Here is a 116642-nt window from a genome sequence, read left to right as displayed (position 1 = left end):
AACATTCGCACAAGACTGCCTTTATTTTTCATCGTCAATGATAACAATAACAATAATAATAAGGACTGTCTGAGCATTATTATTACTATTATCATAATAATAATTGTCTGAGCTATAATATAGCTATATTGCTATCATTATAGCAATATAATAATATTATTATAGCTATATTATTGTAGCTATTATTGCTATAATAATAATATCCTACGTGCTCATGTCAGCCCAGAGACAGGTTCGCGTTTCCGTCCCCTCTGAGGGCAGCGAGTTCGCACCCCGCAGGCAGCACACCGTCGCCACGTCTCTCCCCGAAAGAGCGTTTCCGCCGGAGCTACCCTAGAGCTCTCGTCTTCTGTAGGAGCTCTGACTTACGGAACAAGAGAGAGGAATACGAAATACAGGTGCTGAAGACTTAAGAAATACGGCACCCGAGCTGCAGAACGGGCGGATAAACATCGAAAAACGCATTCTCTGCTGAACCTGCACGACTTGTAGATATTTTATCATTCTCAATATAATATAACCCGAATTATCAGTATTCTAACGGTCACTGTTGCTTTGATGAAGCGCTGCTCTATGTCCCTGCGCTCCAGATGCGCACTAAAGTTCGCCAGCGCTCCGGCTGTCTTTAAATTAATCTCCAAGATTTTCGATATGTAACTTTCTCAGAGTAGGCAGCGTGTCTCTGTGCGGTCGAGGGTGCTTTACGGGCTGGGTACATGGTGTCAGGCTGGGAAGACGTTCAGGACAGTAAATGACCAGCTCAGGGCGTCTGGTCGGACGTTTTCTCCTACGGACGGTCACCCTTCACGCAGTGAGGCTGTGCGGGTGGACACGGGGCGATCATCGCGCTCCTGCGCACTCCGCGCTCAAAGAAAACAGGGCTTGGTCTAGAAACAGGCAACTAGTATTCACTGTAACACAGGGCAGAATCGCGCTCCAATTTTCCTTTTAAGAAAAGGATAATGTCTCCTGACAGATAATGTCTCCTGTTCAGTTTATCGCTCTGTGAGGTGTCAAGTCTGCTATGATTACAACTGAACGATCCCAGGCATCCTTTTAGAAGCTGATACCCTGGGGTCCATCAGGAAACTGGGACAAGGGATCCTCAGAATTACTTCCGACCCAGTCAGCTTAGATAGCCGAATGACCTCCTCTGGTTTGAGCTCTTTATTTGTTCAGGAAGAACTGGATTTCAGTTTCAATTCCTCAGTCATGTTTTGAACTGATCTCTCTTGTCACGCGAGTTAATGAGCAATGTGGATTTGCATATTCGGTTAAAGTTAATGAGAAGCAAGCATTCCGCTGTTATGAAAACAATCTAATACTAATCTCTTACATCAGACAACATTTATAATAAAAATAAATAAATCACTCGCCTGACAGCAAGGCCTTAATTAATGCAAATCTGTCAAGGAAGTGACCGAGAATAAAAAGAAAACTAAAAAATGAGGACTTGCATCTCAACCAACAAAACACTTGGATGCGACAAGGAGGAAAGGAGATTTTGTGTTTAACCTCTCGGACACCATATGGAGATATCTGTGCTAATGCTCTGCATTAAATGCCTGCTCAATGTCCCAGCATGCACTGCCGATAGAGACTTCCTGCATAGCTGAGCCTGCAGGAAGTGGTCATTCCTGCAGGAGAAGCACAAATGCTGCACCCACCAGCTTGTCTAGGAACCGCATCTGTCCGACTGCAGGTGCCAAAAGGTGTCTTTTAACACTTTTTTGACGCAGAAGTGATTATCTCGGCCAGCCATGATCAAAAGGCTGTCCCGAGCCCTTCCAGTGAGTCTCCTATTTATGCTGAGCATCAATAGAAACGTATTATTCAATTTTTGCAGAAAAATGATATTTATGGATTTTGGATATTGACTAAATGTTTTTTGGCAGTTTGATGAATTAATCATTCCTGACTGAGCATGATACGCTGGAGAGACTTCTTCTCATGAACACTAAATCACCTCTTTAGTGAGAGCTTTTTGGGCACAGGCAGTGTGGTGAGCTAACCTTTTGGATGTCATTCAATAAAAACAGAATGGCACCAATATGCCCCACTTTCAACAGAGCACGACCTTCAAACCATTGGTACTGCTGCAGGCTGTAATAAACCAGCACACTGTCTCTCACTCTCGGGCACGTCAGCCTGGTAAGACATAACAGCCGAGCGCTGTCCGTCAATGACAGCACACCAGTCACTGCTCCTCACCAAGGTCATTGAGGAGGTCCACGGTCTGGCCAGGAGTGTCTACAGACCTCCAGTTGCAGTAATTGATGGCAATCAGACAACAGACCACCTTGATCAAGTCCTGGGACCTCACTTCCTGTGGGCTCATCCTGACGTGACCTCACTTCCTGTGGGCTCATCCTGACGTGACCTCACTTCCGGTGGGCTCATCCTGACGTAACCTCACTTCCTGTGGGCTCATCCTGACGTGTCAACACCCCAGCAGGACGACGCGCACCTCCTCGTGCAGCGGATGAGATGTGAATGTGAGAGTTCTGCTGTGGACGCTCTCCTCACCACGACTGAAAATAACCAAACAGTTGTGGGATGAGCTGGGATGATTTGTGCCGTCTAGGGCTGAGAGACCAGTGAACAGGCCCATGCTTGTCCAGGCTGTACAAGAGGACTGGGACAGAATTGCAGATCCTGTTGCAAATGCTGTACCACTCCCCTTGCCTGTCTGTGATTTTTACCCTCTCCAAGACACGAGCAGCATGAGGAATTTTCCTATGCTGCAAAAAAGATTCTGTTGTTTCCTAATAATACCTTTGTGAATTTGCAGCAGTTGTAGGTGATAAGTTTCTATTAATGCTCAGTACCCTTGATGTTTCTCCCTGTCAGTATGTCCATCTTTCCTTAAGAAGACATGTCTTCTCTTGCCCATTATTATTATTATTATTAGTAGTAGTATTTCTTTGTCGTGCAGGTTTGCTCAGGGATATGACATGATTTCTGAGTGAAATGCCCAGAAGGCCACATTTACCACTTCCACACTGCATTCCAGGGGGAAAGAGACTCAGGTTTTTCTGTTTCTGGGTATTAACCTGTTACCCTGTTTTTTTCTTTCACAGCTCGGCGTTCACTGCCTGTCTCTCATCTGATGTATGAGAAAGGGAAGCTGGATTTTGTTGTGTGCATGTGCATGCATGTTTGTTTGAGCTTTTGTGTGCATGTGTGCATGGTTGTGTTTGCTTGTGTTTGTTCATGTGTGTGTGTGCTTGTGTTTGTTCATGTGTGTGCGTGCTTGTGTTTGTTCATGTGTGTGCATGCTTGTGTTTGTGTGTATGCGTGCTTGTGTTTGTGTGCTTGTGTTTATTTGAGTGTGCATGCAAGCACTGCAGATCAGCTAGCTGTTCATTTTGCAGAAAATCCAAATGGTCTGGTCACATGACTTAAACTGCTTTTAAGTTTTTTATTTGATTATTACACACAGTAAATGAATGAGAATTATATTGTATATAGAGAGAAATATGAGCTTCAAGAGAAACATTTTACCTCTGCGTTCCCAACTAATGCACCTCAGTGAACTGGAAAAGTGCACTGATTTGTACAGGTTCCATACTGACCCCTTTATTCCTGTCCGTCAGGACTGGGTCCTGTTCATAGGTTAGATTTCTTCAAAACAATATTGCAAAATTAATCTCTTTTGGATCATCAGCGTGACAAGGACCTGGGGAACACAAGTGGAAATTCAGAGAGCGTGCATTTAGGTTAAAAGCAGAAGGCACTTCTTTACCCTGAGAGTGGTGGATGCCTGGAACAGCATACCTAGACACACTGTAGAGGGTGGGGAAGATTAAGAAGAATGGAGCTCCTCCATTTGTGCTGAGCCTGAGCTCTACAGGATCATGAGCTCGCCGGTCTGAATCTGATGTACCTAAAAACCTCACGCGCCTCGATCAGTCTCTTTTCTGACAGAGTCCCTGCTAGCTGAGTGTTCACTATTGCAGCCTCTGAACCATTTATCCATTAAGCAGCAAGGTTCCCTCTGTTTTTGTTTTAGATTTTGTTTGTTTTTTTAGGATTCTCTTAGTCCTAAAAAAACTAATTGGCTATAACTATGTGTTTTGCTTACCTGTGCATAGATTTTCTGGGGTATTCTCCTATCAGAACTGCACAGTTCTCTTGATCTTTCTGTGCTTTGGCACTGGCAGGGAGGGGTGAGCATTTCTGTGGCAAGTAATGCGCACAGTAAAGATCGAGTGATTGATGCTCAAGGTGTAGGATCGGAGCTGGACTGGGAAGCAGCCTCCTCAGCAACACACCTGCTCTGGTCTCCACTTTGCGGACTTTGACGCTGTCAAAACATGTACTGCTCAGCTCTCGCCTCTCTTTCGACCAGTTTTATGGGGGTTTGGAATACGAATATGAGCTCGCCACCACATCCCAGAAGTGGCAGGTTTTTCGTGTCATTTGTTAATATGAAAATTCCGGTGTGTTTTTGTAATTCTGGCATCGTTTGAAGTCATTGCAAGAGCGCTGCAGTCAAGAAATTCGTTCTTACCTTGGGGTAACAGATTGAGACCAAAAAAGTGAGTCACACCGTATTTTCTATTCAAAACACAATGGTTTGGGTGAAAATCTCCAGGGGCTGCTCAGATTCCGTGCTCTTGCAGCTCTCTGTCACAGGGGAGCTGCAAACCCTAATCTCTGGTTTTTATCAGCGAAGAGAAAACTCGTGGGCCATACACTAATAGAGGCATCGTTTCAAGAATGAAAAGAAACAAAGGCTCTTTTGTGTTTGCAAAGTGCCAATTAGCTTGTGAAAAATAGCTCTCTGCTGTGTCCAAAAGCACGGCGAAAATGACGTTACGGCTTTTAGCCAAACAAGAATTTCAAGTTGCAGAAAACAAGTGTCCTTTTTTGCCAGGTATACTGTGAATGCGGTATGTACTGTACTGTGTGTCTTCTCCTTAGAAACAGAAGACTCAGGAGAGCAGGGGTTACTGGAGAAGGGGTACAGTTAGAGGTACCGATAGGAGAGAGGTCGGCATTAGGGTCATGGTTAGGGGACAAGGTAAGGTTTAGCAGTAGTAGTTTAGGATTTAAGTTAGGGTCAGCGTCAGGGTCAAGGTTAGGGGACAAGATACGATTTTACACTCATCTTAAATCCCTAAACCAGCCCTTATTCTAACCACAACCCTAACCCCAGTTCCAATCCTGATTTTACCCTAACCCCAACACCAACCACAACCCCAGATACCAATTCTAGCCCTGACCGTACACTAACCGCAAAAACCATCCACACCCCCAACCCCAATTCCAATCCCAACACCAGCCACAACCTCGAATCCCAGTTCCACTCCTGACCTTATCCTAACCCCAAAGCCAACCATAACCCCAATCTCACTGGAACTGAGCTTCGGGGTTGTGGTTAGAATTAGGGCTGGTGTAGGGATCAGTATTAAGGTTAGTGCTAGGACTAGGATTAGGGTGGGTGGCTGGGCTTGTGAACATGGCGTTCCCAGGATCCACAGGCGATCCCTGCATGCTTCCAGCTGTGTGGAATGGGACTGGCTGTCCCTGACAGAGGAGTGGAGATCTGCATCAGGGTACCAGCGGGCTCTCGCTGACAGATCCACTATATCCTACAGCTGCAAGATCTAGGCACAGCACTGTAAGTTGAAGATGACTAAGCTGTGACAGAATGCACTTTTACATACAGCAATGCAGAGAGGCCGGGTTATTTTTATCATTATTCTTTTGCAGAAATTTTATTTTGCACTGCTTTTATTTTTTTGTGTATTTTGTGCACCCTGTGAGAGCTGTGGTGTGCCCTCTCCAACGCCCGAGCTGTGCTGTTGGCACTGCCAGGCTGGTGGCGTGAAAGGAAGACAGTTCCCCTGACGCAAGTGGATTTCTGAACACACGCTGCATTGCCTTTGTCCCTCCTTCTCAGCCCTGAAGGCCGGCAGACCAGTATAAATGAGTAATTCGATGTATTTTACAAACAGAGATTGCAGCTGCCTCTCTCTGGTAGTAGGCCTGGGCAGCTGGGGTGCGAGGATGTTGATGGTTTCATTGTGCTGACAGTCCACAGCACAGCTGATGCAACAAACCTGCTCATCTCTGTCAGCCTTTGATCAAGACTGTGATGTTCGTAAGAAACACCCCCAACACAGTGGCTACCTGGTCCAAGGGAAGCACAGCCCTGTAACACACCAACACTGAGCAATTCCCAAATCGGAGTCCTCAGAGACACCTCTTTGGGTGCACCCCAGAAAGCCTGTGAAGATTCAAATTTGCCTGAAATTTGTGTCTGTCGGTTTTGCAAACTTGACATTCCCACAGATAGTTTTTGTTTGCAGCCCTTTGATGCAAATACCTGGTCTTTCATGAATCCTTTGAACATTTGAATGTGCGTTCTCTAGGTGTTCCAGAGCTGGGGATCCTGGAGGGTGTAATTACCCAGGAACAACTACAGAACTTGGATTTCACCTTTCCCTCCCCTCTTTCAGGCTGCAGACTGTCCCCACGTATCTGCTGGAAGAGGCAATTAATAGTCGAAGCAGAAGGAAGGACACAAGTGAACCCTCTGGCCAGGGTACTATCATGATGAAGAATTCCTCCTGAGCAGGGCAGGGCAGGTCTCACTGTACTGTACAGCAAAGTCACCTGAAATAATCTGATTTCACAGGGGAAGGTTAAGTTCTGTGCCCTGCCCAGGAGGAATTCTTCATCATGGTAATAGTTGTAGAATCTTGCAGCCTGTGTGCAGTATACTGTACTCTATTCGTTTGTGCTCTTTATTTCTACTCTGTTTGCAAGAGGTGCAGTTGCAAGTCACTGCAGAAACAGTAAGTGCGTTCCACCTGATCTCCATGATATAAACAATTTTGAGACAGATGGCAATAAGAAATAATACAGTGACAATCTTTGCTATCAGAAAGACAGCTGGTCCAGCTGATACAGGGCTGTCACACCAGGAGGACAGCCGGTCCAGGGGTTAAGATGCAGGGCTGTCACACCAGGAGGACAGCCGGTCCAGGGGTTAAGATGCAGGGCTGTCACACCAGGAGGACAGCCGGTCCAGGGGTTAAGATGCAGGGCTGTCACACCAGGAGGACAGCCGGTCCAGGGGTTAAGATGCAGGGCTGTCACACCAGGAGGACAGCCGGTCCAGGGGTTAAGATGCAGGGCTGTCACACCAGGAGGACAGCCGGTCCAGGGGTTAAGATGCAGGGCTGTCACACCAGGAGGACAGCCGGTCCAGGGGTTAAGATGCAGGGCTGTCACACCAGGAGGACAGCCGGTCCAGGGGTTAAGATGCAGGACTGTCACACCAGGAGGACAGCCGGTCCAGTGGTTAAGATACAGGACTGTTATATCAGCCTACCTGTAATGTGTCCAACTGTTGAGATAGACTGATGTCCTGCTTTCAGAGAGTCTGCAGCTGCTGCTGTTGATGATACTAGAGTTCACCCCTAGTGTCTGTAAATTGATTTTAATGAAAAGTACAGATGGACATTTATAAGTTGTTCATTATCTATGTCACTTGCAGCTAAAATTAAAATCCAGAATTGTGTCAGCCTTAAAATTTCTCGATGTGGAAGAAAACATTTGGCTTGGCACCACGTTTGCTTTTGGTCTAGTTTCCTCCAAAACACAGAATTAACCCCCTGAAGGAGATGAGCTCGCAGCCTGGCACCTTTCAGCTTCTCCCGAGCCCATATTACTACCAGGGCAGCTCTGCCCGGGGCCCCTGGACGCCAGCTGCGGCGATGACTCATGGCCTGTGAGATCAGGTAGATTTCAGGGGAACTGTTGACTTCAAGGTGTGGAAAAACAGCAAGCGAGGCGGCCCGGCCAAGGCAGAGATGACAATGACATCTCCTTCCCCCGAGCCCTGGCAGAGAGCACCTCTCCATCTGGGTGTTTACTGACACAACTCCGCGTTGCCATAGGAAAACACAAGGAGCTCTCTCTGCGCAGCCAGAGGGGAACATTCAAGGAAAAACGTGTTTACCGAGCAGACAAAAGGGGAGCTGGAGGCTATAGGCATGTTTCCAAACTGTGCGGTTTCTGTTGTCTATCTCTCTGTCCATCTCTCTAACTATCTGCCTGTCTCTCTGTGTCAGTCTCTCTGTGTGCCTCTCTGTCTGCCTGTCTCTCTCTGTGTTAGTTTCTGTCTGCCTGTCTCTCTGTATGTGTCTGTCTTTCTGTCTGCCTATCTCTCTCTGTGTGTCAGTTTCTGTCTGCCTCCCTCTCTGTGTGTGTCTGCCTCTCTGTCATTCTCTCTCTGTTTATCAGTCTCTCTGTCTGCCTGTCTCACTGTGTGTGTCTTTCTGTCTGCCTGTCTCACTGTGTGTGTCTGTCTCTGTGTGTCTATCTCTTTCTGTGGGTCAGTCTCTGTCTGCCTGTCATTCTCTGTGTCAGAGTCTCTGTCAGAGAGTGTGTGTCTGTGTCTGCCTCTATGTCTTTGTGCCTCTACGTCTTTGTCTACCTGTCTGTCTCCCTCCTTGTCTCTGTGTCTGTCTCTCTGTGCCTACCTGTCTGTCTGTGTCTGCCTGTATCTCTATCTCTCTGATGGAGTGTCTGTGCACATGGCCCGTTTCCAATGTCTCTGACTCATGATTGGCATTACAAAACACAGGTCTCCAAACTGATCGCCCGGAACCAACATGCTGGTGATCAGTCAAGCAGGCGAAGTGAGGTGTCAGCGTGCTTCCACACGGAGAGCGCAGGAACCAGCCGGGGGGGTTGGTGGCACTGCGCTGCAGCAGGTGGAGGAGATCATTGGGTGGGCGGTGAGGGCAGCTCTGCTCAGCACACCTGACAGGTGCCAGCCTGTGCTCTGCAGTGCCCTGTTCCATGCTTCCCGGCCTTCGCTATTCAGCTGCCCTGCTGCTGGTGCTTTTCTGGGGGAGATCAGTTAGCAAGAATTACAGCTCACGATTGGCACAAGACGCTGGCAGATGTCTCTATTACCCTGTACCCATCCTGGTCTGGCCTCGCCCCCTGTACTTCTGGGGCAGCCTTCTAATTTTCCTCTCCCAGGCTATCTGTCTGGCTGTGCTTCTCCCCCCCTGCTCCAGACACACAGCTCCCCCTTACCGAAGGCACAACACTGCCATCTGGTGGACACTTCTCGTATGCCAGGAGGAGGGAGTGAGAACAGCGATGCACCTGAGAGTACTGTATGTCACTTCTAAATCATACCTCTGAGGCTGCATGGCAGTGGTCCCCTACTTATAGCTCCTACTAAAGGCAACCACCGACCTTATTGGTGCATTTCAATATTCTTAAACTGGTTTCTTTTATGTTGATCGGATTTGAAAATACGTCCAGTGCAGGCACATTGGGAATTATGCTCTAAACCCGAATGATGCATGAATATGCGTTTTCCCATAAGATGATCAGGGCTCTGGTGCAAAGAGAAGGTGGAACAGAGAATACAGCCATGAATGTGTCCTGCATATACAGTATACACCTGCATGTACACTGCCAAGTTAGATGACCCCAGCACAGGCTGTGAGCAGATATCTGACTGATAGGGGCAGAGATAATTACACACCCTTGGACCGCATTATCTGCTGTGACGTCAATTGGCGAAACTCTCAGGCTAATTCACCTCTGCTCTGATTGGCAGATGTTCAGGTGGCCAGATTTCTTTCAAACAGCAGGTTGGATCTCATGAAAGACGTTTGTCGCTCTTAATGGCCTCCTCTGCTGTGTTGCTAGTTCGCCTGCCGTAGAAACACGGGCCCAGGAGGAGAGAGCCTCCTCTGAGCGGAATCGTGTGTCTTCAGAAAAACCCATCAGGGGCTCTTTGACCACCCAGTCAGACAGCGTCACCAGGGCCCCCCGGTGCAAAGCCTGTTCCTCGCTTTCTGGGCACCCCAAAAGGCCTCACATGGGGAATGGGGCCCAGTCCTGAGAGAGAGAGCTCAGATACCCCTGCCTCTGCTGTTTCTGAGCAATGGACACTGCTGTCAGGGAAGACAGGAGCGCGGGCTCTGAGCGGGGCCGAGCAGGAAGAGGTTAACGGGGCTGGTGTCTTATCTGCAGTGCGTGCCCAGCGCGGGGCTCTGTGCTGCTCTGCCCGCAGGCCAGGCCTCTCCTGGGAGCGCGGCGCTGTTCCTGGGGTGGGGAGCCGGGTTTATGACCCTGCTGGTGGAGCAAAGTCCGAGCGCAGGCGCTGGCAGGCACCTCTCCCCTCTCCCCGCTCTCTTCCTGTCGCTGCCTCGGCTGGTGTCTCTCGGATCCCCGGACTTTGGGGGGGATCGGCGGCAGGGCTCTCTCCCGAAATGAGCGTCTTTTCCTCGGACCCGCCCTCGGAGCTGCCCTTCCTTCCCGGAGATTTCATCCCGGAGCTTCTGGGGAAGGAGGCCTCTTCTGCGTGTGAGTACCAAGGGGAGTCAGCCCTTCACAGGACAGCAGAGCAGCAGGGACACGTATTCGCCTGGACCTGGAGGACAACCTCTGTCTGTCCTTACCTGTCTGTCTCGCTGTCTCTTCCTGTGCCTGTCTGTCTCTACCTGTTTCTCTCTCTGTTTCTACCTGTGCCTGTCTGTCTGTCTCTACCTGTCTATCTGTCCCTGACTCTATCTGTCCATCCCTACCTGTTTGTCTGTCTGTACCTGTCTCTCTCTGTCTCTACTTGCCCCTGTCTGTCTCTACCTGTCTCTCTCTGTCTCTACCTGTCCATGTCTGTCCCTACCTGTCTGTCTGTCTAATCTCCGACTGTCATCTGTTGCTTTCAAGCTGTCTGGCTAGAGGCACAATGAGGGATTATAAACCTGGACATGTGCCTGTGTGTTGAAGTGTGTATGACTGTCTCATAAACTCCAAGCTTCTCACTTACACATCGCTGCCTTGCTCGCTCCAGTCACATGACTCTCTGAGCAGCTCTCTATCTGGGAACTGTGGTGAGCTGACAGGAAGTGTTGTGGTGTCCCATGAGGAAGTTATGGGAAAGGGAAAGGGTTCGATTTCCGACAGCAGGCACGAGGAACCATGATCTTCAGAAGGAAGGGTCCCACTGTGAATTGGCCAGAAGCAGGCTGTCTGACAGAGAGAGGCCCCCTCCCAGTGAATGGTGCAGCTTGTTCTCTGCCCACAGCCCCGCCGGTGAAGCCGGAGGCCCCTCGGGAATCGTGTCCGATTTGTGGGGACAGGGTGTCGGGATACCACTACGGCCTGCTGACCTGTGAAAGCTGCAAGGTAATAATAAGTGCTTACACTTCTAGAGCACTTTTCTGGACACTCCACTCAAAGCGCTTTACAGGTAATGGGGATCCCCTCCATCACCACCAATGTGCAGCCCCACCTGGATGAGGTGACAGCAGCCACCCCTACTCTTTTTTGAGAAACACCCTGGGATTTTTAATGACCAGTAAGAGTCAGGACCTCAGTTTTAAGTCTCATATGAAGGACAGCACGTTTTTACAGTATAGTGTCCCCGTCACTATAGTGGGGCATTAGGACCCACACAGACCGCGGGGTGAGCGCCCCCTACTGGTCCCACTAACACCACTTCCAGCAGCAACCTTAGCTTTCCCAGGAGTCTCCCATCCAGGTTCTGACCAGGCTCACACCTGCTGAGCTCCAGTGGGCTGCCAGCTGTGAGTTGCAGAATGATATGGCTACTGGCATAAGGTGACACCTGAATCCATCTTGCACACAGACTCTCACTGACATCCAATTCATCCAGTTTCAAACCATTTCATCCAACTCAGAGTCAATGGGAGAGCCGGAGTCTATCCCAGCAAGCAACGGGCACAGGCAGGGTACTCCCCAGGCAGGACGCCAGTCTATCACAGAGCCCACAGACACAGACACGCACTCCCAGCAAGGCCAATTTCCCCAGTGGCCAAATAATCTACCAGTATGTTTTTGCACTGTGGGAGGAAGCCGACGTGAACAGTGGGAGAACATACAAACTCCACACAGACAGCACCCCAGGAGCTGACCCCAGGGCCGAGAGGCAGCAGTGCAGACTGTGGGGCCCTATCATCTACATAACCTCCCACATTCTCCACCTGTCGTCCCCCCTGCCCCTGCAAGACAGGCGTTGACGTCCAGCAGCAACCCCCCTGTGCTCGTCCCCGCAGGGCTTCTTCAAGAGGACGGTGCAGAACAACAAGCAGTACGCCTGCGCCGAGAGGCAGCGCTGCCCCATCGACACCATGCAGAGGAAGCGCTGCCCCTACTGCCGCTTCCAGAAGTGTCTGAGCGTGGGCATGAGGAGGGAGGGTGGGTGGCTCCTCTGCCTCTCTCTCCTGTCCCCTCTCCATCCCTCTCTCCCTCTCCTCTTTCTCTCCCTTTCCCCAACTCTCCCTCTCCATACCTCCTTCCCTTTCCTCTTTCTCTCCCTCTCTCTCCTTGTCTTCCTCTCTATCCTTCTCTCCCTCTCCTCTTTCTCTCCCTCTCTCTCCTGCTCTCCCTCTCTCCCTCTCCTCTTTCTCTCCCTTTCTCCAACTCTCCCTCTCCATCCCTCATTCCCTCTCCTCTTTCTCTCCCTCTCTATCCCTCTCTCCAACTCTCCCTCTCTATCCCTCTCTCCCTTTCCTCTTTCTCTCTCTCTCTCCTGCTCTCCCTCTCTCCCTCTCTCTCTCCTGTCCTCTCTCCTGCTCTCTTTCTCCAATGTCTGGGGTGCAAACTCTGCTGATCTGGGGGAGGGGGGGTCTTTACTGACGAGTCAGGCTGGGAGAAAGGGAGGAGGGGGGTGAGCTTGTGAGCTTGCGTCGGCACTAACGCCGTTCTCTACCCCACAGCGGTGAGGGCCGACAGGATGAGAGGGGGGCGCAACAAGTTCGGGCCCCTGTACCGGAGAGACCGGCAGCTGAAGCAGCAGAAACGGGCTGATCTCCACAGCGCCCCCTGCAGGTTCAAAGCGGAAAGCCCGGCGGGACAGCCCGGCGCGATGCATGGCTTTCAGGCGGCCCTGGCGGCTGTTCCCACCCCCACAGAGCCCCCCCCCGCCGCTCAGTGCGCGCAGCCGCAGCTGCAGGAGTTCTGCAGGGGACCGACCCCGGCACCAGCGCACACCCTCTGCCCCCGAGCCGTCCTGTACGAGAAACCCCCGGCCCACCCGAGCTACCCCCCACAGGGGCTCTACAGCCACGCGCAAGCCCGATTTCCCCTGCCCGCCCTCCCGGGCCCCCCCGCGCCCGCCGGCCTCTCCGAGATGCTGCGCTGGGAGCCCGAGGAGTCGCAGCTGTGCGCCCGCATCCTGGCCAGCCTGCAGAGGGAGCAGGCGAGCCGGGGCAAACACGACCGGCTCAACACCTTCGGGATCATGTGCAAGATGGCGGAGCAGACACTGCTGGGGCTGGTGGAGTGGGCGAGGAGGTGCGCCATCTTCAAGGAGCTGCCGGTAAGGGGGCTGGGGGAGGCGCCTCAACGCGCTGTTCCTGGCACTGTGTCCCTCTGTCCAGCTGGTCCAGTACGGGGGGACGGACAGGCGGTCAGTCTCCCTGTCACGAAGTGGTTTTCAGGACCCTATGCAGCCAGCAGAATCCGGAGGGGAGTGAGACAATACGGGGAAAAAAGACTAGGATTGGGGCTGGAAGAACAGGGGGGCGTGTCCAAGGTGCGCCGGTGCTCGAGGGGGCGTGGTCCAGGGAAACAAGTCCGAAGGGGGTCCATAAGAATATCCAAGAGTGAGCAAATGTCCAGAGCCGGGTAATCAATCCAAGATGAACAAGACAGGAGTTAAAAGCCGGAGCGTGATCCGGTGAAGGGTCGGGGGAAATAGAAGGGGTCACGGGGCCAGGCACTCCCAGCCCCGGACCCAGATGGTCGGGCCCCTCCTGGACTCGCTGGTAGAGGGGCTTCCGGGTGTCCATCTTCCAAAGCTGAGCCCAGATTGGTAAGAGCGTCTGGCTTTTATAGGAAGGGGGCTGGAACAGGATCAGGTGCAGGAAAAATCAACACAAACAAGGAAGGGCTGGAGCATCCTTAAGAGAAGGGGTGTACGATTGTGACACTCCCTGTCTCTCTCACTCTGTCTGTCCCTCTGTCTTCTTTCAAAAACCGGCTGGATGAGATCTTCCAGTCAGAACTGGAAGGGGCTTCTTTACACAAAGGGTTGTGGGAGTGTGGACTGAGCTGCCCAGCTAGGTTATGGAAGCCAGTCACCTGGCTTCTCTCAACGAAAGGCTGGATGAGATCCTGGAATGAGTTACCTCCTGGCTGCTGTAGGCTGGATGGACTGAACAGCCTCTTGATTGAAACCTTTCTCACGTTATTACGTGAACACAGTAGAGGAAGCACTGTGTCGTCTGTACATTCCTGATCCAGTGTGTGGAGCCCTTGTGTGTTTTTTTAAAGTGAACAGGACCTGGTGCAGATGTGTGCTGATCAATGCAATTCTCTCTCTCTCTTTCTCTCTCTCTCTCTCTCTCTCAGGTGGAGGACCAGATGGCTCTGCTGCAGGGCTGCTGGAGTGAGCTGCTGGTGCTCGACCATCTCTACAGACAGGTGGCTTATGGGAAAGAAGGCAGCATCTACCTGGTTACCGGGCAACAGGTACTAATGGCAACGCGTGGGCAATAGCAACAGCAGCAGCACCAGTCAGAGCAGTAGAGCAAGTCGGCCTGTCTCACGCTGGGATACAAGGGTCTTGTAAGGGCGCCGGGCAGCTGTGATCACTTTTAGAGCCAAAGGCTAGAATCTTTTTATACACATATACAATATTGATAATGGGAACAAGTATTCAGATTTGATCAGTGAAAGCACTGGAAGTTTTTAATCCTCCCTCCTTACTTAAAAGCAGGGGTGCCCAACCAGTCGATCGATCGCAAGAATGTTTGGTAAAAAATAAATGGGCTATTTGACTATTTACTTTTTTTGAAAAAAAGCCTAAAAATTCATTCAGAGCTGTGTATGTACAGTAATGTCATACATTCTACTGCCCTTGTGTGTGTTTAACCCTTGTCGAATGGGTTGTAAAAGTTTCTTCCCTGAGTGCTGGCTGGCACTGAAAAAAAGGCTACAGGAGCTCCGTAAATAAAGAGTGTGGTGTGTGCGACTCAAGAACGTTTTCTTGGTTATTGCCGCACGAACCCCACATACGCCTAGTTTGAGTGCCTATTTGATAGTTGTAGTGTTTGAGCGAAAATGATGTTTGAAGCAAACAGACCGAAAACTTACCGTTACCACAAGGAATTATTTTGATTATTTTTTTGTACTTTCGCATTCAAATCTGCAATGGTAGCGTCTACGCGAAAAAAGAGGAATATAGAACAACGTTTCAAAACTGCACACGGAACGAATGATGTGGACTTTCCCGCTAAAAGCGAGTTACGGAAAAGAAAAGCGGAAAAATAACATCTCAGCTAGCAGCAGTCGGTTTTCACGAGGCCTAATACAAGAGGGAAAGCGGCAATCATCGCATCGCTCCGTGTGAGCCGCGTCCTGCCTAAACAACAAGTCGTTCAGGGATCGAGAAGTCATAAAGAAGGCGTTTGCTGAGGCTGCTGACTTGCAGTTTGGAGATTTAAAAAACAAACGTTTGGCGAGGTTCAGACAGCTGTTCCCTGAAATCGAAGAGTTCCTCGAGTCGTCTAAACACGGTGAATATGCCCAACTAGAGGATGACCAGTGGCCTCTGGATTTAGCAGTCCTCACAGACTGGACTGAACTGCTGAATGGGCTGCAGGGACCAAATAAAAATGTCATCGACATGATCAGCAGCGTCAACGCGTTCAAAAAAAAGAATCAGAAGTGTTTTCAAGTAAGCGTCTCAGTACCGATGCTCACAGTGCACAAGGTAGGATATTCTTTTTTCTAAAATGGGGAACATTACTTGCTCACTGTAGCATGAGTCGCTTGCTTTTATTTACTGTCATTTTAGTGATGGGCATCGTTATTGTACTGATGTGCCCACGGTCTGGTTTTCCTATATCAGAGCTTCAAATTCACACTGGTAGATCGCGCTGGACTGGCAAATGAAAAAGTAGATCTTGCATTAAAAAAGGTTGTGCACCCCTGCTTTAAAGGTTTATAGCTTATAAATGTAAAGTTATCGAGTTTATTTTTTAAGTGCAGTTTTAGAAGATGGCCACAAGAGGGGGGCCAACGCAAAGGTAGTCATACAGGTTAGGTCTCGTCTATCTGCTTGTACTGCACTAACTCATGGGTAGTCAAGTACTGCCGCACCCTGTCCACGCCAGCTCATGATTTAAGGTCAAATGGCTAATTTCTTAAATCAACACAATAATTAAATTGAATTACATAATTAAACAGATGTCTTGGCAAAGACTTGCACTGCAATGGAAGGTCTTGTGTTTGAGTAACCCAGCTGCAATGAAATACAGACCTTTAGCTTGTGACTGGTTTAAAATATCAGTAAACTAAACTGCTTCTTGATAAATAAGAATGGAGAAAATGTAATTATATAATCCTTATGTTGTCCATTTCAGATTGAGGTGTCCACCGTGCTGTCCCAGGCGGGGGACACTTTAGCCAGTCTGGTGTCTCGAGCACAGGACCTAGTGTCCAGACTGAGGACACTGCAGCTGGACAGACAGGAGTTTGTGTGTCTCAAATACCTTGTGCTTTTCAACCCAGGTAAGTATATTCTAAAACTAAAACCCGGTGAACTCCCGATGTCACAGCCCTGTATCTTAACCACTGGACCGGCTGTCCTCCAGGTGTGACAGTCCTGTATCTTAACCACTGGACCGGCTGTCCTCCTGGTGTGACAGTCCTGTATCTTAACCACTGGACCGGCTGTCCTCCTGGTGTGACAGCCCTGTATCTTAACCACTGAACCGGCTGTCCTCCTGCTGTAACGGCCCTGACAGATCTCCTAACGCCTCTGCGCTCGTGTTCCAGATGTGAGGGGCCTGCGGGCCAGCGGGCAGGTGGAGCGGGTGCAGGAGGGTGTGAACCGGACCCTGATGGAGCACACCATGGCGGCACACCCGGGCCAGACGGACAAGTTCGGCCAGCTGCTGCTGAAGCTGCCGGAGGTGCGCGGCCTGAGCCTGCAGACGGAGGAGTACCTGTACCTGCGGCACCTGCAGGGAGACCTACCCTGCAACTCCCTGCTCACCGAGATGCTGCACGCCAAGCAGGCCTGAGGAGCGGCCCGAGCAGTCCACACCTGCTGCCCCCGTCAGCACGGGCGCTCTGCTTTCACCCGGACCCTAGAGACGGGCCGTCCCGCCTCACATTCCAGCTTCGGATATCCAGGCCAGTACCTGGATGGGAGACTCCTGGGAAAAACTAAGCCTGCTGCCGGAAGAGGTGTTAGTGGGACCATTAGGGGGCACTCACCCAGCAGTCTGTGTGGGTCCTAATGCCCCAGCATAGTGACGGGGACACTATACTGTAAAAAGGTGCTGTCCTTCAGATGAGACTCTCTGTGGTCATTAAAAATCCCAGGGTGTTTCTCGAAAAGAGAAGGGGTGCTACCCCTAGTGTCCTGGCCAAATCCTCCACTGGCCTTTACCAATCGTGTCCTCCTACTGATCACCATGTCTGAACTGGCTTCATCACTCTGCTCTCCTCCCCACTGATAGCTGGTGTGTGGTGAGCGTTCTGGTGCACTATGGCTGCCGTCGCATCATCCAGGTGGGGCTGCACACTGGTGGTGGTGGAGGGGAGTCCCCATTACCTGTAAAGCGCTTTGAATGGAGTGTCCAGAAAAGCACTCTAGAAGCGTTGAAGAATCATTATTACGTCTCACTGTCGGGAGCACCTGTCCTCAGCTCCCATCGTCCCGGTAGATTTAGAGGTAACCCTCTCTCCTCTCCAGTGGTGGGGGGGAGGGGGGAGGGATGTGGTTGCGCCCTCTTTTCCATTAATCCGGGGAAACTGGATCGCGCCTCGTACTGGAGACGAGGAAGGAGCAGGTGTCTCCCTCCTCCTCCTCCCCAGCCCGAGGGAGGCCCCGCCTGAGCCGAGCCCAGGCCCCCGGGACGGTGGGGGTTAGAGCAAGCCGGAGCTGCAGCTGGAACCAGCTCATCACAAGCCAGCGCGGAAGGCCGGTGTCCAGCTGCTGTCCACCACCCGTTTCAAACAAAGCAGCGGACACCAGGCTTTCATGCAGGCGCAAGGGGGTAGGTCAGTGTAACGAACCGGGCCAGCCAGGGGAACCAGTACCATCCCCACCATGAACTGGATGGATCAGCCCCACAATCAACTCTGTAACGACACCCTCGGGCTGTGCCGTGAAACAGTCTCTTCAACTGAAAGCAGAGTGTGAGAGACACAAGCTCAAGCCACGTAGCCGGACCCTCTGCCCCAGCGTGCCAGGGGGAGGGGTTTGATCTGGGACAGTGGGGTCGACGCCCCCACTTCGCTATACCCTGGTGCAGTGAGGCAACCTGCCAGCAGGGCGGCTCCACACTCACCCACTTTCCTGCCCTCCCTCAGCCCCCCCCCCCCCGCCATCTCTGACTTAATTAGTCTGTTAACAGGTGAATTCAAATACCATGTTGAAAATCTCTCATCCCTTCAAGAAATGCCTCTTGCGCCTGTTACGGTGGGCATTTTTAAAATAAAGTTGGACGACAAAAATGAGCTCCTACAGGCAGGGATGGAACACAAGAAATGCAATGCTGTTAATCAAATTGGGCATGAGGGAGAAATAAAAAGAATTCCGAAAATAAAGAAATAAATCGACTCCAGTAAAGAAAAGCTGAGGCTCGTTTTAAAAGGGTTTTATTTGTCTTTCCCAGGTGGCAACACCTGCGGCTCGTTTGTGTGGACAGGGGATATGTACAGTTCAGGGCTGGGGAGGCGACGTTCATGCACAGCGCGGCAAGAGGGAAAACATCCACCTCCTCATAAACACAGACACGACAGCAACAGAAATCAGATCCCTGACATAAATAATAAAATCTGCAAATCAAAAACAGAACAAGACCCAGCGCACTTGCATCTCCATCCTTGCAATAAAGAGGCACCTCACTGGGAGAGATGTGGCAGTTTTCACAGTAGGACAGCACAGAAACCACTGCGCGTGCACAGACTCAAGACTCAAGACTCAAGACTCAAGACTCAAGACTCAAGACTCAAGACTCAAGACTCAAGACTCAAGACTCAAGACTCAAGACTCAAGACTCAAGACTCAAGACTCAAGACTCAAGACTCAAGACTCAAGACTCAAGACTCAAGACTCCTTGCTGTGTCATCTCACACACGCTGACGCACAGCCTCCTGCATCACATTTCAGGGCCCTCGGGCTACACTGAGCAAAGGATCGGCCCCCGCCCAGCAGCAGACAGCACGCCCCTCCAGCCAGAGCAGAGGAAAGCCTGCAATCTGATGGGGCCAAGGCAGGCTGGCCGTCCAGTGCTGGGCCAGCAGGTCACAAGAGCAGGTGTGTGAAAGAGTTTGTCTGATCCAAACACGTGTGCCTGCAGTCGGCTTCTTAGTGGTTTGAGTGATGCCAAGGAACTCAGATCCTCAGAGTATGGAGATCGGATCAAAACCCTAGTCCAGTTATTTAGCAGCAAGCATCTTGCACCTCAGACAGTACGGTGCAGTGAATAATTCATACAACACACACGTCCAGGAAACACTAGACCAGCATCATAGAGACTGGCTATTTAACCACCCGCCCAAAAAAACTGGGTTCCCCCCTCACAGCTTTTCCACACCGGAGAGGCAGTCGTGATCGTCTACATCAGGCCCCTGCTGATTCAAGGCAGACCAAGCAGCAGCAGATAAACCATGCTGCCGTGTTGGAGCCCACTCCCTTTGGTGCTTGGTGCTGTGTTGGGGCTGTTCTCTGGTTGGGAGGTGGTGGTAGCACAGTGGGGCACTGTACTATTGCAAATCGAGAACAACTAGAGACTAAATTATTTTTAAAAAAAGAAGGCAGTGACACCCAAGAAGACATGTTTAAGGTATGGATAAGCTGCACCACAGGGGACCCCAGAACCAGGGACCCATCCCGTGTCTGTCTTCCCATTTTCATTTGCAATTCACCCTCTAAATTAGTTGACCAGGTCTCATTATTGGCTCATTATTGACGATAGACCCTTGAATTTGGGGTACAGTAGTTACAACACAATTTCACGCCTTGACAGAGGTGTTCAGTTTCCATCCAGTACAGCAAACATTCAGACTCGCTAAGCTAATTGAGAGATTGAGCTGCCAAAGACCCCAGGCGGCCATGCAACCCACAAGGACACCCTGGTGTCACAGGAGACGAAATAGCTGGCATTCAGACTGCTGGCCTTTCCCCAGCTCCTGCTGCGATTGGTTTATAATCACTTTCTGATTCAACACGTTGCAGTTGCTTCTTCCCTGGTGAGGCTTAAAATGGTGAGCAGGTAAGACCCCACTCTGAGTAGCACTGTGCTGAAAGGGGGACGTTTCCAAGTCTTGAAAACGGGCCCCACACCTTGTCAGCTGTGGGATCCACAGTCGATTAGCGCTATATTCGTTAATAGCAACACCACTGCTTTTGCAGCCCGTTTCTACCTTCTGCCCGCTGGTCCGTGTGTGTTGGGCTAACCTGAGAAGGTTCCGCTCACTCAGCTCAGTCGGACCGGTTCTGAGAGCCCAGAGCAATAGCGAACGGCATGCTGGTCTCGTGGACAAACACAGCACGTACGTCTGTTTTACACCACAGCCCAGCTTCTAACAGCACAGGGTCGTGAGGGAGCTGGAGCCTATCCCAGCAAGCACCAGGTGCAAGGCAGGGTACACCCAGGACAGGACGCCAGTGCACGCCGCACACACACACTAGGACTAGTTTTCCCAGAAGCCAGTTAACCCACCAGCATGTCTGTGGACTGTGGGAGGAAAACGGAGCACCCGGAGGAAACCCACATGAACACAGGGAGAACATGCCTTAGAAAAATGGGTAAAACACTGATCGAGCATTCCAGTGCAAAAGAAAACAAAGACGATTGTCCAAAAACAATAACTAAGGTGTTTAAGCGAAAGCCCTTTTAAATGATCATTCGTAATCACCCCTTAACGCACCTGTGAATGAACAAGACACTGCGTTCCTTGCGTGTGCTCCGTTACAGTTCTTCGGAGCACCCCACGAGCCCCAAGACACCCCGAGGCCCCCTGGCTGGATTGGACGAGCCCTGTGGGACGTGCCTTCAGCTGAACTGAGGATAAAAACGGGGGGAGATTCATCGCCTCTGCTGATCAAGACTGGGCCTGTGTGACGAGAGAGCTGCCAGGAGCAGAGTCCCCACTCACACAACACTGAAGTGTGCAGCAGCGTCTTCTGGGCGAGGGTGTGCTTCTGTGAGACAAAGAGGGGCAAAACGGTCTTGCATCTTTATTTTTCTATATGCTTGTATTGATTCAATTATGGAAAAAGCTGCTGCTTCTTACTGGCGAAAAGCAAGCTTAGGTTTTGTCAGTTTTGGAGCGACACTGCTCCCCCCATCGCTTAGACTGAGGTCCCCAACTCTCCAGCTTATCAAGAACAAGGATAGGACAAGCATCAATGAGTCCAGTTAAGCCAATACTGAGTTCAATGAGGTAATTATGGGCTCAGGTGGAAAGAAAACCAGAAACCTACCAGACCTCCCGGACTGGAGTTGTGCAGCCCAAAGTTAGAAGCGCCACTGGGTATTGATCCCCAACCACTCCTAGTCCTACAGGGCCCTACTCCACTCCAGGTTTTTGAAGAAACCTGTGATCCCAGAAACAGTACTAATTAACTGGGTGAACAACTGACTCCAGCCAAGACTTATTAAGACTGCATGGTGGAATGAAAACTAGCAGACAAATATCTGTGTTCTAGATCCCCACAAAAGAGCATCTGTACCTTCACTCAAATCCTCCAGCAATCTGGGACGCTTTCAAATGTAGTTTTTTTTTTATTTTCCCAGGCCTTGTAAGGTCAGATCCCCTAGCATACGCCCTAAATCGCCCCTCGGCTCCATTCGCCCACAGGTATTGAACTCCGCCACTCATGTCCAGCAACAAGCGAGCTTACAGCCTTACAGAGTCATTTCCAGTTCATACAAATCATCGCAAAAAAAAAGAAAACAAAATCATTAAATAGCCTTCATATATACAGATCATCTCTGATTTTTCACTTGGATTCGTTTCAACAGAAGCATTTTTTTTTGCAGTTTTGACTTGCAACCACCACTATATATATTATATATATATTATTAGTACTTCATTCTTCCATTGCTCCTCACAAGCATACAGGTTTGCTAAAAATCTGCAAGGAAGCGTCAATAACGAGAAGATAACAAAAAGTCCTGCTTGCCCGGTCAGAACAAAGGACTCGGGCGCGGGCCTGTAATCAGAGAGGAGTCTACAGGCTGTGCAATTCGGTCTTGGGTATGTATCGTTTGTCCAGAAGAGCATCGAAGCTGTAGAAAAATAGGCCGACTGCCTGGACAGACAGAAACGAGCTGTCCTTACCCTCCCCTCCACAGGCAAAGAGATGAACGCCTTTCCTCCAGAAGTAGAAAAACAGTTGGCGCATCGGGACGGAGGTGCTCTCGCAGTGCACCGAGAAACACCCCCAGCTCTGTCCCGCTGAGGAACGGACCGGCTCGGTGTTTGTACAGTACATTCAAGATGTGGCCCAGAGCCGTCTGGTTCTGAGCTTGCGGGGCAGGGCCAGGCCCTACACAAATAAAACATTTCACCCACACCTGTTTTCCTCCGGTCTTCACCACCGTTTTTTTAAAGGTTCTTCACTGAAGCAGAAACACAAAAAAAGCAAGGCATTGTAAGTGAGTCCAGAGCCTGGGGACCACGCCCCCGTTCCCGGCCACACCCACAGGCCACACCCCTCCAAACCACGCCCCCTCACAAAAGCCCCTGTTCACCAGGCTGTTGAGTTTGGCAAATCAGTGTCTACACAATTTCCTAAAAACGCCACACTGTCCGACCCCTCTGCTCCACTTTCCAGACGGGTTCTGGGTTTGGGTCACGACCCTGACCCATCGCGGCGACCAGGTCATCACAGCTTAAACAGGAGTCGTCCTACAAACAAACAGCCGGGGGGGCTGTGGCCCCAGGTCCTGCTGATGCACCCCATCCTGATAACAGGAACTCGCCGGTGGGGGGAGGAGATACTGACGGACAGTCCTGGCAAGGCCAGTGGCTGCAGAAAGAAGAGGTCGGGACACTGGGGTCCGGAACGGCGGGTCAGAAGCTGGACACAGAAAGGGAGGTCGCCCCCTTCGCCCCCAGTAACACAGGTCCATTCTTCCCGGGACCAGATCTTCCCCAGGGTGAGCCGGCAGCCCAAAGGAGGGTAGGCAGAAGGAGGGAGGGGGGGTGGAAATGATTTGTTTTTAGGTGGAGGTGGCCTTTGGCTGTTGCCGCATGCTCAGGCTATTTGGGGGTGCCTGGCTTTTTGGGGGTGCCCGGCCTCTTGCTCTGCCACAGATGCCCCTGTATCGTGAAGGCGTCCACGCTCATGGACATGGTCTTGGAGGGGATGGGGGTGAACTGCTTGCGGTCGGAGCTGTACTTGTAGATGGACTCCACCATGGCTGGCGTGATGACCCGCGGGCCGAAGCCCGTGAGCCGCGCCATCTCCTCCGTCTCGGGGTTCATGGTGTAGACGGCGCGGAACTGGCAGCTGGAGTCGCGGAACAGGATCAGGAAGTGGTTGGCCTTGCTCTTCTCCATCTCCTGCGAGAGTACACAGCGCACGGGCAGGGGACAGGGGACAGAGGACAGAGAGGAGGGAGACAGATCGCAGGGATTACAGTTACAGTACCTGCACTCACAGACCCACTCTCCACCCAGAGCACCCCAAAGAGAAACCGGGGGAGGCACACGGCAGGGCAGGGGCAGGAGGAAGCAGCTGCTGCACCAGCTCGATCAGTGGAGATTAGCCAGGATCTGGGCTTGACCCCCCTGCTCTTACACAGCCATGCGATCTCTAGTAACCAAGTAGAAAGGACCCTGGTTTAACTGGAGGAGGTCCTCCTGCAGCACACTGCACTGCCCCTGGTCTCCATACAGGGACAGTGAAATTAAATTCCAGCCCAGAGGGTCAATCGGCAGTCTGGGGGGTATCTTACCTCCACAATCTTGTTTTTCTGCGGCTCGTTGACTTTGCCCGCCAGGCAGCAGCGCGACAGGGCGTTGTGGATGATGAACTTGTTGGACTTGAAGCTGGGCTCCTTATAGAGCTTCGGACCTTGGGACACAAACACACAACACGAATCAGGACGCTTTCTTCCCAACCTCCATGATATATGACCTACACCTAACTCTTTATAGCCTGCAGTACAAAGAATTGTCCATTACGTAAGTAGGCACTAATAAAGCATTTACATGTTATAATAAACTGACTTATTTATAACGGGCAGTGAATGCTTTCTTAATACATATTTGAATTTTGACCTGTTAGGGCTGTAAAAGTGAAACAGCTGTCTGTATGCTTGTATCCATAACTTCAACTATTATGTGCAAAAGGGCAGAATTAGAAACTGTAGCGTAATGATTAGACGAAAAACTAATTAACATTCATACCCACAAACCATTGTGACTCGTACTCGTAACTCCAAACCTTCATTCTGAGTACAAGTAGTTTGTCATGCACTTGTGAAGCATCGGCTACAGCCCTTAAACTAAAATGTTCTAAATTTAGCCAAAATGGAGAACTTGATTTAGCTACAGTGGTCTACAGTATTGAACAGCAACAGACGAAGGGGTTAAGGCTGTATTCCTGCTGGCATGTCATATTTAAGAAAAAGCCTGAAACTGCTACAGACATGCTCTGAAACTGTGGTATAGTAAAATTTTCTAAATCAGAGTTTATCTTGTCCTCGAAGTCTCTGTGGCGTAAACTGGGACGCACCTGTGTACTCTGGGATAGAGGCAGGGGAGGAGGCGGTAGAGGCGTTCTCCCAGTCCTTCTCTCCGTTCTGATTGGCCAGCCGGCTCGGTGACATCAGACCCAAGGGCGAATCAGCTCTGAGGGAGATAGGGAAGTGGACCGGTCAGTAGCTGGGGGGGGGCAGGACACACAAGAATGCAGACGTGTCCAGAGGGGATGTGAGCCTGCCTGTGTCAGCCTCTCACCTGGGGGACTTCTTCACCATCAGGGAGCCGCCCGTGTCATTGGCCATGGTGGAGAGAGACAGCGAGGAGTGAGAGTACACTTTACTGAGCCTGGAGCCTGCGGGAGACACAGGAGAGTGAGAGAGTGAGACAGCGAGGAGTGAGAGCACACTTTACTGAGCCTGGAGCCTGCGGGAGACACAGGAGAGTGAGAGAGTGAGACAGCAAGGAGTGAGAGCACACTTTACTGAGCCTGGAGCCTGCGGGAGACACAGGAGAGTGAGAGAGTGAGACAGCGAGGAGTGAGAGCACACTTTACTGAGCCTGGAGCCTGCGGGAGACACAGGAGAGTGAGAGAGTGAGACAGCGAGGAGTGAGAGTACACTTTACTGCGCCTGGAGCCTGCGGGAGACACAGGAGAGTGAGAGAGAGTGAAAGAGAGAAAGAGGGTGAGAGAGAGTGATGTCTTTGTTGTAAATGTCTGTAGATTTTATTTTACTTTTATTTTTTGTTTTTCATGTGAATTTATTTTATTATTATTATTTTATTTGCTTTGGCAACACTGATTGTACCCATCGGTCATGCTAATAAAGCACCTTGAATTGAATTGAATTGAATTGAATTGAACTGAGAGAGGGAGGGCAGGATGGTTCTGCTCCAGACCTTTCACGGGGCTGCGGGCCAGGACCGAGTCGTCCCGGAAGACGGTCTTGGGCCTCTGCTTCTTCACGCCGCGGACCGTGGTGGGCTTCTGCCGCAGCACCTTGTCCAGGTCCTCCATAATCTTGAGCTGGTGCCGGCGCTGGTACTCCTGCCGCGTGAAGTCTCCGCGACGCTGCGGGGTCCCCTCGGGGGGCGGCGTGCGGGGGGCCGGGGGCCTGTCCTCCACACGCCCTCTGCCCTCCTCGGACTGAGGCCTGAGCACGGAACAGGACAGTCGGTCAGCAAGCCAGCGTGGTGGTCAGTCAGTGTGGTTGACTGTTCGGCCAGTGAGCATGTGTGTTAGTACTGTCGGTCGGTCAGTGTGCACGCTGGTTGGTCGGTCGGTGTGCACGCTGGTTGGTCGGTCAGTGAGTGGGAGTGTTGGTCGGTCAGTGTGCAGGCTGGTTGGTCGGTCAGTGTGCAGGCTGGTTGGTCGGTCGGTGAGTGGGAGTGTTGGTCGGTCAGTGTGCACGCTGGTTGGTCGGTCGGTGAGTGGGAGTGTTGGTCGGTCAGTGTGCACGCTGGTCGGTCGGTCAGTGTGCAAGGTGGTCGGTCGGTCGGTGAGCGGGAGTGCCGGTCGGTCAGTGTGCAAGGTGGTCGGTCGGTCGGTGAGCGGGAGTGCCGGTCGGTCAGTGTGCACGCTGGTCGGTCGGTCGGTGAGCGGGAGTGCCGGTCGGTCAGTGTGCACGCTGGTCGGTCGGTCGGTGAGCGGGAGTGCCGGTCGGTCAGTGTGCACGCTGGTCGGTCGGTCGGTGAGCGGGAGTGCCGGTCGGTCAGTGTGCAGGCTGGTCGGTCGGTCGGTGAGCGGGAGTGCCGGTCGGTCAGTGTGCAGGCTGGTCGGTCGGTCGGTGAGCGGGAGTGCCGGTCGGTCAGTGTGCACGCTGGTCGGTCGGTCGGTGAGCGGGAGTGCCGGTCGGTCAGTGTGCAGGCTGGTCGGTCGGTCGGTGAGCGGGAGTGCCGGTCGGTCAGTGTGCAGGCTGGTCGGTCGGTCGGTGAGCGGGAGTGCCGGTCGGTCAGTGTGCAGGCTGGTCGGTCGGTCGGTGAGCGGGAGTGTCGGTCGGTCGGTGAGCGGGAGTGTCGGTCGGTCGGTGAGCGGGAGTGCCGGTCGGTCGGTGAGCGGGAGTGTCGGTCGGTCGGTGAGCGGGAGTGTCGGTCGGTCGGTGAGCGGGAGTGCCGGTCGGTCGGTGAGCGGGAGTGTCGGTCGGTCGGTGAGCGGGAGTGCCGGTCGGTCGGTGAGCGGGAGTGTCGGTCGGTCAGTGTGCACGCTGGTCGGTCGGTCGGTGAGCGGGAGTGCCGGTCGGTCGGTGAGCGGGAGTGTCGGTCGGTCGGTGAGCGGGAGTGCCGGTCGGTCGGTGTGCAGGCTGGTCGGTCGGTCGGTGAGCGGGAGTGCCGGTCGGTCGGTGAGCGGGAGTGCCGGTCGGTCGGTGTGCACGCTGGTCGGTCGGTCGGTGAGCGGGAGTGCCGGTCGGTCGGTGAGCGGGCTGGTCGGTCGGTCGGTGAGCGGGAGTGCCGGTCGGTCGGTGTGCAGGCTGGTCGGTCGGTCGGTGAGCGGGAGTGCCGGTCGGTCGGTGTGCAGGCTGGTCGGTCCGTCGGTGAGCGGGAGTGCCGGTCGGTCGGTGTGCAGGCTGGTCGGTCGGTCGGTGAGCGGGAGTGTCGGTCGGTCGGTGAGCGGGAGTGCCGGTCGGTCGGTGTGCAGGCTGGTCGGTCGGTCGGTGAGCGGGAGTGCCGGTCGGTCGGTGTGCAGGCTGGTCGGTCGGTCGGTGAGTGGGAGTGCTGGTCGGTCGGTGTGCAGGCTGGTCGGTCGGTCGGTGAGTGGGAGTGCTGGTCGGTCGGTGTGCAGGCTGGTCGGTCGGTCGGTGAGTGGGAGTGCTGGTCGGTCGGTGTGCAGGCTGGTCGGTCGGTCGGTAAGTGGGAGTGCTGGTCGGTCGGTGTGCAGGCTGGTCGGTCGGTCGGTGAGTGGGAGTGCTGGTCGGTCGGTGTGCAGGCTGGTCGGTCGGTCGGTGAGTGGGAGTGCTGGTCGGTCGGTGTGCAGGCTGGTCGGTCGGTCGGTGAGTGGGAGTGCTGGTCGGTCGGTGTGCAGGCTGGTCGGTCGGTCAGTGTGCATGCTGTTTGGTTGTTGGTGGGTCAAGTGACAGAAGTCATTTCATCATGCGTGATCTATGATAGCACAGAGGCCCCTCTAACCCCTACCTCCTGGACATGCCTGGGAAAGCGATAACTACACACTTCATTGCCCCCCCGTTGCAGTCCAGGGTCCGTCTCGCACCACCACAGCACTGCAGCACACAGGCAGCGACTGACCTGGCCTCTCGCTCCTGCTCCTGCCACTGCCGCCTCCTCTTCAGCTCCTCCGCGCGCTTCTGCTGTTTCTCCAGGAGCGCCGCCCGGCGCTGCGCCATCTCGTCCTCCGGCCGCGCCTCGTCCTGACGGGCACACGGACACACGCTCAGGCGTGGACATGCACAGACGCACTGCCCTGCTGTACAAGACCGGCTGACCGACTGACAAACAGACGCTGGTCTGGCCTGGGGACAGCGGCACTGGTTTTCTAAAGGAAGGTGAAAAGGTTCCACCCTCTGCTGTCCAAATCCCTGACAAGGACAGGGCAGACTGGGAGGAGATTCTTGTCCTCTTTACGGCTCAGGAAAATAACCCCCACCCTCCTCGGAATGCTACGATCTCAGTAATATAGGCCAAAAATAAATAATTGATGGGCTGAGTTAATCATTCATGGTGGAAAGGCTGTACAAGCACTCTGGTCTACAAGCTATCCTTCCTACCCCCCTCTTACCCCCTCCCTGTCCATCTATCCTGCTTGCTCTACGGTTCGGTGCCCTGTGCACCATGGGACATGCTCGTGGTGGAGAGCACAGAGCACCCCCAAGTCTGGCATTTCATTTGGCCTTTCGAGCGGATTGTCCTACGCCAGGGGCCAGCGGTACAGCTCAAGACTTCCCGGGGGTTAATTCTTGAAGTTCCTGAAGCGAGGGAGTGCTCCTGGCTCAATTAAGGACCACACCCCGGCCCAGACTCACCTTGAAGAAGAAGCCCAGCCCGCCCCTCTGTTCGGGCTCCGTGTGGTCGCTTGTGGAGTCGCTGAAGCTCTCGGGGCCCTCATCCCCCTCGGCCTCCTCGGGGCCGCGCAGCGAGGACAGCGAGATCTCGATCAGGCTGCTGCGCTTCCCGTTGAAGGAGGGCTGCAGGTCGCTCTCAAAGGAGCACTCCGAGGGCGCCCCCGAACTGCTGCCCCCTCCCGGCTCTTTCCGGGAGGAAGAGGGCCCGACGACGGGGCCCACAGGGGGCCGGGGGTGGCCCTCCAGCTCCAAGCTGAACATGGCGGGCTCCTCGCTCGAGCCCGTCTCGGAGGAGTCGTCCTCCGGGCCGGGGGGCTTGGGAATGGGCCCCACGGGCTTGCCCGGCTCTCTGGGGCTCTGGGGTTGCCCGATGCTGAAGGAGGAGGAGGTCTGGACGGGACACTGGCTGGGGGAGAACTTGCGGAGGTGAGGCAGGTTGTCCACGTTGTTGGGGGGGGTGAGGACGCGGGTGAGGGGCGGGAACTTGAGGTCCAGGGGGCGGGCGTGCTTGGGGCTCTTGGGTGGCACGGACTGCGCCCTCCGGGGGGTCGGCTGGGGGGATTTGGGCGGGGCGGGGTGGCTGGCGGGCTTGCGAGACGGGGAAGGCGACGGGGAGGAGCAGGAGAGGTCGGCGGAGCGCGGCGTGGGCTCCCGGGACGGCCTGGGGGACGGCAGCGGCGGGGCGGCGGCGGTGGGCTTGGGGCTGGCGGGGATGACCCAGGCCTGGGTGGCGGGCTTCTTGCGCATGAGCTGCTGCTGCTGCTCGGCCAGCCGCTGCATGTCGCTCTGCAGGGAGCTGAGCGCGGCGTTGAGCTTGGACACGGCCTTGTTGTAGTCCCCCAGGTGCGCGTCCTCCTCCGGCTTGCGGATCTCCGGGGAGAAGGTGACCTGCTTCTCCTGGTGCGACCCGTCCGCCAGCTTGTCCCGGTCCTCGGCGGGGGGGAGGGGGAGGGGGGGGCCCTCCCGCTGCTCCTCCTCGTCCTCGATGCGCGCCAGCCGCTCCTCCAGCGTCAGCTGGCCCAGCTCCTCCGGCACCTCGGCCTCGGCCTCGCCGGCGCCGTCCCGATGCTTCTTGAGCTGCATGAAGGCGCTCTTGCCCAGCCGCTGGCGGTGCTTGGCGAAGATGGCCTCGATGCGCTTCTTCTGGGCCTCGATCGCCCGGCGCTTCTCCTCCAGCCTGGCGCCCAGCTGCGACATCTCCGTGTTGAGCGCGGGGCTCTTGCTGGGGCTCTCCTCCGATCGCTGCGCCCAGGTGGTCATCTGTGGCTCGGGGCTGCCCCTGGGGGACTCGGTGGCGGCGGCGGCGGGCGTGGCGGGCACCAGCTTCTTCTTGAGCTCCGCGAAGCTGGTCATCCTCACGCCGCTGTCCGAGGACGAGGACAGGGACAGCGTCCCGGTGCCCGCCTCGTCTCGGGGGTCCCCGTCCGCGGCGGCGGGTGCCGGAGCGGCGGGCGCTTTAGGCAGGTCTTCGGAAGCGTCCGAGTCCACACTGCCGTCCCGCAGCACCGAGTCGTCGTCCCGCGAGGCCCTGGAGCCCTCCGAGGTGCGGCGCGTCCGCCGCTGGCCCCGCTCCCTCTCCTGCGGCTCCCCCGAGGGCCGGTACATCATTCCCGCGCGGGACGGGGCCGACGAGCTGAGCCGGGAGGGGCTCCCGTTGTGCCGGAAGCCGGCAGGGTCGTCCGGGGAGTGGAGGTAGAACCCGTCCGGGGCGCCGTCCGGGTGTAACCGGGGCTCCATCTTGCTCTCGCTGTGGATGATCTGCAGGGCCTCCTCGATGGTGGGCAGGTCGGCGTAGCCACTCTCCTCCAGCCCGTTCTCCAGCCCCTCAGGGTCCTTCTCCATGCGCATCTTGACGGGGGGCGTCTGAGTGCCCCAGGACGCCCTGTGAGGCCCCAGGGGCCCGTTCTGGCCGGTCTGGGTAGCCGTCTGCCCTCCCACCCCCTTCCCCTTCCCGCCGAAGTCCGGGACCTCTTCGGATGGGGTGTAGGTGGCGCGGGGGGGGGGGACGCCTGGCGCGGGCTGGAAGACGTTGGGCCCCAGGCTGTCGGAGCTGATGGAGCGAGTCATGCCCACAGGATTCCCCATCACGATGTCCACGTCGCTGTCCAGGCCGAACGGGATGCTGAAGGACACAGCGGAGGAGAGCGGGCGGCTGGGCACGGAGAGGGAGAGAGGTGGGAGAACAATGAATCCTTGTGTGCAGGAAGAAAAGGACAGGGACAGGATGGGAGAAGAGTGAGCAACAGAGAGAAAAACAGATAAGAGTCGGGCTGTACCTGATCTGTCTCTTGGGCCAGGTCTTCCCTACACCCTCCACGTGCGGCATTGAGGTAGACTGTGTCAGGGCTCCTGCACACGAGACACACAGAGAGTCGAGAGAGCCGGTCAGAGGCTGAGACAGGGGCTGGCCAGCTCTGACACACAGAGAGGGAGAGAGACAGTCAGGGGCTGAGACAGGGGCTGGCCAGCTCTGACACACACAGAGAGGGAGAGAGCTGGTCAGGGGCTGAGACAGGGGCTGGCCAGCTCTGACACACACAGAGAGGGAGAGAGCTGGTCAGGGGCTGAGACAGGGGCTGGCCAGCTCTGACACACAGAGAGGGAGAGAGACAGTCAGGGGCTGAGACAGGGGCTGGCCAGCTCTGACACACACAGAGAGGGAGAGAGCTGGTCAGGGGCTGGCCAGCACTGACACACATAAAGGGAGAGAACAGGTCAGGGGCTAATACAGGGGCTGGTCAGCTCTGACAAACACAGAGGGAGAGAGCCAGTCAGAGGCTGGCCAGCGCTGACACACAGAGAGGGAGACAGAGGATCAGGGGCTGAAACAGGGGGTCAAGACAGGGGCTGGCCAGCTCTGACACACAGCCACACAGGGAAGGAGAAAGCCGACACTGCACCCCTAGACGCAGCTCTCCCTGTGTAATGCATTCTGAACCCCAACAGCAAATCCCTGCTTTTCACTAGTGAAGAGAAGTTTATAGGCTGTGCTTCTAACCATTCGCAACAGGACTCCATGGGAAGGGCAGCATGCAGCCTAGCGAAGCAAGAGCAGGCAGTGGGAAAGCACAGGCGTGATGGAGGAGCGGTGCGGACTGCGAGTCCCTACCTGGCATGCCCCCTGGGGACTGCGGAGAGATGGGCAGGAAGGGCTGTCTGAAGACGAAGGCAGGAGAGGCACTGAAACACACCAAGTCAACAAATCACCGGAGGCTGGAGACGCGCCAGCACTGCTCTGCGCTAGAAAAGGGCTTTTAAAAGGACACTGCCAACTTTTCTGAAAAAAAGGGAGATTTAGAGGAAGAGGAGGAGAGAGAGGGGGGACAGGGGAGTGGAAGAGCGAGGTCTGAGCCGAACGCCTGGTACCTGTTGCTGTTGGCGCTGGTCGGTGTGGTGCAGTCGCTCAGTCCCGACGGGTCTGCAAAAACCAAAAAGACTTTTCACGGCGAGGTCCCCCAGCTCCCACCAATTCACCGAGCCACGAGCCGGGAGGAGCCCCTTCCAGGCCGGGAGCCAGCTGCTTTCTGGATGTTTCTACCATCCATCCGCTTCACCCAGTACAGGGCAGCATGGGAGCCGGAGCCTATCCCAGCAGGGTACAGCCTGGACAGGACACCAGTCCATCACAGGGCTCACAGGGCTCACACTCTCACACTCTCACACTCTCACACTCTCACACTCTCACACCAGGGCTAATTTTCCTAACAGCATGTCTTTGGACTGCGGGAGGAAACTGGAGGACCCAGGGGAAACCCACGCAAGCATGGGGGAAACATGCAAACTCCACACAGACAGCACCCCAGGAATTGAAGCCAGGCCGTGCGAAGTGCTAACACGTGCACGGCGGACCCCCTCCACGGTACTGAAACACGGGTTTCTCCTCCCTGTCGCCAACACAAGGCTGCGGGCCAGCTTCCTGCCTGCGCTTGAACGGGGCCGCCCCTCCCTGCTCGCATGCCCTGGGCCTCACGCTCTCAAGTACCTTGCAGGTCCAGGGGCTCTTTGGGCTGAACGAAATCCGGCTTCTGCACCTCGAAGCAGCCGAACAGCTCGGCCATGAAGGTCATGATGTTCACCTGTCAAAACAGCCCCACAACTGTTAGCGGTGCGTCCTGGCCAGGGGGCAGGAGAGACAGAACTGAAGCGCGTTTCTGCAAAAAATCTGCCGGGACCTCGCTCTCTTCAGAAGCTCACGTCAAACTGTGCTGCTTGGCAGGGTGGCATGGAAGAGAGGGGACCCCTCCAACACTATGCCCTCCTGAATCCCTGAATCTACACACACACTCACAAAGACCCTCTTGTTTCAGAGCTCGTTAGTAAACAATTAGCGAGAATTGTGCGTCCTGTGAGGTGGCAGACGGGTGGGTGAGGGGGGGGACCTGTGGTGCCAGCCAGGCCTGGATCATACAGTGCCAAGCGTGGGACAGAAAGAGACGGTGGGCAGACCCAAACTCGCAGGCCGTTCGTGCCACAATGACCCTTGACAAACTCCGCCAGCGCTGGGCCATTTTTAAAAGACGGACGATTTCATGGATTTCTTTTGCCCTCATTTCTGTGCAGGACTCCCTGTCCAGGGCAGACTCCTGGGCTCCCACTGCCCCAGAGAGCAGGTGACTGGAGAACGGACAGCGCCGCCCTGCTGGGAACTGGGTCAAAGCACAGCCACTGACCAGGGGAACAGCGAGCTCATGGGACCCGGCTCTGAATGAGCCCGCAGACAGACTGACCGATCCCCAATCCTATCAGCTGTCTTCACTGAATCCAAACGATCCATTAAACAGAGGAATTAACGGGATGTCAGGGGCAGGGGGGGCAAAAGCACTTCCGGTCTCTAAAGCGCTCCGAGTCCACCTGGAGCCGGGCGGAAGGTTGACGTACCTTGAGTGCAGGCGGGGCGTACAGGAGGTCCTCCAGCGCTAGGGGGCAGCAGCTCTTCAGAGCGCTCTGGCAGAAGTCCTGGATCAGCTGCAGGTTGTACAGGCTGTCAGCCACTGACATGGTGTCCTTCAAACACACGTCTGTGGTGGGGGCAGAGCAGCAGGAGACAGACAGTCACAGACAGTCAGTGAGCAGAGGGGCCCACAATTAAACCACTTGGTATCATGTAGAATCTTTCTGGGGGCTCATTTAAAAGTCTCTGGGAGGTCGTTCAGAGATCTTTTAGCCTGAGGATTGCTTGTGCCTTTATTTTCAACAAGATTCCTCTATTAATATTGATTTTGGCCTTTTGAGACATGTGATGTATACAAATATGCCACCACCAAAACTGAAAAACCAATTCTGCAGCTGTTCCAAAAATAGTTTAAATTCAATGCATTGACCCAGTTAGCCCTCTCCACAGATTTCTGCACTCTTGCGAAGCCAGTGAGAGGAAACCAGCAGGGGGTGTCGCCTCTGACTGGTACTGCAGGTTTCTCTGCCCTCTTTTACAGCTGCAGCTGGACTAGGAATGGTCTGTTACTGAATCTTCTGGTGTTGGAAACATTATGAAAAGTGAAAGAGGGAAGTGAACTTCGGATTGACTTAAATTTGCAATCTTCAGACTGACGTTAAACTATTTGGCCTTAAGGATGGCACAGCGTCCCGGCTCTGGGCTCTTAATTGAGCTGTACAGCAGCGTCTCACCCCTCCCTCTGATCCGTGCAGTGGGTCTGCACATCGGCGGGAGGAAGTGGGTCAAGATCCATTGTGATGAAAGGCGCTAGATCGATGCATTATGAAATATAGCACCTGTTTGATCACTGTTCAAGCCTGGCAGACTTCCTGCACAAGAAAAGACCAAAACAAACTGACAGCTGAGAGCTGGACCCTGGGGAAACCAGGGGCCATGTTTGGGCGACTGAGCCCCCCCCCAGCCGGTCCCTCGGCTTTAGGACCGACGCGGGGGGCTTTAGGGCACGGGGACGAGATGCTGGGCGAGCAGACAGCGCCGGCACACACCTTCCAGGCGGAGCAGGCCAGGGCAGTAGAAGTGCACGATGGCGGCGATGGCACAGCCGTTGGACAGGTCCTTGGCGCCCGCCACCAGCGGGAAGGTGGGCGTCTGCTTGTGCAGCATCTTGTCTTTCCTGTAGCGGATCTGAGAGCGAGAGGGGAGAGGGTGAGGACCGGCCGGCCGGCGGAGGAAGGATTCCTCTCTCCTAAGGAATCCCTCACGACCGGGGAAGGGAGGTGTGCTGGGAGCTCAAACGCCGAACCATTCCAAACTGTTCCAGGCCCGGACTTCGGCACCGCCCGCTCCTTAATGGCAGAGCCTGGTTCGTCATGCACTGATCATGCCAGCTAACGAGCAAGTCTCCCCAGAGATCTGCCACTTGTTTCTTCTATAATCCCTGAGGTACCCTCACCAAGCCTTAATGCCTTCAGTGTGGACAATTTGCCCTATCTACCCCCCACCCCAGTTCCCCAAAACTTCAGGTGAATAAAGTGCACCCCCTAAAAAGCTGCAGCAAGAGTGCAGGCCTGACTGAGATAAATTCTTGACACTTCCCTGATGCCAAAATCAGGTCTGTGGACACCTAGAATATTGAGCACTAGTGATAGCGGTGGGGGTGGTAAATCAGTGTTGCACAAAGCTCTGAAGCTTCCTGACTTGCCTTAGCCAAATTATATAATTAGCCAAAATGCACAGTTCTGTTATCCGCAGCGCCATGCAAAAAAAATATATACCTACGTCTTTCTTCTTGCATCTCAATTAAAAAACTGCAATGTCCTAAAGTCTCCAGTTTAACATCTGGCCTAAACTAAGTAGCCAATCATTCGATTCATCCGATCAGTTATCTTTACAGGACACCGTTACTTTCCCCAGAAAGCCAGAGAATCGTTCTGCGAGGTCAGAAAAACAAAAAAAAAAACCGAAAGAAATCAAAACTGCCCCCCCCTCCTCCCCCCCTGTCACGAGCGAAGCCAGCCAACAGTCCAGAAAAATCGGCACAACCCACAAAAGGTAAAAGAAAGACAGCAGCAGAGACGAGGACTACGATCAAATACACCCAGCGGCGTCGCACGGCACAGCACAGGACAGAGCGGCCAGACAGGGGCGTTCCTCGAACAGCGAGGGTGCGGGACAGGCACATCAGCGCAGCGGAGGAAGTCTGACCCCCCCCGCACACACACACACACACAGGACAGAGAGACGAAACACTCCCCCCCCCAGCCCCCTCATGCAGACGAGCGACAGGAAAGAAAATGATCCAGCAAGCTCACAAGACAGCAAGATGCAGGAGGACAAGGCCTGAATGTGTTGGAGTGGGAACGGAAAAGAAAACTGAAATCAAACAGGTGAGCTGGTGGGGGTTGTTTTTTTTAGTAAAAGGAGGGTAGCTCAGCGCGAATTAGTCCTAGGAAACGCTCGTACCGATTCTACGACCCAACAAAGCGGCTCACCTGGAACGATCTCCCAACCCAATCCGATCCTCCCCATTATTTAAAAGGACATTTCATTTTAAAAGACCACAGCGTATCTGCGCCCAGAGTGGGCCCGATAACTTGGATCCATGTCCAGTAAGTACTTGGTGTTTGTGCCTGCTCTGCATTGTGCCCGATATTGGCCTGCAGTGCGTATCGATTGTGGTGGGATGGCCGCTCATTTTAACAGGCCAGGGCCCTGTGCCAGAACTGTGCCCCTCCCCCTGCTCCAGCTCGCCCGAGCTCAGAGCTGCTGATGCGCAGCGAACAAGGCGGGAATCATCCCTCGGAGCACGCTGACCTCCTTTCGCTCTGCCCCTGCTCGTGAATGTTTAAGGTTTAATGGGAGTGCGAGAGCCCAGAAAGAGCAGGCCTGATCCGGGGTGGTTGCGAACTGATGCGATGGTTGCCGATTCGAACCGACAGCACGCCACTTCAGTCCAGCCCTGAAGTCATGGGGGGGGAAGGGAAAGAGAGAGACCGAGCTCTTGGCCCTCGTTAGGACATCGTGCCCGCTGTTGTGGTCTCTGTGCTGCAGATCCCATTCCCCTGCTTTTATTTCAACCTCACAGCTACTCATCCACGCCCGTTTTAACAACTATCCTCCACCTGTGTGACCATCCGCATCTGGCCCTGCAGATCACATGGCCTCCTCACCGTTCCAGGCAATGGTGCTGGTTTGAGTCTCCTCCCGTTTTGTGCCTGGTGCTTTGTTGCACAGACCCAGGACGATCTATTCTATAAGAGGGGTGCCTTATCAAAAATAAAGTCCATTTTTTTCCGGATACGCTCAGCCGCTAAACCTAACAAAACACAGAAAAACGGCTCTCCAACCAGAGAAATAACAGCAGTGCTGTACCCCCCCTTTAGTCAAAAAAAATGAACGAAACGAATGATAAAGTGGTCAAAGAGAATTAAAAATAAAAACACAGTAATCCAGTTAGAACAGAATGGAAGTGTTCTGGTTTGTGAAATAAATGTGTATACCGGACTTGTCTCTACTTTTGGAAGAAACTGAACAATACATTACCACAGGAGGCTTACTCCCAGACTCCTTCAAACAAAAAGCGATGGCATGCTGAATGCAAATGGCAAAGAAAGGAGAAGCATAAATGCCATGTCACAGACTGAGCTGCCAAGAGTCACAGGGGCGGGGTCTGGGGCGGGGCAACAGGGAAAGACAGTCATGTGACCATGCATGCAGCTTCTCTGATTGGGGGCTGGAGGAGGTGTGGCTTGTGGGTGGATCAGAAAGGCGTGTAAATAGGATCATTCCACTTGGTAATAATACTATACATGACACACCTCTTCCCCGCCCTCCCTCGATCGTCTCCTAGATCATGCCAGTGGCTGGGGGGTACAAATGTGGTTTGGGTCCAATTCTTGTGTGTGGGGTTTCTAATCAACATCACCCTATTTTAGCACAGTTTGTGGGACATTTAAAATGCTAAAGGAGGAGCAATTGACTACTGATGCAATTATGGGCCTGATCGCGGGCCCCAGACTGAAGAAACACGCACAGTAAATGCTGAAGAACCCAGACTCGGACATTCAGGAAACAGGGCTGGGGTCACCCCAAGACCCTTCAGGTCATTTCTGTGCTAGAGGCCGTGGCTGTGATCCAAGAGACAGGGGATATGGCTCAATGATGTATGCCTACTTGCTCAGTGGGCTTTAACTCAACACACACACGTCCCCGAATAAGGTTGTGTCACAGCAACGGATGCTGGGATTGCAAGTCAAGGAGAAAAAAACTAAAAAAATGATCAGGTTCACACTAGACGTAACCCACAAGGAGCACGCAGGCCATCCCTGAAAGCTCCCCACCCTGTGTCTGATCTGTAACGAGCGACAGAATGCACCTCTCAGGAGTATGGCAGACGGGGCATGGCGATGCACTTGCTCCAACACCAAGCGAGGCGTGGTTCCCTCTGACCCGGTAAGCCCGAGACAGGGGAGCCAGCGGAAAGTGGTCTGAGACCAAACTCAGAGGAGAGACTGATAAACAGCAGGGGTAAAAAAAAAATATAGACAGAAAAAAATTTGGGGTAAGTGCGAGGCAAAATTATATTTTAGGGCAGAGCAGGGCAGATGGGGCAGGAGTATCCCAGAATCCGTGGCTTTGACACACATGATATAGGGTATCATGCACAAATCTATACTTCTGCCCTACAAGACAGGCCCCTCCTACTCCAAGCCAACCACACCCACTCCCCTCCCGGCCCCGCCCCCGGCCCCTCCCCCATCCGCCATTATTAACACACTGGAGATGCCAGCACCGGCCCGAGACAGCTGCTGTGAGTGTACACGGATCTCTCTGCACACTGCCAAGGCGAAGCGCAAGGCAGAGCGGCCGGGAGCGCTGTGCTGGCTGGTCCTGTCGCGTTTCGGGGGGCACGACGAGAAGGGGAGAGAGTTAGAGAAAGAACAGAGGAGAAGAGAGAGCAGCCACTTACAGGAACCAGCTTCCAGTACCAGCGGGTGGGGCACTGCCACAGAGGAGCAAGGAGGAAGGTCAAGAGGTCAGGAGGTCAAAGGTGGAAAAGGAGAAAGACAGGTGAGCCGTTAGAAGCATTACGGGAGCAAAAACAGTAAAACGTCTGTTAAATGCTGGTCCCGGTTTTCTTATATGCTGCAGCAAAGGGGCGCCCCTCTGTGTGCACCTCCTGAAGCAGAAGCAGGGGTTCGATCACCCCGAAGGCAGCAGGTTTTCCTGATCTCCTTATGTGAGAATCAGCTCTTCGGCCGGGAGAAAGATTAAACTGATCCCATGAAGATCAAACTGGATCTGTCCCTCCCGGACAGCTTTCAGACGTTGGCGAGTCGGATCCCGGGGTCTCCTGGGAACCCTATTCTACAGCTGTGCCTATCCTGGGCTGCGAATTACTCGCGCTCTGTATTTCTTTATTTTTGACAGACATTCCCGATGCCAAGAATGTGGTTTTGACAACAGGCGCTCCAGGACTGCATTGTCTTCATGGCCCTTGAGGATCTGGAAACGTTGCCAGATAAAAACCACTGGTCTCCACCAGACAGACAGCTGAGCCCGGGCATTTAACAGAGGTTTTACAGGATACATTCATGTGTGAAAACAAAATGACTTGATGTGCATAATGAAGGATTGACTTCGTACAAACAGGAATGCTTCCCAGCACTTCAAGTTCATTTCCTAGGCTGAGTTTTTTCATTCCCTGTTGTACTTCGTTCTTTCTCCTTCTCTTGTGTGCTCTCTCTCGCTCTTACGTTTCCTCTCTCCTGGTTTCCCTCCTCCCCCACTCTGTCTCCTGGCCCTCGTAAGGAATCTTAACTACTCCATTAGATTAGTCCAGATGCCGACACCAAACAGCAAAATCGCTAGAACTACACTGCTTTTGCGTTTTTCACCTTTTGCTTAAATAACAAAGCAGTGCAGGTATTCCTCTGTTCTAAGCCCCTCTCTGCAGCAGGGCATGCTGTGTAGTGGGGCGCCCCTCTCTGCAGCAGGGCAAGCTTTGTAGTGGGGCGCCCCTCTCTGCAGCAGTGCACGCTGTGTAGTGGGGCGCCCCTCTCTGCAGCAGGGCACGCTGTGTAGTGGGGCGCCCCTCTCTGCAGCAGGGCACGCTGTGTAGTGGGGCGCCCCTCTCTGCAGCAGGGCACGCTGTGTAGTGGGGCGCCCCTCCCCGCAGCAGGGCACTCTGAGTAGTGGGGGCACTCCTCTCTGCAGCAGGGCGTGCTGTGTAAGGGGGCGCCTGCGAGACAGACTGACTAGTGGGGTGCCCTTATCTGCAGCAGGGTGCGCTCCATAGTGGAGTACCCCTCTCCGCAGCAGGGGGCGCTGTGCATTGCAACTGCCATGCATGACAGGGATCTGCACTTCATGGTGGGGACGTGAAGCCTCTGCTGTATCTAAAGCACACTGGGATTCACGTGGGATAAAAAGCACTGTACTGTGCAAATTATTCCTTGCTCATGCGTCATTAGGCACGCGTGTGTGTTCCTGCTGCTGCGTGCAGATGCGTGAGCGCGTGATCTTGCCGTGTGCGTGCGTGTTCACACGCGTGCTTCATGGGTCGGAGGACTCACCGAGGGCTGGCTCTGCTGCAGCTCCATGCCAGGTTGCGACCTCTGCACAGGGCCCCTGTCTGTGCTTTCCCTCAGCTTCTGAATGCACTGCCGGAGACAGGACACAGGGCGATCAGGCCACCTGACCCAGGGTGTCGCTGTCGGCCAGCACAGGGACAGAAACGCAGGGTATCTCCTCTCCCAGCGCAGCTGAGCTCTCCTTTCATCACCAATGAAAGGAGGGCACTGGGTCATGAGCAAAGACTTAGCTCACAGCTCAGACACAAGAAGCTTCTATCCTGAAATTTGGAATCGCTGTGACAACTCCTGCGCTTCTCCAACATGCCCACCAATCAGAGCAAGTCATCTCATGACATCACTGCAAGCTCTACAGTTCCGACAGGGCGCTGATCGGAGGAGCACTGCTCCTCTCGGTGACATCACTGTGAGCTGAGCAGTACCCAGCAAAGTCTCGGCAGGGACTGTTGGCCGGAGAGCCACGAGGACCCCTGCTAACTAATCCTCATCCACTTGCCACCTACCTTGTTCACCCAGTAGAGCACCGCGTTCTCCCACTGGCTGTCGGCGCCAAACTGCTCCAGCCCAGCAGGCATCTTCACCCTGCCCATCGTCTCCATGGCGCAGACTGCCATCAGCGAATCAATCACCGCCAAGTGAGCGCTCTGCACCAATCAGAAGAGGAGAGGGGAGGAGTTAAAGCCAAGGAGGCAGGAGGCCCCAAACAAGATAAGACCCACTCATGACTCAAGTTCAATTCATATCTACATAGATTATTCCCTTCATGATGAGGTTGTGGTTATTGTGAAAGGACCACTCTCCAACAGAATAGATGCTATTAATACATGAAATCAGGCAGGAGCAGAGGTGTGGGTTTGGGACTGGAAACTTGAAGGGACTAGAACTGGGTTCGAATCCCAGGTTGATTCAGACCGCCTCAGTTGTATAACTGGGAACAAGTACCAGATTCCCTGAATAAAAGGAATAAAAAATAAATTATCACAAAAATACAAGAAACAATGGGTAATAGTACATTCTTATAAAGCAAGCAGACACATTTGTAAATTCTTAAAGTGCAATGCTTTGTGAAACTCCTTTTCAAGAGTCCCTCTTGAAGCTGAACACCACCGCCAAAAAACAAAACTAGAGGGTATTTCTGCACCAACGCAAGAGGGAGCTCAGTATATAGTACACAGCTGTTCACTGCACAAGCAGTCTGTGAGACGTCTACACGTTACTAGACAAAGGAAAGACAATTCCCAGAACTGCCACTAGGTGTCGCCACCGCCCCACTGGGGCTGCCCTGAGTCAGCACTCTCGCCGCAAGTGACGTCATCCAACGACACACTCGCTCTCTGGGTCCTAGCGAGCCCCGCCCCTAGGAGCCAAGTTCTCCCTGCTCACGTCTGGAAACTCAATTTCCAGAGACACTCGCGCGCTCGAATATTTCCGAAACTCCATCTGTCCTGGGAAAAACAAAGTTGTTCAGACAGAAGCCTGCAGGCCAGCAACATCCAGTCAGCTTTCCCTGCTCTGAAAGGCCCGTGCGTGAGTGAAGACACCGCCACGCTGGGAGAGGCACTGGAGAGGGACGCGCTGCACAGGTTGTACAGCAGGGCATGAAACGGGAAAAACAACCGCTACATAGGGGAGCTGCAGGCTGGAGAGGGACAGCTACCGGCCTGCGGATTTGCATGGAAAACTGTCTTCTCTCTTGACCCCAGGTCAAACAGCTTCGTCTCCGCGGATCTTCAACACAGCCCCAACAAAATAAACCAAGCACCCCCCCTCCACTGAAGCACCAAACACTGGGGAACGTCCCCACTCTTCTCACCACCCCAACTCATCCCTTCCTCCGTGTCAGAGAGCATCAGAGCGTCTGCTTCAGGCCCTGCACGTGCCTCCCACAAGCCCCAGCTACCCGACATTCTTCCAGACAATGGCGTGTTTAAAAAAACGAAAGTTTCTTCCACGGGGATTGCAGGAACTCAGGTCTGGAATAACAAACACCCTCCCTGCCTCTCAGGGCTGTGTGGACAACAAGCCCTCCTTCAGGAAGTATTAAACCTCTCTAGCACCCTAACTAGATTAGATGCACTGAGCTCTTTAATGCAATTAAGATGCTCTGTTGTTTAAACACTTTCCAGCCTGATCTCGTCCGTGGCAGGGAGCGGCACACCAGGTAAAAAAACAAATATTGTGCAAACAGAAGCGTACTGAGCGGTTCGGAGCTGAACCCTTCAGGCGAGTCGCTTGATGCTGAATCCCTGAGCTCTCCAGGCACTGCCTGTGGTTCAGTGTTCTGCAGAGTAATAATAACAATAATAACAAAATGTGTTGTTAGCACATAACGAGCAACTTCCCAGGCCCTATTGGACATCAGAGCTGCCTGGCTCCCATGTCTCCTGCGATCCTACTAATTCTTCGGATAAGAAAGCAGATGACCTGTTGCTTTAGGCCTTGACCAGCTGCCAGGGTCTGCAGGCCTGGAGCCACCCAGCTCACGGGCCGACACGCAGGCTTGTCTGGCCAAGCAGAGCCCCCCCAGCAGCCGTGCCACACCGGCGCACCTGCACAGGGCCGAGTGAAGCTGCACACACAGCACTGCTGACCCCGGGAATAGCACCGAGCTCAGGGGGATCGAAACACACTCACGGACAGGCAGCCTGAAACCTGAGAACAGCAGCATTCTGACAGGCTGGACCAAACAGTCGACACAAACATGTCCCCCCAGATACACGCACACTGCCCTGCTCCCCCTCCAAGACACTCATCCTCCACCTCCCGAAGAGACAAGCTCCCGTCGTCATCATCAACCCCACCGTCCCCAGCTCTGCCCATGGCAACAACAGCCCATAACAGCCCTGACAACAGTCAGCCAGCACCACAGTGCAGGTCTGCTCTACAGCAAAGGCAAAGAAGAACACCTCAAAAGGGCAGTGTGGGGGGGGGGGGGCAGGTGTGAAATGGCTGGGACAGCCCGCCAAAAGCTGGGTCAATCAGTTAGGATAAGAGGGAGGATGAATGAGTGAGTGCGAATGAATGAGTGAGGCATGCTTACACGAGAGCCCCATGAGCAGCGCTGCGTTCTGGACTGGCCGGAATGAACAAAGATCTGCGGACTGTGATGGCTGTGGCAGTGATCTGCAAGAGGGAGGGGTGGAGGCGGATGATGTCCTGGACCCTAGCGGCACCCTCCCACCAGAATCCACCAAGCCAAATTGCAGGAGCTGCTAACGGGGGGCAGCTCCCCAGAAGACGAAAGAAAGGACGGCAGGAGTGCGGCTGCACCCCCTGATCCGAGAGCAGCGGGGCCGCGTCTCAGTGGGGACCCCACCTGTCTGTGAAGGACTTTGGGATCCTTCAGGTTGAAAGGCGCTATATTAATGCAAGAAATTAAAAATATATAACTGTGAGTATTCTGCAGGGGGACCATAGCATCAGGTGGGCAAAGTCTCACGACCCTTACAGCCACATGTGGTGGACAGCCATTTCATTTCACCTTGTAAAAAAGGGTTTTTGTTTCATACATTGATCAACTCTACTGGGACAGCAAATCCCTAGGTGCTAAGATGCATATACAAACGTTACTTTGCAAATAAAAATTACTCAATATCCAGGAATTCCTGAGGAAGCCCACATCTGCAGCTTTAATAAAATATCCCACTGCCACAAATCCGGAAGCAATTACTAGGAAGGGATGCGCTTTCTTCCTCCAGCTCTGTGGTTTCAGGTTGAGACAGCGGCCCCCCATCTAAGCGAACACCGAGAGCAGAGGACCAGGCTGGAATCCCGGCCTGTGGAACACACGAACCACTGCGGAGGGCTTGAACTCCTCTCTGGTCCGACTGCCAGATGGCAGGAGCGCCCCACAATAAGCAGCGAGGGAGGAAAATAAATAAATCCGGCGCAAATTGGAAGAGGCTCTGAGCCGCCGCAGAGCACTGAAAATGGGATACTTCTCCATTAAAACAACAAGAAAAGCCACAAGACTTTCCGATCGGAGCCAGGCCACTCCCGCCAGCTCCAGGAACAGATCCAGCCTGCCTCTCTGGAAGCAAACACTCTTCTGTGGCATGAGAGCGACAGAGTGAGAGAGGGAGACACGGAGAGAGATGGAGACACGGGGGGGGGACACGCAGAGAGGAGGGGAGGGGGGACACGCAGAGGGGGGCTCTGCTCTTACGATCCTGCAATTTTCCAAACGGGCTGAGGAACAACCCCCTCTCACGTTTCCCATTCCGAGCCCATCTGAGAGAGCCGGAAGGATTCCTCTCCTGGTGCTGGTCCGTCTGCCCACGGTCCGAGGGGCGCAGGATGATCACGCACACACCGCCGCCGCCACCAGAATCTCGCCCCGGGTCTGCCCGCCGGAACCGATGGCAGACGCAGCTCTTCCTTCTTGAGCACACCGCAGATCCCGGCCGGAGCAGCAGGAGACTGGAAATCCTCTGGCTTTGGCTCCATCCCGAGCTCTGGGTCATCTCATTTCACTAACGATTGACGCAATGAAGCCGTTCCAGCTCTCTACCGGGGCGCGAGCAGCAGCAGATCACAGGGGACAGGGGCCGCTGTCACCAGCCTGGAGGCTGCAGCGTTTTTAGGAGCCCGGATCAACTTAGAAAGCCACGATGCAGCACATTATCGGTTCAATTAAAGGGCAAGTGGAGGCAGTTGGAACCCAATCTGGACTGTGGCCCAGGAGATTCTGGGGTCCTGGGGGTCAGACGTAGACGGATCTGAACTAATCTGGGGGTCAATTACAGGGGCAGACGAGCTCGGGTTCCTGGTCCCCATTATTGAGCTGTACTGCTACTAGCAAGCTTCGGCAGCAGGGTGGGGCAGTTAAACACTTAAGAGAAACAATGAGGAGGTCAACCCATCAATTAAGCAAGGAAGCTTACAAATGAGCTTGCTAATTTAATGAATTGAAGCATGACGTTAAGCCTTGCAGTGGCCCAGAGTAGGAGAACCCACCTCACCTGCACTGAGCGCAGCTCGTGATTAAACGTTTTCCATTCGTACCCTAACGTGCAGGGAACCGGACCGCCAATCGCGGGCGGCCGTCACCCAGACTGCTGGCTCCGCCTGTCCACAAGGATATTGTTTGCGGCTCAAGGTTGGAAGGGTTGGATCGGTGACACTGGCAGAGAAGCAGACTTCTCCCCCTCGCAGGCCTCAGTAAACTGCACCCGCGCGAACAGACCGGCCCCTCTCCCGTCTGGGGGCTGGGCTTTAACCCAGCAGATTAACGCACCCGGCTACACACTCTAATCTGCTTGTGAGAAGGGGGCGTGTGCAGTCAGGTTTTGACGGTATTAAAGCCTTAATCTTCCCAATCTGGGAGAGACGGGCGATAACACCGCAGCACTGGACGTGCAGCCATGTCGAAAATCGCCCTGCAGCGGGCTCAGACGAGACGCGAGATCGCAGAGGGTGGCAGGCTGGCCGGCCGGCAGGGCAGACCCGTTTGTTAATTGGTAATTAAGTCCCAATGCTGAGAAACCGGTCGTCTCCCAAGAGGCCCAGGATCCGGTACCGAGTGCCTCTCCCTCTCCCCGGGACGGACGCTGTCGCGGTGCCGGCAGGAGTTTAACACGCCGCGCCGGAGCTCGGCGCCCGCCCGAGCCCGAGGCCACCCCGCCCGCGATGAGTCACACGCACTCCCGCGGGAGCTCGGGGCTCCGCTGGTCAGGTCTGCACGAGGACTGATGAGACCCACACTTCTGCACACGGGACTGGGGTCCTGGCTGCACAGCCCCACAGGGGTGAGGACCGGACTTTCAGCAGGAGAATCTGGCCGCGCTCCTGTGAAACCCTGCTCTGTTCCCCGGAGCACCGCCTTGCTCCTCGGTCAACGAGATTCTCCAGCGAACGGGAAACAGGAGACGAGGATCTCCGACGAGATCGAGCGCTCCTACACTCTCCGTCCCGCACGACCCAGACGTCTGATGGCTAAGCCCCTCTGTGATGAGCTCTCCGGCCCCTGCTGCTGATCCTGCCTTTCCCCTCTTCCCTCTCTAATCCCGAGCTTCCAAGAGGAATCCGCCGGCGAAATTAATTCCCCAGATCCCTCTTCTGCACAGCCGCCCTGCTTAGCTGGGGGCTATCCCATCAGCCCCCTGGCAGCCCAGCTCTCGCCCCTGTGCAACATGTTAGAAGCAGGAGGCCAGATGTCATAGGTGTCTGTTCGCTGCTCGTGTCTGAAATGGTAATGCAGCTCTCTCAGTACCCGATTATGAAAGAACAGGGAGGCGTCTGACTACACCACTGATATTTCTGTAAACTCTAATTGAAACAGACCATCGTTTATCCTTGATCCTTCTCCCGCAGTGTTTGGAGCTGCAGACCGACTCTGCAGGCCCACGATCACTGCTTCCGGGAGCTTTCTCCCTCGGGATTTTCATATCCCAGGAGAAACCTGCAGGAGGACTGCTCTGCGTGACTAGGCTAGAGCAGGACTTGTTTGTTACCGATTGCAATGCTGAAGAAGACAGAAGACAGAAGTGGGAACGCTTGACTGCTTTCTCATCTCCCCCCCTCTCTCGTTTTGTTTGTTTTGAAGACGGCTTTGAGGATACCACTCACCATCTTGATGGGCCTGTGTCTCAGGTCGGCCTCCGTGATCGGGGTCTCCTGGTCTTTCGGGGGCACCCCCTTGCGGGCGAGGAGCTGCAGGAGGGCAGTGTTGTCCCGGGGCGCCGCCTCGCCCCCCAGGACCAGCCCGCAGACCCGGCAGTAGAGGTCCGAGGACAGCAGCAGGCGGGTGACGGGGGGCTTGATGTGCTCCTGCTCATACTGGTCGCTGTAGAAGGGCTCCCTCAGCTCCTCAGGCACGCTCTCTGTATGGGACAGGACAGCAGAGTCACCTCTAGCGCACCCCGCTGTCTGTACGGGACAGCAGAGTCACCTCTAGCGCACCCCGCTGTCTGTACGGGACAGCAGAGTCACCTCTACCGCACCCCGCTCTCTGTACGGGACAGGACAGCAGAGTCACCTCTAGCGCACCCCGCTCTCTGTACGGAACAGCAGAGTCACCTCTAGCGCACCCCGCTGTCTGTACGGGACAGCAGAGTCACCTCTACCGCACCCCGCTCTCTGTACGGGACAGCAGAGTCACCTCTACCGCACCCCGCTCTCTGTACGGGACAGGACAGCAGAGTCACCTCTAGCGCACCCCGCTCTCTGTACGGGACAGCAGAGTCACCTCTACCGCACCCTGCTGTCTGTACGGGACAGCAGAGTCACCTCTAGCGCACCCCGCTGTCTGTACGGGACAGCAGAGTCACCTCTAGCGCACCCCGCTGTCTGTACGGGACAGCAGAGTCACCTCTAGCGCACCCCGCTGTCTGTACGGGACAGCAGAGTCACCTCTAGCGCACCCCGCTGTCTGTACGGGACAGCAGAGTCACCTCTACCGCACCCCGCTCTCTGTACGGGACAGGACAGCAGAGTCACCTCTAGCGCACCCCGCTGTCTGTACGGGACAGCAGAGTCACCTCTACCGCACCCCGCTGTCTGTACGGGACAGCAGAGTCACCTCTACCGCACCCCGCTCTCTGTACGGGACAGCAGAGTCACCTCTACCGCACCCGGCTGTCTGTACAGAACAGCAGAGTCACCTCTACCGCACCCGCTGTCTGTACGGGACAGCAGAGTCACCTCTACCGCACCCCGCTGTCTGTACGGGACAGCAGAGTCACCTCTACCGCACCCCGCTCTCTGTACGGGACAGCAGAGTCACCTCTACCGCACCCTGCTGTCTGTACGGGACAGGACAGCAGAGTCACCTCTAGCGCACCCCGCTGTCTGTACGGGACAGCAGAGTCACCTCTACCGCACCCCGCTGTCTGTACGGGACAGCAGAGTCACCTCTAGCGCACCCCGCTGTCTGTACGGGACAGCAGAGTCACCTCTACCGCACCCCGCTGTCTGTACGGGACAGCAGAGTCACCTCTAGCGCACCCCGCTGTCTGTACGGGACAGGACAGCAGAGTCACCTCTACCGCACCCGCTGTCTGTACGGGACAGCAGAGTCACCTCTACCGCACCCCGCTGTCTGTACGGGACAGCAGAGTCACCTCTACCGCACCCCGCTCTCTGTACGGGACAGGACAGCAGAGTCACCTCTAGCGCACCCCGCTCTCTGTACGGGACAGCAGAGTCACCTCTACCGCACCCCGCTGTCTGTACGGGACAGCAGAGTCACCTCTAGCGCACCCCGCTGTCTGTACGGGACAGCAGAGTCACCTCTACCGCACCCCGCTGTCTGTACGGGACAGCAGAGTCACCTCTAGCGCACCCCGCTGTCTGTACGGGACAGCAGAGTCACCTCTACCGCACCCCGCTGTCTGTACGGGACAGCAGAGTCACCTCTAGCGCACCCCGCTGTCTGTACGGGACAGGACAGCAGAGTCACCTCTACCGCACCCGCTGTCTGTACGGGACAGCAGAGTCACCTCTACCGCACCCCGCTGTCTGTACGGGACAGCAGAGTCACCTCTACCGCACCCCGCTCTCTGTACGGGACAGGACAGCAGAGTCACCTCTAGCGCACCCCGCTCTCTGTACGGGACAGCAGAGTCACCTCTACCGCACCCCGCTGTCTGTACGGGACAGCAGAGTCACCTCTAGCGCACCCCGCTCTCTGTATGGGACAGGACAGCAGAGTCACCTCTACCGCACCCCGCTGTCTGTACGGGACAGCAGAGTCACCTCTAGCGCACCCCGCTGTCTGTACGGGACAGCAGAGTCACCTCTACCGCACCCGGCTGTCTGTACAGAACAGCAGAGTCACCTCTAGCGCACCCCGCTGTCTGTACGGGACAGCAGAGTCACCTCTACCGCACCCCGCTCTCTGTACGGGACAGGACAGCAGAGTCACCTCTAGCGCACCCCGCTGTCTGTACGGGACAGCAGAGTCACCTCTAGCGCACCCCGCTGTCTGTACGGGACAGCAGAGTCACCTCTACCGCACCCCGCTGTCTGTACGGGACAGGACAGCAGAGTCACCTCTAGCGCACCCCGCTCTCTGTACGGGACAGCAGAGTCACCTCTACCGCACCCCACTGTCTGTACGGGACAGCAGAGTCACCTCTACCGCACCCCGCTGTCTGTACGGGACAGCAGAGTCACCTCTAGCGCACCCCGCTGTCTGTACGGGACAGCAGAGTCACCTCTAGCGCACCCCGCTCTCTGTACGGGACAGGACAGCAGAGTCACCTCTACCGCACCCCGCTGTCTGTACGGGACAGGAGAGTCACAGTTACTGCACCCCTGCACATCAGCTCACTGATCGCCTGCGCTCGGTCTGTAACTGACAGGGACAGACTAGTGGCAGCACTGCAGGGAGAGTGTAACAGCGATTGAAGAGGTGGTAAGTGCAGAGAGATGCCCTTGGCGCTTCAGCGATCCAACTGCAAACCAAGAGGGCGCTTGTGCCGACGGCCTCAGCACGGACGCTGTCGGCATCAGCGGCGTCTCGGATCCTTGCACTCTGGAGCTGCTAGTGAGAAGCATCAGACGGGAGCCCAGCCTGGGAAGAGCTAACGCAGCCGACTAACTTGACCTCGTTTGGCTGAGGAGCTTATTGATCCCAAGACTTCCAAAACCAAGCACTTCCCGGAGATCCTAGGGAATCAGATTCCATAATAGAGGCTGCGTCCCGCACAGTATTAGCTGCATCACTCCACGTCACCCACACTGCGTCCTGCCTCCCGTGCCTCTCGCAGCAGGGCAGAGTAATGAGGCGAGGACAGCAGCTCTCTTCCACATGGGGGCCTGGGGATTCGAACCCTGGGCCGGGGAGGGGCAGGTTTAAAGGAAGGAGAGAGGGAGCAGGAGTGCCCAGAGACTACATGCTCAAACTGGGGGGGGAACATGCATGCTCCACGCAGAAGGCTCCCCTGCAAGGATTGGAACCCAGGGTCGTGCAGCTGTGAGAATGCGAGCTATAGCGCACATTCCCCTGCTATCTTCCCAACACAGACGCACAGAAAAACAAGCCCACAATGTCCCCATATCCAGTCAGCCTTGAAACATTTCAATCCACTTTCCCTACTGCTCTGCAGGCAGCCTGACAGCAGAGAATCATTTACAGGCCTCTGATGTGGCGATAAGGGCGTGTCATTATTACTGCAAGCAAACAGATCCATCTACCGATAACATCTAGAATGTCGAACGGCACATCACGTAATAATACGATCTGGAGACTGATATCATCGGCTTCCCAGGAAATGTCGCCCGAAAACAAAGAAAAACTGAAAAAGTCCAATCCGGAGAGAAGGCGGAAAGAAAAGGAGAGGAAACTCGACCCCGCGAACCTGAGCTTCGGTCCTCGTGACAGGCAGCAGGGGCAGCGGCAAGCATGGGCTGCACGTCGCGCCCCGAGCTGTGCACAAAGGAGTGTGGGAGTGTGGCACAGGCCGTGTGGTTGAAGCTGCTAGCCCGGCTTCTTTCAGGGAAGGCTGGAGGAGATCCTGGGATCAATAAGCTGCCCGCTACAACGGCCCCCTCTCGCTCGGGACCCTCCTGCTGCTCCGACTTCAAGGGGTCAGGGAGCAAGCACTCGCTTCCCAAACCCACGTCCCTCCTCGACAGCTCTCCCTCCTGACCTGAACTCCCTGCCCTTCGCTCTTTTCACACCCCGGTCTGCCCGTCCAGCTCGGCGCAGGGAGGTCCCACCGAACCCGCCTGGGAGACAGAAAGACCCTCTCCAGAAAGCCGAGGCGCCGGCCGTTAAGTCTGGACAGCAGGGGGATAAAAGGACTTCGTCGCCCGCGCTGGTCTTGAAAAGGACGATCAGGGGATACAGAGCTCGAGCCGTTGCTGGAAGCACGAACCTGCGTTGCTTGGTGGCGCCAGATACAAAATCAGACCAGTTTCCTCCTGACGGAGGAGGTCTTTGGGAGGAAACAGGCGGCGAGGATTCAAGCACATTCCACAGGCCGGACTGCTCGAGCCTCCTTTCCCACATAACCGGAAGAGCCCACAATCCTGACAGTCCGGACGGGCTGGTATATCCGGATCCCCGAAAAACATCACATGAGCCCGGTCCCTCCCCACCCCCCTCAGGCTGTTTACCGAAAGCATGGCGGCCCGCCAGATTCAATGTGGCTCCCCTTTTGCACGTTTCTGTCCTGTTTCCGTTTTGTGACGTGCAAGGCGACGCCTGTGCACAAGGGGCACGAGAGAAGAGAAACACCCATTTACTGACTGAAGGATTGGAGTTCAGCAGGACAGAAGACGGGAAAAAAAACCCCACTCGCTCACTCATTATCAGAAAGCACTTGTACCTGGGAAGGTCACACTGCGTCCCAGCCTGCTATCCCAGGAACACACACACACAGGGACAGCTCCGAGACACCCAAGGACCTGGACAGCAGGTCTGCAGCAGGAGGGAGGGAGGGTCTGTAACAGTCCATCACGAGTGTCAGGACTCGTACAAGAACACAGGATCTCAGGTTACAAGAGAAATCCCACTAGCTCAGGTGACACATTCCCCGAGATTTTGCTGGCTTTAACAGCGTGACTGCGCACCTTGCTCCAAACTCCAGCCCCACTCCCCCACAACTCTTTGCGTAAAGGAAAAGCCACCTCTTTTCAGTGCCGAATGCCTCCATCCTTAATCTCCACTCGCGTCCACCCTCGGGGCTGTGTCACACTTTTTTGCAAAATCAGCCAAGTAACGATTTACAAGATGTGAAAGACAAATTACTGCTCACAGCCTCCGGTTCAGAACTGACAAGGTCCTCTCAGAGGCCTGCATTCGGAATAGCTCAGTCCATGTCCAGGATGTGCAGGTAAAGGCTTTCAAGAGGCTGGAGTCCAGGAGGCAGGTCTGACGTCTGGTCTCAGCGCTGCCCCCAGCCCGCAGGAGAGCGTCTGCCCCCCTGGATTGGAAGGGGCGCTGAAATGGGCTGGTGGGGCACGGATGCCAATTTCTCAGGCTGATTGCAAATTCAGCAGCCGAGGCGCAACAGGAGAGGAGGAGGGGCTCATTCCCTTTTCAATCATTTAACAACACTCCAGTCAGTTTCCAACGTCACCGTTCCAAAAGGCACCTCCTCTAGAAACCGGCTGTCCTGTTGAGTCTGCGGACAGAGAGACTCCAGCAGGCGTACAGACCTGTAGGCCACATTCTTGCCCGATAAGATGCACAGCTGGTATTTATACAGGGGGAATATGAAACGATTAACTCTGTCAAGGTCACAATAGGTTGAGCAGGCCCCTATCATAACTCCAGGACAGAGACGCACCTCTGCATCGAAAAGATTTAGGTTTTTCTAGTCACGATCCTCAAAGGTGCGGACGCAAGCAGCGCAGCGGACTTCCAGGCACAACAGTGCAACACCAACCAGAGGACGCAGGTGGAAACTACGTAGAAGTGCATTTAAAACCAAACGCAGGAGGCACTTTGCATACAGGGTTGTGGGAGCATGCAACAAGCTACCCAGGGTTGCTGTTGAAGCCGATACCCTGGGTACTTTCAAGAAACTGTTTATTCAGCAAAGTGCTTCCCCACTGTGTGCACTGCTGCTTAGGGTTAGGGTTAGAGCAGGTTTAGGGACTCATGCAAGAGTCTGTCAGCTGCTGAATCCCAGGGGTTCACACTCCTACCACACTGTGCAGAGCGCTCACCACTGTACGCCAGAGCCCTCTTTCCCTGCTGGAGGAAACTGCTGGCTACTCTTTCCTTTCCCATGCAGAGTGGTGATCAGGTAACTGAGAGTGCACACACACACACCGAGGTGTGACGTTATCACTGTGCGTTTAGTAGGCCAGGTAGACAAAGCTCGCCATTCACAGGCAGGGAAATGCCATCCTGTTCTTTTGTTTTACACGACTAACCCAAATCCAGACAGGATTTCAACTAGAAGCTCAAATCCCACTATCATCTGGATCCTCTTTAGTTTTCCCATCAGCTTACTGCAAACATTGTGTGCAAAGTCACAATCTAAAAAACTAAGTATATACTATATATAAACTTGTATATATATACTAACTGCATGCTACTGTGATCTAGAGCCAGCAAGATCTTCTATACTACCAGGCCCTCTGGAGGACTGAGACAGGGCACTAACACTCTTTCCAATGTCTGGAAAGATGGTAGCAAGCTGAGGGACCAGTCTTGTAATTATAATATCTTCTCCTGGTGCAAAACACATGAGCATCAGCCTTCTCTACAGGCAAGCCTCCAGTCACTGCCGCCCCAGCATCCCGACAAGCTTCCAGACACACTCTCCCGCTAATCCCCACCCCCCGCTAATCCTCCTACTGCTCCAGGACAGCCCTGGCAGGGTGGAGGAACAATGGAGCTGGAGAGAGCAGGGAGCACAGCACAGCAACACATCTGCACAGCAGAGGGAGAGACTCCTGCTCTGTGCACAGACACCCGACAGCAGACACAGGGAGAGATTCCTGCTCTGTGCAGACACGGGGAGAGAGACTCCTGCTCTGTGCACAGACACGGGGAGAGAGAGACTCCTGCTCTGTGCACAGACACGGGGAGAGAGAGACTCCTGCTCTGTGCACAGACACGGGGAGAGAGAGACTCCTGCTCTGTGCACAGACACGGGGAGAGAGAGACTCCTGCTCTGTGCACAGACGCGGGGAGAGAGAGACTCCTGCTCTGTGCACAGACGCAGGGAGAGAGACTCCTGCTCTGTGCACAGACGCAGGGAGAGAGACTCCTGCTCTGTGCACAGACGCAGGGAGAGAGACTCCTGCTCTGTGCACAGACGCAGGGAGAGAGACTCCTGCTCTGTGCACAGACGCAGGGAGAGAGACTCCTGCTCTGTGCACAGACGCGGGGAGAGAGACTCCTGCTCTGTGCACAGACGCGGGGAGAGAGACTCCTGCTCTGTGCACAGACGCGGGGAGAGAGACTCCTGCTCTGTGCACAGACGCGGGGAGAGAGACTCCTGCTCTGTGCACAGACGCGGGGAGAGAGACTCCTGCTCTGTGCACAGACGCGGGGAGAGAGACTCCTGCTCTGTGCACAGACGCGGGGAGAGAGACTCCTGCTCTGTGCACAGACGCGGGGAGAGAGACTCCTGCTCTGTGCACAGACGCGGGGAGAGAGACTCCTGCTCTGTGCACAGACACGGGGAGAGAGACTCCTGCTCTGTGCACAGACACCCAACAGCAGACACAGGGAGAGACTCCTGCTCTGTGCACAGACACGGGGAGAGAGACTCCTGCTCTGTGCACAGACACGGGGAGAGAGACTCCTGCTCTGTGCACAGACACCCGACAGCAAACACAGGGAGAGATTCCTGACTGTAACAAGCAGCCCAGACTCACACAGATGATTCAGGGTTTTCTTCACACTAATAAATGGGTTTTAGCAGGCTAATGAGGGAGAGGGTAATAGAGAAAATGGGAGAGGCGGCAGGAGGATGTCAGAACTCACAGATCTGTCAGACACAGCTGACAATGCCTCAACACTGCAGGGACACCTCTCCCCAGCTGTCCACAGAGCCTCCTTCTTTCCAGACCCACTGCTTTGTGTCCACTTTTCTTGGCAGAAATAAAGCATCACTTTTCTCTTTAAAAGAACAGACCCAGGCAGTCGCTACAGAGCAGGCAAGCAGGCAGGCAGGCAAATCCGGATGCAAATGACCCCCTCCCCTCGCCCCGGGCAGCCTGATCGCACACAGAGATATCAGGATCGTTTACACGCAGGACTGCGGGGCCAGACACCGGCCGGGCCGCCTGCGCGCAAGTGCAGAACGAGCTCGGGGTCGCCACGCTAGAATGGGACACTCATCAGAGACTTGAATTCGGGGGGGGCTACAACGTCTCTGGTTTCTGTGCCCCCCCCTCCCCGAGCTCCCAGTTACAGACGGGGTCCAGTTACTGAACCGACTGAGGGTGTAAGGGTAAGACCCCTGACGAGGCTGCCAGGTGTCTCCCAGCTAGCTGCAGTGAGCCGAGCGCTGGGAATAATCAACCGCTGAAGGCCTTGAGCAACATGCTCCATGCATCCGAGGAACAGAGGAACAGGCTTAAGAGTGTAAATGACTGGCAGCTCAGAGCAAAGGCACAGGTGAGGAGCGACGGCCATCTTCCTCTCAGAGCGCCAACGTTTCCCTTTCCGTCTTCCATGTTCCTGACAGGGCGCCGCAGTGCTCCGCTCCTCTGACACGCCACGGACACCGGCAGGCGTGTTTCTGCAGGAGGGGGCCAGAGCAGTCACAAGACACAGAGGCAGGGAGGACCCCAAGCACGGGAAAGAGAAACCCAGAGGGAGAGGGAGAGAAGAGCCTGGAAATCTGGGACAAAAGGGACTTCGGACGAGACGAGAGCTGAACCCGTCTGCTCGCTGGCTGGGAGCTGATAGGGAGGTCGAAGGTCACAGTGACATCACGGTGTCCGACGCGGAATGCTGAGGACCTTTGGAATGGTGGAAGAGGTCCGGCGTTTCCCTGGTAACAGAACGCCAAGGCAACCCCCCCCCCCCCCCCGTTCATATCTCCGCGGTCAGCTGAGAAACTCACCCAGCTCATTTACACACAGCCCTGGCTAATGGCCAGCACCTGCACAGACCCAGGTGTGCCCTTAGTCACTTAACAAGCCTACAAATCCACAAGACACTACCCAGCCCAGACCCAGCCTTCAGCTGCCTCTCCCTGCAGTGACCTGCCTTACGCACGTATAGGGGCGCATGGAGATTTTAGCCAGCTGCAGGACCATTCCTTCCGGCAGCGTGGAATTTTAAATAATTCCGATTAACGATGACAGAACACATCTAACGCCCAGAGGGCGATGGCAGAGTTTCGCTGAACTGAGAGCTATTCACTGAGCAACTGCTGATGAGCCTTGCAACAGGAGGTGTGTCAGCACTAAACAAACACTGCATTCTCCAGGAGCTGGGAGCTGTTTAAGCAGCTCTTCAAAGTCAAGCGCTGGAGACTCTCGGGGGCCAGCCCGCGAGTTTCATTCTTTCAGGACAAACAGCGGAAACACTGAACACAGGACGCAGGCTGAGAGTAGGAGGCGCTTCTTTACACAGAGGGTGGTGGGAGCCTGGAGCACGGGAACAGGGGGCTCAGTCTTGCCATTACAGCAGATGCCCAGGCTTCTCGTTACAGCTGGGTGAGGAGACCCCTGGATTAACGAGCCACCGAGCAGCCGAACAGGGCTCCGCCGATCAGGAAGCTCTCTGCAGGTCCTGAGTCGCAGGGAGAGGCCAGCACTCAGACACTTCACTGAGGCAAACGTTTCCATCACAAACACTCCTGCTGCTGCTGCTGCTGGGGGCTGCAGGTCTCACGCCACTCTGAGCCACAAGGACGACACCCTCAGCAAACAGCGAGGGGGGCAGGGTGTCTCCACACTCCGCCGGTCGGGAGGATCAGGGCTCAGCTGACACAGCGCAGTCCAGGGCGTGCCCCGCGAGCTGCCATCGTCACGTTCCAGCGCCCGCCGGCTCTCTCCGCCAGGCCAGGACTCCCCTCCCTCCGCCAGCAGCAGGGATTCTGGCTCTGTTTTCTGTCCATGTCTTCACCGCCCGGCCGACACGCACTGCTGGCTGTGCATCGTGACTCATTTATTCCCATCGATAAACCTCCGGAGAGTCTGTGGCTCTGGCAGCTTCCCGTTTCTCTTGCTGTGCCGTTCAGGGTCCAGTTGTATAGATTCACTGGGACAGTCAGTGTTCAGGGTCCAGCCACACAGGGTTCACTGGGACAGTCAGCGTTCAGGGTCCAGCCACACAGGGTTCACTGGGACAGTCAGCGTTCAGGGTCCAGCCACACAGGGTTCACTGGGACCGCTCACTGGGACAGTCAGCGTTCAGGGTCCAGCCACACAGGGTTCACTGGGACAGTCAGCGTTCAGGGTCCAGCCACACAGGGTTCACTGGGACAGTCAGTGTTCAGGGTCCAGCCACACAGGGGTCACTGGAAGAACTGGGGTAACCTCAGGTCAAACCCCAAGGGGGTCAGGCGCCCTCAGCACTGCGTCACACTGCTGCCCTCTTGGCTAGGGTACAATATTTCACTTTCACATGTAAGGAAGTCGAGCTGCAACAGAGGCATCAGTCCAGGCTTGTGCGCAGATGTGTAAACTCTTAGTCGGTCAAGAGTCAGCCGAGCGGCTCCAGCCTGGAATTCACTTTCTTCTTCACGCAGTGGATTCTGGGAATGGGCAGAGCGGCAGGGTGCCACTCAGACGAGATGGAGAACAGCGCCCGCTCCCCTGCTAACGAGCTTTCCCCCGACAAACACCCGACAGAGCAGGCTTGGAGATTTGACTAGACAAACTGGCAGGAACAGGCCGAGGAGGAGGGGTGTGTGTGTGTGCGTGTGTGCACGTGTGTACACGTGCATCAAACTGAACACCAGTTTTCCAATAAGCTGAGCCCAGTGCCCTCAGTCCCTGGAGTGAACACGGCAGTGGTACCGACAACAAACGGCATGGTGGCCCCGCAGCTAAGAGTGCAAACCAGTCGGACGGCCTTGTCTTTATATAGCGCCTTTCACTCAGTCTCAAGCCTCAAACCGCTTTCACAGTAAAGTAACACACAGCGCAGGTGTCAGACAGCTCATGGCACTCTCCCTGCTCTTGGTAGCTGAGTCCCAGCCTCAGCACAACTCCTGCAGAGCTCAGAACACAGGACAGCTCACAAACAAGAGGTCATTCCCTGCCCCCGGCCTGTTTGGTAGTTAATAGTTAATTGATCCCAGGATCTCATCCAGCTGTTTCGTGTAGGACGCCAAAGTATCGGCTTCAACCACAGGGCTGGGTGCCTTGCTCCACACTCCCACATCTCTTTGCGTAAAGAAGTGCCTCCCGTTTAAAAGCACTTCCACGGTTTCCACTCATGTCCTGTGGTTCGTGTTTCAGTGGGGATTTTGAAGAAGTCCGCAGGGTGGACACTGCTTATACCTCGGAGGATTTTGAATGCTTAGATTTGGTTTAGCGATTATGACAACAGGTGGAATTATTAACTAAAAAGTGGGAAACTGAGAACCAGTTTTGGGAAATGGCAGAGAAGTTTCACATCCACAAATGAAAAGGAGACCGGAGTGTGTCAGACGCTCTCTTTGTGCCAGAAAGCACAGCGACAGAGAGAGAGAAAAGGGTTGGACCAGAGATCCAGGGTCCAGGTCTAAAACCTCATCAAAGCTAACGCTCAGAAGAACGCTTTGGATTCTGATCAACATTCAGTGGAGGTCAAAGGTCAATGCCAGCCAAAGTCATATAGCCTGACATAACAGGGCATGACGTGAGCGACTCTTGACTCATGTCTGGGAGGTAAGACTGGGAAGGATCCCTGCATCGGAAAGACCTGACGCCCAGCCCGGCAGCCCCGCCCTCCGATGACATCACAGAGGTGACCTCACTCTGCCCCGGCAGGTTTCTGGGAAGGCATCTTCAAAACCAGCGAGGAACAGCTCGGCAGAGCTCCCTGAAAACAGCAGCCCGTCGCTGGGATACAGGCGCACGCAGGATTAGGCTCCCAGCGAGCCCACTAACCTCATTTCCTTTCAGCGCTCAGGTCCATTATGAAGGGAATTAAGGCTGTTTACAGCTGAGCTGGCGCAGGGAATTACTGCCTGAGGGGTGTACTAATTCGGTCACAGCCGAGTCCAGAGGGGCTGGCGAGCACTGGCCAGACAGGGTCTCGGGTTCGAGTTCCGTCCAAGGACTTCCCACCCGTCTCCTGCAGTCAGCCTAGCTACACCAAAGAGCGGTAGTTCACCTCTGGCGATCAGCAGCGCCCCCTGCAGGCAGAGTTGTGCAGGTTCACTTGGCTTAACCGCTACAGAAACTGGGATAAACCCCAAGTCTATGAGCTGCCTGACGTTGTGAAGCCTGTATCAATTGTTGCAAAGGAACAAGTACTAGCTTTATTTCATGCTGAAAGGAGAAGAGAGAAGACACAACGTTTCAGCTGTGGAGCCTTCTTCAGGCGTGAGCAACCGTTGTTTGGCTTTCTCCTCAAAAGCATGTCAGATGATAGAATACTGTTTGGCAGTGTTTATATTATTGTCAGGGCTAATGAGAAACAGCAGGACCTTCACACAAACCTCCTCCTACCCCCCACTTTCAGAAATGGAGGGTTACGCCCTCTCTTCAGTGCACCCCGAGTTCAGCACAAATCACTGCCACTTCCTTCACTCCCACTTTACTTTGTCCATTCTAAACAAGTGTCAGGAACACAGCTGGAAACAGCTGGAAACTCAGAAGCCTTCTGAACAAGAACAAGCAGAACGTCTTGACACAAAGGGGGGCGGGTGTCTGGAACGAGCCACCCAGCCGTTTTGTGGAAGTCAAGACCATCGGCTCGTTCAAGAAACAGTTGGATGGGACAGCAAGATGACACCCTTGCCATCTCTCAGCGTCCGCAGACAAGCTACCCCCCTTGTGGCTCCGGAGAAACGGCCCCAGGACCTGCCTGTCTCATACGACAGCTTTCACAGGACCCCAGGGGTCCCCCCATTCGACATCGGTCTGCGCTCCGCAAATCCTGCGGGACAACTCGAAATGGAATGGGCTCGCCCCCTGTTATGCAACTCTCAGACTCCAAGAACAATGTGTCACAGCTTTCACATACTTTTTAGAATTTAAATAGCTCATTTAACAGACACTTTTATTCAGCTGTCCTCCAGGTGTGACAGCCCTGTATCTTAACCACTGGACCAGCTGTCCTCCTGGTGTGACAGCCCTGTATCTTAACCACTGGACCAGCTGTCCTCCTGGTGTGACAGTCCTGTATCTTAACCACTGGACCGGCTGTCCTCCTGGTGTGACAGCCCTGTATCTTAACCACTGGACCGGCTGTCCTCCTGGCGTGACAGCCCTGTATCTTAACCACTGGACCAGCTGTCCTCCAGGTGTAAAATCTTTTTAACTATATTAATCACAATAATAAACTCTCCAGATAAAAAAATGAATCAGGAACAGTAGGTCAAGAACTGATATGAAGGAGTTGGATTTGAGAGCTACAGTATAAACCACACAATGTAAATCTCTCCCTGCCCCCTTGACTACAGCCAGGAGCGTCTGCCAGCAACGACAGAAGTCATCTATAATTGATCCCTTAGGACTGTAAGAGACTTAACCAGCTGAAAGGGAATTTTGAAACTGGTTTCTTCGCTAAGCAGCAGATCATCTAGGGAAACCACATCAATAAGAGGGAAAAAGACAGCGGCCGGTCTGTTTTCGGCAAAGGGGGTCGCCTCCCTATCTTCAGATCAATCAATAACGATTATTTATTTCCTCTCCGACCGCCTAATTTTCGCGACTGGGGTTGTGAAGGACCGATCAATCAAGCAACCGCTCCCTCATTCGGAATAGCAGGTGCTCCGCTTAGTTAAAAACAAAAAGGACACCCAAAACAAGAGGGGCCGTCGTGTGTTAAAATATTTCCAACGTGCTGAGCTCAGCCTCCTCAAGTCACCGCCCGCTGCGCTTCACCGGCTCCGGCGAGGTGAGGTGAGCGCGCCCGGGCGAGACAGAGGCTGGCCGGCGGTATCCGGCCCAGGGGATAATTGGACCGGATAACCAGAACCCATCCCTCACACACACACAAGAACACTAACTAGCAAAATGAAAAATGACAGACTGAAACGGTCGAACATCAGTCAGCGGTCGTGTGTGTGGAGTCGTGTCAGGTGAACCTCGAACAGCCAAGCCGGGTCAAAACAACGAGCTATTTGCACATACAGCGCCATCAGAAGCAGTAACCTCAGAGATTTATACACAAAGCACCTACCAGGAACATTTATGAGATTAAAGTTAAAACGACACAGCTCATTCACATTCACGTCGCTCGGGCCGGTGGGGCTTTTATAGAAACTCGCCTCCCGTCTACGGTAAACACAACGCGTTATCGTTATCGAGAGGATGGCTGGGAGACAAGGTGAACAATACTGTTCGCTGCCGTCTAATCTATTGAAATCCCGATATTTCCTGTTTGCCCCGGCTTTCCCGAATCATGGATAGGGAGACAGCAGGCGAGCGGAACGGAGACGTTCCTCTCTCGGAGGTAGGTTCCGCACCTGCCCCCTTTCCCGGGAAATTAGAAAATACTAATTTAAAAACACTAACGCAGTTTAAAAATTAAAATAAAACATACCCACGACACCCTCCTACGGAAACACCGCCATTCCCCCCCACACACTTCTAGAAAAACTTAAATCGGGTCAAATAGCAATAAAATTATCATCTTTAATTTCCGTTTAGGGCTTTTTTTTTTCTTTTATAGGGTTCAGGCGAAAACGCCTTCAAGACGGACTGTCAGCTCCCCCCCCCCCCCGTGTCCCGGCACCCAGACGAGAGAGACTCGCTTGGTCTCTCTTCTGGGCTCTGCTATCGGTTTCAAACTGACCAGAAGCAGGTCCGTTCAGACAGCGGGCGTGTTATTTAACAAAAGGATCGGACTGTCTGGGTCGCTGTGCGTTAAAGACTGGGTGGGGTAGTGGGGGCTTAAGTCTTTGTATGAAGTCAGCAGATTGAATCCAGTTTGTCCCATTTTACGCCCGGCCGGTATCCCGTTTCTTCACCCCGGCGCGCTAGGATGTGACCGCATCCCGAAACGCGTGTCTCCCGGGGGTGTCACCATGTTACACGTCTGTGCCGGAACCCTGTTTACGGGCCGGAGAAGGTGGGCACCGCGCGAGGGGGTGAGCACGATTGTGATGGGGGGTCACGGCTCGAGACAGGCCGCTGTCAGTAGTCCTACATGCAGCTATGGCAACTAGTTACCGATCTGACAGCCAGGCGCGGACTAGGACACCGCACGCACCTCGCTACATTGGGTCCCTAAACGTATCCATCTTCTCCCAACAGCTTGACAGGCCGGGATCACCGCTTGAAAAATAACCCGTGGATGAAAGACAAGACTGTGTCCGCGCTGCCATGTTTCTTGAATGTCCCCCTAAATTAGCTACACATACACACTGCACACATACATGCATGCTACGTTGCATACAAGTCATCTATTATTGTAGTTACGTATCCCATTCAGCAATGACCCACCGAACTGACACAGCCGGCCTGTTTTCTTGGCGCCGAGTTAAATTTGCCTCTCTCATTAACAGCACGCCTCAGAAGCCCTACGTCAACATTATTACTCAGGCGATCTGTGTTTATACCTATGGATATATACCGTACCTAGATAATGGATATGTGTGCAGTGACTCACGGCCGTGCAGTCACGCCGGCTGCGGTATGTGCTTTGTGGTTCTTTGTGGTTGGGAAATAGCTGAGCCGACACGACGCTTCACACAATACGCCATTCACCTTCACGTAACTGCGCTGGTACAGTCGCCCTCGATGGCACACGGGGCCAGGCGGAACAATACCGGATCGCACAGGAAAGCCAGGACAAACGAAGACGTACCTGCACTGCCGTAGGACTTCGTCAGAATCCAGCCCAAACTGGCACATATTCTGGCTCGGGTGAAATCGTACTGATCCAGAGGCTTAATCTCCGGGACCGTGAACGTCTTCCTCATCGCATTTGAATCCACCATAGCAAACAGGAAAAAAAACCACCAAAGCTTTCTGGTTGGGAAAAACGGTGAGGTAGGGACAGGGTTAGGGGAGAGGGGAGGGAGGGAGAGAGAGAGACAGGGAGAGGGGAAGGCACGGCGAATTCAGATCTCCAGGCGATCGTGCTACTCCATTCGGAGCCGAAAAACACACCGGCTCCCCTTCCTTCTTCGTCTTGGAGAAGCACAGACGGGAATCATGGAAAAAAAACCACAGCTGTCGTGTTTTAAGAGTCTCCCTTGAATCCCGGATCGAGCCGTCAGCATGTAGATTTCCAACAGGAGTTTCTGCACAGGGAGGAGGTGGGGGCGGGCGGGGGCAGCGGTCTGTCCTTAACAGTGAAAATCCTGAAAATCCCCCACAGGGCTCGTCTGACAAGCTGGCTGTGTGGCGAGGCGACGGTCGTAGGTTTTATTCTTCATTCAGCCCCCCGTTTCTCCGCCCGTCCATGATCTACGGTTTATTGCAATGTCTCCTCGCCTGATCCTTCGCGTGAAGAGCGCCGCCTGCGTTCCAGGTGCTCCCCGCGCACGTCACTCACCCTGCTCCCAGCCAATCCGGGTGCTGCAGCTGGAGCTAGACGGGCAGGGGGGCGGGCTCTAGCGTGTGAAAGCCGAACGCGGGCAGGTAGGGGGGTCAGCCGGAAAAGGCCGATCACGTTACGAGTTCTTTTCCCGACGCTCAGGTGCAGTACAGGTCAAACTCGTATAACACACGGGATTTTCCAGTTCCTCGTCAAGAGTTTACCACCCGTCCCCGAACAGGGAAGCTGTTTAACTAGTCCCGGGTGGGATGTCGAAGGGAGCCATTAAGTACAATGATATTTAAATGAGAGAAATTGCGCCCGCACCCTGTTTTTGTATAAAGAATAGGTACACGAGGTGGGGGGTGGGAAGGAGAGACGGGGTCATTCGGGGGGGGGGGTCGGTCTCGCTTCTGCTGATCAGCAGCTTATCTCTTCCAGCTGTTTCTTAAAGCGCCCACTTCAGCAACATGGCCGGGCGTCCTGTGGCAGACCCCTACCACCCTTTGTGTAAAGAGGCCCCTCCTGCTCCACGCCACACAACGTCACAGTCTGCCTCAGGCGTGTGAAGACATACCCAGTAGACATTCACCAGGGTGTGTTTGTGCACGCAGGGGCGAGAAAAGCACATCGCTTCCCTACTTCATGATCAGTGATTCATGATGGCAGCCTCCCTGCCTGCTGCCGCACACTCCTGCGTGTCTTAACACCACAGCACCTGCAGCCTGGCGTTTCCTCTGGTCTCCCAGTGCCCGTGAGTGAAACAGGCTGCCATATGTGGGCACTGAGGGCACGCGGTGTGGGGGTAAGATCTTAAGTTCGGCCTCTCGTATTTCTCCCTGGGTTTGTTCCCTCAGTTCTCCCAGCTTGTTTTTGAGCGGACATACGGATGCCTGTTCTCGAAATTGATTTCTGAATTGCATTTTCTAGAGCAATGGAGGGCCTTAATCAATCCTCACCCTTACCCCCAACACACACGCACACACACACCTCTCTCCTGTTAGGACTGGAATTCCTAGTAGCCTTACAGAAATCACATGATATCTTTAGTGGGGAAAAACAAAATCTTTACAACAATTTTTCTAAGAGGATTAAGGGGGAAAGTATTTTAAGCTTATTACATTTTTTTTTAGCGCTTTCATGTTCATTTCCCTCCCCATCGACAAGTACTCCTTGTAGCGTGCTCTTTACTACGTTTTAGAGTGAGCACTAGACGGAATTTGTTCATTATAATCCTTTTGAGATAATCTGGAAGAAATCTGTAACTTGCAGAACTGCTGCACCTACAGAAGTGTGAACACGTTCTACAGTGCATTGTATTGTATCAATGCATTGTATAGTGGGCAGAGCTAATTAATATTCCTCTGACTCACACTTCACAGGCACACCAATAGCCCTGAAGGGTGTGTTGTACAAGATCCACTCTGAGCCCCAGCCCAACCGCTGTCTCTCACTGCGAGTAAACAGGGAGATGGCAGAATTAGACGGTCCTGCTTTCTAACTTTGTGAAATGAGCAAAACTTAAGATTTATATATCACCATAGGTACAATGCATGCATATGTGTTACACGGTGAGACACAGGAATTCACTTTCTCTTTATTTGTAGCAGGTCCTGGTCCTGCTGCCCCACATACCTGCTGGTTGTCATTCCAGCCAAGCTGAATAACTTGATCGAAACCCTAAGGTAACTTTCCTTGTTTGGGACATTTGCCTTTTTACTTAAAAAATGCGTATGCACATCTGATATTTGATTCTGAAATGCAATAGTTAAAAGGTGACCTTCAACAGGTTTTAAAGAGCTGAAAACAACCAAGCAGTCTGAACGCACGGCGTTATGAAGTGTGTAAAGGGCTCAGTGGTGTAAGGGTGTAACGGAGAGCTCAGCGCAGCGGGAATGCAAACCAGCAGCGGTGTGGAGCGCCAGGACCTGGACCGGGAGCCCCTGGCTTGAAACACAAGCTCCTCAGGGGCTGAAGGCCATCAAACCAGCACAAATGGAGGAGCTCATCTGACACCTGCACGCCAAGAGCGGCAGCCGAGTGGAGCACGTGTACCAGTTTCATGAGAATCCACCCAGGAATCAACCCGGAGACAACTCTGCAATCTTTGTTTGCTTTATTTATAAAACAAGAAGATCACCGAATTAGTTTTCTTTAAACAGGAAGAGCTACTTCCAAATCATGCAGCGATTTCAAGTGGGTTGAAAAAAAGAGATCACCTTTAATGCAATCTTTATTTAAGAGTAAAAAAATACGTATTTGCAGACATACTTGTGACATTCTGAAAATCCTGCTGTATGTTTGTTGTTAACCCCGATTTTCTCACACACATTAAAATCTTAAATGTGTTAATTAGCTGCTTTTTTAAGACTTGTTATTGTACTGTTCTCAGTACGCAGCCACTGGACACACCACACTTGCCCCAGAGTTTGTTTTCTTTTTTTCCTTCTTGTCCGATTCCCGTTTCCCACGAGTAAATCCTCGCAGCACCGCAGCATTGCAGGATCAAAGAAGATATTTTTGGGAATCCCCACCCCCACACACACAGAGTCATGTTGTTTTGGTTCTCAACTTCAGAAATCCTGTCTGAATCCGGCCGCTCTGTACATGTCTGCTACGACAAGGGCGACCTCTAATGGTCGTATTGAGTAGTACAGTGGGTAGGGTAGGACCAGTGCTTATTTTCACTGGGAGGGAAAGCACACATTGAGCAGGTCCTAATCATCTCCAGAAAACTAAACGGATATAAACATATGTTGGAGCCAACGATCAATAAACCAATCTTCAAAACAGCAACCCCCCCCACCCCCCCAAACAAAATCAAGTCCTCACTAGAAAGGGAGAAAGCTTCATTTTTCACATGTTCTCATCTTTGACACCAATATTTTTTTTTTTAAATCCACTAACAGGTATTTTAAAAGGATGCACCTGACAAACATCTTCCAAATAAAATCTTACTGTATCAAAATGAATTCCCATCCCCAAAAAGCAGTGGAACTGTACAGTTTGTCAGCCACAGCCGACAGATATCAGCTCTAGAAGCCAAGCTGCACTAAGTCCTGCAGTGTTGGAGTGTGCTTCAGTGTTGTGCAGGGGTGGTAATCCACCTCTTGTGTCTTTGCTGCTCACTTTAACACGTCGAGCGTCTGCATGGGTGCATGGCGCGGGTGTGGCCGCGCTGGCATTGCCAGGCCTCCCTGCATGTCCTGCGTCTTGCCGTGATGTCGGGCTCCCAGCTGAGCGCATTCAGTCATCCTTTAGCCCCCCGAACACAGCGGACGGCACGCTCTTCTGCTCCAGCTGCACCTCTGTGGACAGAAGCAGGAGTCTGTGATTATTATCAGCCACTAATGTCATCACTCCTAGTAGCACAGACAGCAGGCTCTGGAGCAGTGTGCAACCTAATCAATTCCATCTTCTAACCACTTTACCCAATACAGGGTCACGGAGGCAGCTGGAGGCTATCCCAGCAAGCACCGGGCTCCAGGCAGCTGGAATTGAACCCAGTGATGAGGCAGCAATGTTCATCGTTGTGGCCTAATCCAGGCATTCCTAACTGAATCTGGCTGGACCGAGAGTCATCTTGTACTCACCGTCAGGCTCGTGATCCTCACCCCCCTCGTCTTCATCGTCGTCGTCAATATCGATCTCGTCGGGATTCGCCAGCTTGGACAGCTCCGCCAGCTCGCTGCGGGACGTGTCGCTTCTGCACAGAATACACCCTCCGTCAGGCCAATGCTGCCGAAACCTGACCCTTCGTGAGCACAGCACCCCCTGCCCCACCCCAGAAAAAGACCCTCCCAGAGAGCTGCCCCTTGACACGCCACCCATCCTGCAGCCCCGTCCGCTTCCCCACATTCCCTGCTGACGGCCTGCCTTCAGCTGAGAGCGGAGCATGTTTTTACCTAAGCCGAGGAACATTTGACATGAAACCATGAGCTCTCCGTTGACAAACGCACATCCCGGAGGCCCCAGTGCCTTCTGGGTTTTGTGCAAGGAGGCATAGTCGCTTAAACACACTATTATTTTGTTAGCTTGACTGAGGATGTTCTATAAGGCCTTTTACTGCTTATTATTCACACCAGTTAGCTCACACAGGCCAAGAGCTGGGTCACTGGCGCCCAGCACAGCAGGCCAGAGGCCTGGGACACTGGAGCCCGGCACAGCAGGCCGGAGGCCTGGGTCACTGGAGCCCGGCACAGCAGGCCGGAGGCCTGGGTCACTGCAGTAGACTGACCTCACGAACAGGATCTTGTCCTTGGGCTTGGGCCGGTCCTCTTCAGCCTCGGCGGCCAGCTGTCGGGCCTTCTGCTCCAGCATCTTCATGTCGTCTATACCGCTCTGCCCAGGGGCCAGGTCGGACACTGCAGGATACAGGAAGGCAACACACACAGTGAGGCAACACAATTCCACAGCAAAACACAACAGAGAAAGAAGTGAAGTTGCTAGAAGAAGCTTGAGGAACCAAATCGCTTTAGTCTTGAATGACTGTCTTGAAGATTATGGATTTCTGCTTCCACTAAGAATCAGATTTCTATGGAATAACCAATGAAGCACAAACCACAGAACAAAGTATGTGGAAGTGCTTTTAAAATAAAAAAAACAAGTGTATAAACAGCACTTCTTCACACAAAGGGGCTTTGGGAGTGTGGAGCAAGCTGTCTCCTGTTCTTGGTTTAAATGTACTTCCGGATCTTGTTTGTATTTCACTACTCATTCTATAGTAGCCCGTTTTTCCACAGTGTGATCTGACCTTACAGGGATGGGCTCTGGCTCCCCCCCTACCCTGAACTGGATATAGCAGTCAGATAATTGGTGGACCTAAAGCCAGCGAGAAAGCCTGAAGCAAGTCTGATTGTCCCCACTCTCTGCTGCCCCCTGCTGTCCTACCTGTGCCAGTGGAGCTGGTGGAGGCCTTGAGCATCTGGGAGGACATGAAGTTGACCTGTGTGTTGTAGGTGGCCTGCACACTGCGCTTGATCCGGAGCATCTCCCGGATCGTGTCCTCGTTCCCGTGCCGGATCTCAAACTCCTTCCATGTCTGCCAGAACCCTGGTGTCATCTGTTGGAGCAGAGCGGGAGAGAGGGGGTTAAACACGGGCAGGAGAGTCGCCATCCGACATGCATCATCAGTCACCCCGAATTTACTCCTATCCCGACATCCAGACACCTGGCGCAATTCGCCATCAACCACCTGAGCAGGGGAGCCACTGCAGTGCTTTGTGCCCAACCCCTCAGCCCTGCTGGCTCTGTAACGCTCACAGCCTGAGCTGCTGGCTCGCTGGGCGACTGCACAAGAGGAGACAGGCCCCAGGCCCGGCGGGCCGGCGCTCACGTTCGCCAAAAACAACTGTGAACTCTTAGGTGTTAAAAAAGCCCCGTCAGCCCCTTTTAATTGACTCTGTTCCACGTAAACTTTTTAAATCACAACCTGTCCGATCTACACCTCTCCCTTCTGCACAACCCATAAAAACTTCTGTGCCTTTTCCCACAACTGTCCGAAAGCTCTCTCCTTGGCCCAGTGGATACGCGCCGACGCTGGGGCAGGACACTATCGGATGGGACACGCCCCCCGGCGAGCCTGATCAGGCGTGCAGCACGGAGGCTGTGCGGAACGCTTCCCCCAGGTTAAACAGAAGGCCGCACCCGGGTCCGAGTCCCCTCTGAACTGCCGGTTCGTCCTGGGAGACCGACAGGACCTGCTCAGCTGCAGCTCTTCAGGATCTCTGCTGGCCAGTCCCACGAAGAGGAGGACCCCCGGAGGAACCAGGTTTGAACTGCCTGCATCATTTTTTTGTGTTCACCCCCATTACTCAAAGTGAGACCAGACGATCACACCACTATCAACCCCATCCCATTCGACTCAAAGTCACACCTCTAAACCAGCTTGACAGTCACTGTCAAAGGTGTTGATGATCAACCTTTTGTATCACTTGAAAAGTTTTGCATTTTAATTTAATGAAACAACTGAATTGACCGAAGACTTGGAAGGATGGAAAAATATCAGAGGAACCAGAAACACACCGAATGTTTCCTATCAGGCTCCCTGAGACCATAAAGTCCGTGATTCACCACTGCAATCCTTGGGATTCTAGTATCTTCTGCTTCCAAGTTTTTTGATTGTTTAATTAAGGCTTTAATTAAGCTGATTAGATTAATTATCAGAATTTATTTTTAGTTTGCAGTTCTTGCAGTTCTTAGATTCCATCTAATTATCAACTGGGAGATGTCTGGTCACTCACCTATTAATTGGAAAGCTCAAATTAAGCCAATTACTAGTTCAGTCAGAGCAGTAACTGTCTTCTGGTCTAGCAGGTGTGGCAACAGTGAACTGCTCCAGGCAGAGCTGAACTTCAGTGAGCTAAAGAGAAGACTCTACAATACAGTCTGGATACAAAGTACTTAATAAAGAATAGTAATATTTAAATTATAATATAAATGAAAGCCCAGATGGAATGCTGATAGAGACTACAATCCAGAAGATTATAAATGAGGGTCACTGGGAAAATGTCTTAAACTCAAATATTTGTAGGTTGCCCCTTTAGTGTTTCAAGATGGGATGAAAAGCAAGCATCAACAGAAATGTAGAAGCCAGACAAATTCATCAAGACTTGCACTTTGGCTGCAGAATGGTCAGTCATAAACAAATAGCATTTCTAAAAAAACAATCAGGTTTCACCAGGAGATCCAGACGACTTGTGCCCCAGGGCAGACAGGAGACACACACACTATCCCGAGTGGATCCATGTGACCCAGGATAGACATGAGACAAACACACACTGTCCCGAGTGGATCCATGTGCCCCGGAGTAGACAGGAGACACACACACTATCCCAAGTGGATCCATGTGCCCCAGGGCAGACAGGAGACACACACTATCCCGAGTGGATCCATGGGCCCCAGGGTGGGTAGGACACCCACACACACTAACTCAAGTGTCTCCATGTGCCCCAGGGGAAGTAGAAGATACTAACCCGAGGGTCACAGATCTGAGAGCAGTAGGAGTAAATGGCTCTGGCGCGGTCGATCTCCCCCAGCTTGCACTCCATATCAGCGAAGCGTAGACACATCTCACGTGAGTGTTCATCAGGCAGCACCTAGGGGGCAGCAGAGCACACACTCCAGCAGTTAAACAAGCACACACCAGCCCTCAAAGTCCTTCACCGCTATCGTGATTATGACAGTGAAACAGAAACTGTTCACGTTGATGAAATGTCCATGAAACATTTGCCACACTATCTGCTTTCTTTCCTAGTAAAGGATATTGGAAGATGACTCACTCCTTTTATCAGTTTTAAAATGCAAAGTCATTTCGCAACCTTTTTTTTACAGCGCAATACATTTAGCGATGCAAATAAATTGGCGTTTTTAACCTAACCCTTCCATGCAGTTGCTCTATATGAAAAGAAGGAACACAAAGAATAATTTGAACAAGCGAAAGGCTTCTATCCAAGAAGCAGAACCGTGGCACAGGGGAGCGCTGCTGGAGACTCGCTGTCGACAGGCCCCTAGTGTGAAACTGCCACTGGAGGGCATGGCACAGGAGGAGTAGAAACTCAAGAGGCACCACTGGGGCTTGAACTGAGAACCTCCAGGTAACAAGCCCTCAACCCTGAGCACCTGGACCTCCTCTCCTCCCCGATAAGGAAATTAATCAACACAGGCACCACAGGGAGTGAAAGGCAGGTTTTGTCGGCTGTGCTCTCTGCCGTCTCTCGCTACGTCAGGATGTGTAGCTTCAGGCGCCAACGTGGGCAGAAACCAGCCAGCGCTGCAGCCGAGAAAGCGGGCACTTCTTCCTCTCAGTGTGCGTATAGCTTCACAGGGGAGAGTCACCCTTCTTTTCGCCTTTTGTCACAGCAGGGCCATGCGATCAAAGGAGCCTCTGAGACTGAAACACGACATGACCTAAGGCCGCAGCACCGGTCACGTCAGCGGCCCTCACTGAACCCACCTCGATGGCCTTCTGGTAGATGCTGCGCGTGTGTGTGACCCCGTAGATCTCGGCCGCCCTCTTGATGTAGATGTTGAACATCTCGTACTGCTCGCCGACCTCCACGGCCTGCGTGGCGCGCTCGTACACGGCCATGGCGTGGCGCGCCAGGCCGTACTCCTCCTCCAGCTTGGCGTACAGCAGGTAGATGGCTGCCAAGCAAGCAGACGTTCACCGTCAGCCAGGTCAATGGAAACCGATACTTTCACAGAGCAGCCCTACCACGTGAAAACCGCTCAGTTTACCCACAATGCCTCTTCCAAAGCAGAATTATTAGCTCAGCCCACACTGCCAGGTTATGAAATATGTATGTGTATTTTTGGTGCCTGCTACATTTAGATTTAGTACATTCCCTCTATTTGAGATGCTCACCGGTGGGAGGCAGATTAACCTAGCTCTTAAAGCAACCTGTATGCTTGACACGTCGAACAAGAACACGTCAAAGTGAAAGCCAGCCTGGCCGACCTACGTTTCCAACGTTAGCGCTTCACCTACTTTTTGCGTACTTGGCCGGACAGCCGTCCAGGGCCTGCTCGAACAGGTCTCTGGCTCTCTCCAGCTTCTTGCCCCCATAGCGGTCAATGAACTTGGTCAGGTAGGTGTTCCAGATGTCGTACACGTTGGGCCACTTGAAGAGGGCAATGCCCCGCTCGTAGGCCTGCAAAAAACCAACCATGCCAGCGGCATCATGAAGAATCCCCGAGTGGGGTGTTCTGGAACATGGCTTAATTAGAAAATCTAATTATCTACAGTTCTGTACAACATATAATGAAGAGAGTATAAAGTATAAAAAGACAAAGATTAAAGATTGTAAAGATCACATTCATTTTAGTACAGAGTAGCCGATACTAAAAACTTTTAATCCAGCCTATGAAAGTGGGATGTGTTCACTGGACAGATTCCACAAGAAAAAGCAAAACCACGGGCATCCTTCAATCACTCTACACGTTTTTATGGGTAAACATTTTTTCAAAATAAACATTTATTTAGAGGACCCCCCAGAGGGTACCCGGTCCCCTCACCTTGAAGCTCTCCTCGAAGTAGTTGTGCTCCTCCAGGAACATGGAGTAGTTGATGATGATCTGGGGCGTGGCGATCCGCAGGTCGATGATGCGGTCGTACACCGCCTTGGTGGACTGAAAGGGCGAACAGCAGAGAACAGCGCAGGCGAGAGGTGAGCACACGCCCGCACACAGACAGGACAGGTGGACACAGCGGACAGCTGAGGCCGAAATACACCGTCACTCACTCACGGCTCCGTGTTTGGAGACAGAGTTTTCCACACCACTTGTGGTGACTTGTGGATACTTCTACTTTGCTGTCCAAAGTAGCTTTGGTGAGCATGCGCTGATGTGAGTACTTAACATCCTGCCTCAGAGACAACAGTCCACCCTCCCTCTCCCTGTGCATGTTACATTTAAATACTTTCAAAACCAAGTAAAGGAGACCCCTTTTAACACAAACAGTGCGGGGGCACGTTATGAAACAATGCCATGGATTTTCAAGTTTTTTCTCCCACATAGCATTTTGCAGCCCTTTGAGGCGGTAAATTCACACACAACCGCACTGGCAGGAACAGATCCCATCTGCAGCGTGCATCGAAAGGGGACTCCACACCTGCACACTGACGCACTCCACGGGTGTCCGAACTGCACAGAAAATAAACGCACCTGAAATGTCCCCAGGCTCTCCTCCAGATCCGCCAGCATGGACCACACCTTCAGAGACTTGTAGACCCGGTTCTGGACCGGTTCGGATGCATCGAAGTATTCTGCTTTCTTCGATGGAATGGCTGTGGCTTTCTGTAAAACAGAGGTGGTTAAAAAATAAAACTACTTAAGAGCAGCTACCCTATGGTTTCACCATTTCACAGTGCAGTTTTTTTTTAAATAAAACCTATTTTTAGTTTGTTCAGAGGTCCTGAAATGAGCTGACACAGAACAGATTTTATAGGATAGAGACATCAGCATCAGAACAGTATTTAGGTGACAGACCCTCTTCGCATGGGACTGTACTGTAAGCCATCATGTGGAAATTTGCACAGGGATCTGGCTTATTCTGTCTAGCAGCTGTCTCTGCCTAGCTTCAAGACTGCATTTGAAGAAATGGACCCTTTCAGCCTGCATTGAGAATCCACACAAAACACGCTGATGATGGGATATGGCGGGACTCGAGTCACGCTGGTGCCAGAAGTGGCTTCTGCTGTCCTCCACTTGCTGAGTCCTGCACTGTCCCCCCCACCCCCCACCCCAGTCTGACGGGCTCTCACCCTCAGGATGCGCAGTGCCTGGTCGTAGTTCTCGTGCCGGAGCTCCATCTCCCCGTACTCACACCAGACGCTGGCCAGGTCGTCCACCTGCTTGTAGTTCACCTTGGTGGCCTTCTCAAAGATGGTCCGTGCCTGGGGGGGACATAGGGGGAGTGAGAGGGAGAGGCAGGCGGAGGGGAAGACAATCATGGAAGGGGAACAGAGAGTAATAACAGTGACATAAGATGAAGCGAAAGAACGAGATGGATTGGAGAAAAGAGAGAGCGGAAAAAGATCTTTCACAAGCCGATCAGAAACAGTGAACATCTGTCGATCCCAATAGGGTTTCATTTTCAGTTCTGGGTCATGGGGAGCTGGAGTCTGTCCCAGCAGGCAACGTGCACAAAATCAGGGAACACCCCAGGCAGGATACCAGTCCATCTCGTGGCAAACAGACACAGACACAAACTCTCACACCAGGGCCAGTTTCCCCAGAAGCCGATTAGCCACCAGCATGTCTTTAGGCTGTGGGAGGAAACCGCAGCACCCGGAGAAAACCCACGCGAACACAGGGGAAACATACAAACTCCACACAGACAACACCCCAAGTCCGGAATTCACCCCAGAGCCCCAGCTCTGCAAGGCAGCACAGTGCTGCCACAAACCGGCGAACACCGAGACAGAAACTTCAGCTTGCTTCAGCTCGTCTCGGCTTCTGGTGCTACAGCTCGGCTGGCGCACCAGGAAACAATCTGTTCACTCACGTCGTCAAGCTGCTCGTTCTCCTCGTAGAACTTGGCAAAAGACACCCAGAGCATGTGGGGCTTCCCGGTGGCCTTCATGGGGTCGACCGTCTGCACCGCCTCCGTGTAGGTGTTGATGATCTGCCCGTTCACAAGGAGACAAGCGTCAGTCTCCAGCGAACACGAGCGACACGGGCGCCAACTGACCAATTAACTAATTAACGATGCGGCGTGCTCAGGAAAAACAAGCACGCCTATGTCCCTCTCCTGCGGATAAGGCCGCAGCGCTCCCATGCCTGCTCGCTGGGATAGGGGAATTATTTGCCCCGGATGCTGACCTCTCGCGGCTTGCCCTCGTACAGCTTCACCCTCTTGTGCCACTCGTGCACGTTGTGCGGGTTCTGCCGCAGCAGCACGCTGTTGAGCAGCAGGGGGCGCCGGTTGATGAGCTGCTCGAAACGCGCCAGCCGCAGCTCCAGGTCGATGTCGTCTGGGGAGGAAACGGAAACAGCCACAAATGGCGATTATTGAATATTGATACCGTTGATTACAAATAAAAGTCATCTTTTTACCCACAGCAAGCATTACAGCTGCATGCAGAACAGCTGTTCCAATCCACTGCAGTGGAGACTTGAACGACTTCCAGCTCCTAAAGGTTTTAATTAGGCTGTATTGAAGTACAGTGATCCCTTGCCAGCTACATTTTGGAGCTGGTAAACTTCTGGCCTTATGGGAAAAATAGGGTAGGGGGAACTGAAGTCACGATTCAACCTATTAAACTCCCTTAAAATACGTTTGACCTATTATAAAGTAAAACAATGTCAACAGAAAAACACAATATATTGTGGAAACAATACAGTATAGTTTTTAAATTAATTTGTAATGTAATTCCTAGCGTTACTGCTGTGATGACACCCATGTAGACTGGGTCACATGACAAATACGAGAGCAACATCGCTGCGCCACTTCATACACTCCCTCTGCTCACTTCCTCACTTTCCTATACTGCACGGATTGTCATTTACACCAAACAGCCGACCACCAGCTCGATTAGTCCGCCACGCAACGTGCCAAGCACTTGAAATTTTTCTTCGACGCTCAACACGGATCTAGATCGCTCGGCCACACTTTTGCTCTTTGGTCTCTCTCGTACACATATGAATCGAAACTGCTGGACATGCCGACTTGCAGAGGAGGCTAACTGAGAAAGAACAAGACCAGACCGCGTGGCTGCAGTCTCACGCCTCCTCTCGTGACAAGAACTCTCTTACCAGCATGCATCAAAGCTCACTTTGCAGATAAGGTTTTGCTCAAGGTTTGGGAGACACACAATGTAAAATGGTATATATTATGTAACAGTAAATTCAAAGCGTGTACTTAATAAATTTGTGCATGGCAAGGGATTACTATACTACAATGGAGAACTGGAAAGAAGACCGCAGGCTGAGCAAACCTAGTCGCCAGATGCTGAGGAGTGAACAAGTGCATATTATCCAAAAGACTGTCCTGGGGCATTCTGGTCTGGGACCTCAGGCCTCACCTTCCTCGTCCTGCCCCATCTCGGAGTTGGTCTCCATCTTGGCAGCGATCATACTCTCCTCAAACTGGGCGTAGCTGTCGAACACCTGCGTGAAGTCCCGCACCGTCACCACAGTCTGGATGGACTCCTCGTACATGTCGCGCGCCTGCAGAGGGCGAGAGCAGGGCGAGAGCAGGGCGAGAGCAGGGCGAGAGCAGGGCGAGAGCAGGGCGAGAGCAGGGCGAGAGACAGAGAGGAAATAATTCGGGTCAAGCTGAGAGAACTGAACCTTTCTACTCCGGATCAGGGAAGTCTGTGGGGAGACGCGATACAAGTATTCAAAAAGCTCAAAGGCACCGACATGATTAACCCAGTGAACCTCAGTATCAGCAATGAAACATGAACGGGACAGCACAAGTCGAGGCAATATGGAAGTGAACTGAAATCCGAGAATGGATTTACACAAACTTTACCTAACAGGTGGTGGGATTGTGGAACAAGCTACCTGGCCATGAATACCCTGGCTTCACTCAAGAAAATTCTGCATGAGATCCTTGGATCAATTAACTACTAGCCAGCAGCCATATCACCCTGCACCTCACAACTGGCAGCCTACTGAAGCTCAGCAGGTTTGAGCCTGGTCAGTACCTGGATGGGAGACCTCCTGGGAAAAACTAAGGCTGCTGCTGGAAGAGATGATAGTGGGGCCAGCAGGGGGCACTCTGTGTGGGTCCTAATGCCCCAGAATAGTGATGGGGATACTATACTGTAAATAGGTGCTGTCCTTTGAATGAGATGTAAAAAAAAATATATCCTGCGGCAGGATGAAACATAAGAAATTATTCTTAGCCCATCGAGCTAGGTGGGCTGTATGGTGTCCTCCTGTCTATACCCTTGCTTGTGTTTTGAAGCAAGCTTCAGCGCTGGTGCCCTACCTTCTCGAAGTGCCCACTCCGGATGTAGTAGTCTGCCAGGGAGCACCACAGCTTGCCCAGCTGGTCCGTGAAGCGCGTCAGCCCCCCGCGGATGATGGCGCCCACGTTCAGGGACTTCACCTTGTCGGGGTTCTGGGAGATCAGGTCACACATCTCGTGCCACAGCTGCAGGACGAGGAGAGGACAGTTACACACACACAACAGGGTCGCACCCGGACCACCAGGATTCGGGGGGGGGGGCTTGATTCACGGATTTAAAGTGCTCCCAGCAGAGATCACGGGACCTGTGCTGTGTTCCACCTCTGTGCTAGGGAAGCGCGAGAGCGGAAAGCAGACAGCTGAAGACGACACCGACCTGGTAGTTGGACTTCCCCTCCTTGGAGATGAAGGTCTCGTCGTTGACGATGGCGGCCAGGCGAACCGCGGCCTCGTCCAGGCGGTTCACTGACCGCAGGTACTCGATGTACTCCTCCGCGTTCTCCGGGCACAGCTGCGCAGAGAAAGAGCGTCAGGTCCCCTTCCCGCGCGCTCCAGGCCGAGCCCTCGGCTCTCCCCGCGGGCGAGGGCGGCGGCAGCGTGCTCACCTTGAGGTAGCGGCGGTAGACCCTGACGGCCGTCTCGGGCAGCGGGTAGCGGCAGACGAAGCGCAGGTAGAGCGGCCAGACGCGGAAGTGCTGGGTGACGGGCAGCGCCCGCAGCGCGCGGTCGAACGTCCGCCGGCTGCGCGTGATCTTGCACTGATCCACCAGGAACTGGCAGTAATCCAGCCAGATCCGCGGCATCTGAGAGAGGAGAGAGACGGGAGAGGCTCCTTCAGAACAAGCACTGCACTCTAGCTCCTCCGACGTGCTCACTGAGGCACAGGCAGTTTTTCGGGAGGGGGCGACCGGTTTGCCTCCAATAAACTCTGCAAGGTTTTTAACTGGTCGGGTACCAGAATAATCCCCTACTCCCGAGGAAATGCAGACGGGACGGAACAGATCTTGTGGTTGGCTGACGGGCCGCTACCTTGTGCATGAAGACCAGAGCCCTCTCGTGGCAGTTGTTGACCTCCTCGAAGGACAGATCGGTGACACACTTCCCCTTCACCTGTTTCCTGCGCTCCCTCAGGTAGTTGTACCACAGCTTGTAACTGCAGAGACAGCCGGGACTTTAATTAGCGACCAATGAGAGGTGAAAAACGCCTCACCTGCACAACTTGCACTGCATTTAGATTCTGCTCTTCGCTTCACCCCTCAACTACGTGCGTTCCTGTCCCAAAACTATTACCATAACTCCGGAATCGAAGGCCTTTGCTTCATTATGCTTAGACATGCTGCTGTGGTTATAATGGTTGATTTGGCTTGCTCACCCAGCATGTTGCACAAAATAACCGCAACAAAACACCAGCCTTTTAACCTGAAGGTCTGATATTAAATTTTAAAGATCTGTCTCTAGATTTTGAATATAGTGACTGAAGAGATTCTCTTTGTGGTCACTTTCTGTTTGAATACCCCAGTGATTAGAAATCAGCACCAGTACCACACAGGGAGAAACCTGTGGGCATAACAGTCCTACACACCCACAGCCTGTGAAAGCCATTTGGGGCAGCAGGCCCCAGGAAGCACAGCTGTGGCCCGTGGCACCCCTAAACCAGAATTCACTCAGTCAGTCGTGATGTCCCCTCTGAGGAGTCATGATCACAGTTGGCTACTGACACAGCCCTGGCTCAATCAGTGTCAGCTGAGCACATACATACACATGTAGCAGACTGCACGTTATCGCAGCGGACTTCTTCAGAACCAACAGCGAAACGCGAACCAGAGAACACAACTGGGTACAGCACTTAAACCTGAGAACCGGAGGCGCTTTTCTACACAGAATATCGCGCGAGTCAGGAACAAACTACCCTGACATGCTGTTGAAGCGAATGCCATGGTTTCCTTCAAGTAATTAGCTCATGGGCTCTTCTCTAAGTGAATTCTCAAAGGATCAAAGGTTTCAGTCACTTCTAGCATGTCTGCAGAATACTCCATAGTTATTTCACAGTACCCAGCTGGCTGATTACAAGCAGACTCAGTTTTAAAGCGCTCGTCTACAGAAAGGGAGGTGGGGGTGTGGAACAAGCTCCCCAGCCACACGGTCAAAGCAGGATGCCAGGGATCCTTCAGGAAATGGGCTGGTGATGAGAATCCAGGGTCAACGAGCTACCGAACAAGCTGGCCTCTCTAAACTCGGGTCTGTCTGTGTCTCCCAGGGGGGGAGCGAGCCGGGCCGAGCCGGGCCTCACCTGCCGGGCAGCTCCTTCAGTGCCCTCTCGTACACCATGTTGAGGACGCTCTTGGGACCGCTCTGCTTGTGCTCGATGTACCTCATCCAGCACTTGACAGAGTAGGGGTTCCGGATGATCTCCTCTTCGTAGGGGAGGTCTTCTTCCTCCTGCAGACCAGCAGACAGAGGGAGAGGAGGAGAGACAGAGAGACAGAAGGACGGGGAGAGAGAGGAGTGAGGAAGACAGACAGGAGGAAGGGGAGGGAGAGAGAGAGGAGTGAGGAAGACAGACAGGAGGAAGGGGAGGGAGAGAGAGAGGAGTGAGGAAGACAGACAGAAGGAAGGGGAGGGAGAGAGAGAGGAGTGAGGAAGACAGACAGAAGGAAGGAGAGGGAGAGACGGGAGTGAGGAAGACAGACAGAAGGAAGGGGAGGGAGAGAGAGAGGAGTGAGGAAGACAGACAGAAGGACGGAGAGGGAGAGAGAGAGGAGTGAGGAAGACCGACAGAAGGACGGAGAGGGAGAGAGAGGAGTGAGGAAGACCGACAGAAGGAAGGAGAGGGAGAGAGAGAGGAGTGAGGAAGACAGACAGGAGGAAGGGGAGGGAGAGACAGGAGTGAGGAAGACAGACAGGAGGAAGGAGAGGGAGAGAGAGGAGTGAGGAAGACAGACAGGAGGAAGGGGAGGGAGAGACAGGAGTGAGGAAGACAGACAGGAGGAAGGGGAGGGAGAGAGAGGAGTGAGGAAGACAGACAGAAGGAAGGAGAGTTGAAAAAGTTACAAGTTGTGAGCAAAACAGCATCTTCGAAAATGCAAACACCACCGTTCCTTCTGATCCCAGCTCCCCCTTAGCAAACGTTTGTGCGAAAACGACTGTTTTTATCCCAGTGATGATCTAGCACCTTCAGAGAGATCACGGGTGTCCAGAGACACGGGCAGGGAGGCAGAGAGGGACACAGATAAGTATTGGTATGTATGGGTATATATTTATTTAACAAAGGGGGAGAAGTACCGTCAGTCGTGTCTACCTCTTCGATACACCAGTTGCTTTTTAAAACCCATCACGCGTTTGACGAGTTGCGAGCTGAGCGTTTGAAATGCTGCCTGAAAACTGCATAAATGCAAAGTCTTCTGAGGGATATTAGGAATGAAGCTGATCCTTTCAAACGTACTTGTTGAGTAATAAATTAAGATTGTTTAAAGATCCGAGTCGCGTGTTAATCACTGTTTAATCGCTGCAGACGTGTATCTGAAATTAATTAAAAAAACATTCATTTGAGAAACTGCGGTCTGCGTCTCAATTTAAGTACACATCTCTCAAGTTTCCCACTCTTAACAATGCCCATGCCGATGATGACCCCCTATCCTTCACGCCAGAACAGGACGCATTCGTCCCCCCCACACTGACTCAGGCAAGTCCGAGGCTCTACCGAGGCCTACGGGGGAAACAAGCTTCAAAACCACGCTACGGCCCGACAGCTACACTTTCCAGTTAATAATAATAAGACTTTACAAAATCCTACTTACAAATGTGACTTCTCGTTTTTCCGTTAATGACGGCATTATGTATGGAATAAAACAAAATTAAGTTTGAAATTCCGTGGTAAATTAACTTCCAGAACGCGCTACCAACGAATCCCCTCAATCACCGCCCACTGCGGGAATCTCATTGGACAATTCACACTGCGTCATCCTGACAGCCAATGACCGTGCTTGTCTTGGTAAGCCCCGCCTACGTATGAAAGTGACGTACTGTGACGTAGTGTACTGTGTACACAATGTAACTGAATATTGATAATGAGCAAGTTAAAGGTTTATTCTATGCTGAAAAGAGAAGAAAGGAAGCACAACGTTTCGGCTGTGGAGCCTTCTTCAGGTGTGATTGATAATGATGGTTTTGTTAAGCTCTTTTCCACATGTGAAACTGGAAGCAAAATATTAGTAAAAGATTGTTTTAAATGGTTAGATAATAAAACATCCCAAAGCGTTGAATTCCTTAAAACCTTAATAAGGAAGATTATCCGAGGTCCGATTATAGCTAGTGAACACTATCCAGGAGTGGTGATCCAAAGTATAGGTCCATTGTGTGTTGCCCATGATCCATAGTCTGGGCCTGGCCACAGACAAGATACCTGCATCGCAAGACGGAAATTCGGGGGCGGAGGATGTAGAGGGGAACACACAGAGCTTTCTAACTCTGGAACGCCAGACTAAATACGTCAGTGCGGGGCCTCTCGATCAGGAGCAGTATGAGTTTCACAATGGGTCTTGCTCAAGATTGGAGCTGCAGTCATGCATGTGGAATACACAGCGAATTAACAAGAACGAAAAGAGAACAGCTAAAAAAGAAATCCAGGATAAAACTGAACAAAAAAAACAACCAGGCACGTTGTGTGTCCTGCACTCCTGGTTTTCTCTCCCCACTAAACATGAGTGTCTCCCTGGTAAGGGTGAGGTGGTAGTTACTGTCGTGTTCAGGGATTGTTTGAGGTTTCACTAGCTGGCTGCAGTGTGTAGAGAAAGAGACACTCAGGGACACTCTTGTGCATCAGCTGTGGAGTTTATATTCTGTGCTGTTAGGAGTGAAGATACAGAAAATCATACAGACTGCCCTCCTCTCAGATTGACCAGTGTCCCTTGCAGTGCACTGCATTCTTCAAGCCTGGGCCAGTCTCACAATTCACCACAGTTCACTACAAAACACTGACGACAAGGACAGGAGAATGTATACCTAACGCTTCTATATGCAAGAAACAGAGTTAGATCTCCAGAGGAACAAGTCCTTCTCTTTCCCTGTGCCTCTCCCTCTCCTCTTTCTCTTTCTCCCTCTCCCTCTCACTCTCTCCTCCCTCTCTCTCACTCTCCTCTCTCCCCCCTCTGTCTCCCTCTCTCTGTCCCCTCTCTCTCCCAATTTCAATTCAATTCAATTCAATTCAAGGTGCTTTATTAGCAGTACAATCAGTGTTGCCAAAGCAAATAAAAATAAAATTAAAATGAAACAAAACACAAAATAAAAATAAACTAAAATCTACAGACATATTACAGACATTTACAACAAAGACATATCATAAAATATTTACATATACTGTAAACATATAGAGCATTATTGGGAGACAGACTCACTGTTCCTCAGGCTGTGACAGGAGATCACATACTGGGCTGCCAGTTCAACTGAGTTCCCTCCTCCCTCTCCCAGAAGGATTAGGACCCGTAGTGATTCTGGCAGGTGTGGGAACTCTGGGATTAGATTTCTGAATTTAGGGAACAATGTTTCTGTAATCCCAGAGTATCTGTCACAGTGCAGTAGGAAGTGCACCTCTGTCTCTATTTCTCCCCGCTGGCAGTGGGAGCACAGCCTGTCCTCTCTGGGCAGCCAGGTCTGCCTGTGTCGCCCAGTTTCTATGGCCAGGCTGTGGTCACTGAGCCTGTACCTGGTCAGGGTCTGTTTCTTTTTGTTGTTTCTTATCTTAGTCAAATATTCTGCTAGTGTGTATTGTCTGTTTAGGGTCCTGTAGCATTCCAGTTTATGTTGTATTTTTGTGTGTGTGTCCCAGTGTGTGAGATATTGCTGTTTGATCTGTGCTGTGATGTGGTTGAGTCTGAGTTGTGTTGCTCTAGCAGTGCTGTCCTGATGCTGGTTAGTGTCTGTGTGGCTTGGGTCAGTGAGCCTCAGGGCCAGCTGGCTCAGGGGGCTCTGTTTTGGGCTCAGCAGGGCTTTGTGGTGGTAGGAATTTTGGTCGCTGTCTTTTAGGTGTAGCCAATACTTTAATACTCTTTTCTGTATGTTTATCAATAGTGGGTACTGGCCTAATTCGGCCCTGCACCCGTTGTTAGGTGTTTTTCTCTGCACATGGAGGATGTTTCTACAGATATAGGGCAATGGGTTAGATTACAAATTGAAATATTTGGAGCCAGAGTCTTGTTGGTGGGTTGGTGAGCCTTCTTCTTATTGCCTACAAAGCCCTGAGGGCCTCTCCCTCAGTGCCTTCTCTCCCCCCTCCTCCCAGCCCCCCAGTCCCTCTCATGGCCGTGTCTTGTTCTTTCCCAGCTGTGCCGTGTGAACATGGTTGATGAAGGAGAAGTAGTCATCTCCAGGAGTGATGGGCCTCGAGGATGTGGGGGGTCGAGGTGGCCCTCGGGGGGCCCCGGGAGTGGGGCAGCGCTGATCCTCCATCCTGGACCCCTGCGTGCAACACAGGGCAGAAACCGGCAGTTTAAAATGCGGGTTCATGGCGCTGTGGCCCCTGGGCCCTGCCTGCTGCTGCTCACCTGCAGCTTGAAGACCATGCTGCAGAGCTGCCCCGCCCCCTTGCCACGCCCACCCTGCTGCTGCTCACCTGCAGCTTGAAGACCATGCTGCAGAGCTGCCCCGCCCCCTGCCCTGCCCCCTCGCCACGCCCACCAGGCAACGGCTCGAGCGACACCCGCTGGTCGTCAAGGCGATGACTCTGAGTGGTCATCAGGAGGTCAAAGAGGTCATCAATCTCTGGGCCAGCAGAGCCTGAGAGTGAGAGGACAGGAGGAGAGAGAGGAGAGGGGGAGAGAGGGTGGAGAGAGGAGGAGAGAGGGAGGGAGGAGGAGAGTGGGAGAGAGGGATAAAGAGAGAGAGGAAGAGAGATAGGGAGAGAGTGGGACAGAAAAGAATGGAGATGGAGAGAGGGGGAGGAAGAGGAGGACAGAGAGGAGGAGGGAGAGAGGAAGAGAGAGACGGAAGGAAGGATGACATGAGTCCTGGGTTTCTCGACTCATATTCGTGTTTGTGTGTGGTCCGTGTGGCCGGAATGGAGACCCTTGTGGAAGCCAGGCTAGAGGTGCTCGACTGGGGTACTCACCCGCAGTGGGGGTCCCGCTGGGGGTGCTGACAGTTTTGCCCAGGTCAATGGGGCAGCGCTGCTCATCCAGACGGCCTCCCTGCACTTGGCTCAGGAGCTGGAAGAAGCTGTCGGCCTCTGTGTGCTCGGTGTCTGCCCTCTAGTGGATAAGAAGTGACACTGCAGTGCTCGCTCACAAAACCACAGCGAAAAAAGGATGCTGAATAAAAAAAAGAAACTTTCTTAAAGGTTTTTAAATCTTTTACCTTGGAAGGATCGCAAACAGATGTCTTGGACTTGATATCCTGACACCTTTTTTTAACCTTCTCAACATCGGTGTGCACATAACAATATAACACAGCGCCCAGGCAGCCAATCAGCACTCTTCCCATTCACATTAACAGCATTGATTGACCAATTAGCAAACTACAAAAATGTTGATAGCAGTAGCCTATCAGTGGTTACGATTAAATTGGCCAGCCAATCAGAATGCAAAGTTTATTATTAGACGCCGAAGCAAGCAAACCCATCTGAATGGCACAACTTCCATTGTTTTTAATCTACAGCCTTCGAGCTCATGTTATTTTTATAAGCAAAATAAGCAATTTACTGAGTTAGTTTTCTTAACCGCAGTACACGTTAGATCTTACATCTCCCTGAAAACCTTCCAGAGTTTCTCCAGGCTTTCATGAAGGAGACGCAGAAGCGATGAATAGATGAACACAGCATCTCTGTCGATTACACACCTGACGTCCTTCCCTGGAGCCGCCCTGGGTCCCTCCCTTTGTGTTTGAGTCCGCGGCAGTCATTGTTAAACTCCAGCCGGGCGAGACACCAAAATAAATGAATATTTAAACACCGCAGGCGCAGTCCCAGAGCTGGATTGGCAGTCACAGCGCGGTGCCGCTGGAGCTGAACACACTCCGATCGGCAGACAGCAGCTCTTTTATAAAGGTGCTTTATCCCTGAGCTCATCCCCGACCTCCCCAGAAACACAGTCACGCTCCATATTCGTGTTAATATCGCCGGGAGCCTCCGCGTTAATCCCAGATAAATGAGCTCATCCCCTGGGATTGCCGCTCAAACGCTCTTTAAATGAGCTTGAAAGACTGCTGTTCCACCATCAGTGACGTTAATTCCCCCACGTCTCGGCTGCAGAGCCATCAGGAGCGGGCCCCACTTTCAGAGGATTAGATCTCGCCATGCGCTCACTCCTTCCAGGCTGGGACTGCACCTCCGAGGACGGGTGAAAGAGCACTGCTGTTGGCTGGGAGAAACTGCCCGTGCTGACCCACAGCTGGCCTGTCTGCGGGAGCCGGCACAGGGATCGCAGCTGGGAGAAACTGCCCCCTTGCTGACCCACAGCTGGCCTGTCTGTGGGAGCTGGTACAGGGATCGCAGCTGGGATAAACTGCCCGTGGTGACCCACAGCTGGCCTGTCTGCGGGAGCCGGCACAGGGATCACAGCTGGGAGAAACTGCCCCCTTGCTGACCCACAGCTGGCCTGTCTGCGGGAGCTGGTACAGGGATCACAGCTGGGAGCAGACAGGCACAGCCGGTGATTCTAAATAGGGTACTGTTGGGGGTGGTGATATAAAATAAGCATTCACTACAGTGCCACTTGCTGCTGATACATGTGACAGACCACACACATGCATCTGCTTGCTGCTGACACACTGGACAGGACGCCTACATGAGTGTGTCCCCTTGCTGCTGAGACACTGGACAGGACACACACACACACACACACACACACACACACACACACACACACACACACGAGTGTGTCCCCTTGCTGCTGATACATGTGACAAAAAAGGAATTTGATTCATGTCTGGGAGGCAAACACCAGGCCAGACAGTAAATGGACAAGGTTTCAGGATTAATCCAGCCACTGTATGGCTTTGGTGCTATAACATTGCCAGCACACAGACATTTAGAAGGAAGAGAAAGAGATGTCAAGGATTTAAAATGGTTTTATAAGACTAATCTCTTCCCTAAAGAGCCTGCCAAGCATTTTCAGACTTGCTGAGTAAGTATCGCACTAATATGAGGAAATAGGGGATAAAGAATCATACATACAGTTTATACAGTTAAATCAGGATTACACAGTGAATTCTTTGAAGTTAGGATGAGGATGAAGTAGGATTTAGTCTTGGGTCACCTGCGGTATTCCTCTTGCAGGGTTTTTCTGTTCTTAAGCTGTGTGTGTTATAGGAAGAACAAATAGGGAGAGTATTGATGTGGTGCTGTGACCATGTGAAAACACAGCAAACTGAAAGAATCAAGTGGAAAAGATGCTGGTTAGGAGCATAGCTGGCTCCGGTCTGGGCTCTACCGTTTGCAGAGTATCCCTGGAACGTCTCATCTCCTGGGATTCCATTTCCAGTGATTTCTTAACAGATCTGGCTAATTGAGCCCTTTAAATAACTGCTTGTATAACATATTCAAGAATTTCACTGAAAAAACAAGTCTCTGGGCCTGTTTATTTGTAGCTGGGGTCCCTACACCATGGACCCCAAACCCCCTGTATTTCACTGCAGCTCTTAGATGCTTCATCAGACTCTTGAGTGGAACAAGTTTTTTTTTTAATTAAAAGGCTGGAGATTTTAAGTTTCTTATGAAATGCAGTAGTTTGAAAGAGAACTGCCCCAAACAGCATTACTTTGCTTTTCATTACTTCTCTCCAATCACAATCAGAGGTTCTGCTGCAGGGCCCGTGGAACCAGCCGGCTCTGATGGTACACATGGCCAGTCTTCTGGTTCTGCTCAGCATGTTCAGTCACACAGCATAACTTTAACACCTCTAACCAGGCTTCGAGGAGATCTATCGGTATTTTCCTTTCATCAGGTGAATGTCTTGCATAATCAATTCTAAAAGACATGAAGACAAAAAACTATACTTGTCTAAATCATAAAGTAAGTAGGTTAATTGTTTAATTGACTTCTGAGGCTGGAGAAGACACCAGGCCCTGAAGGCACTGGGTTTGAGAGACCTGCTCTGAACAGACAACTGCAACAGTGCTTTTAATTCACTGCGTGACTTTCCCACACCTTAAGCCCTGTGATTCAGAAGAGAACCAGGCGTCTTCTCCGAGATCTTCTCGCCTTAGTTTATTGTTAATTGTTTTTAAAGAGCAAAAGCGTACAGATCGGTTACAATGCTCACGGATTAACAAGACAGGAGATCCAATAAGGAGAACTCCCTCCAAATTCAGAAAACACAGATTTATTTAATCAATCCTTTGCAATAACAAAATAAACACAGATTGGAGACAGACTCCCTGGTGAGTGAATTCAGACAATTTCACTGGCATTCAAGAAGCAATACACAAAACTGACTGTTTCATCACAGCCCCACTCACGGGGAGCTTGTATTCTTATTTCTTCAATAAATACTAAACCAGCCTAAATCCTTTTTTTATTTTGAACTGTTAACAGTTAGATAAAAAAAAAACATCCATATCTCACACTTACTTATTGTCTTGATTCACTGTTACTCAAACATCCTCTGAATAAATCACAAGGATTCAGTTTGTTAATAACTACCATTGATCTGGAGTTGGCATGTACCACTGGAATGTGCAGGACAATAGCCGGAGGTGTATGCTAGATTTACAGAGCCTGGCCTCATTAGAATGAGTCCCCCCCTCCCCATACAGAATGGAATTGTCCCATGTGTCCCAGTTACAGGTCCCAGTATGAGCACCAAAGCCTTTTTCACTGCACTTTTTGAACAGCTGATTCTGTTTGCTCCATACAATTCCTCTGCAATGCGTCACAAATCCCATGCTGCAGTTATAGGAATCTGCCATTGACAAGACTGTCCAGGTCAATCCCCTGAGCAAGATCCACAAGCACTGCCAGGTGTGTGTTAGTGCCACCTGCCATTTGTGCCCTGTGTTGTGTTCCAGTTGTTTTGGCTGTTCGCTTTGGTACCGCAGGGCTCTGTAAATCTAACTTCCCAGTGGAAACAGCAAACCCAGGAGTTGCCAATTCCCTTAGAAGTGATCAGATCAGATCAGGAGGGGGCATTGGAGTTTATCTGTACTTGTAGCAAATACCAAAAAGCTAAAAAAAGACAATAGTCACACAAAGCTATCCAGATAGTGCTCTCTCTTCTACTGTTTCAAAATCATTACTATAAAAGTTCTGGTGCATGGTTTTATTAGCAGGACATAACCGCGTAGCATCGCTCAGCTGGGGAAGGTAAAGAACTGTACGATTCAGCATAGGGGCATATAGCCATGATGGATCCAATCTTAGCTAAATCAATCAGGACAAATAAGCTATTTTCATCTGTCCTGACCCAGGAGTTCTCCAATAGCTTGTTTGCTCTTTTATATTCTGGTAATAAGGCAAAAACAAGACTCTTGTCTCCGATTCCAGTCTTTGGCTGATTCCGAGGTCTTACACTAAGTTATAATTAATCCTGTCCCAGTCTCGGGCCCCTGTCTCTGAATTCAGAGGACGGTGGTGGTCTCTGGGATTCAGACTGGCCATTCCAGCAGGCATGATCCCTGAGTTAGTTTTGGAACGAGCTGGGGCAAAGACTTAGAAAACAGTAGTATGGAACGGAGTGCTATGGAACAGAAGAGCCTTTTTCCAGCCAGGCCATCTCTTGTGACGGTCCTGCAGAAAGAGGACAACAGACCCAGGCACTTGGTCACAGGGTCACAGATCACTGGACAGGAAGGTTATAGGACAGAGGGAAGCTGTTACTCAGTCTACTGCATTCTGCAGAGATCACGAGACACACAGAGATTTAGATATATTTCAGTATAAGCATATATATTTAGAATTTTATTTTTCAATTTCAAATAATAAATATGTACACCACAGATTTGATTAAAGCGTGACAACAGGTGAACAATGATAAAAAGACTCTAAATCTAAACAGGTGGCTAAACTGCTTCCTTCATTGAGCTCTTCTTTTTCTTTCCTGATCACTGGCAGCTGCAGGACCTTATTGTCATCATTCTGGTGTCCTGCACATACCCAGTCCTCAGCCAGGGGTTAAAGGTCACTGTTAATCTAGACCCAGGGTGTCAAGAGTCCTGGAGGGCCCAGTGTCCTCTGGGTATTGTTCCATTGAGCTCTCAGTTTATCATGGAGCATCTAATTATGTCAATTGGGCAGCGCAACTGTAGTATTTCACACGTGGCTTCAAAATATTTTATATAGGGAACTGTTGTTTTAATGAATGAATGAATATTCTGAGTTATGAACTGTAAAAGACGTTAAGGAACATCCTATACATACATAAGACGGTAACAAGGTTAAGGGTTTAACTGACAACTCGGGTTGACACAAGCAGCAGGAAGAACAGAGTCCGAGACCCCAGATCTGGTCTGAACAGAACCCCAGGAGTTCTCATACACCTTCAGTCAAGGGTTAAAGGTCACTGTGATCTGAGCTTATTAAGACTATTATTTGACCAGCTAAGCCATTGGGAGCTGGGCAGGATGGAAATCTGATGGCTCTGCCCTGAAGCTCTTCTCGGATCAAGATTTGAGATGAGGAAATAGGGTGTTTCTACAACACCGGGGATGCCAGCACAGTTAAAAAACCCCTGACAATTACAGAAGAAAGCCGGGTCACAATTTTAAAAAGCAGAGACAAAAGACATGCCGAGTCAAAAACCGGGGCCAGAAGGAGCTCTGTAAGGCAACGCACTTCGAGAGATCCACTCACGGACCGTTGTAATTTTTCAGGGCTTTCCAGCTCTTAGATCAAAGGTCTCTTCTCAAAGATTCTTCCCAATAACTCGTATTGAATCTATTAATATAGTAGCGAAAGAGAACAGGAAAGAAATCGGTCCATTGCATGCGAGGTCGAGGGAATCAGATGACTTGATGTCTCTTTCTGGGCGCGCCAGGCCGGAGCAGGAACAGGCTCAGCCCTCGACTCCCTCGATCTCACGACGCGCTGACCGACAGGGAACTAGGGAAGCAAGTGTGGGCTCAGCCTTCTTTTCCCCTTGAAGCGTGAGACAGGTTTGAACAAGAAGCTCAAGCGGTGCCTTCAGGCTCGATCTGCGGCAGACAAAAAGACTTGCGGTGTTCCTCAGGCACAGAGGTGTGCTCACGTTTGCTCCCGTTGTCACGGCCGGACCGCGGTGAAGACATTCCTTTTCAGTACGGACAAACATGAGCCGAGAGGGGCAGAGACAGAGAGGTGTGGTAGAGGGTTAGGGATCGCAGTAGAGTTAGGGTTTAAGATACGGACAGACCGTATCCTCTCCATCAATCAATGAACAGAGAGGCACAGAGACAGAGACAGAGACAGAGACAGAGACAGAGACAGAGACAGAGACAGAGACAGAGACAGAGACAGAGAGATTTATTCAGGTCTGGGGGAAGGGTTAGGGTTTGAGTTACAGACAGACATGAGCAGAGAGGTGCAGAGACAGGTTTCTTCAGGTCCAGGAGAGGGTTAGGGGTGGGGTTTGAGATACAGACAGAAATTAATAGAGAGGTACAGAGACAGAGACAGGTTTATTCAGGTCTGGGTGGAGGGGGGGCAGAGAATTTTGGAGAGGAGATCTGGACCGCGGGTGTGTTAAAAACACGTGGGATACAGATTCCGCTGGAAATCCTAGCTGCAGGATTTGGCGGAAGCCTCAATCCATCTGCTGAGGCTGATCCAGCTTTTTCAGGTCATCCAGGAAGTGGGTGGGAGTCAGGATGTGGGTGGACCCTGTGGGAAGGGAGGAACAGCATCAGACCAGCTTCTCTCCTCCAGAAGACGAAGAGCAGGAAGGATGTAGGTTAGGGACACATTTGAGATCCTGGGATCAGTGAACCAGTGAGCAGCCAGACACGGAGTACCATACTGTAAAGGAATTCATTCAGCCATTCAGTACTCACCCATGAGCACTTCCCACTTGTTGTCGGTGGCGCGGGTCACCTCATAAGCCGCACGCAGCTCGGAGTGCGCCATACCGCCAATTGTGAAGACGATCAGCCGCGGCCCAGAGCGATACTCTGTTGCCGTCTTGTTCTTGTGCCAGTGCCCGAACCGGGCACTGCTGTTGCCGGGAGAGACAGAGATACAAGTCAATCAATAAAGTACTGGCCTGTCACAATGCAGCCTTACTGAGGCTGATGAGTGCTCAAAACATGGGATTCGGAGAGATGATACAATATGAATTTTCCTTTCTTCTGTTCATGAAAGCACCACGGATGCCCTAGTTATCAGCATGATTCACAAGATTTCATGAGGGGCTCTTGAATAGACACACTGCCGTGTGTCCGGGTGTGGGCCCGGGTTCGGGGATCAGGAGAGAGGCCGAAGTCCCAGGTCTTACCTCACGGCAGCCTGCGTGGTGGCCGTAGGGATGGGGTCAGAGATGAACGGCCAGGCCTTCCTGTCCAGTTTGTCCTCTATGGCGTTCTGTAGACAGAATCGTTTCTTTCAGTTCAGCGTGTTTACAGCATTTAGACACTTCTCTGTGTACGCATCAGTCATTGATGGATGAAAAGAGAAGAAGACTTGACTTGCAAATAGAATAAACACAGGAAGTGAGTAGATCCTGGCCAGCCTGCTCCTGACCCCTCTGTGCTCACCTCCATCACGTCCTTGATGATGGGCGTCCAGCGGGAGAGCTGGTAGGTGCTCTCCCTGCGCTCCTTCCTGTCTGGTAAGGTGTTCCCGGCGTTCGCCCCCTGAAACACACACACACCGCTTTCTCTCAGCAGGTACATTTGAACTACTGTCCACACCAATCTACTCAACACAGGGAGCGTGAATCCAGGGAGTGGCACCTCGGGGCACTTACCCCAGCTATGATGGGGCAGCCCAGTTTCTGCAGGTTGGTGATGATGTTGCTGTCCTGTTGGATGTTGGCATGCTGGATGAGCTTGGTGAGGTTCTCCTCAGCAATCCCTATGGATACAGACAGCATTAGTGCATGACTGACACGAAAACCACACCAGAACATCTCCTCTCTCTCCTAGCAGCCTCACTATTGTACATTACACTCACACCCCAGTATTGCACAGCTCCTTAAAACAAACTAAGGGTGATCTCTAGTCACCAATGGAACAGGGAGCAGGGACAGAAGGTCGGGGGTGAGTGACCTGGTACTGTCTGTGCTCGGCAGCAAGGAGGGTGAGCCAGTCCTGTCTGGGCTCAACAGGATCGAGGGTGTGAAGTTTAGGGAAAGGTGATCCAGTCCTGTCTGGGCTCGACAGGAACGAGGGTGTGAAGTTTAGGTAAAGGTGATCCAGGCCTGTCTGGGCTGGACAGGAAGCAGGGTTTAATTTTAGGGAAAGGTGATCCAGGCCTGTCTGGGCTGGACAGGAAGCAGGGCGTGAAGTTTAGGAGAAGGTGATGCAGTCCTGTCTGGGATTGACAGAAATTATGGTGTGAAGTTTAGGAGAAGGTGATCCAGTACAGTCTGGCCTTGGCAGCAAGCAGGGACTGACGAACCTTTTTTCTTCAGGAAGATGTAGAGCAAGATGATGCGGATCTTGTCGTAGGGTTTGATCTCCGCATTGAGGAGCACGGGGACGATGGTCTTCATGGGATCCTTGATGGGCTCCCCCTCTGCATCTTTTCCCATTGCCAGATCCTGGGAAACCACAAACACGGGGTGTGACACGAAACAAATAAGAACCACAAGATCATAAACCAGCTGGGGTCGGAATGGTTGTACGGAAGTGGACTATTAATAGACTCAGAGATTAAGAGGATTCTGTCGTTTTCCCAGTGGTTCCCAGCTCCAGCTCCCTGTGAAGGGTAGGCACGGGAGGTAAAGGATGTGCAGTAATCCTTGATGCGCTGGAACAGCGGCTTGGAGCATCATGCACACATTGACTAACCTCAGTGACATAACTGCGCCGCGCTGGAGAAGCCGAGCTCTACTGGGAGGAGAAATGATAGCAGCTGGCTAAAGAACATTATGCCACACGTTGTAAAAAAAAAAAAGATTTTAAACTGAAATCTCTGAGCTCTTTCAAATCCCCTACTGCACAAAAAAGCCTGTGACAAACAACTTAAAGGCAGCACCGAGAAACTTACAACGCTGGGAAAACAAACACAAAACAGAAAGTGCTTTCTGGAGGGTGACTATCTTGGGCTGCTGAGGCACTTGCTCTTGAGACACACACCCCCTTCCCCTCCCCATTTAGTGAGGTATAGTGTGTGAAGGCCTGTTGAAGCCAATTCCTGCGGCTCACACAGTAACTTGGGAGAAGGGGGTGAGCGGCAGGTTTTCTTCAACACCTTAGTATCAATTAAAAAAAATATTTCAAACCCAAGGATGCTGGGCCCTCGGGCCCCTCTGGGCCCCCCCCCCCTCGAATCTGGAGTAGCGGGCTGCCACTGACCTGCTCCACTTCGCACAGCTTGTCCACGTTGCTCCTGAATTTCTTCATGCAGGCCTCGGCCAGGTGCAGGTGAGTGGAGTACTGGAACACAACAAGGCCAGTGTCAGACACACTCAGCATACCGCCGGCACACACCCCCCCCCGCACACACAGGCAGGGGCACCCTTCCGACTCGGGGCTACAAATCGGGGTTTTACGTATTCTATTGGCAACCAATTAAGTGCAAACTGGGTTTCTGTGAAATCTTAATAAAGCACCGAAAAATATTCCAACAATTACACAAACCCCACCCAACCTCAGCTCCTAACACGATCACTTTATGAGACGAAGTTGCATACAAACGTACAGAATTATCTCAGAAAGCTTGAAAAGATTTGGCCTCTGCTCTCCCATCCTGGCCAGGCCACTAGATGGTGCTGCGATACCAACCCTTTAAGATGCACATACACAGTACGTAGACAACGTATAGATATAGTATATAATGTACATGATACATATAATGTCATGCATATCATGTAAGCAATATAATAATATCTATTAATAATATCCTACACAATCAAAGAATTCAGACAGAACGAAAAGGTAAAAAAGAGCTGAATCTTAAATATCTGTCCTGGGAAGAACAGCTCACTCTGAGAAGCTGTCATTACCGCAACTAAAGCTGTCTGCTCAGAGGACACGGGGGTGGGTGGGCAGGGTGATATTGCGGGAGAGGGTGGGCATTCTGTCAGCAGCCTTTGCTGGCACACAAGCTGTAACAAAGCGCAGCGTGGCACCCTGGAAACACAGGGCTGGGCGTCTCCTCTCTTGAAGACTCCTGGCTCTGTGTCAGTCACAGCTAAACACAGTACCAGCGAAAAGTCAGCGCATCTAACAGCACAGCTCACCCCGACCTCCAGCAAGGCCTGGGGGGGAGGTCTGTTAAAGTCACCCCAATATTTGTCATTCCCAATGTACCTCATTGATTCATTACGGAAACTAAATTCACTCTACGTCACAGAGATCTGCACGTACGGCGAGCTTTGTGGTGCCCAGACGACAGGCACTCCAGCGTGTTAAACCGTCACCCCGCGGGCCTCAGCGTGGCCCCCCCTGCTGTGTGCACCTCTCGAGGCCTCTGTGCTGCGAGAGCCCCGTCTTCATCTCCACGCGTCTGCACGGTCCTGTCACCACAACCGGGGAGCCCAGTGCTGGTGCACAGCGAAGCGCTGTTCACAAGAGGCAATGTGCGAGTGTGGGTGTGGGTGTGAGTGCAGGGCGTGCTGGGAGGTGATAAATGCAGCAGAACCAGTGGACAGGCTGCAGAGATCTACAGTGTAAGAATCGCAACGCACTTGTCTTTTCTGCTTGTTGTTGTTTATGAGCTACAGGTACATTACACGTATATACATGTGACTGAACCGTATGTTTCAGAAATGTGTCTCATGCTAACTGCATTATTGCTTATGGATATTAATTACCCTTTATAAGTCATTTCACTGTAAGCTGCTGTATGCCCAAACAGAGCCTTGTAGCGGAGTCCCTGGACTGGTAACAGGGACCCTCTGTAATCTGTTTCCAGTGCGATGGGGAGGACCGCTGACTCCGTCTGTAAAGGTAACTCCAATGCCCCCCAGTTTTCCACCCCACGGCTCTTTGCGGATTTCACTACAGCAACGACCTACCGTGCTCAGCTCCTTCTGGTACTGCGGCATCTTCTTCAGCATCTGAGACAGGTCTTTGATGTTGGCCTAGGACAGGAAACAGCACCGTGAAGTCAGCCTGCCAGACGACCTCTGACCCCAAACACAGCAACAGCATTCCCTGGGTTTCAGAACCTCCGAGCCCTCAGTGAAGTCAGCAAGCAACGTCGCGGTCTGGGCAGCTCACCTTGTCGGTGTTCATCCTTTTGCCCTCACAGAAATTCTTCAACAGCTCCGTAACTTTCCTGCGATAGAACAAAAGATGTCTCAGAGACGCCAACATTCCTGCAAACACCTGCACGGCGGCTTAAACATCCCCTATCCATCCATGTTCTATCTGCTTCATCCAATTCAGGGCCGCGGGGAAGCTGGAGCTGACCCCGGCTAGCAACGGGTGCAAAGCAGGACACAAATTCAGTCCAGGGCCCCCACGCTGCGAGGCAGCAGTGCTAACAGCAATCCTGAACACTGTCCCACCATGCCACCTGTGACCTTATCCAGGCACTCCTAATTTAATCTGGGTCAACCGCAAATCACCACTGTTCTCTTTCTATTTATCATTATTCAGCACAGCAGGTAAGTAAGGAAGCTGGAGAAAGTGGCTTTGTTCCTCTACGCACGTACAGGCAAGCGCGTGTTAGTTTTGTACAGGAGGCACATCGTGAGGTGAGTCCCCTGTCCTTCTCTCCAGGGCTTCCTGAAGGACAAAGGGGCGGGAGAAGAAAGAAGGGGCGATGGAGAGGTGCAGCCGGAGGACAAAGGTGAGGAGGAGGAAGGGGAGGAAGAGAGTGGAAGAGCAGGAAATGCAGGAGGAGGAGAAAAGGGCGAGGAAGAGGAGGAAGGGGTAATGGAGAGCAGGAAGGGGCAAGGAGGAGGAAGATCGGGAAAGGGCTTGCTAACGTACTTGGTGACGTCGGCGATGTGCATGTGTCTGAGCTGGACCCACAGCTCGTCGTCCTCTTCCAGCAGGACCTCCTTCTCTCGGGACTCCCCGATCCCCGTCGTCTCGTACCTGTCAATCAGACGCCCCCCCGACCCAGGCAGCCAATCAGCTGATGAGCCAATTCAGCAGTCAACCACATAACCCCCTGGCCAATCAAAAACAGTCTAATAATCCAAAACTCAATCAAAACCATCAGTTAACTGACAAAATCACTGAAATCCGTGAGCCACTCAGCTTATCCATTAAACATGAAAATCAATTAACACATCAACCAACCTAACCATCAACCTTCAATTTATATAGCGCCATTTGACTATTCCCACAGTCACCAGATGTCTTTTGTTCTGTTGTTACAGACAAGGATCTACTCCTCCTGCCCCTAAGACGAGTCCCATCTCCTCCAGTGTTCATTCTTGCTGAGCCTTCACTGAAGTAGTTACCTACCGGTACATAATTAAACGATCTGCTCCCAATCTTAACACCCCCTTAACGAGAAACACTCAGCCAGCCAATGATCTGCTTTTTAACACTTTGGAAAAAGCTTGAAACAAAGACGCTGTCCTACAAATTAATTTAGCGTAATAAAGGCCTAGATTGCAGGTCTGCAGTCTTCACAAACCTCTCCTTCCTGTGCCCCACATTGTATCCATTTTGGACAGAAATATTTCAGTGGTGCTCCAAAGTGTTTGGGAAGAATATACCCCAGGTCCTGAACTAGCCCTCTGGCTGCTCACGGGCAACTCCCACATTAACACAGGAAGAACAATCAGCACTGATGTTCGCAATGGTTGTGGCCAAAAAATTATTTTCAAAGTGTGGACATCTGCCATTGTGCTCTGTTTCGAGAGCTGGCCTGATGAGATGATCTGCTCAGTTACAATGGAGAGAATTCGTTTTCTATAGGAGCTGGGGTCCCTTTCTGTACAGATCCCCGATTATTTCACACATCCAAACGGTCTGTGTTTACTTTTATCATAGATTTCTGCTCTTTTCTTATTTCAACAAGAAAACGGCAAGAAGACCTAAGCAAGCCTGAGCTGTTTTTTTCTGTGGCTGACTGTGTGTTTTTCTTTGTTTGTTTTTTGGTGTTTCTGTGTATTTTGTGTTGTTTTTTATGTTGCTTAGTTTTTGTTATGCTGACAAGGCACCCTGCAGGACAGCCGCCCGCTCAGACACACTTGCCCTGACCGGACTCACTTGTAGATGTCGTGCTCAATGTCCAGCAGGTCGTACACCATGGCCTGGAAGGTCAGCTCGTGCAGGATGGGGGAGATGGGGTCGTAGCCGCGGTCCAAGATCAGAAGCTGGGATCGGGCCTTGTCAGCACCCTGACAGAGAGAGAGAGAGACAGACACACGAGGCAGGGATTCAGGCACACGGCACTCCGAGGCCCTGCAGGCTCGAACCGCTGCACAGCCCTGCGCAGATCACAGAGAAGAGGCAGAAAACCCAGGAAATTTAGAAATCATCAGCTTGAAATCTCCAGCACCTGGTGCTGGCTTCCGAACAAGAGCCTTGTGCAGCTGCTAAAACCTTAAGTGGATCAGACTGCTGTGCACAGGGAATCAAAATTGCTAACCCTATGTAACCTATAGTTGGGATTCATAACCCTATATAATCCTTAGTGGATCAGATTGTTGTTCATTAATGGTTTGACTGAAAAAAATGTAAAACCTGGAGTGGATCAGAGTGCTGTGCAATAGAAGCTTTGATTTGGCTTCCTGACTACTGCAGAGTGCAATGTACAGCTAGGCACTGTCAGTGTGTTGTACATCAGTGAAGTTGTTAGAGCAGGCAGCTGCATCAGCATGCAAATTGCAAAAGAACCAGTAGAGGCTACCACAACCGAGACTTTGTATATTTCACGCTTCCTGCTTCCCAGCAGGGTCCGAATCACCGTGTGTTCCTTTGTACTTCAGTGAAGCACAGAGAGCCGCTCAGAAAGCGGTAGTGATTTGCATTTCCATTGCTGAAACTGGGCCTCACACACTGTAACCTGCTGCCACACTCGCTTCTGCTATCTTAAGAATGTGGAAACGGGAAAAACTGGATAGATTTCTAAACTCCACTGTGGTGACTGTAAAAACATTGCTGTCGCAGTACTGGACCAGCAAGGAAGGGACTCCCGGCCAGGGACCTTCACACAGACGGGTCAGCAGTGCGGCACAGTTAAGGCTGGGGTTATGGACTTAATTGGGAGGCTGTGGGTCCAAATCCCACAACTTCCAAATTACTGCTGCAGTCCTTTTGAACAACGTCCTTTACCCAGACTGAACCAGTACAATACCCAGCTGCAAAAACAGGCAAAAATGTCATTTGCTTTGGATAAAAGCATTGGACAAAGGAGCCTTCATCAGCACACTGACACTGAATATACTAATTATACTGTGACTATGGACAATCTGCTCATTGAGGCAGCTTGTTCTGAAAGGGTCTGGGGCTTGTGGAAGTTCCCAAGACGGAGAAAGCAGACAGAGGAAGGGAGACCAGGTACAGTACGTGCCTTGGGACATCCGCCACCAGGAGAGAGCGTGAGCACCGCTTAACAGCAAGAGAGGAGCAGACTGGAAAAGAAAAAAAACAAAGATGAAAGCGAAAGAAGGGAGAAGCACAGAGAGACAAAACCCACAGCATGCAAGAAGAGCAAAGGTCAGGCAAGGTCAAAGGTCAAAGAGGCCGGGCAGAGAGAGGCTCTGCTGGCCTTCAGCTGGCCCGGGGATTGGCCGACAACAAACCGGAGCCATAACACAAGTGACAAAAACCTAAAAATGAACAATTGTTTTCCTTGCATTACCACAGCTGGTAAATGGCGGCAATTACCCTTCAAGATCGCAATAACTCAGCTTTATTTCAGCAGATAAAACATCCATTTCCCTGCCTGTCTGTTTCCAACCAGGATATAAAAGCCTGAGCCCACCCGATGGAGAAACACCGTCTCGCCAGCAGGCAAGGTGATTAAAACCACACTGACACATGAGACTGTAAGTCTTGTTGATCCCACAGGATGGGCTTCTCCTTCCTACGTTTTCCATGGCTTCTCCAAGCCCGGCAATCCAGCTTGTTTCCTTTATTTTCCCCCGGAGTCTCTGGACAGCGAAGCCAGGGGGGAAAAGGAAGGCCAGGACACTCCGGCGCGTGGCCGCCTCACCTCTCCCATGCTAGGGTTGTCCGCCTTGTGGGCTTTCAGCCGGTCCAGCACCATCTCGGCGAAGGCCGCGTTGTCCTCCGGGCCCCTGGGGGAAGACGCACAGAGAAACGTGACCAGGGCGTCGCGGCTCCCATTGCCAGTGCACAGATCACACGGGGCAGAGCAGGCTCTGGCTTACTGGCCAAACACTGTGGCCACCCCCTCTCCCAGGTCAAACAAACAGACTGTCCGCCGAGACAAGACTTCAAGGAGTTCAGTCCCACAGAACCCACACCCTCACGCCGGCTCAACGGAGCGCGATCCTGCTGGCAGAACGGGGACGGAGCTGGGCTTCGATATTTTACCCAGGATCCCACTGCCGTGTTCAGGGGGGAGGTTTGTCCCTATTATTAGGGCCTCCATCAAAGCCCCCTACAATTTCCGATGTCTGTCTCTGGCCAGCACACCATCCACCCATTTTCTAACCACTGTATCCAACTCAGGGTCACGGATGGAGCTGGAGCCTACCTCAGCAAGTAACAGGCACACGGCTGGGTTCAGACACGCACACGCACACGCACACGCACTCGCACACGCACTCGCACACGCACTCGCACTCGCACACGCACACGCACACGCACACGCACACGCACACGCCAGGGCCAGCTTTCCTAGAAGCCAACGAACCCACCAGCATGTCTTTGGACTGTGGGAGGAAACCGGAACACAAGCACACCAGGAGCTGGTAAACCCTGGAGTGGATCAGACTGTCGGGACCCAGAGAGCAAGAAGCCCAAGAAGCCAGGATCCCTCTAAAGCTAGCTAAGCCCAGTGACTGGATATGGCTGACCCGTGACTGGTGAGCAGCATCACCCCCACCGCCCCATGATGGAAATGGAGAGCTCAGTGAAAGCCCCCAACTCCCCCTAATCTTTCAGACCAGAGTCTCTCCGCCTGTGCGGAATTACATTCCCAGGAGGCACACCACTGAGACACACATCCAAGGGGCCACTCAGGCAGGCTGATGAGCCTCACTGCATCCCAGCCCCCCCCCCCCCCCAGCGGCCCCAGGAGCTCACACTCATTTCTTCCCTGCCTCCAGCTGCCAAGTCACTCTGTCATTCTCCAAAGCCTCATTTCCTAAAATAACTCCTAAGAAAACCACAAAGGTGCAATACTGGAGGGAAGAGAGCATGGCACTAGGAAAGAAAACACTTGCAAATTGACCGGAGGCACAATACATCAATCATCTGGCAGAGACCCACACAAGAGTCTTGTAGCTGATAAAACCTGGAGCTGATGACACTGCTGTGCAACGGGAGCCCGGCTGACAGCAGTGTTAAATATGGAGATGGACAAACAGGCTGCTGTGCACTGGGAGCCTGATCGACGTCAGTGTAAGAGCTGGCATGAAAGAGGCTGCAAGGGGTCAGAAGAGCAACAGTGCAAAACATGGAGCGGAACAGGCTGTCAGTCTTGGGGACTGAAACGAGGAGGATGGAGTTGAAGAAGGAGAGTCGGCCTCGGTGTGTCCTACTTGCGGTAGCGCACGGCGGGGTACTCCTTCAGCGTGGCGCAGAGCGTGGCGATCTGCTCGGCCAGGGTCTCCATCAGCTTGGTCTTGTTGCCGGAGGAATGGGGGCTGAAGAAGGTGTGGAAGGAGCCCGGACTGTCCAGGGAGAAAACCTGGAAGGACAGGGGGACAGGTGAGAGGTCAGGGCTGTCCAGGGAGAAGAGCTGGGAGGACAGGGGGACAGGTGAGAGGTCAGGGCTGTCCAGGGAGAAGAGCTGGGAGGACAGAGGGACAGGTCAAAGCTCAGGGCTGTCCAGGGAGAAGACCTGGGAGGACAGAGGGACAGGTCAGAGCTCAGGGCTGTCCAGGGAGAAGACCTGGGAGGACAGAGGGACAGGTCAGAGCTCAGGGCTGTCCAGGAAGAAGAGGTGGGAGAACAGAAGGACAGGTCAGAGGTCAAGGCTGACCAAGGAGAAGACCTGGGAGAACAGAGGGACAGGTCAGCGCTCAGGCTGCCCAGGGAGAAGACCCGGGAGGACAGAGGGACAGGTCAAAGCTCAGGATGTCTGGGGACAAGACAAAGACCTGGGAGGACAGAGGGACAGGTGAGAGGTCAGGGCTGTCCAGGGAGAAGACCTGGGAGGACAGAGGGACGGATCAGAGCTCAGGCTGTCTAGAGAGAAGACCAGAAAAATACACCAAGCATGGTGTGTTTCACTCCCATGCGCATGAAAAAAAAAAACTTCTTTTAACTTCTGAGACGGACTCCTGAATGTCTTTTAAGGGGAAGAGGAAAAAAATTCTCCAAGACCACAAACTACAAAAAGCCAATACCCCAATGTGAGACGGCTGTTTCTGCTCATGTTAGGACCCAGGGGGAGAAGAGTCCGGAGTGAAGGCAAGACAGCTTGGAGGCAGAGAGGCTGGAATCAGTCCAGTGCACAGAGAGGGACACACAGCCTATAGTTTCACCACTCGCACCTGGGACTCCTTGGGCAGGAAGGCCACATTGATCTCTTTCAGGGTCTTGATGACTTTGGACACCCGTGACTTGCCGATCTCAGTGAAGAGGTTATCCGGACAGACTGTGGAGCGACGGGAACACATTGGCACCAGGCAGTGGATTCAGCTCCCAATTACTTTTCCGAAAACCCCAATCCACCCCCAATTCTAGTGTCAGCTGGCTTCAAGTCAATTTCTTTATTCTTTTTTTGCATTAAATCCCAATCCCCATTAACAATTCCTTTTTGCAATTAATTCCCAAGGTCAATTTCTAATTCATATTTAGGATCTTTTCAGAATCCCTTTAATAACATTAGTTCCAGAATCACAGTTCCTAATTTGTTTAAAGGCTAATTCCCTCTTTCTTTGTTGGTTTTATACATCAGTCAGACACAGCCGAGTTTCAACAGAGCACCAGCGTCAGAGATCAGGGCGCTGCTAGAGAACGGAATCTTACCATCAGTGAAGAAGACGTGAGCCGCTTTGTAAGTGAAGGCAGTATCTCGGAAATCATTAATCATCGCCATGACAGACTGGAACACAGAGAGAGGAGTCAATACAGACTGGACACTACAGTACATTAACACTGCACTGAGAGAGGGGTTCATACAGACACACTGACTGGACACTACAGTACATTAACACTGCACTGAGAGAGAGGGGTTCATACAGACACACTGACTGACTGGACACTACAGTACATTAACACTGCACTGAGAGAGAGGGGTTCATACAGACACACTGACTGACTGGACACTCCAGTACATTAACACTGCACTGAGAGAGAGGGGTTCATACAGACACACTGACTGACTGTATTATTAGGTAATAAAATTTTAGATTTGTAATATACCAGCACTCCCATTCTATATGCATGAAAGCCTTGTCTGCCTCCCCCCAGGTCCCCTGGGAAAGACAGCGCCCCCTACCTTCTCAACAGGAGAGATGAGATAAATGGCCTCCAGGCTGGAAATGGGCTCCCGGCGCTTATTGATGTCCTCCACAACTGCAGAGCCAGAGAAAAGACACATGACTCCTCTCCGAGACCCTGGCAGGTCCCACATCAACCCAAAGAACTTCTTACCCTGGTGTTTGCAGTGATACCTGCCGGAGCTGGAGTCACTAAGGGTGCGTTTCTCACATGTGGGCTTGCAGTGACCGCACACAGGAAGCCCCTGTGTGTTAGTGTTCTTTCATGCGTACTAACCAGAACGGGACAGCGACCTCACGTGAGAAAAGCGTTCTGTACAGAATTCTATGGGACATTTCTTTTAGGGTGCTGCAGCACCCCACACTTCACTGCTATAGGGGGATACTCCGCCTCTTACTAGTGATTCCTTCCGCCATGATATCGGACATCTTGCAGCAGGACGAGAGGATCCTCATACTGGGGTGGTCGACGATCAGGACCTACAGAGGGAGCAGGAAGGAGAGAGAGGGGCTGACGACACCGAGCAGCAGGCGAAGGGCTCGTCCTTCTGTCCGCGAAGCAGTACTCAACGAACAGCCCCCGTCAGAAAACCCTTACCTTCCATTCTCCCTCCTTCTTCACACTCCTAATCACGCCGGTCAGGATTTCTGATGGACAAGAGCAGAGAAAAACAAACGTTACCTGGGTTTTGTTTCACCCAGTGGGCTGCACCCTTAAAGCCGGAAAAATTATTTCTGACAAGGCTCTTCCTGAGAGGAAAAGAGAGAGAGCTGGTGAAAACAGCACAAAACCCGAGGGAAGACATTCTAGAACACTGGCGCCATCCCAGGACAGTTCTGGAGAAATGGTGCCATCTCAGAAGACTTCTGGAACAGTGGCGCAGTCCCGGAAGAGTTCTGGAACAACGGCGCAGTCCCGGAAGAGTTCTGGAACAACGGCGCACTCCCGGAAGAGTTCTGGAACAGTGGGGCCGTCATTTCTTGAACACTGGCACAGTGCCGGAACAGTTCTGGGACTTTTCGAAACTTTCAAAGAAGTGAGTATTCTTGGAATTAGACAATCTGACAGTCTCAGTGCTGTTTTTATCTGCAGTGTTAAATACGGTTTCACAGGACACTGTTCTGCAGAGACTGCAGAGCAGGGGGTGAGAACCTGGTGCATCCCCTGTGAACAGACAGCCCTAACACACTGCAAGAGAGCTCAAGAAACACCTCAGCAGAAAAAATGAATGCAAGTTAACATCTGATATACTGTAGAAGCAGATTAACTTCTTGGCATATAAGAATCTAGACCCCTGTGACTGGGCTGTGTCAGTGTACTGGACTCCACAGGGACTAGAAGAGTCCAGAGCCCTGTGACTGGGCTGTGTCAGTGTACTGGACTCCACAGGGACTAGAAGAGTCCAGAGCCTGTGACTGGGCTGTGTCAGTGTCCTGGACTCCACAGGGACTAGAAGAGTTCAGAGCCCTGTGACTGGGCTGTGTCAGTGTACTGGACTCCACAGGGACTAGAAGAGTCCAGAGCCCTCTGACTGGGCTGTGTCAGTGTCCTGGACTCCACAGGGACTAGAAGAGTCTAGAGCCTGTGACTGGGCTGCGTCAGTGTCCTGGACTCCACAGGGACTAGCAGAGTCTAGAGCCCTGTGACTGGGCTGCGTCAGTGTCCTGGACTCCACAGGGACTAGAAGAGTCCAGAGCCCTGTGACTGGGCTGTGTCAGTGTCCTGGACTCCATAGGGACTAGAAGAGTCTAGAGCCTGTGACTGGGCTGTGTCAGTGTCCTGGACTCCACAGGGACTAGAAGAGTCCAGAGCCCTGTGACTGGGCTGTGTCAGTGTCCTGGACTCCACAGGGACTAGAAGAGTCTAGAGCCCTGTGACTGGGCTGTGTCAGTGTCCTGGACTCCACAGGGATTAGAAGAGTCCAGAGCCCTGTGACTGGGCTGTGTCAGTGTCCTGGACTCCACAGGGACTAGAAGAGTCTAGAGCCCGTGACTGTGCTGTGTCAGTGTCTTGGACTCCACAGGGACTAGAAGAGTCTAGAGCCCTGTGACTGGGCTGTGTCAGTGTCCTGGACTCCACAGGGACTAGAAGAGTCTAGAGCCCTGTGACTGGGCTGTGTCAGTGTACTGGACTCCACAGGGACTAGAAGAGTCTAGAGCCCTGTGACTGGGCTGTGCCAGTGTCCTGGACTCCACAGGGACTAGAAGAGTCCAGAGCCTGTGACTGGGCTCTGTCAGTGTCCTGGACTCCACAGGGACTAGAAGAGTCTAGAGCCCTGTGACTGGGCTGTGTCAGTGTACTGGACTCCACAGGGACTAGCAGAGTCTAGAGCCCTGTGACTGGGCTGTGTCAGTGTCCTGGACTCCACAGGGACTAGAAGAGAATAGAGCCCTCTGACTGGGGCTATATGAGACTCAGAATGTTTCAATCCCCACTTTCATTTGCTTAAGAACACAGACACAGAAATGATTCTGATTGCAGCATGTTATCGGCACACCTGCTTTACCTGGTTGTGTTATTATCAGGCTGCAATGCAGTGAGGTCAAATAACTTAATTAACCTCAGCCAGCGAGGGGCAGGAGGCCTGCTATTTAAATCCAGCAGTGCTACGCGCTCTCCGTGACACTCTCCCGACTCGGTGCGTCACAGCTTTTTATGTTGGCAAGCCTGCCGTGTTTTTTTCCAGCCCGCTCCGCAAATTCGATGTCCGCTGCGTGGATTTTAACAGAGAGCACCCCCTGCCCTCTCCATTCTGTTTAATGAATTCCAATTACTCCCCTCAGAAGGCAGATAAACACAAACAGGCTTAAATTCTCATTTATATAACCCTGCTCAACAGATGATCCTGTTGTGCGAATATATATATGTGTGTATGTGTATTGTTTATTTGTGTGTTTTTTATATCGTGTGCTGCTGCCAAACAAATTGCCCCTCGGGGATAAAGATTCTCTCCGACAACAGTCGCCCAGCTGCAGAGCGGCTCTGGGGTCACCAGAGTCCAACAGGGGTCCCTCCTGATGCCTGTTTGTATTGTTTCTCTCTGATGTGGTTCTTAATGAGGTCAAATCATGGTAGTATTTCTGCCTCACCCACTAGATCAGCCATACTGGAAAACAACTACTTGTTATGGTTCACCTTTAATTTCCATCCCATCGGGGAAACAGGGAGGAGAGTTTCGGAGCAACAGGAGAAGCAGCAAAACAATATTCGTTTTTTATTACCAGATTTGAATTTTTTTTTTAAAAAAAGCACCTGTTTTAGGACAGCAATAATAGCACTGGGGCGGTCAGATTTGGTCTGCTTGATTTCTCAGCAATGAGATCTATCAGATCTACTGAGACCGGGTCTCCTTCTCCACACTCAACCTCCTGGAACAACCCCAAGCAGATTGAGAAGAACTCAATTTGCTAGAGCCCAAATCTCTAGGAGGAATGATGACTCTGATTCACTCTCCATCCAGCAAATCTGTCCCAACTCTCATCACAGGATTAGCAGATTTAAAAATCAAGGACAGAGAAAAGAAGGTTAATCTAAAACAGGGGCCCACTTGGTGACAGGCCTCTCTGATTTGGGTCAGCCAATGAGAGAAAGTGCAGGCAAGAGAATGGATCACATCCAGATTAACAGAGTACAGTAGGACCACAGTGTAACAATAGGGGCTGAAATCCCAGTGGTGTAGAACCCTATTACAATAGAAGCTACAGTCCCAGTACAGTAGTCCTGTTATAATAGGAGCTACAGTCCCAGTACAGTAATCTTGTTACAATAGGGGCTACAGTCCCAGTGCAGTAGGACAGTCCTGTTACAATAGGAGCTACAGTCCCAGTACAGTAGTCCTGTTATAATAGGAGCTACAGTCCCAGTACAGTAATCTTGTTAAAATAGAGGCTACAGTCCCAGTGCAGTAGGACAGTCCTGTTACAATAGGGGCTACAGTCCCAGTGCAGTAGAACAGTCCTGTTACAATAGGAGCTACAGTCCCAGTGCAGTAGAACAGTCCTGTTACAATAGGGGCTACAGTCCCAGTGCAGTAGAACAGTCCCGTTACAATAGGGGCTACAGTCCCAGTGCAGTAGAACAGTCCTGTTACAATAGGGGCTACAGTCCCAGTGCAGTAGAACAGTCCTGTTACAATAGGAGCTACAGTCCCAGTGCAGTAGAACAGTCCTGTTACAATAGGGGCTACAGTCCCAGTGCAGTAGAACAGTCCTGTTACAATAGGAGCTACAGTCCCAGTGCAGTAGAACAGTCCTGTTACAATAGGGGCTACAGTCCCAGTGCAGTAGAACAGCCCTGTTACAAAAGGAGCTACAGTCCCAGTGCAGTAGAACAGTCTCGTTACAATAGGAGCTACAGTCCCAGTGCAGTTGGACAGTCCTGTTACAATAGGAGCTACAGTACCAGTACAGTAGTCCTGTTATAATAGGAGCTACAGTCCCAGTACAGTAATCTTGTTACAATAGGGGCTACAGTCCCAGTGCAGTAGAACAGTCCTGTTACAATAGGAGCTACAGTCCCAGTGCAGTAGAACAGTCCTGTTACAATAGGGGCTACAGTCCCAGTGCAGTAGAACAGTCCTGTTACAATAGGAGCTACAGTCCCAGTGCAGTAGAACAGTCCTGTTACAATAGGGGCTACAGTCCCAGTGCAGTAGAACAGTCCTGTTACAAAAGGAGCTACAGTCCCAGTGCAGTTGAACAGTCTCGTTACAATAGGAGCTACAGTCCCAGTGCAGTTGGACAGTCCTGTTACAATAGGAGCTACAGTACCAGTACAGTAGTCCTGTTATAATAGGAGCTACAGTCCCAGTACAGTAATCTTGTTACAATAGGGGCTACAGTCCCAGTGCAGTAGAACAGTCCTGTTACAATAGGAGCTACAGTCCCAGTACAGTAATCTTGTTACAATAGAGGCTACAGTCCCAGTGCAGTAGGACAGTCCTGTTACAATAGGGGCTACAGTCCCAGTGCAGTAGAACAGTCCTGTTACAATAGGAGCTACAGTCCCAGTGCAGTAGAACAGTCTCGTTACAATAGGAGCTACAGTCCCAGTGCAGTAGAACAGTCCTGTTACAATAGGGGCTACAGTCCCAGTGCAGTAGAACAGTCCTGTTACAATAGGGGCTACAGTCCCAGTGCAGTAGGACAGTCCTGTTACAATAGGAGCTACAGTCCCAGTGCAGTAGAACAGTCCTGTTACAATAGGAGCTACAGTCCCAGTGCAGTAGAACAGTCCTGTTACAATAGGAGCTACAGTCCCAGTGCAGTAGAACAGTCCTGTTACAATAGGGGCTACAGTCCCAGTGCAGTAGAACAGTCCTGTTACAATAGGAGCTACAGTCCCAGTGCAGTAGAACAGTCTCGTTACAATAGGAGCTACAGTCCCAGTGCAGTTGGACAGTCCTGTTACAATAGGAGCTACAGTACCAGTGCAGTAGAACAGTCCTGTTACAATAGGAGCTACAGTCCCAGTACAGTAATCTTGTTACAATAGGGGCTACAGTCCCAGTGCAGTAGAACAGTCCTGTTACAATAGGGACTACAGTCCCAGTGCAGTAGGACAGTCCTGTTACAATAGGAGCTACAGTACCAGTACAGTAGTCCTGTTATAATAGGAGCTACAGTCCCAGTACAGTAGTCCTGTTATAATAGGAGCTACAGTCCCAGTACAGTAATCTTGTTACAATAGGGGCTACAGTCCCAGTGCAGTAGAACAGTCCTGTTACAATAGGAGCTACAGTACCAGTACAGTAGTCCTGTTACAATAGGAGCTACAGTACCAGTACAGTAGTCCTGTTACAATAGGGGCTACAGTCCCAGTGCAGTAGGACAGTCCCGTTACAATAGAGACGGTACTGGACTGTGTTTTTATAACAGATGTGTAAAAGCTACCACTATAGCTACAGGGTTCTAATATCACAACAAGTACTGCTACTCTCAATAACGACAACAGTCAACAAACCCCCTTCTCAGTGGTGGAGAGCTCTCTACGTGCCTGACAGGGAGTTCTGGCAGAACCATTACGCAACACCTGCAATTCTGGAGTACCCTTCACTGCGTCCCTCTGTCACCGCAGCCTGTCCCACCTGCCCAGACTCTCCGCACACACCTGACATTCCAGACCTGATGTCACATTCCACAGCAGTTAAGTGACACATACGTATTATTCCCAACCAGCAGCGAAACCCATTCCAGTCACACTGAAGAAAAACTCCCACTCCAGGAATGCGATCCATTTTAGGTTTTACCAGCTGCAGAGTGCTGCCACAATGAAGTATTACAGTGCTGTTGCTGTTGTGTACTGGGAATCTGATCTACCTCCCTGAACACATACATTTCCTGCTTTTCCACCCAACCTCTGTCTGGAGCTCAGCTCCCAATGAGAGAAATCATTATAGATTTCTGACATGTCCCCATCATCATTAATGACCATCCTATAGTGACCACAAATTTCTTCCCTTGTGTTTATTGTGGGAATAAACACAAGTTACAATCTTACGAGAAATTACGATCAGCACGGATCATATAATGAAGAAGGCGCAACAGAGGATGACCTTCTCAGGAACTGAGAAGGATCTTGGTCAGTTTCACACGGCCATTATTCAAAGTATATTGACAGCTTCCATCACTGTTTGGGTTGGGAATTTAGACTGCTCTACAAAAGGAAAAATTGAAAGAATTGTACCCAGAGCCTCAGATATAAACAGGCTGTGAACTCCCTTCCTTTCCATGCCTTTACACAAGCCGCACCTCCCGTCCTGCTTACAAGATTATTTCACACCCCTCTCACCCAGCTCGTAATCTTTCTCAGCTCCCCTCTTTGGGAAAACGTTTCACCCTCAGCTGTGAACTCTCCGCCTTCAGCCATCGAGCCTCCCGTGAGAACCTCCTTTATAATTCTGTTGCCGGATGCACGGTTAATGTTTACCTATGCATGTGATTGCCATTGTGCTGTGCTTGTGTTTTCATTTCAGTTCGTATTATTTTGTTATATTGTACGTGTTGCCTATCTGCTCCATCAGTGTTATCCTGCTGTACTGAAAGCAGACACCGCCAACTGCTGCGGTGTGGCAATAAACATTTCCGTATCTACGGACCTTCTGTTCGAAATCCCAACTTCCCGTTCTCCGAAGCCGGCATACCGAACTGGGATCGCACAGGAACTGATATTTTTAAGGACGTGGTGAGGCACTAACTGAAAAGTAAACTTGTTAAGAGTATTTAAAAAAAAAACCAAGAATCAGATATCTAAGTACAGAAGGGAGTAAGAGGGTGGGAGGAGGTGCGATTAGTCGACAGCACAGGGAAATAACGCCGCCCGCAATAACGGTATTGCAGCAGAGCCCGGGCCACTTCCTCCTCGTCCAGACAGCACCCCGCGGTCTGCGGGTCTCCCCCTGGCACCAGCACGCTAGCTACCACCAAGACAAGTGCGGGGGAAGGATGGCCATGTCACTGTCACTCGGGTGAAATCGTCCGAATGCCGTGTATGACATAAAGGTCCATAAGCACAACACCGAACACACCCTCGCAGAATCCCGTCCGTGTCACATGACGAGTCGGGCAGGCGGAGCAGCTCCGCGGCCGGTTACACACACACACTATCAGAAATGACAGCCACACACGACGCGGAGTGACCACGGCTAACCGGCTCGAACCCAGTCCGTCCTCGGTGAATTACACCCCATCCCGCCACGGGCGGACAAGTCGCGTAGCGGGTTTTAATCACACGCCCCTCCGCGGCGACCCCACTGAACCCCACTATTCCCTGCACTCACGCCCGAGGGGCTGGAAACTTAAAATTCCCGATTTGGGGGTCATCACCACGGCGGCACTGCCTGACTCTTCGGGGCTCGGACGTGCAGAAGATTTACTCGGGCGTTGACGTACGCGACCACTGTAAATACTGGATATACTGTAAATGAACCACTTAACAGAGAAATCACCGATTCTCCGCATTGCCATTCGCCAGTCTCAGACAGTCTTACTCTGGGATCACCTTGGCTAGGGGAGATACCAGAGTGAGAGGAAGATCCACCAATCATTAAATTCACATAATTAAATTACTTTTTTCCCCCATCAGTTAGTCGGTGTGTAAATCCGAGCAGCGCCATGCATCTCCTTACAGACAGCGAGTTTCACCGGACCCGAGTCTAATTCAGAAGACGAGGAAACTAGGTTTGAAATAACTGTTACTGCCGCAGACGCCGGCAACTGATCCCTTTTGAGTGAACTGAAAAGCAACGGCTATAGAATACGTGCCTTTAAATCTGGCTTTTTTTTTAAAAAGTAAAAAATCCACAAATTCAGAGAATTGCCGAGATACGAATGTTTACAAGTGACGCAAGTCTTTCCTCACTTCGCTGCTGTATAAAGTGATGTATCGACCACTAACAAAGACTGCCACGCCACTCTTTAACCAGTGCAACAGAAACGACAGACAACTTTCTCCTCCATGGTTTGTAAACTTGTTTTTTTTTTACTTACTTTCCCCGACCACTGCCTTCAGCCCACTGGGAGCCATCTTGACACTTCCGGGTTTCGGGCTCACACAGCTGGAGAAAGTGAAAAGCAAACCCTCTGACGACACTTCCGGCGGCGGGCGTGACGTCACCGGTGCCATTTCGTTGATGGAATTAAGACGGTGTTGGCTTGGATACACATGCAGACGTGATTCTTGAATGTAAAGACCCCCCAAAAAACACTCATATTGCTTCTTTAATTCTGCCCGTTATTTTTTCATTTACGTGATAGAACACAATTTTCAAACTCGTTTATTGTTTTGCTTCCATTTTTAAATGGAAAATTCATAGAAGGGCACTTTTTTACACAAAGAGTAATGAGAGTAGGGAACAAGCACCAGGGTTACTGCAGCAAGATTCAAAATGGCCTAAGTCCTTACTGCGTATAGTGATTCTGTACACGCAGTTGTGTTACAATGTTGAAAGTGAAGGAGTAAGAGCAGAGACAGCTGTGCTGTGCATGCTGGAGAGAGAGGAGTGGATGTAGGCTGTCTTGTGAAGTCCCATGACCAGTGACCTGACACTCCTGACCGTCAAGACAGAACACTCTTCTCTAAGCGTAAATCAGATGCCCGGGTCACTGCCCACAAACACACACACACAAACACACACACACAGACAGATCACACCGCGCCCGACACGACGAGCCGCCAGCGACGAGCACCGCATCGACCCGCAGACGCTGGCTAAAACAAGAGGCAGGGAGTTGTGGGCGGGCCCGGCGGGCACCTTTATTTTCAGAAAACCACCTTCTCCAGGCCAGCGGCACTGGCGTCCCTGCGCAGAGAAACCAAGGATGAAGAAGAGCCAGAGCACTTATTGTTGTCAGATTTACTGATATCTGTCCGTCAGGGCACAGTATTACACAGCTGTGACCCAGCCAGCAGTCACAAGTTATTCAGCTGACCCTTAATTACTTGGTTCTTAATGACTTAATTGAGGCAGTTGTTCAGAATATCCCCCCAGTGTAATCCACACATACTGTATATCACTTGATTCCGCCTTACCTGTGACGGGCGTGTCTGTGTCCCACTGTGGCTGTGCCATCAGAGCCCACATACAAGGTCAATCCCTCATCTGTCTCGAGACAGAAAGGAGAGCGTGATCACTAACCCGGCCAGCTGTCCATCCGCCCTGGACCACCTGGGGATCGGGCCCTGTTCCGTCGCTGAGGCAGAGGTCGCGGTCAACGGGTGGGCTGGCCTGGGACAGCTCAGAGCCCACAGCTCAGAGGCCTGGGCATTTGAAAAGCAGCATCCCAAAAGCACCCCAAAAAAGAGCCTGCTTTCCCTCACTTGGGAGGAAGACAGAGGAACACAGGAACCCCAGAGGGGGAATAACTCAGTAGGGGAGCTCAGGAGCAATGGTGAAACATGAACCAGAGGACACCAGTGGAGACTGTGGGAGAGCACATTAGCAACTGACAACAGGATGTCTACTCAAAGGGTTGCGGGAGAATGGAACAAGCTGCCAGCCATGTTGTTGAGGAAAGGAGGAGATGAGATCCTCAGATGGGCCGAATGGGACAGTAAAACAGGTGTGTTTCGCACCCTCGGCACCGCTCTGGAGGTCGGCCTCTGCGGACAGGCGCTCCCGGCACAGGTGCTCCACCACGTCCCGGGCGTCCACCCTGGTGTGCCCCACCCGGGTCAGCTGCCCCGCCACCGCCGCCCGCTCCGCCTGCTCGGGCTCCAGCCAGCGCGAGGTGCCCGGGGGCACTCCCGTCACCTCCCGCTGCCGCTGCAGGGTGTCCAGGGAGAAGGCTGAGCGCGGGAAGAGGACAAGACACACGTGAGCAGGGCACCCCCTGCAGGGCGGGATGCTGCAGGATCCGAGCCTTGGCAGTGAGAAGGGAGAGGCAGGCGATGAGGGGGGTGTGCTGGGGCGAGCGCGGTCACCTGGGGCGTAGCTGCTGTGCTCAGGTGAGGCTGATGATGGCAGTGTGCTCAGAGACAGGGCCGAATGGCCAACACAGGAGGCAGGTCTGGAAGAAAAACACAGTGATCCGTTGATTGCTTTTTAAAAGATCAATTACTGGCTGATTGATTGACTCTCTGGTAGTTTGATTGAGGAACTGATGGATTGATCAATTGATTGATTGGCCAAGTGGCAGGATGGTTAGTTGACTGATTGATCGCTTCCTATTTCACGGGAGTTTCAGTTTTCCCAACTACCTGACCATCCCATGAGTGAAATCAGGGCCGTCCAGCCCTGGCCCTGGAGGTTCGGTTCTGGGTCTCTGTAAAGCAACAGCTGGGAGATATTGTTAAAGTTGGCCAATGATGCAGTAATGGGCTGTCTGAGGTCATTGAGAGCTGAGCACGAAATGAAAAGCAAACAGACACAGCAGGTCTCCAGGGCCCGGACCGGACCCCCCTGAGCCAGTTCAGCCAGCTTTCAGCAAGCGCGGTGTCGTTTTCCAGCTCATCGTGACCCGCCAGCTGTGTTTGCCTCTCGCACTGCCAATGCAGAACCCGGCAGCACCAAAACGGCCGACTTACACCCTGAAACAGGGGTCCCCTGCCAGCAGCCGCATCCGAACCCCCACCTGCGGACGACAGAGAGGGGTATCAACAGAAAGTCCGGGAAGCTGCGCGGGGCGGGAAGGCGATGGCGACTGTGGAGTTGAAAGAAGGGGCCAGGCTGAGAGAGAGCCGCTCGTCTGACCAAAGCCCTCAGTGCAAAACCTTCAGAAGAAAAGAGCTCAGAATTTCCTTCCCATCCAGACGGAGGACAAGCGTTCAGGGATTCCCTACTGGTACAGATTGAGAAGCGCTCTGTTGGAGAAATGTTTCCCCCTTCCCCTTAGAAGACAGTCAGGAGTCCGTCTCGGAAGTTAAAAGGACTTTCTATTCCATGCGCATGGGAGCGAAACACACAGAGATGCTCGGTGTGTTTTTCTCACAGTAATTCAACTTTGGCTTATTTTTCTGTTATCCGTCACGCTTCCCTGTGCTCACAAGATTGGCAGTGTTCCAAAATCACACACATCTGTTTGCTAAAGATCAATCAGATTAATACAACTGGTTACTCAGGTCCGCAGCACGCGTCCCTGTAGAACAGTATAGAATTCCATAGCAGCCCTGGTGTCCAGCATCAAACCACTTCTGAATGTCCACCTTCTAAAATACTGCAGCTTCTGCAGGAGAAGTGTGTGCCAAGTTCACCGAGACCCTCTCACCAGCTCCTCCCGGCAGCAGCGGACCTACCTTGAGGATGGAGTTGTCCGGCTTGCTGGCCTTTCTGCCGTAGCCCTCCAGGAGGCAGTGTCGCGTGACGAGCCCGGAGCCCGCGAACTCCGACAGGTCCAGGTCCGCGTAGCCCACCTGCCGGGAGGGGCCGGGTCACAGACATACGAGCAGGGGGCTCTGCTCGGGGGCTCTCTGATCAGTTACAATCCAGAGCTCGGCTAACGTCCCAGGCACAAGCCAGATCTCCTTGAGGGTTTGGCTGCTGATCGGAAAAAGCTCCCGGGACACCTGCCGGCCTCCAGTCGCCCATGTCAACTCCTGGCGTGGAGTGGGGGTGCACTCCTCCTCTGGGGAGCTCCAAGATCTATTATTACAGCTCTAATAATTGGTGCAGTGTGGTGGCTCTGTGGCTCAGGATCTGCGCCTGTGGCTGAAAAGTTGCTGGTTCGTATCCCGCGGCCGGCAGAGGAATCCTACTCCATAGGCCCCTGAGCAAGAACCTTAACCCCAACTGCTCCAGAGGCGCCGTATAAACGGCTGACCCTGTGCTCTGACACAAGCTTCTCTCTGTGTCTGTGTCTCATGGAGAGCATGCTGGGGTATGCGAAAAGACAAATTCCTAATGCAAAAAAATTGTATACGGCCAATAAAGTGATCTTAATCTTAATCCCCCATTACCTGCGTGACCTGATCTGTTGTCGATTCTGCTTTAAAAAAACACCTGATCGCCCAGTCACACCTCCTCCTTGATCCCCCTCTCCCGAACCCCCAGCAGCCAGGGGAGGCTGAGACACCAGGAAGACACCCCCAGCAGCAGCTCGGCTAGACTCACCTTCTCGAAAGACTTCCCTCCTTTGACATCCTGTAAGACAAACACCAGTCAAGACAAACGCCGGGAGAAGGGCGGGAAACGCTCGGACTGTCAACACTCGGTTTCCCAGTTTCCCGGCTGGCATTGCGTCTCGGGTTCAGATATTTCTCCTTGGTCAGGAAACCAGAATCATGGTTTCAGCAGAACCTGCTGTTCAAGTACTGACCAGCAGAGGCCGATATTTCCCTCTCCACCCCACCCCGTACCATCAAACAGCAAAACTGCAGAAAATCAAAGCAGAATCCAATCTGCAAAAAAATCAGAAAAATAATATGGCAAATATTCTAAGCAAAGGGATTGACCCCAATCCTGACCAGAGTCCAGATGTTTTCTTACAATTCCTACAACCTTCATGATATTGGCAGAAGACCAGAGGAGGTGAGTGAAACAGGCCTGATTCATGCTGGGTTGGACCTTGTAAGATTTCCCCAGCTCTTTTCACGGGATGTTTGATAATAAAAGTGAAATCTGGCTGTTACTGTAAGAGTCTGCTGCTGTTGCACCCGGCGTGAGAGATAGAGGGGTCACCCATGGCAGAGAGAGGCTCTCACCTTGCGCACCGACAGCCTGCAGACACAGCTGTCCAGCACCCCTGTGTGGGGGTTCACCGACACCCTGGCCTCGAACTCAAAGGTCGCCCCCCAGTGCACCGCGTTCAGCAGCACCTCCTGCCTGCCATGGGGGGACAAGGAAGGGTCAGTGTCCCCTATGAGCGTGCAGGGGGCACACAGGACGGGTCTGCTCTCTCCGTTGGGATCGGAGCTCGGGCTACAGTCCGATCTGCAGGCCCTGCCTCAGAGAGCTGCTTGCCCTCCTAACCAGCAGCCCGAAAGTTCAGCTTCATCACGCGGCAGAAGACAGAATCTCAGACCTGGGGACTTGGTTTGGGGGAGCTCACAGCAGGGCCTCCCCACTCTGTTGGAAACATCACCTGGACTGTCTTTCTGTTGCAGGGGGCTTTACACTGTTCACCTGCACCTTCCCACCCCACCCTGCTCTACCCCACCCCTCCCCATTAGCTCCTCCCTACTCTACCCCACCCCTCCCTGCCCTGCCCCACCAGCCCGCCACACACCGGGGGGACTCCCGCGCGTAGCTGCCTTCCAGCAGGCGCACTTTGCAGAACAGGATGCCGCTGAGGCGCGGCACGTTGGCCAGCTCGTGCAGGAACAGCGTGGCCAGGAAGCGGTGCGTCTTCCTCCTGCCCAGCGTGTCCAGAGCGCCCAGCAGGCGGCGCCGCAAGGGGAGGGAGCCGCCAAGCAGGCTAGTCCTGTCCATTCATCGCCGCCACTCGCTGTGGTCCAGGAGGAGAGACGAGACAGAGAGCTGGTCAGCCTTGGGCCACCTGGCTACGGTGGACAGCGTGTGCCGGAATTTTGTGTTGTCCTTCCTCTCTAGAAGAGGGGGAACTTGCCACTTCCCGAAAGAGGAGGATTACATTTTCTGCGAGGGGAGGTGAAGTGGTGCTAAAGTTGTCATCAAGGCCCAGACTGGTAAAGTGATGTCACAATGGTCGACAGAGTGTGACATCACAATGGATAGCCCCGCCCATGTGTCTCCCAGGGACAGTGGTATTGCCTGACTTGAATTTTGGCTCGAATCGGGGAGGGCAGCTACTGTAGCGCTGTGATCTGGTCAGATAGCTTCAGTAAGGAGCCCAGATGCACAGGTGGGAATTGTATTCAAATTGCTTTTGCATAAAAAAGGTTCAGCTAAAATATTTGTAAGGAAAACGTTATTGATTCGGTAAAGGGTTCAGTTCAGCAGGCGAGAGTCCAGCGGGAGTGATAGCTGGCCTTTCATGTTTATTTTGTGTTCAGGGGTGGTTGGGTACCT

At 52.6% G+C, this 116642-nt stretch overlaps 6 protein-coding genes across 7 annotated transcripts; 1 reads left to right on the top strand and 5 right to left on the bottom strand.

Moving 5' to 3' along the window:
* The first annotated feature begins 10165 nt into the window (after window positions 1–10165).
* On the top strand, window positions 10166–23208 carry nr5a5 (nuclear receptor subfamily 5, group A, member 5). Its single transcript, XM_088932083.1, has 7 exons — window positions 10166–10350; window positions 11072–11172; window positions 12063–12204; window positions 12726–13327; window positions 14362–14481; window positions 16377–16524; window positions 16792–23208. Exons 1-7 carry the CDS (start codon window positions 10257–10259, stop codon window positions 17037–17039), a joined length of 1455 nt encoding a protein of 484 aa, XP_088788209.1. The 5' UTR covers window positions 10166–10256; the 3' UTR covers window positions 17040–23208.
* On the bottom strand, window positions 18609–63223 carry camsap3 (calmodulin regulated spectrin associated protein family member 3). Its single transcript, XM_088932082.1, has 17 exons — window positions 62521–63223; window positions 46755–47008; window positions 40691–40831; window positions 40170–40256; window positions 34641–34779; window positions 33579–33718; window positions 32683–32776; window positions 32067–32118; window positions 31810–31880; window positions 30977–31049; window positions 28662–30852; window positions 27928–28049; window positions 25588–25841; window positions 24946–25042; window positions 24722–24837; window positions 23940–24058; window positions 18609–23544 (listed from the first exon to the last, which is right to left on the bottom strand). The coding sequence occupies exons 1-17, from the start codon at window positions 62651–62653 to the stop codon at window positions 23242–23244; spliced, it is 4386 nt and encodes a 1461-aa protein (XP_088788208.1). The 5' UTR covers window positions 62654–63223; the 3' UTR covers window positions 18609–23241.
* A 2069-nt stretch (window positions 63224–65292) lies between these two features.
* On the bottom strand, window positions 65293–80541 carry xab2 (XPA binding protein 2). Of its 2 annotated transcripts, none has more exons than XM_088933062.1 (19): window positions 80410–80541; window positions 78903–79051; window positions 77642–77765; window positions 77218–77415; window positions 76989–77123; window positions 76634–76798; window positions 75720–75864; window positions 74518–74669; window positions 74201–74320; window positions 73458–73589; window positions 72859–72990; window positions 72211–72324; window positions 71684–71846; window positions 71150–71340; window positions 70170–70292; window positions 68086–68257; window positions 67433–67559; window positions 66789–66901; window positions 65293–66503 (listed from the first exon to the last, which is right to left on the bottom strand). In XM_088933062.1, the coding sequence occupies exons 1-19, from the start codon at window positions 80443–80445 to the stop codon at window positions 66442–66444; spliced, it is 2553 nt and encodes an 850-aa protein (XP_088789188.1). In that variant the 5' UTR covers window positions 80446–80541; the 3' UTR covers window positions 65293–66441. The 2 variants fall into 2 exon arrangements, with proteins under 2 accessions (XP_088789188.1, XP_088789189.1); XM_088933063.1 differs by having other exon boundaries at window positions 66789–66898.
* Window positions 80542–82861: 2320 nt separating this feature from the next.
* Window positions 82862–84502, bottom strand: LOC148820738 (uncharacterized). The gene is made up of 4 exons (XM_088932502.1): window positions 84440–84502; window positions 83715–83853; window positions 83220–83383; window positions 82862–83065 (listed from the first exon to the last, which is right to left on the bottom strand). Exons 1-4 carry the CDS (start codon window positions 84500–84502, stop codon window positions 82904–82906), a joined length of 528 nt encoding a protein of 175 aa, XP_088788628.1. The 3' UTR covers window positions 82862–82903.
* A 2406-nt stretch (window positions 84503–86908) lies between these two features.
* Window positions 86909–110767, bottom strand: stxbp2 (syntaxin binding protein 2). Its single transcript, XM_088932052.1, has 19 exons — window positions 110710–110767; window positions 102821–102870; window positions 102621–102702; window positions 102222–102298; window positions 101750–101825; window positions 101272–101375; window positions 100315–100463; window positions 98799–98883; window positions 96848–96978; window positions 95612–95719; window positions 94895–94952; window positions 94690–94755; window positions 93026–93106; window positions 92127–92268; window positions 91474–91580; window positions 91262–91360; window positions 91003–91088; window positions 90563–90723; window positions 86909–90392 (listed from the first exon to the last, which is right to left on the bottom strand). Exons 1-19 carry the CDS (start codon window positions 110744–110746, stop codon window positions 90316–90318), a joined length of 1776 nt encoding a protein of 591 aa, XP_088788178.1. The 5' UTR covers window positions 110747–110767; the 3' UTR covers window positions 86909–90315.
* Window positions 110768–111481: 714 nt separating this feature from the next.
* Window positions 111482–116084, bottom strand: LOC148820736 (EEIG family member 2-like). The gene is made up of 9 exons (XM_088931703.1): window positions 115882–116084; window positions 115358–115478; window positions 114768–114797; window positions 113954–114070; window positions 113246–113292; window positions 112643–112728; window positions 112295–112507; window positions 111752–111821; window positions 111482–111521 (listed from the first exon to the last, which is right to left on the bottom strand). The coding sequence occupies exons 1-9, from the start codon at window positions 116082–116084 to the stop codon at window positions 111482–111484; spliced, it is 927 nt and encodes a 308-aa protein (XP_088787829.1).
* Between the last annotated feature and the right edge of the window lie 558 nt (window positions 116085–116642).

The sequence above is a fragment of the Atractosteus spatula genome, chromosome 14 (genome assembly GCF_055471065.1).
Source record: "Atractosteus spatula isolate fAtrSpa1 chromosome 14, fAtrSpa1.hap1, whole genome shotgun sequence".
Classification (NCBI taxonomy): domain Eukaryota; kingdom Metazoa; phylum Chordata; class Actinopteri; order Semionotiformes; family Lepisosteidae; genus Atractosteus; species Atractosteus spatula.
The sequence above is the reverse complement of the archived record's forward strand: the minus strand, read 5'-3'. Positions and strand labels throughout refer to the sequence as shown.

Bases quoted from the DNA above. Each gene is read 5' to 3' on its own strand.
- nr5a5 (XM_088932083.1), top strand. From the start codon at position 10,257: ATGAGCGTCTTTTCCTCGGACCCGCCCTCGGAGCTGCCCTTCCTTCCC. The intron at 11,173-12,062 runs GTAATAATAAGT...TCGTCCCCGCAG, and splicing joins TGACCTGTGAAAGCTGCAAG to GGCTTCTTCAAGAGGACGGT. The intron at 12,205-12,725 runs GTGGGTGGCTCC...TCTACCCCACAG, and splicing joins CGTGGGCATGAGGAGGGAGG to CGGTGAGGGCCGACAGGATG.
- camsap3 (XM_088932082.1), bottom strand. From the start codon at position 62,653: ATGGTGGATTCAAATGCGATGAGGAAGACGTTCACGGTCCCGGAGATT. The intron at 34,780-40,169 runs GTGAGTCCTCCG...TCTCGCTCTCAG, and splicing joins TGCAGCAGAGCCAGCCCTCG to ATCCGCTACAGGAAAGACAA. The intron at 32,119-32,682 runs GTACTTGAGAGC...TGGTTTTTGCAG, and splicing joins AGAGCCCCTGGACCTGCAAG to ACCCGTCGGGACTGAGCGAC.
- xab2 (XM_088933062.1), bottom strand. From the start codon at position 80,445: ATGCCGTCATTAACGGAAAAACGAGAAGTCACATTT. The intron at 77,416-77,641 runs GTAGCGGCCCGT...CTCCTCTCTCAG, and splicing joins CTCTGGTCTTCATGCACAAG to ATGCCGCGGATCTGGCTGGA. The intron at 68,258-70,169 runs GTTAGTATCTTC...CTGCTCCAACAG, and splicing joins CTCAGATCTGTGACCCTCGG to ATGACACCAGGGTTCTGGCA.
- LOC148820738 (XM_088932502.1), bottom strand. From the start codon at position 84,502: ATGACTGCCGCGGACTCAAACACAAAGGGAGGGACCCAGGGCGGCTCC. The intron at 83,384-83,714 runs GTGAGTACCCCA...TCTCACTCTCAG, and splicing joins CAGCGGGACCCCCACTGCGG to GCTCTGCTGGCCCAGAGATT. The intron at 83,066-83,219 runs GTGAGCAGCAGC...TGTTGCACGCAG, and splicing joins GCATGGTCTTCAAGCTGCAG to GGGTCCAGGATGGAGGATCA.
- stxbp2 (XM_088932052.1), bottom strand. From the start codon at position 110,746: ATGGCTCCCAGTGGGCTGAAGGCAGTGGTCGGGGAAA. The intron at 93,107-94,689 runs GTAGGTCGTTGC...GTTGTGTTCCAG, and splicing joins ACCAGAAGGAGCTGAGCACG to TACTCCACTCACCTGCACCT. The intron at 91,581-92,126 runs GTTCGTCAGTCC...CTGTATCCATAG, and splicing joins CATCTTCCTGAAGAAAAAAG to GGATTGCTGAGGAGAACCTC.
- LOC148820736 (XM_088931703.1), bottom strand. From the start codon at position 116,084: ATGGACAGGACTAGCCTGCTTGGCGGCTCCCTCCCCTTGCGGCGCCGC. The intron at 112,508-112,642 runs GTGACCGCGCTC...TCCCGCGCTCAG, and splicing joins GCACAGCAGCTACGCCCCAG to CCTTCTCCCTGGACACCCTG. The intron at 111,822-112,294 runs GTGCGAAACACA...GTCTCGAGACAG, and splicing joins CCTCCAGAGCGGTGCCGAGG to ATGAGGGATTGACCTTGTAT.